This window comes from Sylvia atricapilla, chromosome 14, assembly GCF_009819655.1.
Source record: "Sylvia atricapilla isolate bSylAtr1 chromosome 14, bSylAtr1.pri, whole genome shotgun sequence".
Taxonomy (NCBI): domain Eukaryota; kingdom Metazoa; phylum Chordata; class Aves; order Passeriformes; family Sylviidae; genus Sylvia; species Sylvia atricapilla.
Window position 1 is genome coordinate 17,285,219 of NC_089153.1, and position 111,976 is coordinate 17,397,194.

At 56.1% G+C, this 111,976-nt stretch overlaps 5 protein-coding genes across 7 annotated transcripts; all 5 read left to right on the forward strand.

Annotated features, from left to right (window-relative positions):
• Positions 1-908: 908 nt before the first annotated feature.
• ARHGEF37 (Rho guanine nucleotide exchange factor 37) lies at positions 909-11,689 on the forward strand. Its single transcript, XM_066329407.1, has 13 exons — positions 909-953; positions 3,690-3,893; positions 4,248-4,371; positions 4,971-5,118; positions 5,752-5,951; positions 6,427-6,557; positions 7,365-7,469; positions 8,098-8,208; positions 8,836-9,165; positions 9,837-9,965; positions 10,321-10,516; positions 10,892-11,064; positions 11,433-11,689. Exons 2-13 carry the CDS (start codon positions 3,702-3,704, stop codon positions 11,640-11,642), a joined length of 2,049 nt encoding a protein of 682 aa, XP_066185504.1. The 5' UTR covers positions 909-953; positions 3,690-3,701; the 3' UTR covers positions 11,643-11,689.
• A 17,608-nt stretch (positions 11,690-29,297) lies between these two features.
• Positions 29,298-73,228, forward strand: PPARGC1B (PPARG coactivator 1 beta). Its single transcript, XM_066329408.1, has 12 exons — positions 29,298-29,424; positions 59,445-59,618; positions 61,715-61,927; positions 63,727-63,837; positions 64,472-65,522; positions 65,918-65,954; positions 66,325-66,389; positions 66,801-67,572; positions 68,035-68,110; positions 68,853-68,974; positions 69,248-69,402; positions 70,998-73,228. Exons 1-12 carry the CDS (start codon positions 29,341-29,343, stop codon positions 71,099-71,101), a joined length of 2,964 nt encoding a protein of 987 aa, XP_066185505.1. The 5' UTR covers positions 29,298-29,340; the 3' UTR covers positions 71,102-73,228.
• Positions 73,229-78,536: 5,308 nt separating this feature from the next.
• Positions 78,537-83,482, forward strand: LOC136367649 (E3 ubiquitin/ISG15 ligase TRIM25-like). Its single transcript, XM_066329444.1, has 6 exons — positions 78,537-79,299; positions 79,902-79,997; positions 80,367-80,600; positions 80,695-80,717; positions 81,603-81,781; positions 82,384-83,482. Exons 1-6 carry the CDS (start codon positions 78,688-78,690, stop codon positions 82,452-82,454), a joined length of 1,215 nt encoding a protein of 404 aa, XP_066185541.1. The 5' UTR covers positions 78,537-78,687; the 3' UTR covers positions 82,455-83,482.
• A 330-nt stretch (positions 83,483-83,812) lies between these two features.
• On the forward strand, positions 83,813-92,365 carry LOC136367648 (E3 ubiquitin/ISG15 ligase TRIM25-like). 3 transcript variants are annotated; one of them, XR_010744714.1, is made up of 8 exons: positions 83,813-84,488; positions 85,677-85,772; positions 86,306-86,542; positions 86,699-86,721; positions 87,839-87,975; positions 88,354-88,391; positions 88,483-88,632; positions 89,522-89,564. XR_010744714.1 is itself a non-coding variant. In XM_066329442.1 (7 exons), exons 1-7 carry the CDS (start codon positions 83,880-83,882, stop codon positions 88,576-88,578), a joined length of 1,236 nt encoding a protein of 411 aa, XP_066185539.1. In that variant the 5' UTR covers positions 83,813-83,879; the 3' UTR covers positions 88,579-89,515. The 3 variants fall into 3 exon arrangements, 2 of the variants coding, with proteins under 2 accessions (XP_066185539.1, XP_066185538.1); XM_066329442.1 differs by lacking the exon at positions 89,522-89,564 and having other exon boundaries at positions 88,483-89,515; XM_066329441.1 differs by lacking the exon at positions 88,483-88,632 and having other exon boundaries at positions 83,814-84,488; positions 89,522-92,365.
• A 1,217-nt stretch (positions 92,366-93,582) lies between these two features.
• SLC26A2 (solute carrier family 26 member 2) lies at positions 93,583-104,472 on the forward strand. The gene is made up of 3 exons (XM_066329409.1): positions 93,583-93,617; positions 98,497-99,141; positions 101,010-104,472. The coding sequence occupies exons 2-3, from the start codon at positions 98,509-98,511 to the stop codon at positions 102,498-102,500; spliced, it is 2,124 nt and encodes a 707-aa protein (XP_066185506.1). The 5' UTR covers positions 93,583-93,617; positions 98,497-98,508; the 3' UTR covers positions 102,501-104,472.
• The last annotated feature ends 7,504 nt before the right edge of the window (positions 104,473-111,976 follow it).

Genomic DNA, 111,976 nt, shown 5'->3' on the forward strand with positions numbered 1-111,976 from the left:
GGGGGACGGGGGGAACCTGGCCCTGAGATTGGTGCCAGGGGCCAGGCGGTGTGTCCTCCGTTCTTCCTGTGTCCCTGCCCTCCCGGTGTGTCCCCTGTCCTTTCGGTGTGTCCCTGCCCTCCCGCTGTGTCCCTGCCCTCCTGGTATGTCCCCTGTCCACTCAGTGTGTCCCCTGTCCTCCCGGAGTGTCCCCTGCCCTCCCGGACTGTCCCTGCTCTCCGGGAGTGTCCCCTGCCCTCTCGGTGTGTCCCCTGCCCTCTCGGTGTGTCCCTGCCCTCCCGGAGTGTCCCTGCCCTCTCAGTGTGTCCCTGCCCTCTCAGTGTGTCCCCTGCCCTCCCGGACTGTCCCCTGCCCTCCCGGAGTGTCCCTGCCCTCTCAGTGTGTCCCCTGCCCTCCCGGAGTGTCCCCTGCCCTCCCGGGCTGTCCCTGCTCTCCGGGAGTGTCCCCTGCCCTCTCAGTGTGTCCCTGCCCTCCCAGTGTGTCCCCTGCCCTCCCGGACTGTCCCCTGCCCTCTCGGTGTGTCCCCTGCCCTCCCGGAGTGTCCCCTGCCCTCCAGCCGGCACAGCGGCCCGGGGTTGGATGGGCACAGGTAGGGCGGCACCGGGGCCCGATCCAGCCCGGGGGACGGGCCGTTCTGGCGGGCGGGAGGCGGTGCCGGTGCCGGTGCCGGTGCCGGTGCCGGTGCCGGTGGCGGTGCCGGTGCCGGCGGGGGCGGTGCGCTCGGGGCCAGCCGGTGCCGGGCGGGCCGGCCTCAGCGCAGGGACCGCCCCGCTCAGCTGCCACCGGGCGGCTGCGGCTGCCGCGGGCCGCCACCGGGCCCCTCTGGGCGGGATCAGCCCTGCTGGGGACCCCCCGTGGCCGGGATCCCCCGTGGCCGCGCTGCCGCTGCTGCGGGCGGTGACACCGCGGCCGCTCCGGGCACGGCGACCTGCGCAAGCCCGCCCGCGGCGCAGGTGAGAGCCGGGGGTTTCGGGGGGCACAGGGGGAGCTGGGCTGGCTCAGGAGATTCGGGGGGCACAGGGGGAGCTGGGCTGGCTCAGGAGATTCGGGGGGCACAGGGGGAGCTGGGCTGGCTCAGGAGAGGGGGGACACCCCTGGGCCGCGGGGGGAGCTGCGGGGCCGGAGACGGCGACCCCCGTGCGCGGGTGTCGGGGAGGGCCGGGCCGGTCTCCGCCTTACGGACGGGGATGCGTGTCCCCCTTGGGGACAGGGACAACCGGAGCCCTCCGGTATGGAGAGGGATGCCCGGAGCCCCCTCCTCAAGGACAGAGATGCCCGGAGCCCGCCGTGGGGACAGGGATGCCCGGAGCCCCCTTAAGGACAGGGATGCTGGTAGTCGCCGAGGCAGCAGTGACAGCTCAAATACGGGAAGCTGCCTGGCAGGAGGAGGCTGGGAAAACAAAACGTGCTCCTGCGCTGTCTGCCCGCTCCAAGGCTGCCCAGAAATGCTGCGGTTCTGTTTTTGCGCTGTCCCCTTGTCCCAGTGAGGTCTCAGGCCGGGGGGGCGAGGTGGGGGCAGTGAGGTTTCCACAGCCTGGGGAAACCCCCCAGAGCAGCTCAGTGCTGGGGGATGCTGCTGCAGGGACAGGGACACCCCAATATTGGCCTGTCCTGAGGTGCAGGGCACCCCTCCAGGGCTCAGGGGGTGTCTCAGATCGGGCCACCTACCTCCGCTCAACTGGGGTTTTGTTCTCACCCCAGAGGACACTGGGTTTGCCCAAGAGTCCTTGATGGGAATCCTCCTGCCTGGACACCTCCGGAAGCACCCAGAGGGGTGCAGAAATCTCCTCCCCGTGTCCCATGGCAGCCAATGCCATCTCACAGGCAGGGGAGGCAGCCAAATCCCCGAGGGCGGGGATGACGGCTGGCAGGGTGACAGGTGACACACCTCTGCCGGGCGGGTGGAGGTCCGATGCCATCTCTGCTGCTGCGCCAAGCCCTGCTCTCTTCCAGCGGTGGGCGTGTGACAGGAGGGGACCTTGGCCCTGCCCACGGCTGGCAGCTGCATCAGCCACTTGTCATCTGGACCCGCTGGGGACAGGGAGAGGGGCTGCAGCCTCTGGGGTGGGCGCCTGGCGTGCTGCAGTCTGGCAGGTAGGGCAGGGCAAAGTCTGTGCTGCTGCTGCTTGTGCCACCTGGCTTTTTATCCTGCCAGGCCACCTCTGCCTTGCCTTTGCTCCTCTCCTCCTCCGCAGGAGGCCTGGCAGCATTCCTGCCCCGGCCGGGGTCTGGATCCAGCCCAGCTGTGCCCGTGCTGGTGTGGGCTGTGCCGCACCCGCCTCTCTCAAGGCCTTCCTGCACTGTTTGTGATGCTGCTCATCCTCCCTGCTATCGGTTAGAGCACAGCGAGTTTCCTGAGAAGAAAACAGCAGGAATCAGCTGGGATTTTCCACAGCGGCGAGGAGAAGGGAGGGTGCTGTGCCACGCAGGGCCCTGGCATTGCGTACCAGGGGCCGCCAGTGCGTCTGGCAGAGGCAGCAGCAGCTCTGCCCACTTCTCCTCTCGTCCCAGTGGCTTTTAAAGCAGCTCTTGCTGCCACAGAAACATCTCTTGTTCCAGCGCTGCAGAGCCACTCTTTGTACTTTGAACGGGACCCTTGAATGCCAGGCAAGGCGCCAAGGCAGGGAGGGAACAACTGGCCCTGGCAGCAAGGAGCTGCAGGGGAGGTGGCAAACCCGGCTCTGCCCGTGGGGACGGCTCCCTAAACTGTCCCAGTGCCGGGTGGCAGCTGCCAGGCCCCTGCTGGCACTTGGGTCCCCACTGTCTGCACCCCAGCCCCACACGTGGTCACCGGAGTGTGGGCACGTGTGTGTGGCAAGTCCCTGCCTGCCACACGTGGGTGTCTGCAGCCAGTCTGCTCTTGCCTGGCAGCACTGCGGGGCTCTGGAGTGTGCCTGTAAATGCAGAGGGGTTGGGTGTCCCTGGGGATGTGCCCATGGGATGTCCCTGAGGATGTGCTGTGCAATGTCCCTGGGGATGTGCCCAGGGGTGTCCCTGGGGATGTGCCATGGGGTGTCCCTGGGGATGTGCCATGGGGTGTCCCTGAGGACGTGCCGTGGGATATCTCTGGGGATGTGCCATGGGGTGTCCCTGGGGATGTGCCCAGGGGGTGTCCCTGGGGATGTGCCATGGGATATCCCTGGGGATGTGCCCAGGGGGTGTCCCTGGGGATGTGCCATGGGATATCCCTGGGGATGTGCCCAGGGGTGTCCCTGGGGATGTGCCCAGGGGTGTCCCTGGGGATGTGCCCATGGGGTGTCCCTGAGGATGTGCTGTGCGATGTCCCTGGGGATGTGCCATGGGATATCCCTGGGGATGTGCCGTGGGATGTCTCTGGGGATGTGCCCATGGGATGTCCCTGGGGATGTGCCGTGGGATATCTCTGGGGATGTGCCATGGGGTGTCCCTGGGGATGTGCTGTGCGATGTCCCTGGGGATGTGCCATGGGATGTTCCTGGGGATGTGCCCAGGGGTGTCCCTGGGGACGTCCCTGAGGATGTGCCATGGGGTGTCCCTGGGGATGTCCCTGAGGATGTGCCATGGGGTGTCCCTGGGGATGTCCCTGAGGATGTGCTGTGCAATGTCCCTGGGGATGTGCAGTGGCGTGCCCCAGGCACAGAGGAGGGAGCACGGGCACTGGGCTGGGCACCAGAGCAGCAGTCCCAGCGCTGCCTTTGCCACCCCTGCAGCGCCCTGCTGAGATGGCGAGCGCAGAGCCCGAGCCTGAGGATGCAGCTGAGGCTGAAGAGGCCGTGTACGAGGAGATGCCCTGTGACAGGATGGAGCTGAGCCAGCGCCTGGCCGTGGAGGAGCTCATCACCACCGAGGCCAGCTACGTGCACAACATCCAGCTGTGTGTGTCGGATATCCGGGCACACCTCCAGCAGAAGCAGGTGACACGGGGCACCTCCCCCTGCCCGGGGGCCTGGGGACCGCAGGGTGAATCCACCTGCAGGGTGAATCCACCCAGAGCTGTGACATGCCCAGATCACTGCGGGTGCTCCCCCTCACCAGCCAAGGTCTGGGGTTGGGTCTGACCAAGAACAGCCCCTTTAATTGACTTTAACCCTTTCCTACTTGGGAGCCCAGACAGGTCTCAGCATTCCCAAAGCCCCGTGAAGCAGAGCATGGCTCCAGCTCCTGGGGTGTCCCATGGGGCAGAGAGCAGGTCACCAGGAGTGCCTCTAGAACACCTGCTCCACCTCTGATCTGTCTGGTTTAGCCTGGGGCATCTTTGTTCCCTTCAGATGCCTGAGCTGGACCTGGAAGGACTCTTCTCTAACACCGACGACATCCTGCACGTCTCCAGAAGGTTTCTGAAGGCTCTGGAGGCCACGGCCGGCCTGGGGCAGGAGCAGCTGCTCTGCATCAGTAAGTGGTGCAGTGCCCACGGCTGCCCCCTGCCCACCCCTGCCCGGAGCCCTCCTGCTCCTGCCCAGCCTGCAGACAGTGCCGGGCACAGCACCAGGCCCAGCTGAGAGAGCCCAGCCCTGGCACACTTGGCATTGCTCCACTGGCTTCCAGCAGGCTTCCAGCAGGCTGGGGGGAAACTTCTGTGTTGTTATAGGATGTGAAAGAGAGGCTCCAGATATTTCAGAAGGCAAAGAGCATAGAAAAAAAGGCTTTATTTTCTAATTCTTACTACTTTTTATAAGGTATTCCCATACAGACTTAACATGGTTGAGGAAAAGGAATGACACCTCTCTAATCCTGTTGGTTAAACCAGAGAAACAGCAAAACACCACCTGGAGAAAGATTGTTTGGAGAAAGATTGTTTGGAGAAAGGAGAACTGTTGGCCAAGATTGTTTTCAGAAGACGCTTTCTTGAGAATTTTTTTCCTTGGGGAAAAAAATTAGCAGCTGCCAGCAGGCTAAAAACCTCTCAGACCCAGAAATGTCAGGCCCACACCCCTGCCTTCTCTGAGCCCATGGGAAAGGAGCCTGTCTCCAGCCCCACTGTCCTTCCCCAGGCACCCTGTTCCAGGAGTTCAAGGAAGAGATGGAAGCTGTCTACAAGACCTACTGTGCCAGCTATGACCACGCCCTGCAGCTGGTGGAGAGCTACCGCAGGGACCCCCGGCTGCAGGAGGAGATCCTGGACACCCTGAATGCCACCGTGTAGGTGCCTGCTGCTCAGCCACCACCTCCCTGTCCCTGCTTCACCTCCTGGCTTTGCCCTTCTCCTCTCTGGACAAGCTGCCTGCATGGATCTGTGTCACAGATGGGTGTCACATCGTGGCCACCACCTTTGTGGTGTTTCCTGGTGTGATCCCTGGCAGTCTGTGCTGGACCCTTGGTTTGTAATCTTTTATGCTGGATCCCAACAGAAGGGATGGGTGACATCCACAGCTGCTGCCTCCCCAGATCGACCAGAGAGGCACAGGCTGGCCCTGGGGGACATGAACTGTCAGGAGGGGCACAAACACTGTCAGAGGCAGGAGAAGCAGGAGTGGCAGTGGAGGAGCTCCTGGGATTTGCTGCTTAGGGCACAGGAGGTGCGATTCCCAAAAAGAGAGATGCCTTCCCTGTGGGTGGGAAGGGAGACACTCTGCCAGCACCCTGCCTCCAGCAGGCTCTGATCCCAGGGTTGGACAGGGAGGCAGGACACCCACCAGGGCTGGCACGGGGGTTCACAGCCAGAATTGCCCCACCACATCTGGGCTGCTCTCTCCCAAAAACCACTCCCGGAGAAGCCGTGGAGGGCAGCAGGGCAGGAAGGCAGCTCTGCTCAGCAATTCCCCTCTCCATCAGGCCTCACACGGGAGCGTCAGACCTCAGCTTCTTCCTGGTGATGCCCGTGCAGAGGGTCACCAAATACCCTCTGCTGCTGGGGAAGATCCTGGAGAACACCCCGAGCAGCACCAGTGCCCACTCAGCCCTGCAGGCAGCGGCCCGTGCCATGGCCCAGGTCAATGCCAACATCAACGAGTACAAACGGCGCCGGGAAGTGGGTGAGTGGCCAGGGGCTGGGCACAGCACCCAGCCCACCCCCAGTGGGCTCCTGGGCCCTAATTCCCACTTAAATCACTTCACAGCTCTCCTGCCCTCCTCTCAATCCCGCCTGGTGGAGCTGCAGACTGTGTGCAGTCTCCCGGAGCTGCTCTGCTCCTGTAAATGCCACTCTGGGCAAGACCCGAAGGCTGCGGGAGCAGGGTGGCATGGGGGGGCTGAGGACAAAACCAGTCTGTCCACATTCCTGGGGCTGGGGAACGGGGAATAACAGTCCTGCCCTTGGGATAGGAGAACTCAGGCTCCCCACAGATGGGAGCTCACCCTTCATTTTGCTTCTCCTCATCTTTTCCTTTGATGTGTCTTATCCCACCGATCAGCCCCTTGTGCTGCTCGCCTTCATGGCCTGCTCAGCCATCAGGAAACCTCTTCTGATCTTTTTCTCCCCCTGTTTCGTGTCCTGCCACCCCGAGGCAGCCACCAAATACAACAAGGCCGAGCACCTGACGCTGCGGGACCGCCTGGCGCGCCTCAACACTCACTCCATCGCCAAGAAAACCACGCGCCTCAGCCGCCTGCTCCTGCACGAGGCTGGCATCGTGGCCAAGGTGGGCAGCCCTCCTCTCCCCCTGCCCTCACCCCGGGCCCTGCTGCCCCACCTCGGCTCCTCTCTGGGGCGTTTTGCTGCTCCTGAAGCGCCTCAGTAGCAGAATGGGGAGCACAGGGATGGGCTGGAGGAGCTGATGCTCCTTTCCTGGTCCTCCATCATCCCAAGGACCAGAGGGATAACAGGGATGCAGGGACACGCTCCCCAACCCAGAGCATTGCAGGGCTGCACTTTTGTTGCTGTAGGACACCAAAGAAAGACTCCAAATATTTCAGAGGGCAAAGAAAAAAGAGCACAGGAAAAAAGGCTTTATTTGCTAATTCTTACTACCTTTTATAAGGTGCTCCTATACAGACTGACCATGGTTGGTGAATAGGAACAACACCTCATTAATCCCAGAGACAAACAACAAAACACCACCTGGAGAAAGATTGTTTTGAGAAAGGAGAGCTGTTTGCCAAGATTGTTTTGAGAAGAAGCTTCCTAGAGAATTTTTTCCTTGGGGAAAAGCAGCTGCTAGCAGGCTGAAAACCTCTCAGACCCAGAAATATCAGGCCCACACACTTTGGCCCCCAAAGGACCTGTGGGATCCTTGGGCCCCCCCAGCAAAAGAAAAGACACCCCAGTGTTCCCCAGCAGCATGAGCACATGGAGAACCTCGTTTTGCCTGCACCTTTCCAGATTCATGGAGCTCCCCAGGCTCTGCCCTGCCTGTCCCAGCCCTGTGAGCCCCAGAGCTGCTGTTTCAGCCCCCAGTGATGGGCATCAGCCCTGCCCATGCTGTGACAAACTGCCTCTTCCCTTACAGACTGAGGACAAGGAGTATGACGACCTGGAAGAGAAGTTCCAGTGCGTGGCATCCAGCGTGGCCACGCTGAAGGAGAACGTGGCATCCTACCTGGGCCATTTAGAGGTAAAACCTTGCCCCAGTGGCCAGGGCTTGGCCTCACCCCTCAATCCCCTCGGGATTGTGGGATGCTTTCAAGCCCTGTGGAAACCAGGAGCTGTTGGGGATGTTCAGGGATTTGCAGCTGAGCTGTTGTGTCAGGGAGTTGCACAACATCCAAGGATTGCTCAGGTCCAGGGGAGTTTAAAGCAAAGCTGAGGCTTTGACAACACTGTCTGAGCTGGTGTCATTTGAGAATAATCTGTCCTTAAACTTATCATTATTTCAAGGTCTTAAATGATTGAAAAGGCCGGGTGTTGCTCAGCCTGGGAATTCTCACTTTAATAATGTGTGTAAGGCAGAAATGTCCCCAGATCGGGCCTGACAACAAATTGCCCTTCTGAAATCACCTGGGTCAGCAGCTGCTACGCTTTTTCTCATGGAAATCCCTCGGGGCATCTGAGGAAAATGAAAGTCTGAGCGCTGGCAGAACATGCAATCCCCAGACACAGCATGATCAGGAAAACCTCGGGAAGCGGCCGAAGGTTCAGCAGCAATCCCTGGGCTGGAAAAACCTTTGCAGGAAAAGATTGACAAGGGCTGCAGGATTGTTGGGAAGGAGGAAAGGAGTGCGGTGCTTTCTTCCCCCTTGCAGGCGTTCCTGCTGCCCACCCCACACCGCTGTGACCTGCAGACGGACGAGGGACCTGCCCTGCAGCAGCGCCGCCTCTCACAGCTCCTCCAGGGCACCGTTTTCCCGGAGTTTGTGAGTGCTCCTTCCCTGCACATCCCCTGCAGCCTTCCCACCTTCTGCCAGGGCACAGCCAGAGCTGAGGGCACCCCACAGATGTGTCCCCCAGAGCCCAGCTTGGCAGGCAGAGCCAGGAGCCAGAAACAAGAGCCACTTGCAGTTCCAGACACACGGAGTGAGGGAGCAGCTCCAGGGAAGAGGAGAGGGCAGGGACAGAGACACGAGAGCAGCAGCACCCAGGGCTGGGATGAGCTGCAGTGTCTGCCTGATGTGCACCCAGGGAGATGGGGAGGAGAGCAGGACACCCCAGGGTGGGGGCAGAGGGCCCTTAAATGGGCTCTGGGCAGGGATGTGGGGAGAGAAATGGGGGGAGACTCAGCCGAGGCTGCTCTGAGCCATGGGAGAGTCCTGCCCTGCTGTTTCCATGGAGCACAAGTCTGGAATTGTGTCGGGAATGATCGCTCCCTCCCAAGGGTTTGAGGTGGTTGGCATCCCATGTGTCCTCAGGCAAAGATGTCTCAGGTGCTCCCCACTCCCCACCAGCCCCTCCAAGACCCCCAAAGCTTTTCCCCCTGTCCCTGTGCTGGCAGCTGCTCCTCTCTGGGGGCCTCACATGGCATTTGGGGCTCTCTCCCCTCCCAGAAGCAGCGTGTGGACAGGCTGGTGTGGCAGCCCCTCTGCAGCCTCTCAGACATGCTGGAGGGGCCCCAGCAGCTGGTCAAGAAACGCCTGGACAAGCTGCTGGACTACGAGGAGATCCAGGAGAGGAAGAGTGAGATGGGCAGCGTGAGCTACGATGAGGAGGCAGCCATGAACACCTACCTGGCCATCAATGACCTGCTGGTGGCCGAGCTCCCCCACTTCAACCAGGTGGCCCTGCAGCTCCTGGGGCAGATCCTGCGCTCCTTCAGCGCCCTGCAGTTGGATTTGGCTGCCCAGGCCCTGCACTATGCAGAAAAAGAGCTGGAGCAGGTGAGTGGGACCCCTCAGGCACATGAGCTGAGCTAGAACTGCCTTCTCCAGCTCTGGGAGATCTCTCAGATGTCAGGGCACTGAAGGTTTGCTGTGGCCCAGCTGCCCTTGCAGACACACGTTTGGAAGGATCTGTAAGGTTCTCACTTCCTCCCTGCCTGGGGAGAGCCAAGGTTTCTCTTCTGCACTGTCACAAACTGTCCTGCTTTCTGTTTGTGGACACTGCTGGTAATTTATTGATGTGCAGCTGTCTGAGAGATCAGTGTGAGCTCAGGGCTCCCGAGAGCCCCGTGCCAGGAAGGCAGGGAGGAGAAAGGCAGCTCCTTCCTTGGCCCAGGGAACAGCCTTCCTCAACCCCAGCCCCTGGGAGATGTCTCCCAGACCTCCTCACTGCTCGGGACTCTGAGCCTGATGTCTGTAAATACTGAGAGTGAGAGCTGTCAAATGCCCTGGGGTGGAGCACAGCCCTAGCCTGAGCCAGGACCAGGGGGAGAACAAACTGCAGCTCAAAGCCAGAGAGGAGCACCTTTAATCCCCTGTGCAAGGTCAATTTAGTGGTCAGGGCTGGCCTCTTGCTTTCTCACCCCTTTTCTTCCTCCTGCTTCCCTTCTGCCTCTACCCAGAGCCCTTCCTCTCTCAGAGCCCTCCCTGATGCCAGTGTGTCTCCACAGCTGCCCCATGGCCACCTGCCCCTGCCCAGCTTCTGGAAGGTGGTGGAGGACACCCTGCAGCAGTCGGGGGCTCAGCTCTGTGCCTTCTGCCAGGCCTTTGAGACCGTCACACCGAGCCCTGGCACACAGGTAGGGGCTGGCCAGGGCACGGCTTGGGCCAGCTGGATAAAAGAGAGGGATGGGGCTGTGCCTTCCCAGCGCACAAAACCCCCTTGCTGGGGAGGCTGCCCCAGAATGTCACCCGGGGGTTCTCCACAGTGTTTCCCCTGAGCCCCTGAGAGCAGCTGGCTGGGGAAAACCAGAGATGAAACAGCTCAGCCCTGCTGGGTCTGGCCACTCATCTCCAAACCTGGGGGTGGAGCAGGGAGTGTGAGGGAGTCTCTCCTCTGAAGCTGTCCCTGGGATGCTGCAGAAAGCAGAGCAGGGGTACCTGGAGGCCCTCAGTGCCCCGTGTGTCTGATGGAATGCTCCTGTGTCTCACCAGCCTCTGACCCCTGCTGAGGAGAGGAAGGTCCTGTCCCTTGTGAGCAAGCACGGCCCAGACAAGCTTTACCAGGTGACCAGCAACATCAGTGGCAGCAGGGACCTGGACCTGACCTTGCTGAGGGGACAGATCGTGGCCCTGCTGCAGAGCGCCGACACCAAGGGCAACACGAGCAGGTGGCTGGTGGATGCTGGAGGTACTGTGAGCACCGTGGGCAGCCTCTCCTCACCCTGAAACATTTCCTCATCCTGGGTGAAACAGCAGGCTCTGGTCTCCTGGGTGCTCCTTTCCAGGCTGTGCTCAGCCCAAGGCCACCTGAGCTTTGCCATCAGCTGTAAGGTTCAGGTCCTGACTGATTCCCCAAGGGAGCACTCCATGCGCCTCAGAAACGTGTGGAATTCCTATTTTTGGCTGGGATTTCTCCTGGATATCCCCTAGTGATGGACTAGCTGGAGCAGGGCTGCTGAGCCGTGCCAGGCAACAGCCAAAATGCCATTCCTGTCTCCTGCAGCCAGTCCTGCGTGTGCCAGGCAGCAGGGCCCCACGGGCTGTGTGTGTCCCTGTCCTGCAGGTCCCCGAGGGTTTGTTCCTGCTGCAAAACTCCGGCCCTACAGCCCACCACAAGTCCAGCAGCCCGGCCTGGACCTGCTGACCCCGGACATTGGTGCAGAGAGAAGGAGACACTCCTATCAATTCCCTGAAGCTCCCAGGCCACAGGTGGCCACCTTCACCCCAACGCTCCAGGTGAGAGTGGGGGACATCCCCGGGGCCATTTCCAGCAACCCCACCAGCTCCCTGCTAGTCCTGGCGTGGGTGGGAAGGTGGACCTGCTTTTCCAGGTGTCCTCCTTGCTGGCACCAGGGTGTCCTCGGTGTGTCCCCAGTCCCTCCATCGGTGGCACTGCTGAGCTGCCCTCTCAGAATTGCCTGTCCTGCGACATCCTTAACTCCCAGCTCCAGCGAGGGTTTCCTCCCTCCTTCCAGGCACATCCTTTCCTCCTTCACTCCCAGCTCCAGCGAGGCTTTCCTCCCTCCTTCCAGGCACATCCTTTCCTCCTTCACTCCCAGCTCCAGCGAGGGTTTCCTCCCTCCTTCCTCCCCTGCCTCCCACAGGTGGTCGCCGGCTTCTCCTTCGCAGCCAGGAGCCCGCAGGAGGTGACCCTGCAGGCAGGGCAGCCCGTGCTGGTGCTGGAGCCCCACGACAAGAAGGGCAGCACGGAGTGGAGCCTGGTGGAGGTGAACGGCCAGAGGGGCTACGTCCCCTCCAGCTACCTGGTGACAGTCCCCGTGCAGGAGCCCGCGGGCTGGAGCCTGCCCGTGTGAGCGCGGCCGGCCCGCACCGAGGGCACAGGATGGCAGCAGGCAGCTTGGCACCTTGAGGGCACCTCACGGGAGATGCTGGAGGGAGGCAGCCCCCGGCTGGGAAGGTGGTGGGAGGCACCTGGGGGACAGGTGACGTGGGCACGAGGATGGCACTTGGGTGGCGCCTTTTGACAGGAGGTGACAGGTCCCGTGTGGGTGTTGGCACAAAGCAAAGCAGCACCAGGGAGCGAGGGCAGGCGGCTGCAGGTATCCAGGGGTTGGCTGAAATCCCTGCAAGTGGCAAATGTGTCCTGGGGGTGAGGAGGCACCTGGTGAGAGCAGGATTGAGCAGCAAAGGCACAGCACTGCAGAGGGATCCTCGGCCAGGCATGAGGCACTTGGACACCTGGGCACGGGGCACCTGGGCACGGGGCACCTGGGCACTTGGGCACTTTGGGCACTGGTCAGATGGGCACTGAGCACCTGAGTACCTGAGAAACTGGGCACCTCAGAATTTGGCTACCTGGGCACCTCAGTACCTAGGAAAATGGGCACCTAGGCACCTGAGAAAATGGGCACCTAGGCATCTGAGAATTTGGCTACCTGGGCACCTGAGATTTGGCTACCTGGGCACCTGAGAAACTGGGCACCGAAGCACTTGAGATTTGGCTAACTGGGCAACTGAGATTTGTCTGCCTGGGCACCTGAGAATTTGGCTACCTGGGCACCTGGGCACCTGAGCCTTGGGCACAGCGCACCTGTGGCAGTGCCGGGCTGTGGCCGCCAGAGGACGCCCCACACCAGCGCCCAGTGCGCGCTCGGCCCGTGCTGGGAGCGCCGCTGCCGGTGCGATGTGCGGGGTGAGGGGTGCGGGGGCACAGCCCGGGGTACGCTCAGGGGGACGGAGATCGCCACTGCCGGGACCCCCGGGGACCCCCGTCCCCCTGCGACCCGCACAGATCCCCGGCGGGTTGGCACAGGTCCCGTGGAAGGGCTTTTTGGGAGAATCAATCCGTGTCGGTCCTGACCTAAGGCTCGGTTTGAGGATGGAGACAGCCTCCCTTCACCATTCCCGAGGTATCCCGGCTCCGTGCCTCAGTTTCCCCGTGGCTGCACTGTTAGGAGACGCTGATGGGGTTGAGGTGGGCAGCCGTGCCACGGTGCCAGAGGGGATTTGGGAAGCCCCCGAGACTGGCACGGCGCTCTGCCCATCCCTGACCCTCCGCGGGTGCTGGGGCACCCGGCTGGCGCCGCCCCGGCTGCCCCGGGCTCCTGGAGCTGCCCACATCAAAGTGCCCGTGGCGGCCGGCGAGCGCTGGCACGCCGGGCACTGCCCTGCCCTGCCCACGCCCGGCCACCCACGGGCTCCCCGCGGGCCCCAGTGCTGGGCAGAGGAGCAGGGCTGGCACGTCCTCACCCAACCCTGAGCAGGTGCCAGGCAGGCGGGGACAGCCCCCGGGCACTGCCCTGGGCGTCCCACGGGTGGGGCTGGGGGCTGGTTTGGGGCAGAGCGGGGCTCGCCGCACTCCTTCGTACCTGTGGGGTGGCCAGGGACAGCCACCTCTGCCCAGGTGCCATTGGAAGGCCCGAGGAAATGCTCAGCCACACAAAACCTGGGAGGGGACAGCAGTGGCCGAGCTGGGGACGTGTCCTGGGGATGCTCCCGGGCCTGGGGAAAGACTGATGGGTTCCTCAGAAAGGGAAAAGGAGGAGGTTGGGGGATGAGAGTCATTGAGCAGGGGCTGTGTGTCTGTGCTTGCCAGCCCCTGCAGACACAGGGCTCGCCCCTCCAGCTCCCTGCAGATGGCTCCTCTGGACTTTTCCGCCCCGAATCAAACCACATCAGGTCGGGTTTCCCTCCCGAGTCACCTTCCTGCAGCTCAGTGGGGTGCACAGGCGGTCAGCCCTGTGCCAGGCGATGGCAGCAGTCGGGCAGCTCCTGCTCCACAGCCCTGGTGCCTGAGACCCTTCAGAGGGCTAAAGGTGAGGGTGGCACAAAGAGTGCTGAGGCTGCTGCTGCCTGGACCCCGACCTTCCCCCTGGAAGGAGATCTGGGGTGGTCAGGTCTTGGCTGGACATCCAGCAGCGGGTGGTTCCTGCCAGGAAGAGGGAAATGAGTTCTGTGGCTTCTCCAGTCTTTGGATCCCACAGGCCGAGCTGGGCTCTCCTCCAGCCCTGCTGCCACCCTCGATGGCCAGGGGACCTTTCCCAGGGGGTCTGTCCCCAGGACAGGGCCTGGCACTTGACCGCAGGACGTGCATCCCTCCCTTCTCCCAGGAATCCACCCGAACTCGTGGCGCTGCTGCTGCCCCGAGCCTGGAAGTGCCCTGTCGGAGTCACGGGAGGGCACGGGGCTTTTCCAGCCTAGACATGAGGGGGATAAAGGGCACAAGTTGCCTTTAAATAGCCCCTCAAGGACAGGCTCTCCGAGCAGGAATGCTCTGGCTGGCCCGGTGGAACATGCCTGTGCTGGGGACACCGGGGGACAGCCGGGCAGGGCCGGCCGCTGCCGGGACGGCAGGTCAAGGTTAGGCACGCCCTGGCCCGATGCCACCGTGCCACGGCTTGGCACCGGGGGAAACAGCCGTGCCAGCAGGGGAATGAATGCCAGGCAGGGGTTTGCCGTGCCCGGGGCTGATGTGGAGGTGACAGCGGAGCCGTGCAGCCGCTGCAGCCGTGACCTGCCCGCCGGCCCGCGGGGAATTTGGCAGCGGCGCTGCCCGCCTGCCGGAGCAGCCTCCGGGCCAGCTCCGGTTGTCCAGAGCGGCTGCTGCGCTCCTGTCCGGGCTGATTCATATCCTGGACGTGCAGGCATTTGGATATTGTCCACCCGCGGGGTGTGACAGCGCACGGCTGTGTCCCAAGGCGCTGGTGCCAGCCCAGGACGGGGCGGCTCCGGCTCTGCTCTGCTGCTGCACCCTGGGGCCACAAAGCACATCCCGGGTGAGATGCCGGGATGGCAGGAGGACGGCCGAGTGCCCGGGTGTCCATGTGCCCGTCGGCTGCGCTGGGGCACCCCCGGGGCAGGGAGGTGTGACAAAAAGCGGCTGCCACACAAGCCCCAAGCCCAGGCTGGCAATGCCAGACCCATCCCCTCACCACGGCGTGGGAAAAGGGAGAGGGAAAAGGGTCTGAGCCAGGAGCCAGGAGGATCAGAGCGGCTGCCCTGAAGGGCACAGCCAGCCCGAGTGGCTTTGGGCACGGGGCTCGAGTTCCCCGCGCTGTGCCCAGGCTGAGGTGGCTCCGAGCAGAGGCAGCCCGTGCTGCGTTGTTCCATGTGCAGAGCAAAGCGGCTCTCGGGGAGCAGCCCGAGCCCCCGGACACCCACCCTGGTGTGCCCGCCGGGAGCAGCCCGAGCCCCCGGCACCCACCCTGGTGTGCCCGCCGGGAGCAGCCCGAATCCCCGGGCACCCACCCTGGTGTGCCCGCCGGGAGCAGCCCGAATCCCCGGCACCCACCCTGGTGTGCCCGCCGGGAGCAGCCCGAATCCCCGGGCACCCACCCTGGTGTGCCCGCCGGGAGCAGCCCGAATCCCCGGACACCCACCCTGGTGTGCCCGCCGGGAGCAGCCCGAGCCCCCGGCACCCACCCTGGTGTGCCCGCCGGGAGCAGCCCGAATCCCGGGCACCCACCCTGGTGTGCCCGCCGGGAGCAGCCCGAGCCCCCGGACACCCACCCTGGTGTGCCCGCCGGGAGCAGCCCGAGCCCCTGGACACCCACCCTGGTGTGCCCGCCGGGAGCAGCGCGGCCCCGGGATGGGCTGAGCCGAGCTGCGGCTGCGGAGCAGGAGGGGAGGTGTGAGCAGCAGCGCTCGCTCCAGGCTGGTGCAGCTGGCACCTGAATTGTCTAATAAAGTGTGAAATTGCTTTCATGCTCTGCTACCTTTGCTGAGCTGGACCGTCATTAGGGGCCCCCCCTCGCCGCCCGCAGCGGCTGCCGCCGTGTCCCGGCGCTGCCAGCTGAGCCCCGGGGCTGTGGCCGTGCCTGGCCCTGCCCCGCCGGACACCGCCACCCTGTTGCCTGCCCCTGGGGGTCCCCAGAGTCCCCTCCCTGCCCCTCAGCCCCTCCGCTGTGCCCACGCCGTGGGACAGCACGAACTGCTGCGGGAGCGTCACCAGCATGGGGGATGCCTGCCGTGGGGATGGATCCCTGCCGTGGGGATGGATCCCTGCCGTGGGCTGGATCCCTGCACTGGGGATGGATCTCTGCTCTGGGGCTGGATCCCTGCCGTGGGGATGGATCCCTGCCGTGGGGATAGATCCCTGCCGTGGGGATAGATCCCTGCTCTGGGGATGAATCCCTGCTGTAGGGTGGGATGGATCCCTGCCATGGGGCTGGATCCGTGCCGTGGGGATGGATCCCTGCCGTGGGGATAGATCCCTGCTCTGGGGCTGGATTCCTGCCGTGGGGATAGATCCCTGTTTTGGGGATGGATCCCTGCCGTGGGGCTGGATCCCTGCCGTGGTGATGGATCCCTGCCGTGAGGATGGATCCCTGCCATGGGGATGGATCCCTGCCGTGGGGATGGATCCCTGCCGTGGGGCTGGATCCCTGCTCTGGGGCTGGATCCCTGCCGTGGGGATGGATCTCTGCCGTGGGGCTGGATCCCTGCCGTGGGGATGGATCCCTGCTCTGGGGCTGTATCCCTGCTCTGGGGCTGTATCCCTGCCATGGGGCTGGATCCCTGCCGTGGGGCTGGATCCCTGCTCTGGGGATGGATCCCCTCATGGGGAGGGATCCCTGCCATGGGGCTGGATCCCTGCTCTGGGGCTGGATCCCTGCCGTGCCCTCCCGCCCCGTTATCCCGGGGCTGCGGGGATCAGCTCAGGTCGCAGCCCTGCCCTGCGGCTGTGGCGCTGCCAAAGCCCTGCCCTTGCCCAGCAGCTCGGGCTCCATGCGGCCGTGCCCGGAGCCGCCCCGGAGCCCCTGAGGCTGCAGAGAGCTCCCACCTCGGCAGGGACAGAGGGACAGCCCGGCCCCCCTCGCCGGTGGGTGACGAATTGCTCCTGAAGCACCTGGCTGTGCACAAGAAACTGTTCTCCACCTCTAATAACAATAATCAATCATCCTGCTCTGGGCAGGGGATGTGCAAGGTTTTCCAGGGCTGAGGAGCTGGTGGAGCTGGCAGGGGGATTTTGGGGGGGCTCCCCTGAGGGGACACAGAAGCTTCTGCTCCGGTGGTGGCTTCCCTCCCGCACTGCCCACCAGGAGGGCAATCCATGCCATGGGAATGTCAGCTCTGGGGGCTCTGCAAATCGTGATTTTGGAGGCAAAAGCATGCCGGGAGCGGTCTGGCATTGGGCACAGGGTGCTCCCTGCTCCCAAGGGTCCCCATGCCAAAGGAGCTGCTGAGTGAGGCCCAGCAAAAGGGATTTCTGCAGAGCTCAAGATACTTTGCCCCAGGGAAGGGGTGCCACGTTTTTCCAGCTGCTGATAAAGTTAACCCTTGATCTGGTTAAAGATTTAGCCCACAAGGCAGCCCGGGTAGGACAGCAACGCTGTTAGTGCCACTGGCTCGGTGACACTTCGTTTTTTCCTGATATCTAACCCAACCCTTCTCTCTGTCAGTTTGAAACCATTCCCCTTGTCCTGTCCCTGCCGGAGAAAGGGAGCAGCCAGGGGAGTGCACCCAAACCCAGCAGCATTCCCGAGCCCTCCTTCACTGGCATTCCTCCTCTCCCAGCCTGCACAGCCTGTTCCCAACGCCCCGAGTGTTAATTGAATTACATCCCACCAGAACTGCCAATGCTTTAGGGACTGGAGCATCTGCACACACCGCGGGCAGCCCGCTCCGTGCCTGCTCCTGCTCAGCCCTTCCCGTGGGATGCACCAGCTGCAGGGAAGGAAACGGAGCCAGCAATGACAAGGCCCAGGTTGGTGGGAGGTGCAAACACCCCCCATCGCACAGACTCGCAGAACGAAGGGGTTGGAGTCTAGCCAGGAGCCCCAAAGCTGTGGGAACCCCTTGGTAAAGTCTACAAGCATCCAGAGGGGCTGGAAAACATCCTGCTCCCCTCAAGGCTTCGCCGTGTCGGGCACTCGCACAGCCCTCAAGGCTGGTTCTTCATCCCTGCCCAAAGGAGGAGATCTGTGGGTCTGAAATCTGCCTCCTCAGGCTGCTCCGACAGGAGCTGCACGCTCAGACACGAACCCTTTTGTGAGCCCGACCGCATCCCGGCTGGTGATTTACCTAAAACAGCCCCCGGGGAGGATCGGCTGGGCGGGATGTGTGGGGAGACGGAGGGAGGCGGCTGCCTGGTGTTTGTTTTTACTAATGAAGCCCCATAATCAAATCATTTCAATTTTAATTGTAAAGCCAGCAGGCAGATTTTCTGTCTCCAGATGGGACGTGATAGGAATAATTTGAAGGCTGGGCACATTCTGCCACTCACCTTAATGCTCGGCACTAGGCAGATGGGAGCAGCACTGGGGATGAGCTCGGGAAGAACCTGGTCCTCCAGGGCTGAGGATTTGAGCTGGGATCAGACCCAAAGCCTCTCCTGCTTTGTTGGACCCAGGGAAACCCAACCCCTGGCAAGATGTGCAGCACCATTCCAGGTCTGAGCAGGGGAGGCAGGAGCTGTTTCCCTGCTTTCATCTGCCAGCTCTGCCAGGATACATGAAATTATTTGTGGGCTTCCACTTACCATCTCATTTTTTGGGTGTTTGGACTTTGGAAAAGAGGAAAATAAAGAAACTGGGGTCATTTTCTATTTATTTGGAAGAGCTGAGATGTTAACCCCCTGGCCAGTCTGCACAGAGCTCTGCTCGTTTCTCCGTGGGACTGGCAAACTTGGAACAACTGCTGGGGGAGAAGAGAAACCTCCTCCTCAGACACAAAATGTGTCTTTTTCCCAGCTTCTTGTTCAGGCTGGAGGGAACTGGGTGCAGTGGGATTGCTCTCCCAATCTAAAGCAGTTCCCTCGAGGCAAAACACATCGGTTGTTTCTTGCGCTGGAGAAATGGAGCTGGGCTGCTCTGGGAGTGATTAAATCCCTCCAAGGAAGGGCATTCTCTGCTGCCTACCGGGCCCCTAGCAGCCGCCCAGGGGTGTGGGGGTGGGCACAGAAGGACGTCAGGGAGGGGGAATAACTCCTCTCCTCCCCACCAGAGAGGTTCGTTTCTCTCAAAGAGGATGAGGCCAGAGGTACAGGGTGATCCAGGCAGGTCAGGCCAAGTATGGAATACCTTGTGCTCTTCTTCGTGCCTTCCCAACAGCCATAACGGGGCAGAGCTCAGCTCTTATTCAGAGCTGGTTGCTGCTGCTTTCATCTCCTGGAGCTGCTGCCCTCCCCATGGCCCACAGTCCAGCTCCCAGAGCTGACAGCATTCTGGATCCCCTGGAAGGGATCCAGGTGGGGCATGCCAGGCACCGAGCAGCCACCAGCACTCTCTGGCTGGGCCTCTTCACTCTTATCAGCTCTCCCTTTCCGTGCCTGAGTCATCCGGGGACAGCGAGCATCAAATCAGAAATAAACTCATTACCTCGCTAAGCAACTACAGATGAAAACCTCACTTTATTTTTTTGAAATCGGAGCCCTGGTTCCTGAAGGTGGAAGTGGCACCTTCCCTGTGCCAGCCTTCCCTGGCTGAGTCTGCTCCAGCCCCAGGGACACCCTGGCTGAGGAGCGGAGGGAAGAGCGGGGCACTGTCCTTGCAGTCTGTGATTTCCTGGCACGGGGGAGCTCCGTGCTTGGTGCTCCCTCCCGCTGCTGGCTCCAGCGACACGAACTGGGCACATCCAGCGCGAGTGACAACCCTTCTGCTGTCCCTGTGCCACCCATCCCCCGCTGCCAGCACAGCCCCTTTCCCCCAGGGCTCATCCCCACGTGTCTGGGCTCACCATCCCCATCCCAGCGCCGAGCCGGGGATTCTGCTCTTCTCCCTCTTTTTATATATTATTATTTTTTTCCCCACCGTGTCCAATGGGAATTAAATTGAGGCACTAAACTCATTTGTGCTCGCAGCCGTTGCGGGGCTGCAGGCGGCGTTTGAGCAGCGGCTGCAGGCTCGGGCTGGGAACTGCAGCGTGCCTGTGGCTGCTGCTGCCGTGCCCCTGCCTGCCCCACGGCAAGGCAGGGCTGGGCTGGAGCCCAGGCACACCCAAACCTGTGCCACAGCCACCCAGCCTCATGTAGAGCCGTGCTCAGGGCAGCGCTCAGCTCCTGCTCGGGTGCTCTGGCTATGTCAGACCCGCAGCCCCTGAGGGTTCTCCCGGTGTCTCGGGGTTTCTCCCGGTTGCAGCCCTGTGGGGAGGCGATGGAGGACAGCAGCTCACACAGCCTGGTTCGGCCTCAGGGGCTTCAGGAAGGAAAAGGGATGAGCTGGAGCCAAGGAGGTGCCTGTGGGACATGCAGGGGCTGGGGTGCCGGTGACCCTGGGGTGTCTGCCAGGGAGGAGCACCCGCTGGCCCTCAATGACCCACCGAACCAGGCAGTGCCACCCCACCAGGGCTGGTTTTATCGGGCAGGAGCAGGAGGAGGAGGGATGCTGGCCATGGGTGAGCTGCTCCCCCTAGCACCCAGGAAGACGTCCCCTGGAGGTGCGTGAGGACAGCAAAGGAGGACAGACCCTAGTGTGCTGGGAGGGAACCGCTGCTGGGAATTTAAATGACCGTCCCTGAATGCTGGTTTTGTTTTGTCCCAGCCATGGCTGTGCTTGCCGGGCAGGCAGCATTCAAACCCTGCTGCTCACGGGGCTCTGCGCATGGAGCTCCTTTGAAAAGCCAGGAGAAACCTGAGCTCGAGAGGAGCCCCGGTGCAGCATCCTGACCCTGCTCTGCAGAGAAACCCCTGCAGCAGAGCTGCAGCAGCACGGATGTGCAGGAGCTGGGGTGGGCTTTTCCCCGAGCTTCCAGCCAAGCTTTGCTCCAGTCTGCCAGAAGGAAAAGTGAGTGAAAGAGGAGAGAGTGGTCAGCGGAGTGAGCGAGGTGTGCTTCCTGCATCCTTCCTGCACAATTCCTGCACAATTCCTGCACAATTCCTGCATGCTTCGCTCTCCCCCTGCCCGATGGACCCCCGCCGTGGGCTGGACACTACAGACAGGATTTTTCCTAGGGACAGCCGAGGGATGAAGCTCCCAGCTCGCCCTGGAGCCCGGGACATGGAATCTGCCCCTGGGAGCCCGGGACATGGAATGCTGCCCCTGGAGCCCGGGACATGGAATGCTGCCCCGTGACTCTCCACGGCTCCCTGGGGAAATGGAGATGCTGCCAGGCGCTGTGGTTTACAGCCTCAGCCCTGGTGCACACTGCCAGATCCGTGCCCTGAAAATCTACTTTCGTAGGGATAAACAGGATTTCTTATTCCTGTTGCTAATGTGATGCCAGCACGTTGCAACACAGATGTTTTAATAACACATAGTTCTTTTAATGAAGGGACTTAAGCTAATTTACTTCCCCACATTTGTCTATGTCCTATTTGCTCATTTATTCATGCAGTAAATGAAATTAAAGTTACTAAACATTTAGAAAATTGCAAATACACCAGGGAAGCGCACCCGTGTATTAGAATAAGGAGCAGGAGCTGCTTTCCTGGCACAGAGGCTGCCCAAGGCATGTGCTGCTGGCTGCTCCCTCCTTTCCTGTGCAGCCGGCCACTGCCAGACCCCATTCCCAGGGATGCTGACAGTTGTGACAACCACTGCATTTTTATTTTTATCATCCCGCCAACGCCGCTCTTTAGATCAGCTTTTATTAAAAATAAATAATGCTTTTAAAGCTGCTGCTGGGGCACCAAACTGTGACAAAGGCCAGGAGGCGGCGCTGAGGATGATTAATGTGATTTTTTTTTTCCAGGGAAATACTGTAGCAGTTCTGCCGTGCTGATGGGTGTGGGAAGGATGAAGGTGCTGGGTGCTGTTCTCAGCCTGGCACCTGGAGCAGGGGCACAGGTCTGGCTGTGGCCTCACCCTGTCCCAGGCTGGGCTTTGGTGGGCACAGGTCAGGCGAAGGCCGAAGGGTGTTGAGGCACAGAGCCCTCGGATGTGTCCATCCCTGCTTTTCCCATTATCCCCCAGCAGGCCCAGCGGGGGGGTGAACACGGCTCAGTGTGAGAATGAGCAGTGAGAACGGACACGGAATGTCCCCTGACACACAGCCCACAGCCTGGGGATGTCACACATCCCTCGTGTCACCAATCCCGGGCAGGCCCGTGCCAGGCACATCTGTACCAGATGTGGAGGCTTCTCCTACATCGCAGTCTCCAGATGAAGGTGAGCAAACCTCCAGCACCCGGGGAAAACCCCCGAAGGCTGTGCAAGGCTGGGCTTGCTCCCCCTGGGCACACTCACCCCGCCCAGGCTTCCCAGGAAGGCACACCAGTCCTTCCCAGTCCGAGCACTGGTGTGACTGCCTCTGCTCACGGCCATGGGGACAGGGCTGCAGCTCCTGCCCTGTGGGACAGCCCCAGCTGTAAAACCCCTGTCACCATCGAGGCTTGTGGCTGCATCCTGCAGAGCTCAGAGCTTGTCCAGGCCGTGCCCAACACCTGAACTTTCCCTGCTTCCAGCTCACGGCAACCAGCGGGAAAAGCGGCCAGCAAAATCTTAGGCGAACATTTTGGGAGTCCCCAAATGTCACTGTCTGGGCACAGCCCGGCTCAGCAGCTCGGTGGGGAAGGGCACCCGGGGTCCAGATGGGGAGGCAGAGCCGCTGCCCGCGGAGCTCCCGGTTACCTGCTGGGCTCTCCTCTTACCCCTCCTCCTCTCCGCTGCCTTTCCAGACCACAGCGTCTCTCAAACCGGGCTTTAGCCCATCCCCGCTGCTCTTTTCCCTAATACCAGCCCTAAAGCCTGCCTTGTGCCTGGTGCCACCGCTCCGAGCCGCTGCCAGCCCCAGCCTGTGCCCTCACCCCACGGCCCGCGTGGGCAGAGGATGAGCGGTCCCCACTCTCTCCTCCCCGGTTGTGCAATCGGGGCTGTTGGGATGCCACCTAAACCTCCCCCCTCTCCGCCCCAGCCTCTGCGCTCCCGGGAAACTCGTGCCCATCCCTGCGGCAGGCGGAGGAGAGAGGCGGCTGTGCTCTTTCCTACCTCTCGCCGGAGCCCGGGAGTGCGGGGAAGAGCTGGAAATAGCCCTGGCTGACACAGATACCTGTGCGGAACAGCAGGGGCCTGCACTCGCCGTGGTAATTGCATACTGCACGGCGATGAGTCAGCCGGAGCCCCGCTCGGGCAGCACGAGGCCGCCCTGCCTCCCGCACCAGCCCGGCCCGGCCCGGCCAAACCATGCTCCCCCTCGTCCCCTGCAAGGGGGGCCCAAAGCTCAGGAGCAGGGAGAGGATGGCAATGAGAGCATCTTGCAGCTTTTTAAGCTCTCGAGATGCTTTCAAGTGCCAAGGAGGCTGTGCGAGCTGTGATTTGCTGCATTATTTCTGTTGCTATCCCCGCACGGGGAGCTCCTGTGTGTGCAGAAGAGCTGCTTGCAGCAAGTCAGCATCCAAACGCTGTCTGTTCTGAGGGGGCTGAGCCCCACAGCTGTCACCAGCCGCAAGGCCACCCCTGGGACCTGCCCTCAGCGCTTCTCGGGGTCTCCGGGACCCTTTATCTCAGCCGTGGGTACCCAAAGCAGCCCGACACCAAAGCCGTGTGGGCTCATCCCGAGCTCCTCGGCAAGAAAGCCCCAGCAGCAGAGCTCTCCATCCTCCTCCTCCTCCTCCTCCTGGGCTCAGGGGCTGCCTGGCTGCCGGCGATTGCACTGTCAGGACATGAATAAATAATCAGCCGGCAAACTTCCACCGGGGAGCTGCGTTTCCTCTCCTCCAGTGGTGCCGGCTGCTCGGAGAGAGAGAACCAGGGGAGAGCAGCTCTTCCCAGGAAGAGGGGCTGCAGGGGGTGGCATTTCCCCAGCCGGGCTGGCGGCTCCCCAAGCTCCTGCACAGCTGACTTCACCTTCCAGAGGGATTCGGGGGAGCAGGAGGAATAGGTAAAATCAATGAGAACCTATTTGGCGGGATAAAAGAATGTGGTTTTATTTATAGCGCCGGCTGGAGCTGAAGTGTCTCCTGCTCAGGGAGACAGTGCTGAGGAGCAGCAGAGCAGTGTCTGCACAGGGCTGGGAGTGCACCAGTGCCTGCTGCCCACCCCCAGCACCCAGCCCCACTGAGCCCCTGGCCCCCAGTGCCCCAAAGTGCTGAGGGTGGCTTTGCTCACCAGCCTGGGAAGGGGGGAACGCCTGCAGAGGGTGGGACACTAACAGCAGTGTCTGTGCTCAGAGGGTGCCAGGAGCCCAGCAGCAGCCCCTTCCCACCACTCGTGCCCAGCCAGGGCTGCAGGAGCTGGGGACAGTGGGGCCCCCCCAGTCACTGTGGGGATGCTCAGAGGACAGCTGGTGACAAGACAAGAGGGGGAGCTGTGAGATGGAGGCCCAGGGACAGACAGAGCAGCCTGGCAGGCTGGGAGTCACGAGCCAGGAGATGCCCATGGACATCCCTGCCAGCAACAGCTGCTTGGGGAACAGCAAGTCCTTGCTCAGCAGTGCTGCAGATCCAAAGCGTCTCCCTTCACTGCTCACTGCCTTGGCCAGCTCTGCTGGTGCAGGAGGATCAGGACCTGCTCTGGTGATCAGGGATGAGGCAGTTAAAACAAGAAAGAGGAGATTCACCCAGGCTCTGAGCAGCCTCCAGGGAGAGACAGGAGGGTTGCCCTGCTCGCAGCCATCATCAGAGGAGGATGAGGCCAGCCTGGGTCTCAGCCAGCCACCACAAAGCCCCTCACTCCTCCTGGGAGCAGCTGGCAGCGGGATGGTGGGGATACAGGAGATAGCCCAGCTCCTGGTGCTGTCCCGCCAGACAGGGATGGGCAGTGAAGGGAGCCCAGGCAGCACCACCAGCACCCGAGGCAGCTGAACAGGCAGGGATAAGGCAGAGGGGACAGCAAGAGGCCAGTGAGGTGACACGGATGGGCTGTGACAGACACTGCCAGCACAGCCTGAGAGCTGCCAGGGCTGTGGGAAAGGCGAGCTCAGGCAGAGTGAAAGGGACACGAGAGACACAAAGCGGATGGTGCCAGTCCCACGGCTGCCTGGTGCCCTGTGCCAGGCTGCTCTGGGGCAGCACGGGGGGACACCCACCCTGCAACAGCGAGGGGCAGGCTGGGGCTGCAGGCTGGGACGTCAGGCAGTGCAGAAAGAGCAGTGCAAGGTCTCTGACAGTGTGTTCCTTCCCCCAGATGAAGCGAGGCACAGGATGAGCCGAGTGCCCTGGGCTGCTGCCAGCCTCTCATCCCCAGGCAGAAGGGGCCGGCTGGCCCTGCTGTGCCAGAGCAGCCTGGGGAGGAGGACAGGCTGCTTCAGCTGCTGTGGGTGTGCTGCTTCCTTGGACAAATGAGTCACTGAAAGTGCCATAAGGAGTCAATGGGCATCCTGGTCCCCTGCTCAGCCCACACAGCTGGTGGGCAGCGTGAGGCGTCATGAGGGAGCCTTCCCTACCCTCCGCTGCCTGCGCTCTGCCTCTTGCTGCAGGAAACTCCCATCTGTTTCAACGATGCAGCCACAAACCCCCCTTCTTGCTCCTTTGCCACCACATTCGTCTCCTCCTGGGTTTTTGTCTGCAGTAACCCAGGCAAGTTTGGAGTGGATTTACCTCCAGGCTGCAGTTTGGGAGAGGCAGGCTGCAGGATAGGGCAGGTTGGAGCCCTGTACACCATCCCCCTGCATGGGTGCATCCCCCAACCCTCAGTGCTGGCCCCAGGCTCCTCTGAGGGAGCTGCAGCACTCTGCTCCAGGGAAAGAGCTGCACAGAGCCTGGCAGGTGGCACAGGGTGGCACAGGGTGGGGAGGAGAGGAGCCTGAGGGGTCTGCCACAGCACAGGCAGTGGCCGTGGTGTCCCGGTGTGCCTGCAGGAGGGCTTTGCTGGCACAGCGGGACATCCCAATGATGCCGAGGGAATCTAGAGCAGGAATGGCAACCTCGGAACTACCAGAGGCTCAGCCCTGCTCCCCGGACAGCTGGATCTCAGAGCCAGCCCCACTTGCCTTCAAAATCCGCTTTTGTTTCCAAAGTCCCCTCCAGGCCCAGGGCCACTCCCTCAGCCCTGTGGCAGAGAGGACATCAGACTTTCACTCCATGAAGCATAACGGAGCCCTCGTGTCACCAACTGAGGAGGAGGAGGAGGAGGAGGAGGCAGGAGCACCCAGACGCACACAGCTAATGAGGCACAGAAAACGCGGAGGGAAAGCAACACTCTGTCCCTGCGCTCGTGACTTCAGGTGAAGGATGAGGCTGAGCAGGGCTGCGGGGAAGGGACAGCAGAGCTGGTGGAGAGGAGCCAGGCAGAGAAACTCAGCGAAACCCAGGGCACGGCACAGCCGACCGCTGTGCCCGGCGGGGAGCGCGGCCCCGGCCGGCAGGCTGCATGAATGGAGCGGCAGGGAGGGCTCTGCGGGGGCAGCCTGGGGACACCTTCCCCTTCAGCTGCCCCCAGCTCACCCAGCCACCGCCTCACAGCCCAGAAAACCTTTCCCGGGTCCCCAGCGAGAGCGGCCACCACGCCGATCCCCCCCTGGGGCTGCGTTTCAGGCGGAGAGTGTCACCAGGCGGGGGACTGCGGGGACCCGCCGGCGGCCGGGGATGTTGTAACCCCAGAGTAGCCCCATTTGCCGCTGCCTCTCACTGCCCGCTCCTTACAACATTTTGCCATCCACAAACAGAGGCAGCTGCAACGTGAGAGCGAGGGCGGGCGGTCGCCGGGCCGGGGTGGCTCCTGCCCAGCCCGAGCTCATTGGCTCCTGTCGCTGTCCCACGCCTGGCCTTTGGCAGGCTCAGGCTACCTTCAAACCCTGTCCCCTGCTGACCGCTGGCCCAATGACATTACTCACTCGCTGTTGTTTTGAAAGGACATTTGCGAGCTTTTCCTGTTATATTTTACCTCGGTAATGTTATCCCCAGCCCCTCCGGGCTGAGCATCGGGTTGCTGCTGCTGCTGCTGCAGCGGCGCGGTGGCACGGAGCTGCTCAGGCCAGGGCGGGCACAGGGGGCTTTACTCTGCTCCGGAGTGTCTGACGCCTCTTTGAGCCCATAAATACAGAATTTGGAGCTCTGGCAGCTGCCCTGCTGTCAAAGCTCAGGGTCTGGCTGAGGAGGAGAGCTGTGAGCACACGGCAGAGCTGCCCAGCTCCTGTGCACAGGGCAGCCTGTGTGACACGGGCAGTGCGATGTCCCATTCACACCACGGCATTCCAGACACCATCTCTACCCACCGCAGGTGTTTCTGAGGCTGCCACATGACTGGCTTCTAAGAAGGTGGAGACAACACCACTTATAACATCTTGTCCTCCTTCGCCTCTCTCCTGGTGCTTCCGAAGGCCTTTTTATGAGTGTTATTCAACCAATTCCTCCAGAAACTGCAGGGCACAGGGAAAGTGGTGTGATCTCCATTTCATAGGTGAAAAGAACCAAAAGGCACAGAAAAATGCTCAGACTGTGCAAAAGTCCAGAGCAGTCAGGAGCTGAAGTTGGGCAGGTTAACATCAACCTGCAGCCACGTGAGCAACAGCTCTTCATCCTACAGGATCCCACTGAAACCCAGAAGCAGCAGAAAATCCACTTGGCCAATATACCTTCATCATGTTCTGCTGTTCTCCGTCCCCCTACTGCCACAAGGGCAGCCTGACTCCAAAAAAGTTCTGCCTTTAGGGCTGGAAGAAGCCCTAACCTGTCTGTTCAGAGGAGAAATGGGGCAGTGCAGGCTGGGCTTTGCTTTCCTCGTGCTCCACCACGCCTGGGGGTGGCTGCTGCCAGGGTGGGTGTCCGGCAGGCTGTGGCCACTGGAGGCTGGGAAGGGCTCATCTCCACGGGTTAGAAAGCAAGGGAGGAGGATGTGCTTGGACACGGGCCAGAAGGAAAAAGGTATTTCCGAAAAACCCAGCTATGCACAGCTTGATTTTCGAATGACAGTTCTCCAGTAATTCCCACGAATGTTACTTCCTACTTGAGTGCAGCTGGTGCAAAGGAAATCACGAGATACTCAAGTGCAAACCTCGCCTTTTGTGCAACAAATTCCTCCCAAAGGACTCCTCTTGTGGTGAGGCCTTCCAGCCCTGCTTTTTGCCCTGATGGGGCAAACATCCCTTCTGTTCTCAGCTCATCTTCATCACCCTGTAGCCTTCATCACCTGTATCTTCTGCAAGGGATGGAATGCATGTCAGATCACTGGTCACCTGGGAATTTGAGTCTCAGTCTTCAAGGAGCTGCACGTGCCCCAGAGCGAGGTGATTTCCTTCCTTGGCCCTGCTGACTGTGCTGTGCCCGCTGTGAGCTACAGCTGGGAATCCTGGCAGGGCGTTCCAGGGCCCAGGCCTCCCACCCATGAGAAGAGAAGTTTCACTGCTGGCAGGGCAGCCGGAAAAGCACCTTGGATAAGTGTTTTGGCACTTGATAACAGTAATTAAAACTAGAGTGCACAGCAATGAGGAAGAGTTGCTTTGTCCCATCCTAGCAGCCAGGCCACCCTGGCCTCCAGCTCTCATCAGTGTGACACAACTGGTGCTGTCCCTGACATCTCCCTTTGGAGCAGAGCTTGGCATCATCAGGGAAAATCCAGTGTTGCTACATTGCACGGTGTTCACCACACGTCCTGAACCAAAGGGTGGCCAGAGGGAATTAAAAGAGTGGCTGGAAACAGCTCTGCCTTTGAAACAACAGCGAAGAGAACACGAGTGGGCAGTGGGCCTTTCCTGCCAGAGGAAGAAGCACTTTCTGTTCACCCCTCAGAGCCTGGCACAGAGCTCCCCACCCCGATAGCTCCACATCACTTTGCTCCAAGAGCTCTTTCCAGTGACCCTGCAGGCCCGTCTAGGCGGTCTGAGGGGATTCAAGGATCTGGAGCCATTAGGCTGCAGGTGTTGCCACTTGGTTGGTTGTGTATCGGCTAATTCAGGCTGCAGTGCCAAGCCCTGCTCTTTCCCATGTAATTGCTACGGGTAAGTAAATAGAACATTCATGAGATTTTTGGTCCCATCATTAATTATTTCTGAAAGGGCTTTTAGGATACGCCTCAAAACCCCAGACAGAAAGATGACGTGCGTGACATCAAGATGCTCACAGCGGCAGCTGAAATGAAAACAAGGAAAATCAGATCTTTTGCTCCTTTTTACTCTTTACTGCAGTCCCCTGGTCCCACTTCAGTGCAGACCCACAGAGCCTAGAAGTGACCCCTGGCCCAACCATGGCTCTCAGGGTTTTTGTATCTCCACATGGGGTGATCTGGGGACTGTCGAGAGGTGCCTGGTGCTGTTGGGTGCTCCCACTTTTAAACGCTGGCGGTTTTAAGGTGCGTGCAGCGGCACTGCTCAAAGTGGGCTCTTTCTGCGTGCATGTCCCTGAGGAAAGTGCTCCTGCAGAAACTACTGCGCGCTTTAAAAGCCCCGGAGAGAGCCTGCATGTTCCCCCTTGCTGTGACACGCTGCACCCAGCGCTTACACATCTAAACCCAGAGCCACCCAAGGGGGCCGTGCAGCCCCCCACATGGACGGAGCGCAACTTGCAAGGGACACACAAAGCGGTGTCCCACGCGTGTCCGCGAAGCCGTCGGGGTTCTCCGTGGCAGCGATCCCCCCACAGCCGCGGCGGGGGCTGCGGGCGGGGGCTGCGGGCGGGGGCTGCGGGCGGGGGCTGCGGGCGGCTCCGCCCCGGCGCTCCGCGCTCCCCGCCCCGCCGGCCGCCCGGCTCCCGCCGCCGCGCCTGCTGCATGCTCGGTGCTCAGCCCCAGCCGGAGGTGGAAGATGGCGGAGCCGGGGCCGGATTGCAGCTCTCTGCTCGACGAGGATCTCTCCTCTTTCGTCTTCAGTTACCTAGCTGACAGCCAGGTAGGCAGCGCGGGGACGCTGTGCTGCGCCGCAGCTGGAAGGGGGGCACACCGGGCAGACCCCCCCTCGCTGCACGCCGGGGCACCCCGCGGGACGAGCGGGGCCCGGCCGGTTCTCCGGGTGGCCCGGGCCGTGCGGAGGGGCCGCTGTCCCCGGCGCTGCGGAGCCGTGGCCGCCCGCGGGGCTGTGCTCGCCCCTCCCGGGGCTCCCTCCCGGGCGGCCGCGGCCCCGCAGCCCCGCCGGCGCTTTCAGCACCACTCGCACGTGGACTCCCGCGTCCCCCCCTCCACCACCGTTCCCCCGTGGGCCGGGGGGACAGGGGACGAGTTGATGGCTCGATGGGTGTCGGGAGAGAAGCACCCCCTCCCGGGCGTTCCGGCTCCCCCAAAGGTGGGGAGGGGGCGGCGCGGTGCGGGCGGGGCGCTCCGCAGGGGGCTGCGCGGTGGGGGCTGACAGAGCCGGGCTGGGGGATGAGTCATGCCGAGCGTCAATTCCACGCATACGGGCTGGGATTTGGGGGATGGAGGTTTGGGGAGGAGGGGGTGGGGGGGTGGGGGGTGCGACAGTGACAGGGGTCTCGGTGCTGCGAGTCGCCGGTTCCAAAATGTGGATGGGCTGTGTTTTGAAGGGAGCTGGGTATTAAAATCAGATTAAGGCTCCTTGGCAGCTCCGGCGGGATCACGAGAGCGAGCCGTGCTGGCTATAGGGCTCGCATGCTTTTCCATTTTGGGGTCTGCAAGAGAGGCGCTATACAATAAACCGGGCAGGAGCCGGGGCTGAGCCCGAGCACGGCCGCGCATTTCGCAGTCGGCTCGATGAGGCTGCTGCAAGTGGGAAGAGTTTTCTGTAGTTATGTATCATCCCCCCCCCCCCGACCCTTCACTTTCATAACCACGCATTACAAAATAGCTCTGATTGTGAAGCGAGCACATTCATCCCAACCCTTGCTCTCTCTCCCCAGTCCAGCCCCGCGATTGCAAACAGCAAGGAGCGTGTGTGTTTGTGGGGAACACAGCACCGGGGCTAATCCTGCCGCCGTTTGGGTTCAAAACAAACAAGGGCTCGAGACGTGGTAAATCAGATTTGCCCGCGGTGCGTGTGCCAGACAGAACCAGGCAGGGCTTGCCACCAGGCAGATTGATGTAGTCCCGGCACCTCTGCTCAGCATGCAGCAGCGCCAGAGCGCTCCGGCTTGGCACGGGACCGGGGGCAGAGCAGGGGGGAGGCAGCCTGGCTCCTTAACCAAGAGCTGCTGACAGCTTGATTACAGCAGAAGGGTCAGGAAAGGTGAGAAGCGGGCCGAGATTTTGTAAGCGAGTTTGTGGGGGGTTTTTTTCCCCCCCATTTTATTCTTGCTGAGGGATTACCGTCGGCTGGTTGTGTGGGACGCTGTCCCTCGGAGCAAGCTGCCTGTGTGGGATGCCATTCCCTGGAAGTACGGCAGAAAGGCTGCAAGCTCTCACCTGCCCCATTGCTCCCTGAGCAGGTGAAAGTTCCTGGCTCCACTTCCCTGTGATAACCCTCCCGTTCTCCGTGTGTTAACCACGACATGAAAAACGCCCTTATGGCTGCAGCACGTGCCTGGAGCCTTGTTTCTCTTTTTCTTTGCTTTTTGGTCAGCGTTTGATGTGCCAATTTAAGAATCTTCTTCCAAAAAGGGACTGCTAAGGGAGGGGAAAAAAAAGAAAAATACTACGAACTGTCATCCTTCTCTGGTGCAAGCCCCACCATGTTGCGAACATTCCGTGGAAAATTTGGAACTGTGAAATGGCCTGTGCTGAAATGAGACCGCGTTGATGAAACGTAGTTGGCTGTGTCCCCTGTTTTCTCTCCCTGTCCCCGGTGTGCTCTCTGCTGGAGGGAGCAGCACAGGTAACGCTGGTCCGAAGTCTGCAGGTGTGGGAGGAGAGGAGCAGCAAGGGCACCATTGCAGCTCGCTGCAGTCCCGTGCAGCCCCTCTGTGCTCTCCCATCCGGTGCCTGCTTTCGATAATTCCGTTTCCTCTTCTGTCCCCCGCACGTGCTGAGGGGCTCAGGACTGGGATGGGGAGAAAAGAGAAGAAGGAAAAAAGGAAGAAAAAACAGCCCCCCTCAGCTATGATTTGCATGCGTTTGCTCAAGAACCGCCTGAAGTTGTAAGCATGTGTTGTGCCTGTACCTTAACCTCTGATGAAACTGGGGGAAGGCTCCAGCCCTGGCTCTGTCACATGCTGCCTTCTAACTGGGAGCGGGAGGCGGGCCGGGCTGGCGCTGACGTCTCTCCCCATTACTACTGTACGAGCCTCTGCTTACAACTGGGTGACTGACTCCTCCGTGGAGCCCCAAAAGCTGCTTCCCCAAAGAGCCCCAGTGCTCCAGCACGAGAGCACATCACCCTGAGAGGCTGCGCCGTCAGGAGGCCACGGGATGATGAATAGGAGCCGTTTCCTTCGTGGAAATTTTGAGGAACTGGGACTCTCCTGCTCTCTCGCCCGTGCTCCTCCCCAGTCCTCGCTTTTGCAGCAGGGTTTTGGGAAAGGCGCAGTTGGTGCAGGTGCCAGGGGTTCCCTTCCTCTCCAGGGGAGGGATCCTGAGCTCTCAGGAAGGTGCACAGGGAAGGTTTGGCAGGGGTATCTGCATCAGTCCCTTATTCATCAGGGTTTGTGCTGAGGGTGCCTGCTAACCTCTATTTACATATCGAGGACAGCGATGATTCACATAGTACCTGCATTGCTACAGAAAGAAAATCAGGGGTTTTCACTTGATATCTGCCTTTCTCCTGCCAACTCCTTTTTTCTTTTTTTTTTTTTTTTTATTTTTTTTTTTATTTTTTTTTTTTTTGCAACAAAAAGGAAAAAAAGTGATTTTGTTCTGCTGAGCCTCAAAATGTGTCATTTCTGGGCCTGCTTAATCCATTTTGTGCAACTGTGCTGCTCAGAGGTATGAAGCTGGTTGTAGCTGGTTCATCTGCTGGCACCAGGCACTGGGAAGTGCCAGCCAGGCAGATCTGCCGAGAGCACCACGGAGCAGCTCTCAGCATCCCTGCAAGAGGCTGGAGCACTGTGCCTCTCACAGCTTCAATTCCTTTAAAAACCCCAAACAAAGTGCAGCGAGGGGGGGAAATAATAATTTAAAAAAAACCCCAAAATCCCAGGCTGCTTCTCAGAGGGATGTTTAAAGATCGCGTGAACTGAAATACAATATTCCCTCTTTAACTTCCCAGCCTCCTGCTAACAGCTTAATCCATCGATGAGTGCAGGAGGCACAGCGAGCCCGCGCTGGGTCGGCATTTCTCGTGATGAAGTGGGGATGCATCCCTAATTTCTGACAGTCCTCACTGAGCTGACCGATATCCTGCTTTTTCTGTGGCTTCTCTCTCTTGAAGATTTGGAGTGGATTTGGATGACAGACAGCCCGAGAGCTCGTGCAAAAATGCATCCTCAGCTGCATTGCTGCAGCATGGGTCGAAGGGCTGCTGCAGTACCAGGGCTGGAGAAGGCTGAAGTTTCTGGGAAGCAGAGTGGCTGTGTCCTGGTGGCTGTCACGGGGCTGGAGCAGGGCTGGAGGGTGCTGGGGGTGCTGGTGGCTGTCCCCACCACAGCGGAGGCTGCGGAGGCTGGCGAGCACAGCAGAGTCTGAGCTGAGCCAGGAGACAGAGAGCAGCCAGCAGCAGCTGGAGGGAGAGGGAGGCTGGAACCTGCCTCTCAGAGCCTCCCCACAAACCTGCCTGCCTTCCCCCCGAATTCTGAGCGGTGTTCCCCACCCTGCAGTGCCCAGGGGTGCCCCACGCCGGGGGTTTTCCCCCACCTGCCTCCCTGCACATCCCTGCCCCGCTCCCGTGCCGTAATGGAAAGGCACCTCTCCAACAGGTGAATAATTAAGGGCTCAACGAGGGCCTCCAGCAAAGGGAGCTTTGTGAGGGAGAGGGATCTCGCTCACATTAACCTTTCCAATGTCAAAAGCCCTTTTTGTAGGGAGGAACTCCACTTACACGAGCTGTTTGGCACGGATGGTTGTCTAATTAAAAATGCTCTGGGAAATGCCCCTTCCAACCCCAAACTCCTGTTTTTGGGGAGTGGGTCCCATGTCCCTGGTGCAGGGCTTGGGGACAGGGACATCACAGGCTGGCTCCTGGCAGATGGTTTGTTGTGGTGCCAAGGTCCCCTTTGGTGGGGCTGAGGGCTGTGGCAGAATATGGGACAAGGAGAATAGATTCAAACTGAAGGGTAGGGTTAGAGTAGATATTAGGAAAAAATTATTCTCTGTGAAGGTGAGGAGGCCCTGGCACAGGATGCCCAGAGCAGCTGGGGCTGCCCCTGGATCCCTGGCAGTGCCCAAGGCCAGGCTGGATGAGGCTCGCTTTATATACAGTTTGAAAACGGGACAGTGAAAGTTGTCCCTGCCCACCACAAGGGGTGGAATACATGAGCTTCCAAATCTCTTCCACCCCAAACAATTCTGTGTTCCCATGAAGGAGGACATCCTTCCCCTGGGGCAGCATGTGCCAGCACCGTGGGGACACCACTGGGGCACAGGCTCTGTGCAGGGCCAGCTCGTGCTGTTGCTACCAAAACGCCACCAGCGAAGCCACCCGTTGTGCGTGCCCATGGCGAGACGGTGTCACCGTGGCGGGTGGCACTGTGCTCGTGGGCGCTGTGCCGGGCCAGCCCAGCGGAGATGCGGCACCGAGGCCGTGAGGCGCTGGGCCGCAGACACGTTTTGCCGGAGGAATCGGCTTCAGGCTCCCGCAGCTGAGCCCTGCTCCATGGCAACCCGGCGCGGGCTTATATTTCTCGTGACTGCTTGGCAGCCTGAAGTGATTTAGCAGAGGAGGGGGGGAATAAAAAAATACCCAACTCTGTAGCTCGGCGGAGGCGCGGGCAGCGCGGGGTGCCCTCAGCGCTCCGGGCCGCGCTCCCCGGCCTGCCCCTTCCCTCAGCGGCATCCCACCGCGGCCACCTTCTCCCCGGGGCATCGACAAGCGTGTTCTGAGCTGGCTTGTAGTGAGGAGCCAGGGACTAAAGGTTGAAGTTAATGGGGCGGGTGGTCAGGTGAGGTAGTGACCTACTTCCAGGGGCACCGGCACCGTGATGGTCCAGCCAATGTGTTTCCCTTCCCTTATCGCTCGGCCGTTCTGCTTTTCAGCACTTCTCCTGAACTCTGGCTCGCAAATTATTATTTATCTATTTATGGCGGTTGGGGGTTTGGGGTTTTTTTGTTTGTTTTTGTTTTCTTTTCCCCTTTTTTTTTTCCTTTCAATGACGGGAGCTTCCAAGAAACGCCGAAGGACTTTGCACAGATGTGGCTGCGCTCAGGGTCTCAGTCAGCCCTGTCCTTATCCAGCCCCGTCTCGCTGCACTTCTCCACGTGGAGGCAACAGCCAAGGCCGAGCTGCTGCATCAAACCGGTTCCCTTCTGAGTTAACGCAGGGAAAAGTAAAAGCAGGAAATCTCCTTTGGCCCCGGGAGATGTGGAATCCCCCACCCCCGGTTCTGCATGTGGCAAGCGTGGTATATTGTTGGTGGGGGATGTGGAGAGGAGGTGGCAGCCCTGGGGACACGGCCCCCATCCAGTAGCCAGAGTAACCTTTGATCTCTGCGGGCTCTGGGCGGCAATGTGGGGCTTAGGGAAAATAGTTCCCTTATCTCACATCGCGCTGTCCCGAGGCAAAGCCGGCAAAGCCGGAGCTGGGTGGGCACCCCAGCGCCAGCAGCTTCCTTGGGGGAGCATGGTGATGCTGAAGGGTCAAAACGAGCTTTTTACATCTGTGTCCCCTCTGCTCCCATGCCCACCCAGCAGCTGGCAGAGGACCCTGTCGGTGGGGACAAAGGCTGGAGAGACCATGGAGGGCTGATGTGACAATTCTCTCCTCCCCTGGGATGAGCAGCACATGCTTTATATGGATGTTTTTGTGCTGAGGTGGCGCCTCAAGCTCTTGCAGGGACTACAGTTGCAGGGCAGCGGCATATCTTTAGTGAGATGCATTTTCTGAATTCTTCCTGTGCGCCCTGTGGCCGCAGCCCCTGTGCTGAGCCAGGCACGGCCGGGCCCCCGGGTTCCTGTTTCAGTTTGCTGCGAGTTTGACTCAGAGAGCAGAAGCTCAGCGCTGCTGTCACTTCTGCTCCCCCCCTTTGCTTGGGGAGGCTGCAGGACTCTGTTTATCCCTGGCATAGCCGTGTGGGAAGTGTCATCCTTTGTCCCCCGCTGCCAAAAAGCTGCCTTCCCCACCTATTCCCCGAGGAACCCTCATTTCCTAATTTTCACGGACGTCAAGAGCAAGGAAATCCTGTGGCGAGGGCCGAGCGTTCCTGAGCCGGGGCTGGGGCAGCCGTGGGGATGGGAGGAAGCCCAGCTGCCTCTCCTCATCTTTGTTCTCCTCCCTCCTGCGCCCTGCAAGGGGGGATGTGGCTTTTACAAGTGACAGCTGGGGACCTGGCTGTCCTGCCACGAGGTGACCCAGGGCTGGAGCAGCCCCAGCTGTCCCTGGGGGTGCAGGGGAGCTGCCCGAGCAGTGTTTTGGCTGAGCCTTTCTTGCATTTTTTTTAGCCCGGTTCCTAGGTTAGGAGGGAGTCGCGTTGTTATTTTTTCATGAAGAAAGTGCATCTGTAGCTGCAGGGTGCTCAGGAGACTGCCATGACCCCTTGCATGCACACAGGACTGGCAGGGCTGGGCTGCAGCCAGGCTGGGTTGGAGCTGCCACCAGCCCTGGTCACACTGGGGACACGGCTGTGCACGTGCCGGGGTGACAGCGAGGAGCTGGAGGTGACAGGCATGGCACTCACAGCTCTCCTGGAAGGATGAAGCAGGGCCAGGCTCTGGCTCTCTTTCCCCTGCAGAGGCCAGACATGGTGCCAGCGTGGTGTGGTGACACTGGTGGACACAGAGCTGGTGGCCTTTGCTCCACGTGTGATGGCCAGGCAGAGCCCACACTCCTGGGCTGGGAGCAGGGCGAGATCCCAGTGGCCGTGTGTGGGATCAGGGATTGCAGGCAGCGCTGGCCAGGGGCTGCACCTTGGTTCACGCCAGGTGAACTGCCAGCACCCACTCCTGCCCTCACAGGGTGCTCACCAGGCACCAGCACAGCGAGGTTGAACTTTGTCCAGCTTTAGTCCTCTGTCCTGATTTCTTGGCACTTCCTCTGCCTCGGTGCAAATGTTTGCAACTTCCACGGGCCTTGGCTTCCAGCTAATTAAACTGCATTCCTGTTGGCTCCCTGCAAACCGAGCTGCTTCCCTTTGCCCCCGGGCTCAGGGACCTGTGCCTCTGCCCGTGCCAGGTGTGTGTGGCTCAAGGCCACCTTCCCACTTCTTAATGACAGGAGGATTTTCAAACCTCCCCTCCTGACAGCAGCAACCCCAGAGCTCTGCAGAGCTGGAGATTTAAACCACCAGCATCGTTTCTCCTTTCGAGCAGGCTTGCACACAGTCACGACCAAACCGTGCCGATAATGAAAAGAGAAAAAAAAAAGAAATAGCAATTTTTTTCTTAAAAAGGAAGTTTCTGTTTCTGTGTGGGCCCCACAGGGATGCTGGCGCATGCGGGTTTCCAGTGCTAGAACCCATTTCCCAGGTAACAGAACTCAAGCCTGTGAGAACTGTGTGCTTTTCTCAGGCTGAAAGGTTGGATGGTATTTGAGCTGCTTTTATTTTTTTTCCCTTGTTGCCTTGTCCTTTTAAGAAGGAATAAGTATGTCTATTTATATATATTTTGAAAATGAAAGCACGTGGCCCATGTCCCCAGAAACCCTCAGCGTACATGTTGTCACCCAGCTGTGGAGGGGACACTGCTTTCCCCCAGCAGCTGAACTGGGGAGCAGCCCCTGGAGCTTGGGGTGAGAGGTGTGCAGGACATTCTCTTGGGAATTCTCCATGGGACCTCCAGAGGCTTCAGGATGTGGAAATGGATGCAGCAGGAAGGAAGCTGGTGGCTGAGAGGAAAGCGATGTCATGGAGGGAATGTTGGGACAGCATGGATGGGAAGGGCTGGAGCTGCTGCCTTTATTTATTCCTGTTCCCTCCTCCTGCCCATGCTGGAGTGATGCTGGAGTGAGTGGTGCTGCCTGGGCTGCCTGCAGGGCTGGCTTCTCCATTCCTCTGCATCTGGGATGCAGAGTGGTTTCCCTGGGGAGAGCTGAGAACTGCTTGCCCTGGCTGCCTCCTCTCAGTGTCCACCTCAGTGTCCACCTCAGTGTCCACCTCAGTGTCCAGCAATGCCCGCTGCCCATCTGCCCAGAGGAGCTGGAAACCCGTCTGCACATCCAGCTGAGTCAAAAAATACATGAAAGGCAGATTATCAGGAGGAGACTGTCCTCATCTCTGCTCGCTTATGGCAGTGCAAGGACCTGGAAATACAGCTTTCAAGTTTCTCTCTGTATTTATGTAACCCAAACGAACTCTTTTTTGGAAAGAGCCACTCTGTCTCATTTAGATACCTAAATATAGCAGCTGCTCTGGAGGGAGGATTAGCCTGCGAGTGCTCTGGCGGGTATGGGACCTTTGTGCACGGGTGTTATGGGGAGTTTAAACCTCATTCACTGGGGCCTGGGGGGATTATTCCCCTTGCCACAATCAGCATGGGCTTGCAGTGTTCCGGGTCAGCGGGGAGCTCACGGCAGTGACCGGGTTGGGAAGCACAAACCTGTGCAGATGTGGGCTGCAGGTTTTTTTCCTTTTGAGGCCAGGGCCCATCTCTGCCCAAACACGCTGTTTGTGGTTGTGCCGTCACCTCCCCTTGGAGGGAGGATCTGTGCTCCACAGCGCTGAAGCAGAGCTGAGCTATGGGATGAAACCTCCACATCCAGCCGTGCCAAAGGGCCCCGTGGGGCTGCAGCACCTCGGGGTGATCAGTCAGGGCTGTTGGAGAGGAGTCACCCCCACACCGTGGTGCTGGGTGGAAGGGCAGGGAAGTGCAAGGGTCCTTCTGTCCTTAGGTGCACCTTTGGCAGCAAAGCCCTTGAGCACCTTTAGGGAAAGGTGTGGGACCGAGCCTTTGAAATGCCAGGCTGAGGGACACCCCACAGGTGCCATTTTCCCTTCCCAGGGATGTTCACGGGCATTCAGGGACACCCACCCTCCTGGGCACCAGGGCCTGTGCACTTCTCCAAGATACAGGTGTTGGCAGAATCCGGGCACTGTGCACATCCCACGGACCCACTTCTGCATCTCCACTCACACCAGAGCTCTTTGCCTTTGGAGTGGGCACAAGAGATGGGTCTGACCACGTGGCGTGGGGAGGCTCCCGTGCACCCCTGGGATCAGCCAGGCTTGCACCTTGCACCAGGGATTGACGGAAACTGAGCTCCTCAGACGTGCACAGGGCGACCTTTGCTTTTGTCTTGTAACATTTCCAGCTGCCCTGCAGTGAGGGTGCCATGTGCCCCTTCCAAGGAAGTGGGGAGCAGCTGCTTGTGTGTGTGTGCTGGTGTCCCAGGGACTTGGGGACACGTGCTGCAGGACTCTCTGCAGCTGGCTCATTTGAAGAGTGTGGAGAGAACACATTTGTGTTTCCCTCTGCTCCCACCTGCTTTGCAGCACTGACACAAGATCAGCTCCTCAGCCTGGTGCCGCTGCAGGGGCTCCTTGGGATTTGGAGACACACAGGAGCTGCCCAGTGTTTCCAGCAGGAAAGCAGAGGGTCCCTCAGCTGTTTGAGCACTGCCCCTGCGCTTTTGGTGTTGATCCCTTTGCCCACAGCGGCTCTGCCTCCCTGCACACCTCATCCCCCCGCTGCCCATCCCTGTGCCCAGCTCAGAGCTGTGCAGCCTGTGACGTACAGGCTCCTCTGTCCCCTGCCGTCCCCCCGGGGCAGGAGCCACCTGGCTAAACCGAGGGACCCCAGGGATGTGTCAGTGAACACCTGCCTTCACACAGTGCCCTTGGATAACCTTGTGAGCCCCGGTGCAGTGTCCCCTCAGCTCCCATCACACCGCAGGGACCAGGCAGGTCCTGGCAGGGTGATGCCCTGCTCAGGTCTGTGTCGTTCGGCCCTAGCAGGGTGCAGGTGAAATGCAGAAAGGCAGAGGCCGTGCAGCGGAAGGGGAGGAGGCTGCACAGTGGGGCTCCACGCTCGCAGTGTCCCCAGGATCCCCCAGCTCCCTGGCAGATGGCTGCAGCCCTCCCGCCCTGCTCCGAGGAATACAAATGTGCGGTGGATACGGTTACCGGGCCCCGGCAGCGGTGTTGGCTTTCATCTAGATCGATATCCCTGCCGGCCTGTGTCTGCAGGAGCGCTCAGCTGGCAGCACAAGCCTGCCCTGGAGCAGACACCCTCTGCCGAGGCTCTGCAGCCCCTGCCCGTCCGTGTGTCCGGCCGCCTCGGCGTGGAGGCAGCGCCGGTGCCGGCCGCTGCCGCGCTGTCCGGCTCCGTCATGCGTAAAATGTAATAAATAGGGCCATAAGCCTTTTACAAAGTCTATTTCCACTCTTGGATCCGGGATTTAATGCATGGCTGCTTAGAGAGGCTGAGGATTTCAGGGGTCAGCAAGGCTAATTGCACTGCTGGAATAAAAGGGTGCGAGGCGAGGATGCTGCGTGGGGGCGGGAGGGGGTGCCGAGGGTCCCAGCCCCCTGCCCGCTGCCCCGGCCCCGTGTGCTCTCTGCCAGCAGCCTGGGAATGCCACGGCCACGTGTGGCACCTTGGCAAGGGCTGGGGTCCCCAGGGAGGGCTCTTTAGGGGCTGGGGAGGCCGAGCCAGCTGGGGAGTCACATGCTGCAGGTGTTCGGTTCCCCAGTGCTCCGTGGTGTCCCTGTGTGTCTGACCAGACACGGCTGGCTGGAGCCCTTGATCTTAGATTACCTGCCAGCCAGGGAAAGCCTCTGCAAGGCCAAGGGCCAGTGAGGATCGGGGCTGTCCCAGTGCCAGCTCATCCCCAGCCTGCAGCATCTCCTTCAGCTGCAGAGAGGAGCTGGGTACCTCTCTGCCAGGCTGTGCCAGCGGGCCCTGATGCCACAAACCGGGATATGAAGGGATGTGTGTCCTGCTGACAGGGAGACAGCCGCACTGGGAATAGAAGGAGCCGGGTACCTCTCTGCCAGGCTGTGCCAGCGGGCCCTGATGCCACAAACCGGGATGTGAAGGGATGTGTGTCCTGCTGACAGGGAGACAGCCCCACTGGGAATGGAAATGCAGTGCTGGGGCGCAGACCTGAATGGGTGCTCCAGTGCTGGGTGTGTGCTGGGTGGCAGGCTGGGGTCAGGACCTGGGCAGAGCTTTCCTGGAGGTGCCAGGGAAGGCTCGGCGGGATGTGCAGGCTCTGCCTCACCAGGCCAACTGGCAGCCACACGCGGCCTGTCAGGCAGGGGGACCCAGATGCCCCGAGGCTGCCGGGTGCGCGCCCCGTGCCAGCCGCTCGCTCCGGCGGGGCCGTGCCGCCGGCCGCGGCAGACGGAGGCCGCCAGCTCCGCTCAGTGCCTTCGCTGGCTGATCCCGTCATCTCCATCTCGCGCCAAGTGCTGAAGTCGCCATGGAAACCGGCACGGCAGCAGCCTCGCCAGCATCCTCGCTCCCAGCGCCCGGCCGGTGCCGCGCCGGTGGTGGCGGGTGACCGGTGACACCGCTGCCGGTCCCCGTCCCTCGAGGGCGTCAGTCCCACGGCTGGGCTCGGGGATGGATGCTCACGGCCTGGCCCGATCCGTCAGCGCTCCTCCATCCCGCAGAGCCCCGCAGGAAACACGGAGCAGGAGCCCCAGAGTATCACTATTAATAGTACCTGCTCACAAAGTTATCTTTAGCTGCTGCACTGTTCCCACCTTCATTCATAACAGCCAGGGCCTGACTCTTCACCCTGCTGCTGGAGTGGCTTCGAGGGAACCCCGGCATCCCCAGGTGCCTCCCCTGTCTGGGCTTCCACCACTCGCCAGCCTTTCCTCTGCCTGTGGAAAGGGATGGGCTGCAAACCTCTCTCCGTAGTGGGAAATGGAACTGGATTTTTATTTTTATTTTTTTTGCCAGGGTTCATTTTTCTGCCATGACCGTAACTCTGAACTCTGCTTGCCTTTGCCTCTCCTCCCACGTCGCTCCTGTGCAGCAGGGCTGTGCCTTGCCAAAGGCTTTTTCCCTGGAGCATCCCTGCTGGAAGTCCACACTGGTGCCGGGATTTTGCTTGATCAGTGGAGGAGGCAGTGCGTGAAGTTGACTATTGGGGATGGAGTATTTTCCGCTTGTATTTCAGTGGGTGTTTTCATAGGTTTCCAGCTGTGGTCCACCCTTCCCAGCATCTTTCATCTCCAGAGCTCACACAGCTCCTGGGAGGGTGCAGGGCTTTGAAAGGGCTTTGAGGATTCAAGGGCTCATCCCACTGCTTTGAGGCAGCATCTCCCACCGTTGCCAGGCAAAGGCCTCTTTCTCCTATTCTTGAACTCGGCAGTCACCGAGTTCCTCAGGTTCCGGGGTTAATCTGTTCCTGCCTTTAATGAGCTGCCTCATTAAAGTGTTTTTCCCTAATAACCAACCCTCTGGGCTGGGTGATGTTCAGCTGCAGACAGCTGGAGACCTGCGGGCTGCAAAGGGCTGTTCAGGCTGCGTGTGGGGTGCAGGATGAGCACCATCCCTCTTCTCCCACAAAGTGTCAAAAAGGCTGTGAAGGGAGCAGCCCAAAGCACCCCAAACCTGCCTCCCCTGGGCTCCAGCACCAGATTTACTGCACCCACGAATTGCACTGGGATTGGCGTCTGCCCTTGGGGTGCAGCAAGCTGGGGATGCTGGGACTAACCCATCCTGCTGCAGAGTCTTCCTACAAAATGTTCTTACCCAGGGATGTGCAGCACTGGGGCTGTTGCACCTCACCCTAAGGAACTGAACCTGTGGGTGCTGACCTGCACCCCTTGGGCTGGGAGGCAACTGCCCAGCCCTAATGAGGGAGTTTGAGCTGCTCGCCTTGGTGCCTGGGAGCTGGTCGTGGTTTGGATAAATGGAAGTGAAAATCTCCCTCCTGGGAGCTTGCTCTGTGTGGAGGAGTGCACACACAGCTTGAAGCCGTGTCCTCCCGGGAGCATCCATCCTGCAGGCATCTGTCCCACCTGGTCCCCTTGTCCTGCAGGCATCTGTCCCAGCCGGTCCCCCCACCTCCGTGGTGGCTGTCCTGGGTGAGCAGGCGAGGAGTGGGAGCCCTTGGAGCGATGGCTGCAAAGGAGCAGCTTCAGCAGAGCCTCTGGTGAGGCAGCAGCTCCTCGAGGCTGCCATAGCCCCTGTCCCCAGGCCGTGGTTTTTAGGGTGTCAGTGATGCAAGGCAGGAAGGTGCCTGGTTCTGGGGCTGCTCCGTTTATATTTAGCTGACCCAGTTGCTGAGCGGGAGCTGCTGGTCCCTCCTGGTGCTGCACTTGGGGTGCTGTGAGGGAATGCAGCAGCATCCTGCTGGGAGTGCAGGGCTGGGCTGCATCCCTGCATCCCTGCATCCCTGCATCCCTGTGTCCCTGCAGCTTGCTCTGGAAGGGCTGGACAGTGCTGGCACCCACTCTGCAGCCTGCCAGCCCCTCAGCACCTCTCCCAGCCGCCCCCATCCATCCACCAGCACCCCAGATCCCCCAGGGAAGGAGGAGCTGCTGGTGCCCCAGCAGAGGTGCAGAGGCAGCAATTGCTGCTGGAGGGAGCAGCCCGAGGCTGTGCACAGGCTGAGGCAGGATCAGGCAGTGCTCAAGCCCCGCTCCTGGAGGCATCCCATGGGGTTCTCCTGCCTCTCCAGCCTCAGCTCACCCCGCCAGCATCCTGCTGCTGTCTGCGGTGGGTGCTGCCGGTGTGTGAGGGGCTTGAGGGAACTCCTGGAAAGCTTTGGGCTGCCAAAACACATCCTCTCAGTGCCAAGCACCTGCGAGGCAGCTGCTTCCCCGGGGCGGGAAGGAGATGAAAAGAAAATCTCTTTCAAAGGCAGGGTGGCCTCCTCCCCAGGATCAGGGCGTGTGGCCAGGACGCTTTCCCGAAAAGAGCCGCTATCCCTGCCTGCGAGGGGCTGGAGGGGACATGGTGTTCCCATCCTGATGTCCCCGTGGCTGGGTGTTTCCAGGGCTGTTGTGGTTGGCACACCTGGAGAAAGGCGAGTCCCCAAGGCGGGTCAGAGCAAAGCACTTGCTGCGGAAAGGGAAATTAATTATGGGCACTTTGGTGCACTCCAAGCGACTGCAAAGGCTGATGTTTCTCCTGTTGGCCGATAAACTAATTGTAATGGCAAAACCTCAACAAAAGCCAGGCTCTTAAATGCTTTCTTAATTAATAATTCTCAATAATCACTTGACGTCAATGACCAATTAAAACTTTGGAGAAGGGAAGTTGTTGTTAAGTGCCCGATACCTTTGCTCCTCCAGTCGCTGCAGCTCTGATGAATCCTGCAGAAAAGCACCGGGAGGGCCAAGCCCGATGTTTTTAAAGGAAAAACATTAAGCAGGAAAAACGTGAATATTCACGTGAGTGTCCATGGGGACAAGAGGAGGGAAGCTGAGCAGTCACTTGGCTCTGCTGCTCCCTGCTGAGCAGCCAGCAAGGGATGGCAATGCAGGCACCCAGAGGGGGTTCACCCATGGGTGCACCTTTCCTGCCCCTCTGGCATGCAGAGCCCCCAGGGGCAGCGCAGATGGAAGAGCATCTTTTCAGGGATTCCATATTTAAGGGGTCTTTAAGGTCCTGCTGAACGTCCTGCCCCATGGTGGGTCACCTCCTTTATTTGTCATGTGCCTCCTTCTCTTTCTCCCCCTCCTTCCCACAGCCTGTCTGAGGTCAGCGTCTCCCTGCCAGGCCTGAAAGCATCACCAGCTGGATTTTACTGGGTGGGAGTTGAGTGGTCCCCAATCCATCTACTGTTAAGTGCAGCCTCTGGAAAGCTGCCATTCATCTCCCTGCAGTGCTCCTGGCTGCAGCGCAGTGCTGGGAGGGTTAATGTCCTCCTCCTCCTCCTCCTTCTTCTTCTCCTCCTTCTCTCAGCTTCACAGCCATCTTAAAACTGCTGGAGCCAGAGCTGTGCACTCCCTGCTCCCGCTCCTTTTACAGTATGGGCTGGCTGGCCAGGGCTCCTCCATCCATCCAACTCTTTTCCTTCTTTGGATGTCCCCTGCTCTGGCTGCCCAGGCACTGCCTCCCTGCCACGAGACCCGTGCCCCTGGCCAGGGGGATGCCCGGGGCCAGGGGCTGCCCAGGGCTGGGCTCAGCAGTGCCAGGGTGAGGTTTTAGCCCAGCTTTCTCCAGGAAAGATGCCAAGGTGGATGCCAGCAGCTCCCGGGCAGCGATGGCACGGAGTGAGCACTTTATACCTGCAACCCCCTTGGTGGGCATTAGGAAAATCAAGGTGGGAGAGGGTCGGGGTTGGAAGCCAAAGGAGGGTGAGGAGCGTGGCAGAGGAAGGAAGGAGCTCTGTGGCAGAGTATCCCATTGAAACGGGCACGGAGCTCCTCCCAGCAGGACAGCAGCAGTCCTGGAGTGGGGAAAAAGCAGCGGGAAGGCTTCCAGGGAGGGCAGAGCCTCAGGCAGGCAGGCTGTGCTCCCCACTGAGCTCTTCCCCTGCCTGTCACCTCTCACAGCTGGGCTCGGGGCTCCCGGGGGTGTTGCTGGCGGCCGTGGGAGAGTTGCTGGAGCCTGTGCTGATGGCCAGGCACAGCCCCAGCCCTCTGTGTGTCAGCACAGCAGCAGCACGTGCTCCTGGCTCTGCACCCCAGTGTGGCCTCTTACCCAAATACCAGCCACTGCCCAAGGGTTTATGCCCCTCCTGAACCGGGGGAAAGCAGGGGAAAGGCCTCTGGGGCCGAGGGGGGAGGCAGAAACAGGGCGTCCCTGTGTCCCCTCTGTGCTGCTTCAGCAGATGTCAGCACAGGGAGCAGGAGGAGGTCACCCAGGGATCACCTCCAGGGAGTTTTTGGGTTGCTGGAAGTCCGTGCATAGGATGGTGCCTGGAAGGGGAATGAGGGGAGAAGGGGGAGCAGCCCCAAAAGGCACAGCAGGGAGGTCTTTGGTGCTGCAGGACCCCGTGGGTCACCGGCAGGAATGGCCTCTGCAGTGCCCATGGCAGTGGGGACACTTTGGGGGGGTCAAGGACCCGTCATTCCAAGTGGCTTTTTCATGAGCCCCGTGGCTGGTCCTGCCTGTCCCTGTGTGGGGACAGCAGCTTGGGCCATCAGATCGTTTGTGTCCCTGGACATTGGCTGCTCCTGCAGCCACCCGGCTCAGCCTCCAGCCGGGGGCTGGGATGCTCAGAGCAGGGACTGTCACCTCTGTCCCTGCTGGGGGCATGCTCAGGGGGCTGTGTCCCACCCTCCCAGAGCCCAGCTGTGTGAGGCTGGGTGTGCAGCAGGAGAGCCAGGCAGGTTCCCTGTCCCCTCCCGAGCAGGTGGCACAGGCACAGTGGGCACCAGGCTGTCCCTGCTGCTGCCACCCCTCCGTCCCATTGTCCCCAAGGAGTGTTTGCTGGGGTGAGGCAGCCCCAGCAGACCCCACGGCCTGTGAGGTCCCCACAGTAGCAGCGTGTGTGCAGGAGTGGTGCTGCTGTGGGTCCAGCTGCTCTCCAGCAGGGATGATGAATGGCTTAACCCTCTCCTGGCACGTCCCAGCCTCCTGCTCGGCTGGTGTGGTGGCCGTGGGGGACAGGCTGGGGAGCTGGGGGCTGGTTCCTTTGGCCAGGGCAGGGCTGGCAGGGTCCTGGCCACCCAGGGAGCCGGGTGTCCCAGTGTGACCCGGCTGGGAGCCCCGGGAGGCAGGATGGATGCCTGGAGTTCCGTCCTGCTTGGCGCCGTCTCAACGGGACCCGGTGCCAGGAGCGGGGGGATGGCTGCTGCCAGTCCCAGCAGGGCCACAGCCCGGCCTGGCCACGCAGGGCATCCCTCCTTTTCGCCCCTTTTCTGCCAGATGTGCTGATGGAGGCAGCCAGGCCTCCTGCCAAAGGATGGGTGCCTCTCCTGGGGCTTCCAGAAGGCTGGGATGCCTCCTCACCCCAGGCAGCCACGGGTGCCAGTGCTCAACCTGGCTGCACTTGCTGTCTCCTTGGCACTACAGGCAGGGGATCCTTTGCCAAGCACCGGGGTCACACCAGGATTTATCTCTCTTGCACATCCCAGAGGGAAGGAGATGGAGGCCTGGCACTCGATGGCACCCGTGGCTCCCTGCCCCTCCTGCCTCTCTGCTCCATCTCTGGCTGGGTTGCTTGAGGAAGATCCCTGGATTTTGGCAGCGGGGAAGGCACAGGAAAGCCACCCAATCCTTTGCCAGAAGCCTGGGTACCACTCCTGCCCTCACCAGGAGCAGGGGGATCCCTTCCCACCCAGGCACCGCTCATGGCAGCACACCTAAACCCTTATGGGATGCCGAGTGGGGGATTTAGACTCAGTCCTTTCTCTCAGGAAACACCCAGGGAAAAGGTTCTTGGGTTATTTTATGCTTTGCACCGTGTTTGGGCCAGTGTGAGCCTGTGGATGTGTCCAGGCTGTCCCAGCCATGGGTGAGGGGAGCACCAGTGCAGCCCCTGGCTCCTCTCACACCAAACCCAGCAGCTGCAGGATAATAAATGAGGAGTCTATATTTAGACACCGAGTCTGGAGCAGCGTCACGGCGTTGCCAGAGGGTTTTACCATTCACCACAGGCAGGTTTCCCTGCTCCTCCTGCTCCATGCCACCTCTGCAGAAAAGCTCATCAAAGACATCCAGCTGGAAAAGCATCCTGAACAGAAAAAAACCTGATACCTGCACAAAATCTCAGTGCCTGCCGAGGGATGACAGAGCAGAGCGTTCCAGGGAGCCTTGGAAGGAGCTGGCTTGGGGCCCGTTTCCTTTGGCAAAGGCTTTATTTTTGTTGCACAGAATTTGGTAGTAAAGAAAACAGGGATGGAGCCACCCCTTGTGCCACCCCAGCCCCATGTCAGCTCCTATCCCAGCTGCTGCTGGTGCAGCCAGGACTGCTCTCAGCCCACGGTGTCCCCAAACCCCCACAGCAGCCTGGCTGTGCCACTGCAGCTGCCAGGAGCAGCTGATGCTGGGGAGGGGACAGTTCCCTGATGGAGCTGCGGCTGCTGGGCCTCCACTGACTCGATCAGTGCCTGGTAATCCGTGTTGAAATTCCAGGAGAGGCTGGAGTGTTGTGCAAAGGCTGCAGAGCCCCGTGCAGAGCCAGCCTGTGGCTTTCCTGAGTGCAGGGTTGGTACTGGCTTGGGAACGAGGAGATTTGCATGAAGATTCCTGGTGCTGGGATCTGGGATTTTTCCCGTATTTTGCAATGTCAGAGGATGTTGGGAACAGAGGCTGTCCACTGCTGGCTCCTCCTGGCCTGGGGAGAGTTTCTCCAGGCAGAGCCAAACACTGAGCCATTGCCATGAGGTGTGAGTGTGGCAGAGGCAGCTGGTGGCAGCAACAGTGACCAGCTCTGCCCAAAGCCTTCCTTTGTGCCTCACAGCCCCAGGACTTCTTTCCTGCATCCTTCCTTCCACAGGAAGTCTTTTGCTTGGGTTCCTGCACCTCCCAGGGATGGGAAATGCCAACAAGAGCACAGTGGTGGGTAAAATTCCCCTGCCATGGGGCAAACAGCCCCTTCCCACTGCTGCACCCCTGGGCCTTGCACAGCCCCACATCTGTCCTCCCAGCTGGGCACCATGGAAACTCATCCCTGGAAGTGTCCAAGGCCAGCTTGGATGGGGTTTGGAGCAACCTGAGGGCTGGAAAAAGACCTTTAAGGTGCCCTCCCCATCCAAACCATTCCGTGATTCTGTGCATGGGCAGCGTTTCTTTTCTGTGCTCACCCACGGTGCCAACCGTGCCTTGGCAGTACAGGGACACTTAAGGACACCCCAAGGACACCCCACTGGCAGGGCTGGCTCACAGCTGAGCTGGGGGAGAGCAGCACATGGTGCTGGGGGTCACTGAGCCCCAAATCCCGGGGCACCCCAGGGAGGGACAGCCCCTCGCCCACAGCGGAACACGTGGGGACAGAGGCACCCACGGAGCTTGGGCAGCTGCCCAGGGCACTGGCAGCCCTTTGGGAGGAGGAGGAGGAGGAGGAGGAAGGCACCTGACTGCCAGGCAGGAGTCCAGCTGGTTGAAACAGCTCCCGTTGTGGTTTTGCATAACCAAGGCTGGCTCGGCCGGCTCTGGGTGCACACGGTGTCACCTGCTCCCCAGGGCTGGGGACACGGGCTCAGGGGCTGCCTGCTGTGCCCACCCTGCCCTCTGTGCCCTCCTGCCAGGCTGGCAGGTGCCGGGCTGCCTCTTCTCCTCCAGCTGTGCCCAGCAGTGTCCCCCTGCAGTGCCACCCTGAGCACTGCCCCGCTCCCTGCAGGAGCCCTCCAAGGTGACACTGGAGGCTGTGACAAGGACACCTGGCCACCCTCCCACATGGCAGCCCCTGACACGGGGGCAGCAGAGGCAGAGGGGTGGATAAGAGCGAGGCACAGGGCTGCAAACTGGAGCTGCTCACATGACTGGGGAGCTGCTGCCAGGCTCTGGGCCATGCTGAGGGCATGGAGGTGGCACAGCAAGGCAGGGCAGAGGAGCCTGAACCCCCCCAGCCCTGCCTGGCCTCTCAGCCCACTGGCATGTGGCACTGCCAGGGTAGAAGTGGCTTCCCCTGCACCAGAGGGAACCCCTGGCTCTGGTGCTGCCAACCCAGAGGTGGCTCTGGGTCACACCAGTTGCTGTCAGCTCGAGCTCAGAGCTGTATTTCAGCCTGCCCTGGGGTCTCTGGCTTTCTGTGGATTAGCTGGGGTCAAAACCAGGGGGCACAATGCCCAGGGGCAGACAGGCTCGGGGCTGGGCAGTGAGGGAGCCAGCACAGCACATGGAGCAGCTAAAGGATCTGATTTACTGGAAGAACTCGTGCTCGTGGCCTTCACCCCAACTGGTTTGGGAGGAGGAGAGGGGCCCCAGCCCTGAGCTGCTGGCACAGGGAGTGCCCAGACCCCTCCTCTGATGCCCTGTCGGAGCCTGCCTGGGGTTTTGGGGAGGGGAAAGGTGTGGTCCCTCACAGGGGAGAATTTGAAAGAGAACAAAGCTTTGTGATTGTGGGTTTTGCTTGTGCTCCTGAAGGAGCTTCATGCCCTCGTAGAGGTTGTTCTATCTGGAGATCTTGGAGCAGTTTCTTTCCAGGGTGAGTCAGTTGTTTGCAGAGTAGGAAGCCTGAGGAAAGCAGGCTGGCAGCACCAGCTCCGGCCTGTGGCTCCCAGAAATGCTCCCTGCAGAGCCAAAAAAGCAGGGCCAGAGCCCAGCCCTGGGGGCAGGTGGCCTGCCTGGGACAGCTGACAGTGCCTGGTGCACACCCGGACACAGCAAAGCCTTGTGCAGCCTCAGGAAATCCCCAGAGCAAACAGCTTGTGCTGCTGGAAGCTCCTGCCCAGAGGTGCTCCTCAATGTTCTCACCTGCACCATCCACCCGTGAGCGTGTCCCTGCACCCACAGACCTGCTGGGACCTGCCCTCCTCTCCCAGCCTGCTTTTCCCACAGAATGTGGAGAGGTATCAATACTGATAATCACTTTCTCCTCGGGACTCCCTGATGCCCACGTGGAAAATCCCCAGCTGTCAGCATTCCCCTTCCCCTGCAGCTTTCTGGGCACTGTGGTGTGGGGACAGAGGCACGAGGTGACCACACTGGGTGGTGACAGTCCCCTCTGGCCAGGCCACCTCAGAAAATGGGCAATAATTTATTTGGGTGGAGCAGGATGGGGGAGGAGAGGGAGCCCCTGATCCAGGAGGAGAAGTGGGGGGGACCCAGCTCTTGCTGTCCCCAGGTGAAGGGGACAGGGAGGTGCAGGGTGCCAGGGACCAGGAGCTGGCATGGGCACAGCTGGGGCTTCCACCCACCCTGAAATATGGGCATGGACACACCTGGACAGGCTGGGCAGGGGGGTAAGGACAGAGCTGAGTGGCTTTTGCCCTTTGCACAGAGGTTTGCATCCCCTGGAACCTCGTGCTTCCAGGGAGGGCTCCCACAGCCCGTGTCCAGCAGGTGACAGGCTCCTGGGGGGTGACAGGGAGGGTTTGGTGGTGGTGGCCTGACCCCCAGCAGGGCAGGGCCATCCCTGGAGCCTGCTGGAGCTGGAGCAGCCACAAGGTCAGGCTAATGCAGGAAGATCCTCCTTGTGCCTTCTTAACCCCAGCTTGAACCTTCCCCGTCTCCTGCCTTAGTGCCTGATTAGCACTAAGAGGCTGCTGGTGGCACGAGCAGCTCTGGGCAGTGCCAGCCCACGGTGTCTTCATGGCAGGGCACTCCTGAAGGCCCCCAGAGGCAGAGGGGCAGCAGGAGTGCTGCAGGAGGGGCTGGCAGTGCTCCCAGCACAGGGACAGGCTGTCCAGGCAGAGCACCAGCCAGGGGTGAAAAGGCACCTCTGTGAGAAGGGCATGCTGCAGGTGATGGGGACAGTTCTGGCACGGGGGTGACACCACTCTGGTTTGTCTGGCAAGGCAGCAGGTTCCCTCCAGCTCCTCGTCAGGTGTGAAAGGGCAGGATTCAGGCAGGGCTTGGGCCGGGTGTAACCTCAGCTCCGTGTCACCCACAGGGTGACACCGAGTGCCAGAATGTGCTGGGAATTCCAGCCCTTGCCGAGCTGGAGCAGCTCAGGGATTCCCAGGACTCCAGGCTGGGGCTCCTGCAGAGCCAAGGGGAGATTTTGGGAGCTTGGAAGATGCCAAAGCTGTGGCTGTGGGAAGGGAGCACGGCTGTTGCTGGGCTGGGTGGCACGAGGGAGTGATGTCCCCCTGGGCAGTGCTGTGACTTCATGCTGGAGGGACAGTTGCTGCTTCCAGGCAGGGATTAGCTCTTGGAGCTGGCTGGGAGGGTGCAGAGCTGCCAGTGCCAGGGTGAGCAGTGCCCGTGGAGCTGAGCTGGGCTTAGGTGGGACAGGCTGTGCCATGGGAGGATGTTTGCAACGTCCTGTGGACAGAAAGGGCCTCGTGGAGCCCTGCCAGCCTCTGAGCTGGCCACCAAACCTCCAAAGGGGCTGGTGGCCAGAGCAGGGCAGGGACAGGGCTGCCTCTCCTCACTGGTGTCCCTGTGCCCACATCAGTCATGTGGCTGCTGGCTGCACGGACCTCTGAGGAGGAAGGTCTGAAAATAATCACCTCCTCATGTTTTCCTTACAAAAGGAGAGAGTTGCCGTGGTGGGGGATTCTTGTGACCAGCAGAGCTGGCTAACAGTCATCTCCTCCCTGAGTCAGGACGTGTCCCCTGTCATGGCCCAGCCTGGTCCCTTGCCCTGTCACCTCTCCTGCCACCTCCAGCCCTGTGTGAGTGGAAGCAATCCCAAGGATTTCGGTGTTCCCAGTCCTACTGGGAGTCCTCTCAGGGTTGCAGGGCTTGTGCCACCTCTTGCCCTGTCCTTGTCCCACCCAGGCTGTGCTGCTGCACAGACGAGGCAAGGAGGGAGCTGAGTGGTGCTGAGGGAGCCCTGCCTGCTCCTGTTCCTGCTCCTGCTCCTTCTCCTGTTCCTGCTCCTGCTCCTGCTCCTTCTCCTGTTCCTGCTCCTGCTCCTGCCCCTGCTCCTGCCCCTGCTCCTGTTCCTGCCCCTGCTTTTATTCCTGCTCCTGCTCCTGTTCCTCCTGCTCCTGTTCCTGCTCCTGTTCCTGCTCCGGCTCCTGCTCCTGCTTCTGCTCCTGTTCCTGCTCCTGTCCCTGCTCCTGTCCCTGCTCCTGTTCCTCCTGCTCCTGTTCCTGCTCCTGTTCCTGCTCCTGCTCCTATTCCTGCCCCTGCTCCTGTTCCTCCTCCTCCTGCTCCTGTTCCTGCTTCTCCTACTCCTACTCCTGCTCCTGTTCCTGTTCCTGCTCCTGCTCCTCCTTCTCCTTCTCCTGTTCCTGCTTCTCCTGCTCCTTCTCCTGCTCCTGCCCCTGCTCCTGCTCCTTCCCTGCCTGTCCCCATGGCCAGGGGCTCACCTGGCAGGGCTGGGGAGCTGTTGGGACATCTCAGTGCCCCCTGTGCTTTGTGCCCAGCTCAGCACGTGCCAGCTGCTGTCCGTTGGTCCTGCTGTTGGTTTGGGGGGAGATAAGAAGGAATTTCTCGGAAAACCTCACCATTGCTCAGCCCAGGCTCTGTGTCCTGCCTGGCTGATGCCATGGAGTGGTGACAGGGAGCTGGTGACAGGGACAGGGCTGGCAGCAGGCAGTGGCAGGGGTGTGTTTGGGGGTGCTGGAGCAGCCAGGCTGGCTGCTGGCGGGGTGGGTGACCACGGGGTGCTGCTGTCCATCCCCAGGGGTGCAGGACGAGGCTGTCACCCTTGGGCAGGCACAGCTCTGAGCATGCCGTGGGTGCCCAGGTGTGCTGGCACTGCCACCACAGCACGGCCCGGCAGGGCTGTTTCCATGAGGTGGTGTTGAGAGAGGAGGAGGCTCCTTGGGAACAGCCTGTTCCTGCCGTGTCTGCTCCTTGCACGGGGCACAGCCACCGCCTGCCCTTGCCTTGTGCCTGGCAGCACTGGGGGGCAGCTTTGGGGGCAGCTTTGGGGGCAGCTTTGGGGGCTGCTTTGGGGGCTGCAGGAGCTCCCTGGTGGGCTGCTCCTGGAGCTCAGGCAGGACCAAAGTGGACTCTAATTTGGAGCCTGAATAAACGAGCAGAGTGGAGCTCTGTAACCTGTGATAGACTTTGTTGCTGCCCTTCTTCCTAAACCCGACACACCTTTGTTTGAAGTGTTCCAGCAGAATGTTGTTTAGCCAGGGCATTATTACCAGTATCTCAGGCTCCTTTTCTCTGTCCTGTGACTCAAGGACAGTTTAGGGCAATTTCTTCCATCTTTCCTCCATATCAAAGTCATCCTGGCAAGTTCATGTTTATTGTTTGCGGTTAATGTTTAATATTTCCCATTACTGGCATCTCATGGTTGATCTTAATTACACCCTTCTAATGTAAGACAAAAGTCAGGGAGCGAGACCATGCTCAGCCTGGGGCTGGGGCTCAGAGCCTGGCACTGGGCACCCCTTTTTCCCCACTCTGCACCCCTTTTTCCCCACTCTGCACCCCTTTTTCCCCACTCTGCACCCCTTTTTCCCACTCTGCACCCCCTTTTCTCATCTCAGGCTGTGTTGGGAGGGCGGCTGCCCCACGTGTGCCACAGAATCACAGAATCCTTTCGGTTGGAAAAGATTTCTGAGGTCATCAGGTGCAACCTTTGAGTCCGAGCTGAGTCCAGGCTGTGCTGGCACAGCATATGCCCAGCCTGGGGCCCAGCAGCTCCCACGTGCTGCACCCACAGGGACCAGCAGAAAACTTTGGGAGTAGCTCAGGAGGAAAAAAAAAATAGCCGCTCTTTGCTTAGTCCAGGCTTTAAATGAGGTTTTGCCTCTTGCTGGCCGGGCTGAATCGTTGAAAAATGGATTAGTAGAAAGTTTTTAAAAAAAAAAAGTAATTAAAAATTAACAGGGGGCAGAGGGCAAAACGCCTGGCAGGACAGCGAGGTGTCTCCTGCTCCCTGCAGCCTGGGAGGCTCCTGTGTGCCTGTGCCCCAGACCCGGGGAGGGGACGAGGCTCCTGTCCCTGTGCTCACCGTGTGTGCAGGCAGGGTCCCCTCACCTCGGGGAGCCCTCGCCCTTCCCTGTGGGGCTCTCAGGCTATAAATATCGGGGGTGTCAAGGGGTGACAGGCACAAGGCACAACCCGACACCACCTCTCCCTCATTCACGGTGACATTTTGTCAAATGCCACTGGGGAAGGGGGGTTGCTTATCTGCTGGCACACGCTCTGGTGACCTTCACAGCTCTGGCCAGGTGCCTCCTTGCTGTATTTACACTTATTTATAGCTCTCTCCTCCATGCCCACCTCTGCCCTCCTCCCTGCTGCTGGAGGCTGCCCACCCCACACAGCCCTCATCCCTCTGGGCTGGGATGGGACATCCTTGGGGATGGCGAGGGGCTGGCAGCACCTGACCCCGTGGGGACAGTGTCCCCAGGCTGGGAGCCGTGGGGACAGCGGGGTTCACCCCTGGGTTTGGTCCCAGTGTGGCTCACGTCCCCAAAGCCTCTTCACTCTGCTTCTGGGGCAGCTCAGGGGGGTGTCGGGGGTCTGCAGGCACCAGCCCTGCCGGCCTCAGAGGGGGAAGTGGCTGTGCCCAGTGTCACACCGGCCAGTGTCACAGCAGCCAGTGTCACACCAGCCAGTGTCACAGCAGCCAGTGTCACATCTGCCCAGTGTCACACCAGCCCAGTGTCATACCAGGCAGTGTCAAAACAGCCAGTGTCACACCAGCCAGTGTCACACCAGCCAGTGTAACATCTGCCCAGTGTCACACCAGCCCAGTGTCATACCAGGCAGTGTCACAACAGCCAGTGTCACACCAGCCCAGTGTCACTGCAGCCAGTGTCACACCAGCCAGTGTAACATCTGCCCAGTGTCACACCAGCCCAGTGTCACTGCAGCCAGTGTCACACCAGCCCAGTGTCACACCAGCCCAGTGTCACTGAAGCCAGTGTCATACCAGGCAGTGTAACATCTGCCCAGTGTCACACCAGCCCAGTGTCACACCAGCCCAGTGTCATACCAGCCCAGTGCCACACCAGCCCAGTGTCATACCAGCCCAGTGCCACACCAGCCAGTGTCACAGCAGCCCGGTGTCACAGCAGCCAGCCCAGTGTCACACCAGCCCAGTGCCACACCAGCCAGTGTCACAGCAGCTAGTGCCACACCAGCCAGCCCAGTGTCACACCAGCCAGTGTCACACCGGCCCAGTGCCACACCAGCCAGTGTCACACCAGCCCAGTGTCACAGCAGCCCGGTGTCACAGCAGCCAGCCCAGTGTCACAGCAGCCAGCCCAGTGTCACCTGCCCGGTGAGAGCCGCTCCTGGAGCAGTCTCCCTGCAGGGCTGTAATCCCCCTTTGAAGCAGTCTGTGATTACGGATTTCCCTGATAAGCCCAGACACCTCTCTGCAAAACCCCTGCCCAAGGATTTTCTTTCCTTTTTCGAGTCAGGCCCGGCTGAGGATGAGGAGGGAGAAGCTGCTCTGGGGCTGGTGGGAGCAGCGCTTGGTGCTCTCAGCATTTGTCACCTCCTGCTGCTTTGGGTCCCAGCCTGAGCCCCGCTGGCGGCCCTGGGGCAGTGCCTGCAGCACGTGGGGTGTGTATTTATCCCTTAGTGCCGGCTCCTGGCCGTGCAGGCAGGAGCTGAGTCACCATCACCTCCCCAGCCAGCAGTGGGGCTGCCTCTTCCCGTCGTTTTCTCCATGCAGCAGGGTGGCACCTGAGTGACAGGGCCGTGGCAGGGCAGGAGGACGCTCCTGGAAGGAGCTGCCACCAGAGCTGGCACAAGAGAGGCTGCCCCTGTGCAGCTGAGTGAGCACAGGCTCTGCTGCCTGTCACCAGGACAGAATTCTTGGCCATGACTTCAAGGGGTTGGAGCCTTCTGCAGATAAAGGTGATTTCTACCTGTGCTTTTGTTGGAGGGCGACAGGGGAGAGCACCTGCAGGTCTCTGTGTCACGGTCACTGCGCTGTGCCCAGCTCCTGGAGCCGGTTCAGCAGAGCAGACAATGAGCTGAGCCCCTGCCCTGCTTCAGGCTGCTCTTCCCTGCTTGTTCCTGCCCTCCCTGGCCTCATGGATACAGCTGTCCCCAGCAGCCAGCAGCCTGACCCCAGCCAGCCTCTCCCGTCCTGCTGACGGCGGGGGTTTAGTTTGGGGAGCCCGAGTTGACACTGGAAAAGAGGAAAAACATTTCCTGTCTCGTTAATCCAGTGTTTGACTTAGAGTTGGGCTTGGGGAGGAGCCTCATGTCTCTGCAGAGATAAAACCTCACGTGCCAGAATCCACACTGCTCCAAACCAGAGGAACTGAAAGGGACAGCAGTGTCCCACCTGCTGTCCCCAGGCTGTCAGGAGCCAGCACTGAGCTGGGACAGCCTTAGATGTGGCTGCTGGTCCAGCCCAGGACATGTCCCCAGAGCTTCTGGGGACACCAGAGACAGTGGCCTGCACTGAACACCCTCACAACTGGGCAGGGAGATGGATCTAACCCCTGTGCCAGCTCCTCGTGCTGCCTCTCCTTGCCACTGCCCTGGGAAGGACAGACTGGGGACATTGCAAAGGGACAGAGAGCACTGCTTGGAACCCCAGAGCAGCCAGGAGCTGCCTGGAGACAAAGGGATGCTGACCAAGGAGACAGCAGGAGCTCTGCTCCCTCAGCAGGGACTCCTCAGACCCTGCCAGCAGCTCCCTGCTCGCAGCCTCGCTGCAGCACACCCGGCCCAGGTGTCTGGGCTGGAGGATGCCTCCCAATTTCTGAGCATGTCTCCATGGGTGTTTGCTGGCTGCACACCAAGAACCCATGGCTGATCTTCCTACAAAGTCCCGAGTAAAATTAGAACAAAAGTTCACTCCTCTCCCAAGGCAGCAGGAAGTGCAAAGGGTGGGAAAAGGGAGAGTCAGAGCAGAGGAGGTCCCGTGCCCACAGGGAACGTCCCCGTGGGTGCTGCCAGCCCCGAGCTGGGCAGGGGGCTGGGCCCTTCCCCACCCCAGGGCAGCCCAGAGGGGCTCTCAGGGCTCTGGGTTCTGAGCTGGGAGTGATGGCATCCCTCCGGAGCCTTGGTGGCTGGGCTGGGTGAATGCCACTGCCTGCCAGAGGTGCCCACCCAGGTGACAACATGGGTGACCTCACTAAGCAAAAGCTGTCCCCGTGTTTTTCCAGGAGGAGAAGGATGAGGCTCAGCACAGACAGAGCTGAGTTTTGGGCATTCCTGGTGGTGGGCAGGAACCTGGGAGCATCCCCAGCGTGGCAGTGGTGGGGCAGTCCTGCCCTGGAGTGCCCAGAGAGGGCAGCTCAGCAGCATTAGATTGCAGGAGTTTATTTTTACCCAGCCCTGTTGCCAATGGGGACATGTCACATCTGTGGAGTTGATCAAAAGACATCCCGAGCACCGGTGTCAGCTGCTCCTTGTGATCTCAGCACCAGGATCTTTTCCCTTGTGGCATATCAAAAGGAGCAGGAGAATTTGGCTGCTCTGCTATTTTTAATTGCACGCACACACGCACACACAGACACACGTATAGCTGTGTATGTATGGCTTGGCTAAAAATAAAAGCCTTTGCCTGTGTTCCCATGGGAAGATTTGGGGAGAAGGGGGAGAAAAAAGTTGTCACAAGACTTTTTTTCTGGAGCAGGAGCTAGAGCAGGGACAGGAAGGCAGGGACGAGCCACAGCAGGTAAAGGGACACATCTGAAAGGCCAAAGGACATCAATCCCAGAGCAGCCCCTCAGCAGAGGGGACAGAACAAGGGGAAGGGCAGTCTCTGTGTCCCCCAGAGCTGGCAGTGGGGACTCCTGACCTGCTGCACGTGCTCTGACACCTGAGAACAAAGGTTTTTTCCAGGGCAGGTGAGGAAATCCCCATCCCTGGGGGCCCAGTGAGGAGTGTGAGCTCCCAGAGCCACTCAGGGGTGCCCGAGACACTTCGTGGCATCACACTTGTGGTGTTTACCTGATCCACATCCCTCCAGCAAAAAGGTGAAAGGAGGCTGCTGGGAGAGCATCCCCCAGAGAGGGGACAGCTCCCTGAGCTTTATCTGGGGCAGCATCAGCAGCTCCCTGTGTCTCCCAGCCCCACTGCAATCCCTGGGCATGGCTGGGACATGGCACTGGCTCACCATCAGGCCATAAAACCACTCTCCCCTGCCCTTGCTGTGCCTTTCCGAGGTGCTGACCCTGTTTTCCACCCCTCCTGGGGCTGGGCAGGGTGGGAAGCAGGTGAGAGATGCGAAATGGGAGTGAGCAGTGTGCAGGGGAGTGTCCTTTGGAGTGTCCTGGATGTGGTGGGGAGCGTGGCGGACAGGCTCATCAGCCTGGGGCAACACGGTGGGTAATCCCAGATTATCCCAATTGGAGAAACAAAAAAATGAGAAGAGAAGGAGAGAAAAGCTGTCTTTTCCATTCCTGCAGCTGGGTTTGAAATCCCTTTTTCCTTCCCATGGAGTGAGGACCCTTCCAGGGCTCTTCAGGAGGAGGGGCCCCCGCGCTCCCCTGCAGCCTCTCTCACATGCTCAGATGTTTGCCTGCTCCAAAATCCATTTGCTCTGTAAATAAACTTGCTTCCCTCCCTGCCAGAAACCTCCCCTTGGGCAGCCAATGCTGGGAGGAGCCGCAGCAGACCTTTCCCCTCCGTGTTTTAGCCTGGACACCGAGGCACAACCAGGCACGGTCCAAATGCCAGGGCAGGCAGTGGGTGCTGGTGCCAGCTCTGGCTCCCTTGGGTGCTGGATGCAGCCGTGGATGGAAGCCAGGCCCAAGTGGGGCAGGTGCCAGCTCCTTTCTGTGGTTAAATGGAGATTTTTAGCTCAGTTCCTAGAGCTCACATCACCCCCTGTGACGTGACATCCATTCATTTCCATGCTGCAGGGTCTGGGTTGCCTTGGCAGAGTTTTGGGATGTGCAGCTTCTGCAGAGGGGTGTCCTGAGAGGTTCAGAGCCATGTGCTGGGGACAGGCTGAGCACCAGGTGTGAGGCTGGCCCTGTGTGCTGCTGTCCCAGGTCTCCTGTGCTGATGGCCAGGCCACCTGTACAACCTGGATGTCACTTTTAGGGCACCAAGGGCAGGAATTGCCCCTAAGAGCCCCGGGGGTGTGCTGTGCTGTGCCATGACCATCTCTCTGGGAGACACCAGGCTCTTCCCACGCAGCTCCTGCTGCTGCAACCTCTGCCACAGCTGGGACACCAGAGGGGTTGGTGACAGCTCTGGGGCTGCTCACAGTGACCAGTGCCGGGCTGTGCAGGTCCATGGGGTGACAAGGTCCCCGCCAGCACAGTGTCACTGCTCCTGGAGCAGTGGGGACAGGGGCTGGGATCACCTGGGGCTGGGAGTACCGGGGCTGTGCAGATTGGGTGACAAGGTGCCCACCACACCCCACCAGCATCGTGTCACTGCTCCTGGAGAAGTGGGGACAGGGGCTGGGATCACCTGGGGCTGGGAGTACCGGGGCTGTGCAGATCCATGGGGTGACCAGGTGCCCACCACATCCTGCCAGCACCGTGTCACTGCTCCTGGAGCAGTGGGGACAGGGGCTGGGATCACCTGGAGCTGGGTGCACCCAGGGGCTGGGATCACTGGCTGCCCCCTGCGGAGGGATGCTGCTGTCTTTGCTGCCTGCAGCGGCGTGCTCAGCCCGTTTCTCTCCTTTCCCGTGTGCAGTATGAGGTGTCTGGAGAGGAGCACCTCTACTCCGACTTCCCCGAGATCGATCTGTCGCAGCTGGACGCCGGAGACCTGGACTCTGCCGGCTGCTTCAGCGAGCTGCAGTGGGGCGGGGAGCACTCGGAGACAGACTCCAGCCAGTACAGCACCGACGACTCCGAGCTCCTCCAGGTACCCTCATCCCCCCAGCACGGAGGCAGGGGGAGAAGGAGAAGGAAGGTGGGAGGAGGGAACACACACACAACTATTAATATCTCCTCCCCAGCTGATTAGTGCTCCATTAATTTGTGCACCGGCTCTAAATGGGGCAAGCGGAGTAGGGCTAATGAGGAGGAGGAGGAGGAGGCTGCTGAGGCAGCCCTCCTGTGCTGGATTATTCCCAGGGAATTGCAGCCGGGGTGCAGCGTGTCCTGTTCCATTCTGGAATGCCAGGGTGGCAGTGCGGGGGTCTCAGCTCTGGGAGAATTCCCTTCCCAGGAGCACAGAGCAGCCCCTGCCTCTGCTTTGGGCAAACCAAAGAGGCTCTGGCAGCCCCCTCTGTGTGGGGCTGGTTCCTCTCCTCAGCTCTGGGCTGGATCCATGGCTGTGGCAGCTCAGCACAAAGCTGGCCCAGGGCTGCTCCACGTCCCTCTGCTCCTGGCTCTGTTTCATCTCCTGCAGGGCTGTGGGCACAGGCTGGAAGCAGGGAGATGCAGAGGGCACTGGGCACAGAGCAGCCCCCTCACCCTGCCCAAAGCTCATGCCATGCCCTGGGTGTGCCTGTCCTCGGGGCTTTCTGTGCCCTCCCGAGCAGCACCCAGCCCTTCACCCCTTTGCACAAAGAAGTTGTGAGCCACTGGTACCAGCTAATCACCAAGCCTGGGTTACGTTTTTTGGGAGGAGGAGGATTTCTATTTAAACAAGGAGATTGAAAACAAAAAAAAAAACCCCTCAATATTTTCTAACCTGCCCATAATAACAACCCTGTGGCTTTTATGCTGGGCTGATGCTGTGCTTGAAAATGGTCCAGTCCAGCTGAGGGACCTTCATCACGAGCTGCATATTTTCCGTGAACTTCCTGGGGAAAAGATAAACAGAAAAGAAATGCAAAAGCCAGGCCGATGAGGAGCAGTGGACTATGATGAAATGTATCCCACTGAACTTGTATGCACAGCAATCTCGTGCCAATAACGGGAGGAAAAAGAAACGGAGCCAAAAATGGAGCATCCTGCTGCCTTTCCCTGGAGCCTGCTCGAGTAACTGCGAGCAAGGTTAGGGCATGGAACAAAAGATGTTTAATTTTCAAACAAGAGGAGAGAAACACAGGAGGCTGTGTGCAGGCAGCGGGCCTGCCTGTGAGCCTGACTTTACCCCCGTGCTAATTTTATCGCTGATGGTAGCCTGCTTCTCCTTGGACATGGTTTACATTCTGATGATGATGGAGGAGGACCAAAAAGACGGAGCTCCTGGCTCACTCCAGCCATTCCTCGGCTTCTGCATCCTCTTCTGGGCTTCAGCACTGTGTTACCAGACTGGAAGGGAGCTGGTGGGGCTGCGAGGGCACTGGGAAGGCTGGAGGTGCATCAGCAAAGCCAAAGGCCAGATGAAAAGAGGGAGCCAAATCAAGCTGGAGCAGGGGGCAGTGTGGAGGCAGGAGCAGCCCCTGGCTAGAGTGAGATGGATCTCGCACTCCAGCTCCCCTGACCCGGTTTTGGGATGAGCAGCACGATCTGGGGATGCTGATGGGAGATTTGGGAGTGACTGGGGCTGTGGGACAGGGTCTTTCCTAGAGCACTGGGTGCACCAGCTTTAAGTGTGAGGGCTGAGAACCCCTGAGGAGCTGGAGGTGCCTGTGTTTGGGGGCTTTTAGTGAGCACAAAACTCAGAGTGGCTGTTGGCACAAGCTGTGCCCTCCTGGGAGGCTGTGCCCTCTCGCCCACTGGGCAGCCCTGGCTGAGCTCACAGCTCTTGCACTTGCAGCCTGGAGTCCAGCAGGGTTTGGGCCAGGAGCTTTCTCCTCACTAATCCTTTATCTTGCCTCATGGTGGGGTGGAGGGACTGTAGGGAGAGAAGGTGCTCTGATTCATTCTCCTGCTGGGGTGCAGCAGAGTGATGTTCCTTTTTTGGGTCTCTCCTCATGCCATCCTCGTGCCGTGCTGGGGAAAAGCCCTCACAGGGGAAGTGTGGGAGCTGCTGTGGCTCTGCTGCTCCCTGTCCCCTCTCCAGCATCCCGGGGACCCTCTGCCCAACTTAACACCCCCTTTCTCCTCTTGCCTGCTCCTTTTCAGATAATAGACAGCGAGAACGAAGCGCTGCTGGCAGCCCTCACCGAGACTTTGGATGATATTCAGGGAGATGACATGGGCCTGGCTGCCTTCAGAACTATGGAAGAGGGGGACACGCTCAACTCTGCCACCACCTCACCTGCCCCTTCCCCCAAACCCACCGCCCCGGTCACGGGGGGGCCGCCCCCGGCCCCCGAGTGTGATGAGCTGTCTCTAGTAAGAACCCACTTCCTACTGTTTAAGGTGGATTTGGATGAGCCCCAGATAAGCCGGCTGCATGGGTATGATAGGAAGCCAAGGTCTGAATTTTTTCATTCTAGGCTTAAAACTCTCTTTAACCGTCAATACCAAAGCATATACTTGTATTGTATACGTATACATGTTCTGCATCATTGCTGTCACCTCCATCACCATCCTCACGGGAACGAGCTGTGTGTATACAAATCTATCTCTGGACGGGCTGGGGGCGGCTTGGCAGAGGGCTGGGGGCTGCTTTGGCACACCCACACCTACTTTTAATGCCACCTGCAGGTGTGGGGCTGCCCGGGGCTCTCCCTGGCTCATCCCAGCCCCGTGCCCGTGCGCAGTGGTGGCTGTTTCCCCTGGCTCTGCCCCGGGCTGAGCTCCCTGCTGTCACAAGAAGGGCTTGTCTGAGTGTCAGCCCCTGCCCCCGGCTTTCAGCGGGAGGGTTTGACCCTCCCTGTGCCTTCCACCAAAGCCCCCTCAGGGGCTGTGTCCCTGCAGATTGGGTGGCTGGAGCATCCCCCTTGGTTCCCTGCCATAGTGGGGCTCCAGCCCCACTCCCCATCCCGGCCAGGATGAACTGGGAGCTTTTCCTGCCATCCCTGGGCGGTTCCTTGGCACAGGACCCCCAGCCTGCTCTCTCAGTCCTCCGCAGAGCCCCCCGCCCGGCCCCGGGGTGTCCCCAACCACCCAGCAGAAGGGGAGGAGTGACATCCAGTGGTGACAGCGCGCATTTCCACCGCCCACGCCCCGCAGGGGTATATATCACACATGACCTGGATGTGTATATATAGGATGTATACGTTGCAGGGGCGGGGGGGAAAAGGGTGCTGGGCACTTCCACCGACAGGAGGCTCACTCCTAAAGCTGCTGGTGGCCCGGCTGGCATCGCCTGGCAGAGCCTGCCCCGGGCACCCCTTTTCTATCACTCCTGCCCCCCAGGGCTCGGTGCCCCCCGGGAGCCCCAGATGTGTCTCTCCTGCAGTCCCCGGTGCCTACGCAGTCGTCTTGCTGTTGAGCTGTTGTCGCCTCCGGGCACAATCTCAAATGTTGTTGCTGGGTGTGGGGTCTGGGGTTGTTTTTTTTGTTTGCTTTTTTTCTCCCTCTCTCCCCTGATCAAAAATCGGGGTTGAGTAGAAGGAGAACGCTGTGCTGACCCTGCTGCTGTCAGAAGAGGTGGCACTGGGGGTGGCCTGGGGAAAACCCTGCTCCCAGTGCCCCTGGGCTTGGCACGGTGCTGGGGACATCCTTGACACCCCAAAGGGATTTGCATCTGCAAAACTGCCTTGAAAGCTCGTTAATGAGTCGAGGCCCTCTCCGGACATTTTGGCTAAATGAGCCTTGCAAGGGGACAGCGAGCTGTCCATACCCATCACTCACACCACTGTAAAGCCTCTGTCACCTCAGGGCAGAATTGGTGGAGTGAGAAGTTGGGATGCCAGGGCACCTCCTGTGTGTCTGACACCAGTGGGGTTGTCCCTGGGAAGGGAATTCCCTCCTGTCCTCACAGCCCCAGCCTGCCTGGGGGTCCCTGAGCTGAGTGCCGTGGGGACAGCCCCGAGCCCCACAGCCACGAGGAGGTGGGAAACCCTAACTCTAACCCTAACCCTAACCCTAACCCTCAGTGCCTGATTTTTTTTTTGCCCCGTTTTTGGGTCGGATGCTCGATGATGGATGTGCTCACACATGAACCAAGGGGCTGTGGCCCCCTGGGTGTTTTCTCCTGCCCTCGCTGTGATGCCCACTCCTTTTCTTGCCCCTTCTCTTTGCAGCTGAAGAAGCTGCTCCTGTCTCCGTCGCCTCCGAGCGGCGACGCCCAGCGGGACGGGAGCGCCCGGCGCCCGGGGACCCCAAAATCCCGGCCAGCCCGGCCCTGCACAAAGGTACTGCCTCAGCCCCTGCAGCACCCACCTCCTGGGAGCTGTCCCAAAGGATGGGGAGCCTCTGGGCTGGGCGAGGGCTTGGGGACAGGGACCGTCACCCGCAGTGCTCCCATCCCTGTCTGGGCTCTGCAAAACTTTAGACTTTGTGCTGTGCGTTTGAATCTCACTGGAACCCAGGGGGGTTCGGTCTCTCCCAGCTTCCCTGAGCACCCATTTGTGAAATGAAGGCCCCTGGTGCTTCCTGGGCACCCTCTTGTCCCCGTCCCTGCTGACTGAGCCCAAGGCAAGGCCTTTGGCCAGGGGTCACTGCCTGTCATCCTGCAGAGCCCACCCCAACACTTCAGCTGAGCTGAAACCCGGCAGAAGCTGCCATCAGAGATTTTCCTGCTTTGCTAATGGTAATTGTGCGGTGCATTAGGCCTGGCAAATTAGATTGCCTGGGAAGAGCAGCACATCCCTCCTGGGGACAAGGAGCATCACTGTGTGCAGGAGGGGCAGCACTCGGGGCTGACCCCAGTGAGGTCGGGGTGAGCCAGAACTGGGGGATTTGAGGGTGTGGGATGCCTCTGTAAGCCTGCCCCAGGGCGGTGGCTGTGGGGCTGACTTTCTCCTCTCTCCTCTCTCCTCTCCAAAGGCGGAGGGTCCCCGGGACAGGAGGGCGAGCGTCCCGCAGTCACAGAGCCGCAGCTGCACGGAGCTGCACCGGCACCTCACCTCCAGCACCTCCTGCTCCCAGACCAAAGCCCCCCAGGCACCCGAGGAGTGCCCCGGCAGCGCCCACCACCCATCCCAGGCCGACTGCGCCCACCACGAGGACGACAGCGACTGCAGCGAGGACTCGCTGAGCTCCGGCGACTCGGTGGCCGCCCTGTCCTCGGCAGAGGACGCCTCGGGCAGCCAGTTGCCGTGCGAGGGGGAGCTGCACTCGGTGGTGGAGCTGATCCGCTACATGCACACCTACTGCCTGCCCCCTCGCAAGCTGCCCGCCCGAGACCCCGCCGACGCCCAGCCCCAGCCCTGCAGCCCCTTCAAGAGAGCCAAAGCGGACTGTGCCCCCCGCCCTGCCCCGGGCTGCGCCTGGCAGGCGGCAGGAGGCTGTAAGAAACCCGGAGCATCCTTCTCCATCCTGAAGGAGCTGCTGGCACGGGACCTGCTGTGCGATGTCAGTAAGCCATACCGCCTGGGGCAGCCCGTGTACGCCGCCCTGGCGCGGCCGCCCGGCTCCTGCTCCCCCGAGGGCGAGGACAACGGGGGGACTTGCACATCCAGAGCCAGATCGGCGGCAGAGAAGGGCGAGCCCCGGCAGAGCCCCGAGGCCGAGGAGCCTCGGGAGCCGGGCGGCCTTGAGGACGATGCTGGGAAGCAGGAGGGAGGCGCAGGGAAGGCGGCCCGCAGGCAGGACAGCGCGGTGTACGCCGTGCGCCGCTCCAAGAGACTCAACCCCGAGCTCGGGCATTGGCTCTCCTTCCTCGACGAGCCTCACCCCGAGCCCTCCGTGGCCCTGGGCTGCAGGGAGGCCGCATCGTGCCCCGTGCTGGAGGGTTTCTCTGCCGAAGAACCGGCGGCCGAGGTGGAGGTGGGGGGCCCGGCCCCATCGGCAGAGCCCCAGCCCCTGTGCCTGGGCTCCCTGGGGGATGGCGAGGTGGGCACCGAGAGCCGGCGCTGTGCCCTCCTGGAGCAAACAGGTGAGGGGCCGGGGGACTGTCACCCTGCTCACCCTCCCCAGCCTGCCCCTGCTGCCATGCGTGGGGAGCTGGGGCTCTCTTCTCTTTTGGGGTGCTTTTTCAATCCACGGGCATCTTCTGCCTCAGTTTCCCCATCCTTATAATGAGGTGAAGGAGTTGGTGTGACCTCGGCAGGGACCTGGTTGCCCCATCCCTCCAGGTTCTTCCCCATGGGTTCACCCTGGGTCTGGGCTCTGGGTTCAGCTGCAGCGGTGCCCCAAAACCCCAGCAAGCTGCAAGTGCAGGAATGGCTCAGCCCTGGCAGCATGAACTGTCCCTGTGAGCTGGGCAAAGCCCTCAGTGGGCACTGCAGGGATACAGCTCCACAGGTAACCTGCTTCTCTCCTGCCTTTCAGAAACACCCAGGTGTCTCACGCTGTCCTTGGCACAAACGTAAGTGCAGATGGGGCTGAGTGAACCAGTCTGGGGCTGGAAACTGCCTGGGGTTGTGTGGCTGGGCAGGGCCTCTGCAGCCAGCACAGGGAGCTGTGTTTGCAGAGCACAGGGAACTGCACCGCTGGGCACGGCCCTGTGGGGAGCCACAGGGTGCCAAAGGAGCTGGGAGAGTCCCATGCCCAGGGCAGGGCATTTTGTGTGTGCCCTGGAGCTGCTCACCCCACTGCCTTTGTGGGGTTACTCAGTCAGGCACCAGCCAAAGTGGGAGGGTTCACTTGTGGGCAGCGTTTTCTCAGCTTTCTTTTGGGTTTTGGGGCTGTGGTTCACCTAAACACTTTCTCTCTCCTGATTTTCTGCTCTTCTCCAGGGACCCAACCTTTGGGAAGAGAAACTTTGAGCCAATGCTGACTGTGGAGCTGTGTGGGACAGCAGGTAGGACAGGCTTCGAATTCTTTAGTTTTGCAAAGATCTCCTCTAGGAGGGGGCTCATTTACCCTGGATTCAGCCTGGAGGCATCAATTCCAGCCTACCCAGCCAAGGGAGCACCTTCATCCCCTTCCCACTGCAGACACAGGAGCCTCCCTGTGCACTGCCACATCCGAGCCCCATGAGCAGCTCAGGGGAGTGTGTTTGGGGTGGGACGAGCTGTTCAGGGGGGCCCTGCATGAGCCAGGAGGGTAGGGAGAGTCCTCTGGTCCCTGCTGGGATCAGGGCACCCTTCTTGTTCCCCCAAGTGCCACTGGATGAGGCTGTGGGGGCCGCTGGTGCAGCCCAGGGCTGGGATGGGGCAGGGCAGGACGGAGGGGACAGAGCTGACTCCTGCCCTTTGTTTGGGGCGCTCAGGTCTCACACCGCCCACCACTCCGCCATATAAACCCGCCGAGGAGGACCTGTACAAGCCAGACATCCCCCAGGAGCCAGGGAAGGAGGAGGGGATGACCCCCAGCCCCGGGGGCGCCGGGGACGTGGCAGCCTCCAGGAAAGCCCCCAGGAAGCACCCGGAGAGGACGGAGCTGTTCGCCCACCTGAGCCGGGCGGGCGGGCGCCCGCTCCCCGAGCAGCAGGGCTTGCTCAAGAGGCCCTTCTCCCGCTCCTTTGGGGACCACGACTACTGCCAGGTGCTGAAACCCGAGGCCGCCCTGCAGAGGAAGGTGCTCAAGTCGTGGGAGCCGCCGAGCCAGGCGGAGACGGAGCACAAGAGGAGGGTCCCGGCCGCCCACTACCAGGGACTGGAGCTCGGCAAGGACCCGGGCACTGAGATGCTGTGGAAGGACGGCGTCAAGCAGCTGAGAGACCAGGAGATCAGAGCCAGCTTAACAAAGCACTTTGGCTTTCTGGACAGTGCCCTCGACGACGAGGACATGCTGTTCTGCAAGACCCCCGAGTACGACACCGTCTTTGAGGACAGCTGCAGCGAGAGCGGCTCCCCCGTGGAGGAGGATGAGGAGGAAGAGGAGGAGGAGGAAGAGGAGGAGGAGGAGCATGGCGACACCAAGCTGTGCCTGAGGAGAAACCCCCTTTCCAGGACCAGTTTGCATTACTGCTCCAGGAGCAGGTCCAGCTCGGGCTCCTCGTGCTGCCGGTCGCGGTCACCTGCCAGCAGACGCACCTTCAGGTACGGGGGGCATCGGGACTGGGTTTGCCCCCTGAATTTTTGGGCAGCCCCAGTGCTCTCTGCTCTGCTGGCCCAAGCACTAAAGATGCTAATTAAGGAAAGAAAAACTATGGGAATAGTCGGTACTGCAGCAGTCACTGCTGCAAGTATCAGCCGTGGCCTGAGGAAGCAGCGGCAGAGCGAAGCAGCCAAGGGTGACAGGGCATGGGCAGGCACCAAGGCAGGCCTGGGAAGGGGCAAGTGCCTGGCTGGGGACAGCCTGGCATCTATGAGAAAAACCTTCCCAGTGTCCTTTCCAGTGTTGACAGCCCCCAGTCTCTCCTTGGCTCTCGGTGGCAGCCACTCCTGTGGGTGTTTCAGCTTCTCACTCCCTCCTGTGGGTGTCTCAGCTTCTCAGCGATGTTTGAAGCTTTCCCAGCAGCTCCCCCAGCCCCGGGCTGACCTCGTGTCCCTCCCTTGCAGGTGTGAGAACGGCGAGCAGTGTCAGGGCGGGAGCGGGCACCGGGGCCAGCTGAAGAAGAGACGGGAAAAGGCCATCGTAAGTGAACAAGGACAAAGCAACCCCAGCCCTCAGCTCATCTCCTGCTCCTAAAAGCAGCAGTGGAGCTCTGGCTTCAGCATCCCTTGGGGCGAGGCCAGTGTTAAACAAGGACATGGGGGTGGAGGGGGGAGAGGAAAACCCAACGTGCCAGCCATTGGCAACACACGGAGTCCTTGGCACAGGGATGCCCAGAGCATCCCACGCTGGTGCCTCAGTGCTCTTGGCAGTTTGTGGGGTGAACTGGGGAATCCCTGAAGCTGCTCCGCTGTCACAGATGTGGCCCTCATGCACCAAGAACCTGTGGGCACATGCTGGGAGCTGGGAGAGGAGTGGGCACGTGGCAGAGTCAATTGGTGTTCCCTACTATTGTGCACACACACACACACTCTCACACTTGCTGCTTTGGCACTTTTTCCTGCAATGCAATTGGATTTTGCCCCTGGCAATTCTTTTGGAATATATCCCACATTTGCCAGGAGAAGCTGAAAGAGCTGCAAGAATGCAGGAGAATTTTAAAGGAGAAGAAGGGGGCGGTGGCTGCTCCAGCCTGGTTTATGGCTGTCCTGGGGGTGACACAATTACCTGGCTGGACTCCTGGAGTGGAGACAGCCACATCCTGGAGAAATCAGTGTGTCCACGGCAGTGCTTCCCAGTGCTGGCTTGCAGGGGCTCCTCCACAGCCCACCAGCAGCACGGAGGTGCAGGGTCCAAGCCTGAGAGCTTTTGGTTGCTTTGGCAGGGGGAAGGCCGGGTGGTGTACATCAGAAACCTCTCCAGCAGCATGAGCTCCAGCGAGCTGAAGAAACGCTTCGAGGTGTTTGGTGAAATCGTGGAGTGTCAGGTCCTGTCCAGGACTAACAGGTGGGTGGGCAGTGAGCTGTGGTCCAGGGCTCCAGCAGCTACAGGCAGCTCCTCTCCCTAAGCCCCACAGCACTGCCAGGCAGTGCCACATCAATGCCCTGGCTCGGCCGAGCCCTCGCTCTTGGTGCTTTTGTCAAGGAGATCCAGTGTGTCCAGAGATCCAAGGGCACCTGTGGGATGGAGCAGTGGAAGAACGATGGGCCAGGGGTGTAGTGCTGCATCACAAGGGCTGTGGGGCTCATCACAACTTGAATTCTCTCTCCGGTTGCTCAGGGGGGAGAAGTACGGCTTCATCACGTACCGGTATTCCGAGCACGCCGCCTTATCGCTGAAGAACGGCCCCTCGCTCAGGAAGAGGAACGAGCCCTCCTTCCAGCTCAGCTCTGGTGGCCTGGGGCGCTTCTTCTGGACCAGATTCGCTGACCTGGGTGAGGAAGCAGCAGCTGCTTTGTCTCTCTTATCAGCACAGAGCTGTTACAGCACACTGCGCCGCTGAGCCCTGGTCACACAGGGATCCCAAACGCCTTCAGAGCCCGCAGGAAAAGCCCTCTGGCTTTTCCTATGGCTCATGGAGCTGCTTATGGCTCAGACAGGTGGATTGGCAAACTGGGGAGAAGAAAAAAAAAAAGCTGGTGTGAGGCTTCAGGGTGTGTTGGTTGTAAAATGTAGCATCACAGCCCAGAGCTGCCGGGTCTCAGCTGAGCGCAGCGCATCCTGTGTCTGCTGAGTTTCTGCACAGTGCTGGAGGCTTTCCAGCAGAAAACTCCCTTCCCAGGCATTAGAGAAGGCAGTCAGCAACATTTCATTAGCCCAAGAGGTGATGTGGGTGGTTTGCTGCTCTGCAGGACAGATCCACCACGCTGCACATGCACTCTGGAGCCAAAGTGACAGCACTGAAATGTGCTGTGGTCACATTAATCCTTTCAGTGCTTCAGCAAGGTCTCAGTGACTGTGTCACCAGGGCTGCAGCCTGAGCTGAGGGCCAGGAGCCAAACCCTGTGCTAATCCTGCAAGAGAAATGTGTCCCAGGCTCTGCCCAGCCCTCCTTGCTTCAGGTGTTTCACCAACACTGCATGTTCATTTCTGTACCCTCTGCAGGGGCTGAAGGGTTCTGGATCCCACTTGATGAGTGAAAGACTGAGGTCCAGAAAATAAAGCCCCAAGTCCTGACTTACCTCCAGATGCCCCATCTGATACAAGTACTCCCTGATTTTTTTTATCACCTTGCAGTTATCTGCTCTGCTTAGAGCAGCCATTCCTTGACTTTGATTGTGGGCAGAAATGTCCATTGTTCATCTGAATAAATCCCAGAGCCTCCCATTTAGGGCACAGAGAAATTAGGAACCAGGGAGCACCTCATGAGGAAGATGGTGACTGTGCAGTGCTGTGGGGAGGGGGGCCAGAGATGTCCCCTCTGCATAAGAGAAGCCCCCTCAGTGCTCCTCACCTGATTTCTGCAGAGCCACCAGTCCCTTCCCGCACAGCCTGGCTCATTCCTAAAACCCTGCTCATCCTGGTGCAGGATGAGAAGGGGAGCCCCCAGACAGAGGTGAAACACAATAACACCATTCAAAAATATGCACCCAAAATGTTGAGCTACTGTGAAATTAGACAGCCTTAGTTCTGCTACGTGCTGAATTCCCCGGGCTTTTTAGGGGCACTCCATGTTCAGCTCCTGGCACAGGGCTGGCAGCGGAGCAGCCAGTGGCTCTGCCACCAGCACAGCTCCCGTGGGGATAGCTCTGTGACAGCCCCTCCAAATTCAGCGGCACCCAGCAGATTTGTTTCACCCCTGGCAGTGAATGTCAGTGATGTGTGCCCTGCCCAGCTGGGCCTGGCTGCAGCCCCTCTGCCCCGGCTCTTTTCAGTGTCCCCAGTTCTGTCCCCATCACCACGGTGTCCAGCTTGGCTGTGCAGTAGCAGGGCAGCGAGCAGTGACTTACAGTGCCTCAGTTTCCCTCCCCGTGAGGCAGAGAGGACGCTGATCCCTGACCTGGCTGCCTTCTGTCCCTGCCATCCCCAGATTGCGGCACGGACGAGTCGTCCCCGGCTCCGGTGAAAAGCAAGTACGAGACCATGGATTTCGACAGCTTGCTGCAGGAGGCCCAGCTCAGCCTGCATCGGTAACAGCCTTAACCTTGGAGGAATACCTCAATACCTCAGTCAAGGCACTTCCAATATGTTTACGTTTTCAAAGAAATTATTCAGTCTATGGCAAGCGAGAGAGAGCGAGAGAGAGCGAGAGCACGCCCGCGAGAGAGAGACTGCTGTCCCCTGATCGATGTTTACATTGAACAAAGCTGCTTCTGTCTGTGAGTCCCCATGGTGTTGATGTCTCACTGCCACACGTTAGTTCCCCCTCTGCTTCTGACTGGTTGTTTTAGGGTGAGCCTAGGAGCCCCCTTGCCCCTCTTTCCCCTCCTGGCCCTCCCCATGCTCCCGCCGTGGAGTTGCAGCTGTGTTCACCATAACATTTTTTTGTCCGTAGTGTGTGATGATGAAATTGTTCATTGTGAATAGAATCAGGATTATAAACTAATTTTTAATAGAAGAAGAAGAAAAAAAAAAAAAAAAGTATATACTTAAAAAAAAAATGTATTTATGGCTCAGATGTACTGTAATTCAGATTTATTGTACCGCTTCCTTGATTTTTAACTATGCACTGTAATGAGGCACTTGCCACTCAGCAAATGGGGGGTCAGAGCAGTCACAGAGCTGACATTCCCCTGCCTCCCCTGCTGGCAAACCGGGGTGTTTGGTGCTTGCCCCGGGGTCACCCACTTTGCTGTCAAAGCCATTCTTCGTGCTGGGGTGGCCCGAGCCCCCCAGCATCACCCCCGTGCTGAGCTGGCTGCTGGTGGGTGATGGAGCCAGGGCCAGGCAGCTTTGCAGGCTGCACAGGGTGGGAGGGGGATGCTCTGCCTGCAGCCAGCTCTGCTCCAGCCTCTGCTGGAGCCAGGAGAGAGGGGCTGGGCCAGGCCTGATCCCGTGGGTGCTGCTGGCACAGCCTGGGAGGATGGATGTCTCTGGGTCTGTGTGGAGGAGCTGGCTCCTCTCCAGCTCCTTGGATGGCTGGAGACTGGCCAGGCCCCGTGGCTCGATCCACGCTCGCTTCCACACCCTGCAAAGCAAGCGGGGCGAGGAGACCCGTCCGTGCTTCCCACTGGGCAGCCAGCCCCACATCCAGCCCAAAGTCCAGCCCCACATCCAGCCCGAAGTCCAGCCCCAAATGCAGAGAGGCAGGGGGGGCACAGCACCCACACTGAACACCCACCCATCACCCTGCTCCGTAGCTGATAAGCCATACACGCCCCGGCACCACCCGCACCCCGCGTCCGTCCCGCGCCCGCCAGCGCCCCAGGGCACAGCTCTGCCTCTGGCCAAGGGCCCTCGGGGCTGGAGGAAATGTCAAATTCACTTGTGGACGTGCCCTCCGTGTGTGGGTGCGCTGGGATGGGGACACAGCCCTCCACCAGCCGGAGCAAAGCCCACCAGCAGCCGGCCAGAGGCACTGTGTTCCCAAGGCAGCGGGAATCTTGCTGCTCCTCAAGCCATTGCCACCTTCTCCTTTTATTTTTTTGGGCCCCAGAGACCACTAGGGATTCAGCCATCCTCTGTAGATAGAATATTATAGCCTTAACTCTGCCAATAGATAGATTAGAGTCTCCTGGGGTCTCCCCTCCCCACGACTTGGGGGTTTTATCCCTGCTTCCCTGGGTACGTTCCGTCCCGCACGGGGAGTGACCAAAGCCTCGGAAATGGCACGAGATGTGACACCAGGAGCCGGAGCCCTGCCAGGGTGGCACCTCGGGGGCCGGGGTGCAGCTGGGCTCTGGCAGGAGCAGGAATGCTGACACCAGCACAGTTCCCTGGCTGTTCCCCTCGGGAGAACAGCGCCAGGGCCTGGAGGCCACCGCGGGGTCCCCAAGCCGCCACCGGTGACCGTCACTGCCAGGGAACAGCCCTTGTGCCATTTCAGCCTCAGCAGCGAAAGCTGGCGTCTCTCCCCAACCCCAAAATCCCCTTGTTCTCATCCCACCTCAGCGACCACGAGCAGCTCTGGCCGAGACTCGAGCATCTGCTATTGGCAATTGCCTCATTGTAGCTTTGCCTTTTTCTGTCCTAGTATTTCCTCACGATGATGATGTTTACATGTGATTGCTATAGAGCTTATGTAGAATGTATATAGCGACACATTTAGGGTGGGTAGTACTGTCCTGTGCTGTGCTGATGTTTTTCAGAAAACGATCAATCTCCCCAAAAAAAAAAAAAGAAAAAAAAACCCAACAAAAAAAAGAAAAAAGAAAACAACAAAAAAATGAAAAGAAAGAAAAAATGGAAAAAAAAAAAAAAAAAGAAAAGCAAATAAGTGGAATTCTTCCATCTCCCACTCAGCTGGAGGCACCCATGGCCGGGCCCCGCTGGGGATGCATCAAGGGTGGTGGAGGGGAAGGGTTAGTGCAGAGCTGGGGGGCTCCAGCCCATTCCAGCGGATCACTCAGTCATTTCCCAAGCACTGGTTTTGGCATACCCAGCTCCAGAATTGCCCAGTGTTTCCCTGTGGCTGGGTCAGCCCCGAGCCAGTGCTGGGGAAGGGGAGGGCTGGTCCTGCACAGAGCTCAGCACTACTGCAGCCCTAGGGTAGGAACAGATGCAATAAGTGGTCTTCGTGGTGCCTGAAGCCTATAAGTGGGGTTGGGTTTTCTTCTTTTCGGTTTGGATTTTTACCTTTTTTTTTTTTTTTTTTTTTTTTTTTTTATTTTTCCCATTCGCTTGGGATGGTTTCTTCTCCCTCCTCCCCAAAAAAATCTTTCTTTTCCAGGACTTATGCACTATGCTTAGAGCCCCTTGGGCTGTGTGCTGCCTGCCTGCCCTGTGGCTTCCCCTCACCTTTTAGGAGTGGGTGAAAAATAAATTTCCACTTGATTTTTTTTTTCTTTTTAAATTTTTTGGGGGTTTTTTTTTGGGGGTTTTTTTTTTTGGTTTTTGGTTTTTGGTTTTTTTTTTTTACTCTAAAGGTGTCTTTAGCTCACAGTGCTCGAGTCTGCAGGAAGGTGGGTCAGGCACAGGGGCAGGTGAGAGCTCCCTGCTGAGCTGACAGGGAAATGGGCCAGGAAAAACTGGGAGCAAAAGGGTTTATTCTGGTAGGCAATAAGTCAGGAGGAGATTTATTTTTTTAAAACTGTGTAAAGTATAGAACGTCCCCTCAGACCGTTTCCTGCAGGTGCTGCGGGGAAACGCTGAATGTGTGAAGAGTTGCTGATGAAATGCCCCTTTGCTTGTTTTGCACAGGTTTGCCCCAGAAAAAAACTCGTTGTTCAGGGTGGGCAGCGGGTTTCTGGCTGGAATCCAGCGTGTCCCTGAGGCTCCGCAGGGAGGAGCAAACGTTTTCTGAGTGTGTGGGCTGAATGCAGAGGACAATCCCAGGTTTTAGGTGGGATGCTGCCCCCGAGCTGCACATCTTTCAGGACACAGCAGCTCAGTCACCACGTTACAGCCCTGAGTCTGAGCTCAGCTCTGGGCCATGCAAATGAGTTTTGCAATGACAGATCAACACGCTTTTCCCTTCTTTTGGGTTTGTTTTTTTGTTGTTTTTTTTTTCTTTCTGGAGGTCTGTTGAGTCCTGAGATACAGCGGTGTTGGAGCTGAACCCGACACACGTTCTGTTCTTAGTGCATCCCTGACAATCTCAAGCAATACAGAGCCAAATGCAGCCTTGGGGTTTCATTTTGGGGTTTCATTCCTCTTCCCTCGCCCTCCCCGGGGCCAGGGGCAGCAGCAGGAGTTGGGGAGGGAGTGTGTGAGTGCATGTGAGAAAGAGAGAGAACGGTTCAATTGATGCATTTCTTGAGAAAGGTGTAAGAATTTCACCTAAAAAGGGGCACATCTGCTTTCTTATTTATAAAAAAAAAAGCTAAATTCTGTCTTTTTTTTTTTTCTTTTTCTTTTTTTTTTTTTTTTTAAGTAAAAGGACACTGCTCATAATTATCAGGGGCCAATTCTGCCTCCTTTACTCACGCTGAGAAAGTACTACTTAACTCTGCAATTTTCTACTTGCAGAGTAAGCAAAAGCAGCAGAATTGATCCCTCCATGATTAAGAATCAAGTTTTTAGTACTTTTTTTTAAATTGGTAGCGGTTGTTTTTATATTTCACTTAATTTTTTTCCCCCAGTTCCATTCTGTTGTGTCCTTATTTATGTAATATACTTTAACCTTAAGAGATGGCATGGATTCTTATGCCTTTCCTTTATTATTATTGTTATTATTTTTAAAAAAAAAACAAACAAAAGAGATTTATTTCTAGTGTGATTTAACTGTCTACCTTCTAAAATGAGAGAACGTTTTCTTGTATTTTTACATTGTCAGATTCTATAGTTTCATAGATAATTTAACCAAAATCGCTCAATGTATTCTCTATATCTATCCAGTGGGTATAAAAGTTCTATTTTAAATTGTGTAAATACTTCAGAACTGGCTTCTTTTTCCAGACTCCCCTGCCGTGGAGTTTCTTGTTTACATCAAAAAGACTGTAGAATCTCTACGCTCATGTACTGTAAATAGTGATCTGCCTATAAATAAACGATAACATATATACTATAAAGTGAAAAGAACAAAAAAAGGAAGACGTTTGTGCTGCTATGCTTTAGTTTTTCGTGCCAGTCTGCTCGGGGTGAGGTGTTTTGCTCTGCCTGGCTGGCAGTGGGGCTGTGCCAGGGCCAAGGACGTGGCAGAGCCTCTCAGCTGCCAGGGATGCAGCTCCTGCCTGGGAATATCCCTGTGTGTTGCTATTTGAAATGTGGATTCTCCCAGTTTAACTCATGCAGGAAAAACCTGGCCTCTGAGCTCTGGATTTCGAGTGGTGCCACTGCCACAGGACCCCTGGCTGAAGAAACTCCCCACGTGGAGTGGGTGAAGCATGAAGAATCCTCAGATTTGCTGGAGTGATGAAAAAGAAAGCAGAGAAAAAAAAGTTGAAAATACTCCAGGTGGTGATGCAGCAGCCGTGTAGCTCAGGATGGCACCTGGAGAGCCCCTGGAAGCAGAGGAGCAGGCTCTGGGAGCTGAACTGGGACATGGCTGTGGTGTCCTGGCTCAGGATGGCACCTGGAGAGCCCCTGGAAGCAGGAGAGCAGGCTCTGGGAGCCGAACTGGGACATGGCTGTGGTGTCCTGGCTCAGGATGGCACCTGGAGAGCCCCTGGAAGCAGGAGAGCAGGCTCTGGGAGCCAAACTGGGGCATGGCTGTGGTGTCCTGGCTCAGGGTGGCACCTGGAGAGCCCCTGGAAGCAGAGGAGCAGGCTCTGGGAGCCAAACTGGGGCATGGCTGTGGTGTCCTGGCTCAGGGTGGCACCTGGAGAATCCCTGGAAGCAGAGGAGCAGGCTCTGGGAGCTGAACTGCTCTCCCAGGGGCATGTCCATGTCCTGGTGTCCTGATGTCCTGGTGTCCTGTGTCCTGTGTCCTGGTCCCTGTGGCAGTCCAGGCTGTGGAAGGGGTGTTTGGAAGGCCTGGGCAGGCCCAGCAGGGGCACAGCTGCCCCAGGCACACGGGAGCCCCATGCCAGCCGTGCCCCTGGGAGGGCTCCCCAGGCCAGAGAGGCTGCACTGATTTTATCCAGTCCATGGATCGAGGATGCTGCCAGGCTGGAGGATCCCAGCAGCCCGAAAGGAGCAGCTCTGCAAGGTGCTGAGCTGTGCCAGCTGCTGGTTCGGGCTGATTTGCACCAATTTAGGCAGCAGCTCTACCCCTGCCTGTCTCCACACATCTGTGGGAGCCCAGTGGGAGTCCTCCAGCCAGAACCAGCCTCCCACCCCAAACCCAGCCCTTCATCCCTGCTACTGCTGCACCCAGAGTGGAGAGCTGGTGGGAAGCCCACTCCCTGCTGCTTTCCAAAACCAGCTGGCTTCAAGGCCACCAAAGAGAAATGTTTTTCTGAGAGACATCAGGCACTGTGATGCCAGTAGTGCCCAGATGGATGAAAACATGAATTTGGAGGGGGGAAATGTGGGAATGCAGCTGGGACAGGCAGTGGTGGGGTGCCCAGGGAGGAGAGAGGCACACAAAGGAAGGGTCTGCAGGGGAGGACAGACCCAGAGCCAATTTTCGTCCTCCCAGCCCAACTTGTGTCTCCAACACTGCATTCCCAGGCAGCCTCCTGGAAAATAAAGCACTGATACTGTTTATTGAATATGACTGTTTATTGAGGATAATTCCTGCAAGCAGATCTAGTCTGAAGGGAGCTGTTGGTGAACGTTGACATCAGTCCAACAGGTCTCAGCAATTACTTCCAACCCTTTGGGAAAATCCCAGCAGGATGGTTTTTATTTTGGTATAATTTTGTGATAAAACAACTCCTTTTCACACAGACAGGCACTGTTTTGGAGTAGCTCATGTGGCTGCTGGAGGGGAGGGAGGCAGTGTTATTTATCTCCTGGCACAGTGTGCCTCATGGAAAGGGAAAATCAGTCACTCAGGAGCTTCTGTGAACAGGGGCAGCTTTGGGTGCTGCCCTGGGCTGGCTGGCACCTGGCAGTGTGGGCAGCACACCCCAGGCTGCTGCTCCTGAGCGCTGTGGAATGCCCACTGTGTGGACTTCATTTCACTGCCTGCTGAGCTGTCCCGGGCTGCTTTTTGGAGTTTCAGCTCCCACCTGTGCCCTGAGCAGTGACACCTCACACCAAATCCTGCCCTGGGCTCTGCTGGCACAGGAGCTGCCTGACAGAGGCCTCAGCTTTGTGCCACACAAGGTCTGCCCAGGGGCTCTGGAGGCTGCACTTCAAGCAACCCATGCATTTGTCCACTCAGCATTTATCAGTCCCAGGTTGGTGTCCAGGTGTCTTTGCAAAGGGGAAAAGGCTTGGCTCCTTTTCCTGGGAGCTGTCCCAGCCTCCCTGCCCACAAGGATTCTGCCCAGCTTTCCTTCCTGCCTCATTTCCTGACCCATCAAAGCAGGGCTGGACCTTCTGCCACGTTCCCCTTCAAGTGTCCAAGCTCTCAGCCTCGAGCTGCTGCACAGAGTTTGTCCTGTTGTCACTGAAAATAGAGAATTAAACTCTCTAACACTGTAATTTCAATATTAGAAAATGGCATCACTTTGTTTCGGGCATGTGGGGCATAACTCCCTATTACACACACCTTGCTAACAGACCAGTTTAAATCGATGTAACTTTTATATATTCAGTACTTTTCCCCAAACTCATACCGATATGCTAAACACTCCCTGAATTTTCTGCATATTTAAATCACTTCTCGGAGTTTATTTTCATTGGAGTAGGGTTCTTTTGAGGGTCTTTTGGGGAACACCCCATTCTTCCAAAATTATTCTTTTTTTGGCCACAGTCCTCCAAAAAACGTTTCTTCTCTTTGAATGCATCTCTCCCATTGCTGTGGTCTGACCAGGATATTCCTTTTTATCAGCGTCGCTCAGACTCAGAGCCTGTAAGCTCAGATAACCATTTGCACACAGGACAAAGCCCTGCCGGGTAAACAGAAAGCATTTCACAAGACTTTCATTAAACACGGCTTGTAACAATTTTTTTTTTTTCCTCAACACAAAGACGCCCACGTGGCAGGGAGAGGCAGGAAGCCGAAGAGAGGGGAGGGACAACTTTTCCCTTCCAAAGGGGAGGAGGCAGCAGCTTTTAGCTCACGAGGGTGAAGTTACTTTCTCTTCCGAAGCGGATTTTGTTCCGTTTCCCAGCGGAGCTGCGGCGCCATGGCTGGGGCGGAGGTTGTGGCCGGGCTGAAAGAAGAGCTCACCTGTCCCATCTGCCTGGACATTTATAAAGACCCCTTGTCGCTGGGCTGCAGCCACAGTTTCTGCAGGGTTTGCATCGAGGAGACGCTCCGCTGCCGGCAGGAGCCCGGCCGCTGCCCGCTCTGCCTCTCGCCCGTGGGCGAGCCCAAGCCCAACTTCCCTCTCCGCAGCATTGTGCAGAAGTTCCTGGATGCTCCCGTGCGCCGGGAGGAGCAAATGGACGGAGGGCAGTGCGAGGAGAAAGGGGAAAGCTCGGACCAGCCGGAGAAAGTTGTCCTGTGTGATTCCTGCCTCCAGGATGCTCAGCCCGCGGTGAAGACGTGCCTGAATTGCGAAGCCTCCCTGTGCCAAGCCCACCTGAGCAAACACGACAGCAGGAACGCCCAGAGCCACATGCTGGTGGAGCCCTGCGATGCCCAGGTCCTGGCTGAGAGGAAATGCCCCAAGCACGGCAAACTGCTGGAGTGCTTCTGTGAGAACGACTGGGAATGCGTCTGCATCATGTGCTCCGTCGTCTCCCACAAGAACCACAACATCATCAGTTTGGAGGAGGCTTTCACCGAAGCTCAGGTAAGAGGCTGCTGGGACAGGAAACCCCCGAAGAGGTGCCCATGGCACAGGGGCAGCTCCTGAGTTCCAGAACGGCGCACCCAGGATGGGGCTAAATTGCCATCCTGGGCTTTTATTCTTGGTTTTGTCCCAGATTCTCTCTGGGTTTGGCCCTTGAGATATAAAACAAGATGTTAGGAATGCTTTTTTTTTTTCCCCTCCTGAGGAAAGAGTTTTTGCCAAAATGGTGGGACTGAGTGCTCCTGCAAGGTTTTAGCCCTTGGTGCACCTCCAAGCTGAAGATGAGCCTGAGCTGCACTTAAGCAAAGATAATTAATGACAGAGTAACAGAAAGAAAGGTGCCCACAGAGGAAATAGCTGTATATGTGACTAGTGCACACGAACAGTTTTCACCTTCAAATTGTCTATGTAGTGCTTGTAATTGTGGCATTTGTTCAGGGGTAAAACATTCCAGTAAACCTTTATCTACTGACTTGTCCTGAGAGCATTCAATGAGCAAATCTTTTGCAAGTCTAGCTTAAAAACACTAAACTTAAAAAAACTGCTGATCTCGTGCATTATGCCAGTCCTATCCTGATATCTCCTTCTGGTTATATTTGTAGATATCTTATCCTGGAACTCTGGAAACACTGAAAAGCCATGAAGCTGCACTGGATCAAGCCATAGCAAACCTGCTGAAACAGTTGGAGGGACTAAAGGTTTGTTTCAAGGTCCAATATCACCTTAGGGTGGTTGCTTGCTGGTAAATGATAAAGTTTTCTTTTGCCCTTCTCCAGATCATGGATTTTGAAGCTTTTTTAGTTCCTTGGTGGTTTTTCATGTATTTTTGAGGTTTCTTCTTTGAGGAAGGATGATCCATAACCTTTTCATCAGTCTGGGAGGTACAATCTTAATTAAGCTTGAAAGTCTGTGCCTCTTGATGAGTGGTTGGTGTGTGGCTTTTTTATTTTTCCAACCTTCAACGTTTAGTTACTTCTCTCATCCCAGAAAAAAAGAGCGAGAGCTCTTTCTGAGTGAGAGTCATGTGGAAAATATCCCTTACAATTTTGAAATTGTTTTCTTAATAGAGTGAGGACAGCCAGCGGAGGGCACAGCTGGAGAACCTCTTTGAGAAGATGCATAAGAAGCTAGAGAATAAAAAAAGAGAGGTCCTGCAAGTTTTCAATGACTACGAGGAGGAACAAATTAATCGGATTCAGGCAGAGATGAATAATCAGAAGAGAGAGAAGGATTCAGCCAGCCGTGATGTTCAGGTGCTGGAGGCTCTGAAAAATCAGAAGGACACCCTTCTTTTCACCAAGGTACCTATCAGCATCTCCCTTCCCAGAGATACAGAGCTCCAGGCCTGGCCTGTGCCTGCACTGTGCTAACTCTGCTTTCAAAATGTCTTTACAGGCTTTTGCAGCAATTAAAGCCAGGTAAGCTCTTCCTGAGGTTTAATATCTTTCCTGATGATCTGGCCGAGGGGATGGAGTGCACTCTCAGTGAGTTCACAGACAGCACTAAGCTGGGCAGGGGTGTGGATGTGCTGGAGGGCAGGAAGCTCTGCAGAGGGATCAGGATCTATGGGACAAGGCCAGCAGTGTGAGATTCAATGAGGCAAAGTGCCAGGTCCTGCACTTGGGTCCCAACAATCTCATGCAGTTCCAGGCTGGGGCAGCAGTGACTGGAAAGCTGCCTGGCAGGGAAGAAACTGGGAATTTTGTTCAGTGTTGGCTGAACATGAGCCCAGGTGGACAAGAAGGCTAATAGTGTGGCAGCAGGGGCAGGGCAGTGACTGTCCCCTGTGCTGGCACTGCTGGGGTCACACCCTGAGTGCTGTGAACAGTTCTGGGACTCCCCAAGGAAGAGAAACACAGAGGGGTGGAGTGTGCCCAGGGAAGGGAATGGAGCCGGAGCCCCAGGAGAGGCTGAGGGAGCTGGAAAGGGGCTCAGCTGGAGAAAAGGAGCTCAGGGAGGACCCTGTGTCTCTGCACAAGTCCCTGCCAGGAGGGGACAGCCGGGGATCGGGCTGTGCTCCAGGGAACAGGGACAGGAGGAGAGGGAACGGCCTCAGGCTGGGCCAGGGGAGGCTCAGGGTGGACAGCAGCAGGAATTTCTCCATGGAAAGAGTGCTCCCCAGGCCTTGGAACTGCCCGGGGAGGTTTGGAGTGCCCATCCCTGGAGGTGTCCAAGGACATGGCACTCAGTGCTCTGGGCTGGGGACAAGGTGGGGATGGGGCACAGCTTGGACTCGATGGCCTTGGAGGTCTTTTCCCACCTCAGTGATTCTGTGGTTCTGTGATTCCTTCTGCATGTTTTAGACAACACAAGCCACTTCCTAGGATGGATGGTGTGACGGTGCCCAAACCACCCATTGCTTTGGATAAATCAACAACAGATGCTATTCAGTCTTCTTTCCACCAATTTGTCTCAAACATGGAGCGCTCCTTTAGGCCACCGCCGCCGCCAAAAGTATCATTTATAAAACCACCACCTACTAGTAAGTGCTCATTTCACTATGTCAAAAGCAAGATGGAGAAGTCCATAAAACATTTTGAAGACAGAACTTTAATGAGACGCCAAGTACACTGAGTACTTCTAGGAGTGCTGACTCCTTACACTGTGTGTTTACTTGCACGTGTGTGTGCTGCAAAGGGAGCTGGTCCTGGAATTCAGGGCTTTGGGGCATGCCTTGAATACACCTTACTAAACCAGGCTATGGATAAAAAGGCTTGAAAGTTCCAGGAGTTTTCTGAGAGGATTAAGAAGAATAATATCTCTCTGGCATCCCTTTGATTCAAGGGGAAAGTTAAGAACTCATCACAGCAGCAGCACGGTGGAGTTTGCTTAGGACATAGATAACCTGCTCTTTCTGTGTAAATACTTCTACTCCTTTGCAATGCTTTGTAAGTTCAGCCTACAGTCCCAGAGCTGTGCACAGTGGGACATTTGTCTGGCTGAATTGATGAAATTAGGGTTTCCTGGGTACTGCTCTCTGGATGGAGTTTCAGCCCTCCCTGGCAGCAAGCCTCGGGTCAGGACAGAGGCAGACTCCAAATCTCCACAATTATCTGTTAATCATAATGCTTTTTTTCTGTTTAGGTTACAGCTCATTTGGTGGATTCAACTATGGTCCCGCACCTGGACCTGACTATAGTTTTATTTTCAAGTAGCCGAACGAACTACAAATTCAGTGGCAGTCATAATGATAACAATCATAGAAAGGAGGGAAGAGAGATAGAAAACGCAGTCGAAACTAACAATGCACAGCACAATTGCTCCCCCATCACCTGCTGTCTGATGTCCAGCCACTGTTCCTGGGCAGCAATTGGCTCCTTCTGGCCATCTCCCCCCAGTTCATATACTGGGCATGGTGTTCTACGGTGTGGAATATCCCTTTGGCCAGTTTGGGTCACCAGCCCCAGCTGTGCTCCTTCCCAGCTTTTTGTGCACCTCCTCGCTGGCAGAGCATGAGGCATGGAAAGGTCCTTGGCTCAGGTTAAAGGCTGCTCAGCAACAGCCAAACCATCAGTGTGTTATCAATGTTATTCTCTACTGAACCCAAAACTGTACCAGCTGCTGAGAAGAGGATGAATTCTATCTGTCCCAGCCCAAACCAGGACAGGACTCCAATACACACAGTGCCATCTCACACGTGCAGGGCGACCAGAGCTGCTGGAGGAGGACACCAGCATTGAGAGCTGCTGGAAGCTTGGAACTGTTTGTGCCTGGTTTGAATGCTGCCTGCAAATGCCTCGCAGTTACCTCTGTGAGTTCCATAGGTTAAAGATATCAATGGCAGAAGAAACACTCTGTCTTTTCATGATGTGTCTATCGAGGCTGGACATCCTGCTAAGAACTTCAGGCTTATAGAGACAGGAACCGTCCCTTTGAAGTGTCCCATCCCTGCTGCCACCAGCAGGTTGAAGCTCCTGTAATGATGTGGGGACAATTTTTCATTTCCAGGCCTAGAAATTTTGAGCGTTGCACGGAGGCTGTGCCAAGCTGGCATATCAGAAATTGGATTGTGAGCTGCTGTGACGGGGTATATCACAGCACCCTGCCTCTTCCTGCAAGAGCTCCTCTTTCATTTGTTCTGTTAGTCATAATGAAAATACCATTACGTTACTGATTTTTGCTCAGCTGTATCAAATACTGTGTTGGCTTCATGTCATTAAAGTCATGTTATTAGCTTGCAAAACGCGACGGCAGTTTATTTTCTCTAAAAGCTGACGGCACAACATTAACTGCTGCAGGACGAGAAAGCAGCAATGCTGATCTTTGATCTAAGGCGACAGCTTTTGCCTCTGCCGCCTCTTTCCATCCTGCACACGCCGTGCAGGAGCAAAGCTGCCCTGGGAAGTGAGGAGAGACTGGACAGCATTTTCTGCTGGAGACTGAGGGGAAACTTTGGGAGTGGCTGCCGCGGCGTGGGGAAGGGTGCAGCAGGCAGAGGGAACATTTCTCTGCCCGGTGTGGGGCGGAGGAAGGGCTCGGAAGGGAAGGGCTCGGAAGGGAAGGGCTCGGAAGGGAAGGGCTCGGAGCCTCGGGGTTGGGTTCCCGCCTCTATTTTTAGTTTCGTTTCTGCCGCCGCAGCCATGGCTAAAGCCGGGGAGGGCCTGGAGGCCGAGCTGACCTGCCCCGTCTGCCTGGGACTGTACCAGCAGCCGGTGTCGCTGAGCTGCGGCCACAACTTCTGCCGGCGCTGCATTGAGGAGGTGCTGGGAGCTCAGCAGAGGAATCCCCGGGGCCCCTCCACCTGCCCCATTTGCAGGGCCTACCTGGGGCCCACCGCCGAGCTGCAGAACAACTTCAAGCTTAGCGGCATCCTGGAGGCTTTTCAGGCCATCGCTTCCAAAGGACAGCGGGCTGGAAGGGAAAGCCTCGAACGGGAGGAGACGGGCGTGGTTCCCTGTGAGCACTGCCTGGATGGCTCCCAGCCGGCCGTGAAAACCTGCCTGGTTTGCGAGGCCTCCATGTGCCAGGCCCACCTGAGCAAACACAACGCCAAGGGTTTCCATCAGGAGCACGTCCTGGTGGAGGTGGGAGCGGGCCGGGCGGAGGAGAGGAGGTGCGCCCATCACGGCAAGCTGCTGGAATGCTACTGCCCGCGGGAGGACATGTGCGTCTGCATACTCTGCTCCATCGACGGCGCCCACAAAGGCCACGAGGTCATCACCATGAAGGAGGGACACGACAGACAGCTGGTGAGGAGCTCTGCCCTCTCCCATGGGCCCTGGCCTCGGAAAAGGAGGGGAAAGCCGCAGGAAAAGGCGATGGGGCTTTCACAGGGAATGGGGATGATGGGCGTGAGGGCAGCTCCAGCCGTTTCCTCTCCGCCCCATGGAGGGACTGAGGCGTTGTGCTGGAATTTGCTTTCCATCGCCTCCTGCGTGTTGCCAGAGCGGCGAGGAGCGCTAAGGGGAGGGAGAAGAGCGGAGAAAGGTGTTTGGGGCTGGCCGTGGGTCGGTCGGTCCCTCGGGGTGTGGGGACACGGCGGCCCTCACTGCGGCGGGCACGGCTGCCATTGTGCCACATTCCTGCGGGGAGCAGTCACAAAATCCCTCCACAGAGCCCCATTGCTGCTGAAGTTTGAGTGGGGAAGGGAGTTTTCCCTCTCGAGGCCCTTCCCTTGGGCTCGGTCCGTGCTGTGGCGCCGTGGGGATCAGGCTCTGCTCCCCCGTGAGCAGAGACACGGTGAGGGGACACGGTCTCCGACTGGAAATCAGGAGGAATTTGTTCAATCAGGAAGGTTGTTAAACACTGAAAGGAGCTGCCCAGGGCAGGTTTGCAATCCCATCCTTGGAGGTGTCCCAGGAATGACTGGATGTGGCACTCAGGGCTCCGAGCTGGGTGATGAGGTGGGGATTGGTCTCAGGTTGAACTCCGTGGGCCGGGAGGTCTTTTCCAATTTCAGTGATCCTGGGATTCCTCCCTCTGCCACAAATTTTGCAGAGCCAGTGTCCCAGCAGAGAGACATGAGGCCTCTTGAGTCCAGCCTTGTTCCTGCCTCTGAGTCCAGCAGCTTGAAATGCTCCAGAACAGCTGAGACTGAGGGGATAAAACGCATTTCCCCTGCTCACTCACTGCCTTGCATTTGAGATATCTGGGCTCAGTTTAGAGTCCAAGCAAAAACCCTGCAGGAACCCAGTGCATGGGCAGGAAATTGCTCTCTCTGCACCTCAGCACAGGTCACAGCCTCCTCAGGAATTAGCAGAAGCATCCTTTGCAGTTATATGGATTGCAGACTCGCTTCCTCCCCTAAGTTACACAGCAAAATTTTGAGCAGAAGTGGGATGTGTGAGACAATGGCCATTTCAGCAGCTCCACAAACTGCCAGTCTAGCGTGAAACTGTTCCTGCTGGGAAGTTCAATGCTGTCTTTCCTTCTGCCAGGTTAAACTCGCCGACACCATGAGAGAGCTGCAGAAATTTAAAAGTGATTTAGCTGCTGTCCTAGAAGAGCTTCAGGAACGCGAGAATCAGGTCAAGGTTGGTATCCAGATTATTGCTAATTGAGAGCGTCTTTCCTTCACAGTTTCCCAGCAATAAGTGATGGTAACTCCACCGTTAGAAGCTGATGAATAGAAAGGGGAAAGAGTGGTTTGAGAAACTGCCAGAGGCCAATTTTCATCACACCTTCCAGCTCTTCCACAGGAGGAACAGTTGGGGAATTCCACTCTGTATTGTGGTTGCACAGACCAGGTTGCAGGACTGGCAGCCCACAGGCTGTACATAAGATCATATATTTTTAAAGTTTTCTACCTGTTTAATAAAAGAACAAGTGGGGTTTTCAGTGTGTACCAATAAGCTCCCACATGGTTCGCTGAAATTCGTCTGACTTTGTTACTAACCAGGATTCATTTTGAAAAGCCTCTGTTGAATCAGGCATTCTAAGCAAAAGTTTATTGTCTGCTTCCTTCCAAAGCCAGTGGAAAGGAGAGATACAATCCCAGTTGATAAGACATTAAACTGAAGGGTGGAGTTTCTGAGCCACTGCCCCTTTTTCTTCTCTCTCCCTTTAGATCAGTACCAAAACACTGATTTCTAAGCTCTTTAATGAGCTGTTTAATGATATAGAGACAGAGCTTCAGGAGAAAAAGACTATGATCCTGAGTGACATTCTGTCTAAAGAGGAAGAAAATCTGGCAGTCATTGCCAACTCGAGGAACAAAATGGAACAGAAGAGAGACCAGGCTGAGGAGAATCTTCAGGCTTTGCAGAGGATAAAAGAGCAGTCAGATGTTTTCCTCTTCTTCAAAGTAAGCAGTGGTATTCTGCTTTTCTTCATGGATCTGCCTGTTTCTCAGCCGAGTGACCTTTCTGAAAATCACATTAATGATATTTTACCTTTGTTTCCTCTCTTTTCCTTTTTTCTTTTTCTTTTCTTTTTTTTGTCTTTGCAATCCTCTTGGTAGGATCTGAAACTGGTCACAGACAGGTATGTTCCACTTCATAACCCTTGTCTTCTTCTTTGAAAAAATATGGTGTTGATAACTGGGATCAAACCCCACTGCATGTGCCCCTCTGTCCCACCACGCTGTGCTGCAAAGCTGCTCCCTATTCCAGCTGAGCCAGAGGGCACCACATCCCCAAAATTTACAGGCATGGAGAGATCCCTGCCTGCTGTTACACTTATCCCTTTAAATTTCGCTTTCCTGGCTGGATTCTGATGAAAACCCCTGGCTTTGATCAGCAGAAAACTGTTTTTATCAGAGATGAAGCCCCTCGGGATCAGTTTCCAGTAACACTGTCTTGGCTGCACATTGGTGACCCTCCCTCAGCTGAGTTCCCAGGGAACAGCCTTTGGCAGCAGAGGTAACCAGCTCATTCCCACCGAGTTTTGGAGTTGTGGACAAGCTTGGTACCTAGAAAGATTTATTATCACTTCTCTTGCAAGTGGTATCTTTTATTCATATCTGACCACTTCCTGTGCAATGCCTGGGTGTCAGCAGTCGTTCAGTGGTGCAGCACTGCACCAACAGTTCCAGATTCACCAGAGGCTTTTGCAGCAGCACTGCAGGCCCCAGCTGCACGAAGGGCTGGCTCAAACATCCACCTGGCATTTGAGATGTCACCTCTGTGACTTGCACAGATTAAAGCTGAGTTCAAACTGGGGCTGTGAGGAGAACTTGGGGATCACTGTGTACTCACAGCTGTGCTACAAGTCACATCCTAGCCTGTGACATCCAGATAACTTTCCAGAGACCTGGACACCATTTAATATGTTTGGTGTTCTTGTTCTGTCACTGCTACAACAGTAAAGAGCCTGCCTGCAGCAAGTCAAGGCCTTGTTCACACATGGGGATAATCAGAACCCCTCCTCCTCTCTCATTATCAGCATTTCAAAGTTCCAGTGCAGGTCGGTAAGCCAGAGGCATTACCGAATAAATGACAAAATGTAACAATTGGAATTCAGCCTTGACAAATTGCTGTTAACCCAGTTAATTCATGTTGCCAAAGCACTCTCCTCTTTGCAGACTCTGTCCTAGTGAAGAATTGTGTTACCTTTGGATGCTGGATGGTTTTCCTTGGTGCAATGACTCTCTGTGCTCTAGGATTGGGAGTCTGGATCTGGACACTGAGAGTGTGGATGTGAAGGAAGTGAAGCTGGACTGGAGAATGATTTCCCAGTACAAAAGGCTGGAAAAGCAGCTGCTGTCACAGCTGAACTCTCTGCTGCAGGACGTGCGTGGTGAGCAGCCCCAATCCTGGCTGGTGGCAGCTCCTTCCTCCTGGGTGTCAGGGGCTGCTGGGGGGTCCTCAGGGTGCTGGGGAGGGGACAGGTTTCTGTGGATAACAAGGATGAGGTCTGCTCCTCAGCAGTGCAAAGCCAGTTTCTCTCTCTGATGTGGTTTACTGCTCCCATCAACTTCCCAAGCTCTGGATGCTCGGTCCTGCTGTCAGGGAACAGCCTCTGTGTTTGCCCAGCCCCATCCCCTCCTGCTTTATCTCTGACCATGACATCCAGGGGGCCAGTACCCAGCCCTAAACTTGAATTCATTGCCAGCTTTGTTAACCATTAATCATTCTTCTCTCTCTCTCTTTTTTTTTTTTTTTTTTTTTTTTTTAGAGAAGCTCACCAACTTAAATGAAGCAGAGCAGGAGAAGGTAAATCCTTTTCTTTACTTAAAAAATGTTCACTGCAAATTTCTCCAGTTGTTCTTTTAAGGACTGTGTGTCCTGCACTTTCCTGGTTCAGTTTCAGGGAGACCTAAGCAGAGTCTCAGGCCTAAGGCTGTCCTTCACCTTAAAAGAAGGGAGTCAGATCTATTCACATCTCCTGTTCTGCCATTAACAAGATGTGATTTGTGGTTTACAAGGCTCTAACATTGAACACCATTTCTTTACAGTGAGGCTTCACCTACTGATACCTCTCCAGAATATAAGTGTTCAAATCTACCATTTCTTCCTCAGGACTCTGGCTTGGGGCAGTGAGCCTTGCAGGGAAAATCTCCCACCTAACAATGTGATCAGCATTTTGTTGCAGGTATCTCCTGTCCTTGCCAGAGCGTGCAGCCTCAGGGCACAGCTCTCAAAATGTGCACTGGGCAGAAATCTCTGGGAGCTCACCAGGGAAATCATTTATCCTCAGCCTGAGGGAGACGCTGCCTTTGCTTCAGCACTCAGGAAAACTCCGAGCCTGTTCCAAGGAAAGACCACAGAGGGGTTCCCACCAACTGGGCAGGAGCTGGAGCAAACCCAGTACCTGAAAATGTTCCCTAGACAAATCCAAATGCTGCGGGAGATAGGAAATGTGTGAACAGTATTTCTCTGCAATTAGCACTAGTCTAGTGCTCAAACACGTATCTGCTGGGCACAGCAGGGCATCTTTTCCACAAACTTTTTTAAATATATGTTGTTTAGAAGTTATACAAAAGATTTTATTAAATCATTCTTTTAATGGCTGCAACTAAAGTTCAGTTTGAAAATTATTTTATTCCTAATTCTTAAATTCAAAAGAAAATCTTACTCTATTCACCGCTTTTTAATTTTTGGAGCAAATCTTGAGGTACATTTTTTAATCAGTTTATATGTCCATTTATTTGTCTCATGAGCTCAGTCAGTGGCTGTGCTCTCTACAGAACCAGACAGTTACTCAAAACAGGTCAGGGAAAATAAATATTTTCTCCTGAGACAAGGCAGTTCTCTACTTGGAAGCACCTTGTCAAATATGTTATAAAATTTTACTTTATTTTACAGTAAGTGAAACTTTTTCATCTTGTTTATTCCTACTGCAGAAAAGAGTCGTTGTGGAGGAACAAGACCCACACTACTTTGATTTTGATTATTTCTTGGACAAATATGTCCAAGACTGGAAAAAGAGACATCAGAAATGAGATGGAAAGAAAAACTTAAATATTATCCAAAATGACCTCTAATTATGAGAACCCGCCACGTGCTTTGATCTCCCCTCCTACCTTGCATTCACATCAATTCTGTAACAAATGAAAATTTAATTGTAACGGTAAGAATTAACATGGACATAATAAAGTCTCCCAACTGCTGCTGCATTGCAAACTGCATCATCTCATGGGTCTAATGACACTTTTGTACGGTGATTTGTGGTGACTCTTGTCACTGAGTGGCTGAATAAGCAAATAAATGACTCTAGATACACATAAGCAAGGCTGGAGGATTTCAGGCCATCACCAGGAATTAGCTGTTGAAAGCATTTTTTTGTGGGTAGACTGCCAGGAAATCAAGGCTGAAGTTCTGTGTGCTTTTACAGCACTTGTGGCTACAGCTCTGTTCTGTCACTCGGGATAATCAACACATGATTTCAGGGATTAAAAACAAACACAGCAATCCATCTGAGATTTAGAGTAAGGTCTCTGCTGCTGGTTTAAATGGCCCCTCCAGGCTGTGCTCTGTGCCCAGCCCTGGCTCCGCTGCACCCATCAATTGTCAGCACAGCAGAAAGCCTGTGGCCGAATTTTGGGAGCTCAGCGGTTGCTCAAGGTGACTTTGCAGATATTCCTTCCTGCTGGAAGCCAGCAAGGCCCCAAGGGCAGCTGCTCTCAGACACTCAGATGAGGCAAAAGAGATGATGAGCCTGTCCTTCAGCGCTTTCCTCACCTGGGCTTCTCTCTCTGGCTGCCAGCTGAAGGAGCTGGGAGCAGCCGGTGCAGGTCAGGGCTGCTGCAGAGTTCCTGCAGTGCTGCAAATCCCTGCAGACAGCAACCCTCACTCAAACGTGGGATTTGTGACCCTGCTGCAGGCTCACAAAGCTTTTGGCTGAAGATGAGCATCTGGGAAGGTGGAATTTCTGAGGTAGATGTTGATGGTGCAGCTTTATTCCCCCATGCGTTTGCTTGTTTGCAAAGAGGCGCCTCGGAATTTGTGACTTGTTTTAATGTTCCGTGCCCTAGCCTTGAGGAAGCAAAGGGCTGAAAGACTGGATGAAAGCAGGCTGAGGAAACACATTAAGTCCAGCAATTATTTAACTAAGCCTTCTAACACACATCAACACTGAAAATTTTATCACCTAATTACTTCTTGGCTCTAGGTGACAACAGTGGACTGTGACACACTGAGAGTGCAGCAATTCTGCACAGATGTTTGTGCAGAGCACTCTTTCTCGATTGCAGTATAATTCTCCTGAGATATGGACAGAGATTATTTCTTTTTGATATCTTTTATGGCTTAATTATTTTGATTACCTAAGAACTCTGATTCATTGCATCTCTCCTTTTGTATTACGCCCTCTCCCCTCCAACCACTCAATTTTTACTTGGCATTTGTCTCATCCTTGATGGAAGCCTTTAAAAGCAGCTCATTTAAGCTCTTCTTTTTTGGTTTTGCCAAGCACTGAACGATGTGACTGAATTAAATTAAATGCATTTTAAGCATTAGGATGGGCCTCTTTCTGTTACTTAGTCTGATGGCTTTTCTAAGTCAGTCAGACCTGCCACAAGGAGACCTCTGTGTGTGTGTGACATTAATTTGGGCCTTCCAAGCCCAGCAGGTCAGGGTGGGGAAGAAGGTTTGTCCCAGCTCTGACAGAACTCACAGATGGGAACCAGGCAGTTCCATCTTCTCCATCTCCAAACTTAATGCAACAATGTGCAAATTCAGGGCTGAGTCTCAGTGCCCTGCGAGCTGTCAAGGGAGGGAAGGGCAAGGAGAGAAAATAACTCCTTTTTAACCACTTCCAGCACAACCCAGCCATCCTCCCAGTGAGCTGTAGCAGCAGGACCAGGGCACTGGGCAGGGAGGTGCCAGCAGGATGGGACTGGAGGCTCCTTACACAAGGCTGGGAGCCAGGTGACACGAAGCAGCTGAGAGCTGGGGGAAATCACAGGGCTGCCTTTATCTGCTGAGTGATAACACTGAGCTGGGAGCCAGGAAAGGTTGGGAAGAGTCTCTGCTCGTGGGGTTTATGGCCAGAGGGCTGATAACAGCATCACAGGCAGCCCGCAGAGCAATGTGCCAGGTGGTACCAGGGCACTGGACAGGAGCTGCTGGGCAAAAGGCAAGGGGGAGGGCTCCCAGGGCTGCCCAGGAGTACCTGCCCAGTGGAATAAAGCGATTCCCAGGACTATTTTGCAGTCTGACCAACTGGTCTGCAGAGATTTGCTATTCCACAGATGATGTGGTGACCTGCAGAAGCAGCAGGTTTGCCAGGCAGGCTGAGTGGGATGGGCAGATGGTTCACACTGGCATTTGTGTGTCAGCAAACCCCAGGTCCTTGGCAGGAGATTCTGGAGCGTGAGGAGCCCAGAGGCACATTTCTCAAAGGCCAAAGGTTCCCTCAGCACAGAAATATATTAACCATAAAGCTTAATATACCTCGAGAAGAGGAAAGCAGTTGGAAGTGAAATGATTTAATTATCTTAAATAATTGCTTGGACTTTTTCCACCCATTTTTTAGAAAATCAATCTAAGAGTAAGAAAAAAAAAACTTTTTTTTTTTTTTTAGGTCTGGAAAAATAATAATTCTTAGGATTTTTTTCTTTTAATATCATGTTCCCAGAAGATATTGTTTCCCTTTTTCTTCCATGAAGACATGATGTATTGGATGATCCAAGTTTTTTCCACAGCCTGTGCTTCTAGAACAAGAATAAAAATGCTGGATCACTCGTTGCTTGGGTTTGTGATTTCTTATTAGGATTCTGCAGAGGCCCTAAACAAAAGGCTTTGAATACTTTTGTCATAGATGTCACTCCTCCCAAGGATTTGTTCTGGTTGTCTTGGAGTCACCATATACTTCAAACTCAATTAAAACTCCTGTGGAAGTCCCTAAAGGGATTGGGAAGTCAGGCACGGATGTTTTTGACAATGGACATTCAGGTGAGAGGGAGGGAGCTCTTCTATTTCCATTGCAATTGCCTGCTCTGGTTACCATGACATCTAATAAACCCTCACGAAGAAAGGGAAGCGTTTTCAGTGGAAATATCCAGTATTTCTGCACTAAGATCTACAGCATTTTCTTAACACTGAAAGACAAGAGCATGAATCCTGCAGGCTTGAAGTTGTCTTCATTTGCCCAACCCTGTATTGATGGGGTTTTTTGACAGCTCAAGGCTCCACCTGGAATGCAAATATTGGGCAATGTTTGACTTCAGATGAAGCGTCTGCTTTTCTGTGCAGTGGGGAAGGGAAGGCAGACAGGGCTGGGCATCACCCCTCCAACCTTGAACCTCCAGCCCGGAGATAAGAGCAGAGCACTCAACAGAAACCTGGGATTTAAATACCCCCATTGCCAAGGATCCTTCATCCTTCCCAGCTTTTTAATGAATCCCAGTGCTACCCCGGAGCAAAAAGAGACCAGGGAGTGTCACACTTCCCCACCTGCACCAAGTTTAATCTCACTTCACCTCCCATTATTAACCCTACACTTTCTTTCTCCAGGCAGCAGCTGACAGAATGAGAGGACACAGTCTTTAAGCTGTGCCAAGGGAAATACAGGTCGGATATCGGGAAGAAGTTTTTCACGGAGAGGGTGATAAAGCGCTGGAATGCTTTGCCCGGGGAGGCGATGGAGTCACCATCCCTGGATGTGTTTAAAGGAAGCCTGGACGTGGCACTCAGTGAGATCTTGGGGCTGCGTTAGACTCGACGATCTTGGAGGTCTCTCCCAGCCTTGTAATTCTGTCATTTCAAAGGCATGAGTGCCAATAAAAGTCCAGGAGCAGCCTTTGGGGGCCTGTCTCAGCCGGAGCCCGGTGGGAAGCGAGCCGGGCCGGGGCTGGAAGGGGCGCGGCTCTGCCCGGAGCGGGGCGGTGCTGCCGGCCGCTCCTTCCGTCTGTCCCTGCCTCTGTAACTCTGTAACTCTGTCACTCTGTAACTCTGTGTGTCCCTCTGTCACTCTGTGTGCCCGGGGAGCCGCGGGCGGTGAGTGCCGAGGGCCGGGGCCGGGCAGGGTGGGCACAGCGGGCTGCGCAGCCCCGCAGCCAGCGGGAGGAGAGCGAAACGCACAAGGAAGCCATAAGGCAGCTGGGGAGGAAGGCGGCGGAGACCCCGAGGGTGAAAGCGAATGTTGCGTTAAAAGCTCCATTGTTGCTCTCGCTTCCCTTTCGCTTTGGCGGGACCCTAAATGTTGGTGCGGCTTCCGAAGCGAAGCGCTGGGCAAAGCCGCGCGGTTACAGGGGGTGCGCGGTTCTCCTTGCAGCTTTTTCTGAATTGTATTAATTTTTTTTTTATTATTAATTCAAACACGACCTCATGCAGCGCGATCCCGGTGGGTTTCCATTGGGGTGGGACGGTGTCTGGCAGCCCTGTGGATCCGTGGTGGGATGCTCTGCGCTGAGCTGGCAGCTGCTGCCCGAGGAGATTCCTTTGGGCAGCTTTTCCTCAGCCCATCCTCGCTGCCCAGCGCAGCTCCTCGGCCTTCCACCTTTCCTGCTAACACAAAGGATGGGACAAGGGTTCTAACGTGGGAATAACTTGCTGAAATGGCCTCTTGGCAAACTCTCCCTAAGAAATCCGGGTGGGATGGGACCTGCTGGAGGGATCTGCTCAGAGTTGTGTGAGCCGACACACTCAGCTGCCCTTGGGAGCTGACACAACTTCCTTGGGAGAACGCTGCCAGCAGGGAGCCACATTCCATGGGATCTTCCTCAAAACTGCTGGAGGCTGCTGCTGCCGCTCGGGAGAAGTGAGGAGATATCCCACATTTCACAAAAACGAGGTTTTATTGTCCGGCTTTGCAGGTTTTCCCACATGGGTGGATGGCTGCTGGTTGTTGCTGTGCCAAAGGGGAGGCAGCTCTGCTTCCACATGTGTTCCTTAAACGTGGTTTTCATTATTCGTGTTATTTTCAGTCCCTTGTGGAAGTAAATGTTTATGGCTTGGATGTTTTGCAGGAGGATATTTCATTTTTTATATTTAGTCAAACTCCCAGGTGCAGGCAGTGTTGTTACAGTGCTTATCTGAGTGTTATCATGGTAATATTGAATTTCCTTGTTGCTCCACAACAGTCAAGATATTATTTGAAAAAGGCTGTTGTCTAACAAGAGGAAGGTCAAAGATTTCGTTGTCAAAATGCTGTGATCTGCTTTCCTGTTATATTCTTAGGGGAGGCATTTTCTAAGGGCCCATCTCTGGTTCAGTTTATGTGGAACTTGGATTTTTGATTCACCTCCTTCTCCTTTACAACTCTCCAGAAATTGTTCCACGTCTTTTTAGATTATGGATTTATGCATTCATTCTTAGTGCACGTAAATTCTCCTGTCTGGCAAGGGGCACGTGAGGGTGAGGAGTGATCACACACAGTGATAATTTAAATAGAGAAAAATAAGGAAAACTGAGATGGCTGTTGTAGAAAGAATACTTTTGGTTTAGTTTCCACTCTGAAATGCTCACACCTGAAGTTTCACCTTGTAGCAGTTATTTCAGCAGCTGAGTGAGCTTCACAACCCGTTTCTCTCTTACTCTCAAGGTGACTCTGATCTGCCACAGATGAAAGAAGTCAAAGCCAGCCCTGAGCAGGTAGTGCTCCCCCAAAACCAGAAGCCAGGCAGATGCTGCCACATCATGGGATCAGAAAGAAGGGCCCAGATGGGCTCCAGAAATAGTCTGGAGGTCTGATGACTTTTAGAGACTGCAGGACCTCCCTGTATCTTTATTTTATGGCAGTTGCTTGATAACAGATACTGGAAATTTTCTTAGTTCTGCCTTGTAGGTTTTTTTTTTTTTTTTTTTTTTTTTTTTTATCTTAGGCAAAGTTTGTGGCAACGAGACACTCCTTGAAAGACCAGAGGAGTGATAAAAGTGAATTCTAGGTTGTGTGTAAATAGCGGCTTTCAGAATAAAAACCACAGCAGCTCCTTTTTCAAGTTAAATGTACAGAAGGTCCTTCAGTATCCAAACCATGAACCAAAGGGGTTTTCTCAGGGGTTGGGCTATTTTTTTATGTTTAAGAACAAAATCCAGTTTTATTAAACAAGCCTGGCCTAACGGTTACAAAATTAATACAGGGCAGCACTTTTGAGGCAGAAATGGATGAAATGAGCGTTGGAATTGTGTCATTTCCTACTCTCCTGACATGGCAAGGGCCAGGGGCTGTGTGGTGAAAGGTCCTTTTCATGGCACGGAGAGAAAGCTGTCATGCAAGTCAGCACAAAGAGCCAGTATGTGCTCAGAGTTCTGGAGCCAAAGAGGTTTTGACTTAGAACATTTCCCTTCTGTCTGGTCAGGGCTGAACCCCAGACATCCCCTCCCATGCAGATGTTTTACAGCAGCACCAAACTGAGCTGTCTGGGGTTTGGCTTGGCATGTTTAAGGAAATTCCCAGGTCTGAGTGAGTTGCCTGCAAGTCCTGGAGGAGGGACAGAAGGAATCAGAAGGATTTTCACAACTGGAGTCTTTACTAAAATCTCAGAAAGCAAACTGATTGCTACATATAAAAGGTGGTCTGGGTTGATTTTTTTTTTTCCTCAGCTTTTACAGTGTTGATTGGCTGAGCTTTGGGTGGGTTTGAGGCCTTTTGATTTGTAACTCTGTGCTGGTAAAACAAACAAAACTTCTTGAGCAAATACAGCTCCAAAATGTGCTTTTGAAGAGTAGAGCTGACACAGGCTTTTGTAATACTCCTTTGATTCTCAGTGTGTGTTTAAGGGGGTTGGGAGGGCTGTAAATCATCCCTGAGCACACTTTGCAGACCTGTACAGGTGAGTGAGGTTGGAAACCTGTGAGGTGGGGGGTCTCCTCCAGGTGTGAGCTCTCTGTCATCTTGAACGTGTCCCTTCTTGCAGTGCAGTTTCTTCCTTTAAAGGTCCTGATTCTTCCCGTGGCTCTGGAGGTGGCACTCAGTGCTCTGGGCTGGGAAGGCTTTTTACAGAAAATCCATCCCTGCTGGTGCCATCGGGCTGCCCGTGGTTTGGGGGCTGTGTTTGGAACCCTCCTTCCAGGGACAGCCAGCAAAGAGGGGCTGGGTTTGGGTTTTGGGAGGTTGCAGGAGCTCACCCACCAAAGAGATGCTCCCTGTCTCGTCTGTGAATGGAAACACCTTTGGAAGTCCCAGCATGGAGCAGGAGATAAAACAGAAATTCCTCCCTGGTATCTTCTGTCAGCATCTGTGTGTTGGCTTTAGATATGTCTGCAGCTCCAGGGGCTGGGACACCACGGTGTGAGGTGGGATTAGTTGGGTGGAATTCCTTTCTAATTGGTTCTCTGGAGAAGCCATTCTAAATATTAAGTTCTGTGCTTGGTTCTACTCTGGTGGGTTCCTTCTGCTCAGGCTGTCCTAAGGCAGCAGGCAGCATACAGAGTCACTTCTCTCACTTCTCCCTCCCATATCTTTGGGGAACTCGCACTGCAGAGATGGTGGCAGTGAGTGCTTTCATTTAATTAAATAAGGAATTCTTTCTGTACCAATAGGGCTGCCCAGGGAAGTGCTGGAGTGCCCATCCCTGGGGGCTTTAAAAGCCCTATAGATGTGGCACTTGGGGCCGTGGGCTAGTGGAGGCCTTGGCACTGCTGGGAGAGGCTGGACTGGGTGATCTCAGAGGGATTTTCCAACCTCAATGACTCCACAGTTCTGTGAGGGGAGCTGTAGCTGTAGGTCCTTGTGAAATGGTGATTGAGTGGACACATTCTGAGGCAGACCCAAGCGACATCCTTAGCACTGCCAGTTCCAGCAGCAATTTATTAATTGGTGCAATTAATTCAGGACGATTGCAGGATTAATTGGGCAATCAATTCAGCGGTGAACTTTCCATGGGCAGTAGTCTGGCTGATGTTTGCACTGCACGGAGAGGACGTGAGCAGCACACAAAAATCCATGTTGTCATTGGCACTCTGGGGCTGCACCCTGGCAGTGACACTTCTCAGGGTTCTCTTGCTGGGCTTTTCACCCCAGACCAGTGAATTTCTGCCTGAAATGGCCTCACTGTGCTGGTGGTATCAGATAATGGGGCTTAAGGAGTTTCCGGGAGAATTCTGGTTGTTTTCTGAAGGTGGGAGAGCTGTGTACGTGCTGCCAGTCATTTAGTATGCTCAAGTTTCATCGGGGTTTGTCTCATCAAGACTTTGCTCTTTCCCAGCCAGGCAATAAATGTAAACCAAGTGTTAAATTATTGGCATAATCACTCTGTTTTACTGTCTGTGGGCAGCTTGGACTAGAGCAGAACTGTCCCACCTACCTATCATTGTGCCCTTTAATATGTTTTCCACATTATTTTGCTCAGGTGACATTTCCTTGTAAAACCAGCTTTTCCAAAGTGTGAAGCGCTTTTCTTTGCTGCGCGTCATTGGCTGTAAAAAAAAAGCCACTTCTTAGCTAACAGACCTTTACAGTATTTGGCAGGCAAAATCACTGCATTAAAAATAAAACAAAACAAAAAACCAGAAACTAACCCACAAGAGTTGTAAACTGAGCTGTGCCTTGCTGGAAATGTCCCACTTGCAGTTAATTTTCAGCAGCTGAACAGGAGTGGCCGTGGCACTACAATAAACCCTCTGGCTGCCTTTGCAAGGTGGAGCAGGCTGCAGGCAGAGATTTTTTCTCAAGGAAGCCTCCCAGAAAGGCAGTGCTGCTGCATTCCTGTCCCTTTCCCAACCCTGCCAGCAGCAGGTGTATATTCCACAGCTTCCCTCCTGGGAAAGGTCATTCCTTGTTTCCCAGGGATGCACTCAGGGGGCTCGTTCCCAGTTTGCTTGGAAATTGCTTTATCCCTGCCGAACTGAGAGTTTCAGCCTTTGCTTTCCATAAATGCCGTGTTCGAGCTGTACATTAATTTTTTGCTGTAATGGTCTTTCTGTGTGTTTTTAGTGAGTCCTGGTGATGGCAGCAATGACAGAGACCAACAATATCCATGCAGTGATGGAAGGGCCAGAAGGAGATGATGCCAAGTGCAATTTCCATCCCAGAATGTTCCTGGAGCCCCGAGAGAAGAAGAGCAGCGTGAAGGCTCTGCTGGTGAAGCAAGCAAAGAAAACTTGCAGCTGCACCCCAGCCAAAATGAAAGATTGCATTTTGGGCTTTTTCCCTATTTTACAGTGGCTTCCAAAATACAACCTGAGGGAGGATCTGCTGGGGGATGTCATGTCTGGTGTGATCGTGGGGGTGCTGCTGGTCCCACAGTCCATTGCCTACTCTCTCCTGGCCGGGCTGGAGCCCATCTACGGCCTCTACACCTCCTTTTTCTCCTGCATCATTTACTGCATCTTCGGCACCTCCCGCCACATCTCCGTCAGCATCTTCGGGGTGGTTTGCCTCATGGTGGGCCAGGTGGTGGATCGAGAGGTGGAGAGAGCTGGTTTTGACCCAGAGCCCACAGTGCTCGGTGCCCTGCCAGCCCCGGGAGGGGACGGGAATGTCACCGGCAACGGGACGGTGCCAGCGCCGCTCTGTGACAAAAGCTGCTACGCCATGGCCGTGGCTGCCACCATGACCTTCATCTCGGGAGTTTACCAGGTGAGGGCAGCTGGACAGGCAGCTGTGGTGTGCAAATGGTTGTCATTCTTCTGCAGGGGATTGTCCCCGTGCTGCTGGGCTGGCACGTCTCCTCAGTCTGTGCCCCAGGGCTGGAGGTCACTGCGCTGCAGGAAACTCCTCGGGGTGCTCTCACCACTTTTTAACAGCTTTTCCTGCCTGCATTGCTTCTCTTCTGGGGAGAGCTCTCTTTTTTTTTAACAGCTTTTCCTCCCTGAATTGCTTCTCTTTGCTTGTCTTTTGGAGAGTGCTCCCCATTTTTTAACAGCTTTTCCTGCCTCCATTTTTTCCCTGTTGGGGACTGTCAGGACCTGCACCTCCAGCTCTCAAGGTCTGCTCATCACCCTCCTCACTGTTGCCTGAAGCTCTGTTTACTGTTTTTTTTTTGGTTTTTTTTTTTTTTTTGCATTAGACCCCATTTCATTGGACCAAAAAGTGGTACATCAGCTCCTAATTCCAGTCTTTTATCATCTGCCTCTAACAAAGAAAAATGTGGACAGTAAAAGTATCTCCAGTTTCCTTTTATTTGTAAATGTGCTTTGAACAATTTGCTGTTTGCCCATTTGAAGCCAAAACAATGTTTTGCATGGAAAGGATTCTACTGAGAGGATACAGTATATTTTATATTTATATATCTCTACTTATTTTGTAGAACTCACTGCTTGCCTAAATTAAAGCAGGTATCCTTGTTTTTAGAGTCTTATACATTAACCAGAATAAGATTATTTTTGGCAGTACTGCAGAACTGTGGTATTTGAGTTTGTGAGTTCACATTCATTTGTTCTCATCTGTCCAGGGTGACAACCAATCAAAATATCTAGGAGGGGAACAAAACATGTTTGTGATACTTTGAAAATACAGGGTTTGGACACAACCTGGAACTTTTTGTATTGCAAGTTCAGGTTGAGTTATTTCAGAAATATTCTGGGCCTCCCAGAATTTTTGGGTTTCATCTTTCATCCCTGTGGGATGGGTGCAGTTTTGGAGTTGTGAATTGCATTTAATTAAGTTTCTTCATCTGAAGAAATCAGATTATCTTATCTTCAGTCCCTCTGAGTATTAGGCATATTCTCTGCAGGCCAACGCCCTCAAATTTATTTTTTTCAACCCGAACCACATATTCTGTGTATCAGAAACTTTACAATCAGATCATAAAAAGCAAATCTTCTCACACCAGTTAATACAGCCTAACTAGGTAAACTAATTATTGTTAATGTTTTACACTTAGAACAACCTTGAATTAATTATCGAGGAGCCTTTTTGAGAGCTGTGAGCTGATTTCAGCCAGTCCAGATCCCAAAGCTGCCTTCTCTTCAGTAATTCTTTGAGATTAATCGTGGAGCTCCCAGTTATCTCTGTTTATATGATCTGCAGCAGAGGAGTTTGCAGGTCACAGACTTTCTGTATCAGAGGCATCAAACTTTCTGCAGGGCAAAGGACAGTTGTTACCCCACAAACTGTGGTTTTATTGCAGGCTCTGAACTCCAGTGTAAGGCAGACCAACGCCACCATAAAAGTTTCAGATCTTTGCGAAGTTCACAGAGTTCAGAGAAACTGAAAGAGAAATGACAAAAGCAGACAGTATTTCAAATGTGGGGTTTGGGTTTTATTCCTACATTTTCTTTTTTTTCTTTTTTCCCCACCAGGGTAATTAGCAGAGCAAACAATTAACATTTTTTCAGGAGATGAAGACCCCCAAGGAGCCTGGTTTGAATACTGGAGACTTTTCTCTCTGCTCAGACCATGCTTGGTCCTCCAGGGCCGTGCACAATGCTGAGTTTTTTAATCTCAGCTGACAAAATCTGCGGGATTTGTGTCCTGACCCGTTGCGTGTGGTTGATTCCTTCCAGGTGGCCATGGGTTTCTTCCAAGTGGGCTTTGTGTCCGTGTACCTCTCGGATTCTCTGCTGAGTGGCTTTGTCACAGGGGCCTCCATCACTGTCCTCACCTCACAAGTCAAGTACCTGCTGGGCCTGGACATTCCTCGGAGCGGGGGCGTGGGCTCCCTCATCACCACCTGGATAAACATCTTCAGGAACATCCACAGGACCAACATCTGCGACCTCCTCACCAGCTTCCTGTGCTTCCTGGTGCTCGTCCCAGCCAAAGAGCTCAACGAACGCTTCAAATCCAAGCTGAAGGCTCCAATTCCAGTGGAGCTCTTCGTGGTTGTGGCGGCCACTCTGGCCTCCCACTTCGGGAAGCTGAGAGAGACCTACGGCTCCAGCATTTCTGGCCACATCCCCACTGGCTTTCTGCCACCACGCCCTCCAGACTGGAGCCTGCTTCCCAACGTGGCGCTGGATGCCATCCCCATCGCCATCATCGGCTTTGCCATCACCGTGTCCCTGTCGGAGATGTTTGCCAAGAAGCACGGCTACTCGGTGAGGGCCAACCAGGAGATGTACGCCATCGGCTTCTGCAACATCATCCCCGCCTTCTTCCACTGCTTCACCACCAGCGCAGCCCTTGCCAAGACCCTGGTCAAGGAGTCCACGGGCTGCAGGACCCAAGTGTCCGGCCTGGTGACCAGTCTGGTGATCCTCCTGGTCCTCCTGGTGATCGCACCTTTGTTTTACTCCCTGCAGAAATGCGTCCTGGCCGTCATCACCATCGTCAACCTCCGCGGAGCCCTGCGCAAATTCCGCGACCTGCCCAAGATGTGGCACCTGAGCAAGGTGGACACGGTGATCTGGGGGGTGACCATGGCAGCCACGGCGCTCATCAGCACCGAGATCGGGCTGCTGGTGGGGGTCTGCTTCTCCATGCTCTGCGTCATCTTCCGCACGCAGCGGCCCGAGGCGCCGCTGCTGGGCTGGGTGGCCGAGTCGGAGACCTACGAGTCCCTGGCTGCCTACAAGAACCTGCAAACCAAGCCTGGCGTCGTGGTGTTCCGATTCGAGGCCCCTCTCTACTACATCAACAAGGAGTGCTTCAAATCCTCCCTCTACAAGCAAACCGGCGTCAACCCCGCGTGGGTGAAGGCGGCCAAGAAGAAAGCGGAGAAGAGAATGCTCCGGGAGAAAGAGGCGGGGTCTGGGGACGACCAGAGCAGCACCCCCGTGGATTTGGGGTTGGAACCTGTGGGGTTTCACACCATAGTGATCGACTGCTGCGCCGTGCAGTTCCTGGACACGGCCGGGATCCGCACGCTCAAGGAGGTCTGCAAGGACTACGGGGACATCGACGTGCACGTGCTGCTGGCCCAGTGCAACCCTTCTGTCAGGAGCTCCCTGCTCCGGGGGGAGTTCTTCAGAGAAGGGGAGGACCACCTGCTCTTCCACAGCGTGCACCAGGCCGTGGACTTCGCCCTGGGCACGCAGGGTGCTTCCAAGAACTAGCTGGGACAGACAGGAGCTTGGAACAAAGCCCGGGCAAACGTGTCTGTGTGTCTATGCAATGGGGGTGTGTGTGTGTGCTCAGAGAGCAGGGCAGCACGCTGGTGCTGTGCCATCTCTCTGGGTTTGCCTGCCAGGGGGAGTGATCCCACAGGAGGTACTGGATGAAGGCAGTTCTCATCTCGATTGTGGCCAATCTGTGAATCTTAGATTGACATCGTCTCATGTCTCCTCTCTGGAGCTTTCTGTGTCTCGGTTCCACTCTGAACTTGTGACTAAGTCTCTTTTGCAACCCTGCCCATGTGGATGGGGTGGGATTTTGGGGTAGTCTGGACTTCCTGTCCAGCTGAAGAGTGAGGCAACTCCTTTCTCATCCCTCATCCTGGCGTGGCTTTCCATCACCACACCCTTGTTTGCCAGGGAGTGGCTGCCAGGGACTGTTTGCTCTGGCTTTGCTGGGTAGTGTTTTGATTTTTCCCTGAATCTCAGATAGAGAAATCGAATCTAAACATGCAGGAAAATATCTTAATGAATATCTCCTAACCAAGCACCTCTCACCTCCAGAGGTTTTGGCACTGCCTCCTAATTCAGCCAGGCCACAAGGGCATGGTTATCTCATTCCTCCACAGGCCCTGACCTGCCTGTGCCCATGGAAATGCTGCCTCTCCAGCTTGATTTTAATGCATTTTTCTTTTCATAGATGACACTTTAGAAGTCTGATTCATTCTTATGGTCAGGCAACTGTTTTCCTAATATTTAGGAACTCTTTAGAATTGTGAACATTAGATATGGAAAATATCTAGTTCTTTAATTTGAACCAAAAAAAAGGCCCCTTCTTGGCAGATCTTTATACCAGGCAAAGAGAATCACAGGCACCAGAGTGAAAAGGAACAAATAAATGATCCAACATCTGCCCAAATGTCTCCATGTCACACAGACTTTGTGCATGAATTTATTGTCTATAAACCCTTTGCCCTATCCTGGACTTTATGGAATGGGAGTGCACAGACCATTGGAAAAGGAGCCAGGAAAATCCTTTCCTGAACTTTTATTTTTACCAGGTCAATGTAAATAGAGCTTTTTACTTTGCCTTTAAATTATGTGGAAGTGAAGAGTGCAAAGGACACTCTCCATGCCTGCTCTTCGTGCTAAAATAGAAGGGGAGGAAGAGATTCTCTTTTCTCACAGCAGTAGAATACAATTGTGAGGGCAGAATTGGGGGATTAACAGCTTTTCCTGAATACCAGCTAGACACAGCACACAGCCCTGGAAGAGCTGCCTTCCTCCCAGAGGAGTTTACAATCTGAATTTTAGGTGCTTCGCAGCTTTTAAAAAGGAAAGGTGCTGTGTACAGACAACACACTCATCCTTAACAATTCAAAAATAACGAGTCAGAAGCCAAAAGAGGCCTAAAATCCAATATGAAGTGTGAAATGTTTACTAAATAGAAAGATGTCTTGAGTTTAAGCTGTTTTGTTGGGGTTTTTGATTTGTTTTTTTCTGAGCAAGGAGCAGTAACTATTCTCTTCTCTCTGTGCAAGCTGAACGTCATGGACCACTTCACTCTGGGAGCCTCAAAGAAGGATGAGGCAGCAGGAAGATGAGTCCTTTTTGTGTTCACTGAAGTTATTGTGGTTTTTTTAGGACACCAGAGCAGCACAGAAGTACTGGGGGAGGTGAGGGGTGGCTGTAGCCCAGCTTGGAAAAGAAGAACCTCACTGATCCCCACCCATCCCATGGCCTAAAACTGGCACTGGTGAGGAAAGAACCCTCTGTGTCACTGAGAAAAGCCTGCAGTGTTCAAACCCCACAAATACTGCTCTGCCTCAGCCTCGAGGTTTGTTCCTGAATCCCAATTTTTTTGTTCCTGAATCCCAAATTCTGCGGAGTTTCTTTCTCCTTTGCCGCCACAACCTCCTGGATGGACATTTTTATTCTGGCCTGAGGATCCTTTGGGCAGTCTGAGGAGTTGTAATCCCCCAAACTGGCATTGCCCAGATTGGGCTGTATAAAATCAGCGAGCAGGGGTTTATATTTAGGTTGTATTTCAGTTTTGAAGCAAAATTTTGGGTTGTGTGGAGCCCTTGGGTGGGCAGGTTTGTCCCCAGTGGGATGGGGGACTCCCTTTGTTCACACCATCAGAAAGAATCTCTGGAACTTTGATCAAAGCTTTTTTTGATCAAAAAAGCCTCGATGCAGTTTTGAAATGCTGATTATTTTTTTTTTTTAAACTCCTGGTTTATCAGAGAGCAGAAGCACTGAAAGTGCTGGTGACAGACGGCGGCACTTGGTTGTTGCAGATGGTTTTGGTTTGGTTTTTGTTCCTGCAAATGCAGGTTTTTTGGTTATTGCAGATGTTGCTGCCTTTCTGCTGCTGCTTGTTCTCATCCCTTTGCCCTGGGGCATGGGCAGGAGGCAGGAGAATTCAGGGCAGGTCAGCCACGGGTGGACAAAATCAAAGAAAAACTGCTCTGGGGTGATTCTTTCCTCTCTCTCATGTTCTTTCCCTGCTGCTCAGGTGGAGATTTTTTTTTTTTTTTTCACCTGTGACCATGCACAGGTTCGTGTAAGAGAATTCCAAACCTTTCTTTTTTTAAAAGACGGTTTTGCAAATCCATTCTCACCTGTGCCAGGAAGGGAAGAGCAGCAATGTTAACTCCAAAAAGGATCCACTTCCCACAAACCAGTGGCAAGTGTATTTGTGGCTCCTGGGTATTTATTTACATAAAAGCACAATTAAAAACAGCCATAAAATTATTTTTTCATGTGATTAAAATAATTTATATCTAATAGATATGCTGGAGATTACCTGGAGCACGTTGCATTTGGCCTCAGTGCTGTTTGTGCAGCCTCCAAATTCCATTTCCAGCAAAACACAAGAAACTATTAAAAGGCAAAAGCAGCCAGGCAATCAAAAGAAATACTTTTAATGTTCTTGTTTAAAATAACATCCAGGGGTCATTGCATTAATAAGTATCTATTAATTCATGCTGCCCTGGCCAAAGGGGAACTGAAATAAATGCCATTTGCCAGAGAGTTCAGTGCAATAGGGAATTCTTGGGAATTAACTGGAGATTAAAGATAATTATGGCTGGAATTTCTTAGAGCAGTGGGGTTCAGCCCTCTTCCTTTTAGGCCTGGAATGGTTTTTTAGCAGTGACAGGAATCTGATTGAGCCCACGGGCAGGCTGCACGTTTTACTTGCATTTATTTATGGAGCCTTTAAGGCAGTTCAATTTTATCTTTAGGAGCTGGGGCATCACTGATTGGGAACTTTTCCTCTAAAGCATTTATTTTATAAAAGAATTCCGTGTATTTACATGTTCTGCTGCTGTGTGACGGATGCAGCAGCTGAATTTATGCTTTTTATCCATTTGCTGATATTCCTGTCCTGTCCTGGACAGGGCTCTCCTGCCTTCTCCTGTGTTAAATGAACAGTGGGAGGGGTGTGCCAGGGTTTGTAAGGGGAAATCTGCCCCACTCACTGCTCCCTGTGCCTTCCCCCATCCCCTGAATTTGTGAAGGATGGGAAGAAGGACCCTCAGGACCATCAGATTTGGGTCATTCATCAGCCTGGAGCGGAGATGTTCCTCCCAGGTGCAACCCTCAGAAGCCCAGGGCAGCCTGGAAGCTGCTATAAATCAGTTCAACTCCATCCCTAAACTTCCTAAGCAGCAATTATCAGTCGAAATGAGGAATTAAGAGATCATTAGCACGTTCATTAATGCCAACAACAGAGCATTATGGAAATGAGCACTGTCAGTCTCAGCTGTTCTGGAAATGTTCTTTACCACTCTCCTGCTCAATGCCAGGCTCTGGTTTTCTCTGGTGGGTTGGTTTATTTTTTCCCCTCCTGTGCTGCTGCTGTGGTGAGTGGTGTCAGCTCCTCTGAGGCAGCTGCACTAAGAAATATTTCACTTGTCTGAGTGTTTTGGACACAAAAACCCATTTCCAGTCCACAGCAGAGGGGCACCAAGGGGAGTATTTTGGGTTTCCACTCACATTGCCAAGCTGAGATTTGATGATGCTGATTTCCTTTGAGCTCCATTGCTCCCAAACACTGCAGGACCAACTTCCCCAGGCTCCTGTCTGGGGTTTGCTGCCAGACTCTCACTATTGGCTGTAAACACAAGGACTCGTGTGTGGTGCTGTTCCACATGACCTGCAGCTCAGTTGTCGTGATCTTTAGATAAAGGCAAAGCTCCTGAAGAGTAAAGTGAGTGTAAAACCACCCCAAAAACTCTCCAATCCCCTGGGAGGAGCAGGGCTGGTGGGGAGTCCCACACTGGAGCCTGGCAGAGGCTTTGTGGAGATGTTGGCGCTGCCCAGGAGCCACAGATGAACCTGGAGGTGTTTTATTATGGCATTATTGTGATTTGATGTCCTGCCTTTGCCCATAGAGAGTGTGGCACGAGCTGCCTGTGTAGAAATCAGCGATTTCTGGGGTGGTGGCTTTTTAATTTTTGCCTAATTTTCATCTGGGTCCACACCAGAGCTGCAGCCATGGAAGGTTCTCTCTCCTGGGAGAAACCTCAGCCACCCTTTTGTCTCTGCTTATTTCTGCTGGATTTTTCTTTTGCCAAGAGGTTCAAACCCACTGTTTGGTGGGGCTGAAGGGCAGAGGGGAGAACTGCAGGCAGGAAAACCTCCTGGGTTTGAGCTGACCTTGGGGAACTCTGTCCTAGCTCCAGCTGAGGGTGACACTCTTCAGGCAAAAATCTGTTTCAGGGCATCATCTCCTGTTGTGGGTTGGTTTTATTTTTTCCTCACCTGCTTTGGAAAAGTGATTAAATGCTTGAGAGAATTGACATTTTTAATTTTTTTTTTTTTTTTTTTTTTTTTTTTTTTAAATTTTCACGGATTGTTGTGCCCAGTGTGGGATGACGCTGTGGGATCCAGTATTGATGTCACTCCAATATTGGTGCCTTTCTCCACACCAAAAAGGTTTGCAATTCCCACCTTGGCACAGACAAGAGGAATCCTGTCCTCAGTGCAGGTTTTTGCACTGGGAACGACCTCGTTAAATCCCAAGAATTAATTACACCAAGTCATCATCTTTATAAGCCTTTGGAGGATCAGCTGCTCGTGTGAAAATCAACCTGGTCTTTATAATTTCAGTCAAATTCTATCTGAAGTGGAAATTATTCTGAGCCTTGCTCTTTTTGGTTTTTTTGAGATCATTGCAGTGCTAAAAGCAAGGCCTCTGGTTAGGTAAAAAGGCAAATATTTAATATATAGATTTAGTTCATAGCATAATTAGTACCTGTGTGTTTTATTTTCTAGAGATGCTATAAGCTAAGGCACAGTGGTATTCTTTGGTGTGGAAATTCATCAAATCTTTCAGCATTGGGTGGAGAATCAAATTGCCATTGAGGTAAAATTACTGCTTAAATTAAAAGCTCTGACAGCACTTAATCCAGGTCCCAAATGATCTAAATATTCTACATGTAGATAGGAAACATTTTGTGAAACTTGGGTCCAATTTTTTATATCTGATTTTTTTACTTAAAGGAGTAAATTTTATATATATTTAAAATGCAATTGAAACGTGGTTAAGGAGAGGTAAAACCTCATTTTTTTTCATGACAAGCACATGATGCTTTGAGTCTTTAGTTTTGTCTTCCTGACCATCTCTGATATGTTCTGAGGTAGGATTTTTTTTTTTTAATGATTGAAAATTCAGAATAATTTTAGATAGTCATGAAGAATCTTCTGCAGAGCCAACGAAATGGCAAACTGTGCCTGGAGTCTGTTGGAGAATCAGTTTGACCCAAGAGGACCTCAGGACTGCACCAGCCCCCCATTGCTCAGCAGATCTGACCCTTTTATAAATCATTCAGGTGTTATTGCAGTAAAATGTGGGGAAATTGGCGAATGTGTAGAAAAGATCAGTTTATTTTTTTTGCCGTGACTTGTCTGTGCAGTAAAAATCGAGGTGTAAAACCCTCTCAGCTGGGTGGTGGGGCTGGGGGAGCTGTGTCACTCCCTGCTGGCAGGGACTGTCCCCGTGCCCAGGGTGGGGACAGAGGTGCTGCCACCAGCCCCTCCCTCACTGCTGGGCTCACCTTTGTAGGGAAATTTGGGTTTTGTGTGAGGTTTTCTCCCGTCCTGCCATCACTTCTGTGTCCACCCTCCCCTTGCCCTGTCCTGTCTGAGCTGTATCCATTGTCATTTTTAACTGTTCATGTGCCTCTTTTTGTCACTGGAGATTTGCTAGCATGAGAATTTTCTGTCAAATCTGGTAAAAATCATTGGGGTTTCTTCAGCACGATTAAAAGATGAGATTTATGGCTTTTTTTTTTTTTTTTTTGGTTGTCATATAAATTAATGCTTGATCATAGGATGGAAGGGACCTCAGAGAGTCACTTGTGTCACCTCCCTGCTCCAGCAGAGCCACCCCAGGTCACAGGAATGTATCCAGACAGCTCTGGAATATCCCCAGGGAGGAGATTCCATCCCCTCTCTGGTCTCTGGGTGTCCCCAGAACACTCAGGGACAGCTCCTTGTCCCCCAGAACCCCCAGATCCATGTCCTCAGAGCTGTCCCAGCTGCTCCCCCCAGCCTGGGGCTTGTTCCTCCCCGGGTGCAGGACCTTGAACTGGCCCCAGGTCATTTCAGACAGCTCTTTGCCCATCTCTCCCTCTTTCAGCAGAACCCTCAGGGGTGGTGGCTGCTCCTCAGCCCTTGATGGGTGACACAACACTGGGCCAGCTCTGAGCCCTGGGGACAGCAGTGACACAACCCTTGGGCTCAGCCAGGTCTCAGTCTCAGCCTGCCTTCGCTCAGGAGGAGGAGAGGCAGCCAAGGTGGACAAAGCTCGCTGCCCTGCCTTAGAGGATGTGAATTTTGGACATAAAAAAAAAAAAAAAAACAAAACAAAACAAAACAAAAAAAAAAAAAAAAAAAAAAACAAAAAAAAAAAAAACTAAAAAACACAAAAAAGCCCAAGAGCTCTGAATGCCAATCCCTGTTTGCTCCAGCTGCCCTGTGCAGGGTTTGTCGTGGCATTAATGAGCACAGTCAGCAGTGGGGACAGTGATGAGCCGGGGAGCAGCACCCTCCTGTGGGCCAGCCCTGAATTCCTGAAGTGCAGGAATCATCAGGTTTGCTGCTCCTTGGACTTTACAGTAGGTGTAGTTACAGCACCTGGTGTTTTATGCTCAGCCTCGCAAAATCTCTGCCGCATGTTTCAGTGTTCCTGGAGAGAACTCAAGCTGTGCCAGGGCGGGTTTAGGTTGGATTTTGGGGAAGGTTTTTCCCCCACAGGGTGCTGGGCACTGCACAGGGAAGCTCCAGGAGAGCTTGGACAGCACCCCAGGGATGCCCAGGGTGGGATTTTGGGACTGTGCAGGGCCAGGAGCTGCACTTTGATGGTCCTTGTCCCTTCCCTTTGATTCTGTGATTCCATCCCAGGCTCAGGTCACGGCCAGTAAGAGCCAGAAAAACCCGTGAGCAGCTGTGAGGGCAGTTCTGGGCAGTTCCTGGGACATTCTGTCTGCAAATGTGTCCTTGAGCCATGGAAAAGACTTTCCTGGCTCAGCCTTTACCTGAGGATGCCTTTTACCTCAGGGGACCTCCGTGCTCAGGCTGCAGGTTTTGTGTTGGTGCCAACAGAGCAAAAGCAGCACTGGCTTCTGGGGAGTGCCCCCAGGACATTGCTCCTGAAAAGCAGAGAACAGAAAAATGCCCCCAGAAAAATGAGTCTGGTCACAGCTGAGAGACTCAAGTTGAGCAGCAGCACGTTACCTGGGCTGCTTTAGGCTCTGCTCCCCTGGATTAACTAATCCCTGCCATCCACACTCCTGGATTTGGGGGGACCCCTCTCTCAGGGAGGGTTTCCTCACCCAAACTTTAGGTGCTTTAAAGTCCTTGGCCCTCTAAAAGCCCTGAGTCGTGTTGGTATTAAAAAGCAGAGTCTTCAAGGTTCTGTTTTCAGGTTTCCTGTGGTGGTTATTATTTGATATCTCAGAATTTTCTCCTCTCCCAGCCGAGGTCCTGACAGCAGCTGGGACACGAGGTGACTGCCCACGATGGGATGTCCCCTTACATTTACACAGATAACAAATAACCTGTTGATTATTTACTATTTTCTACCTGGAATTCCTTTTGGTGGGTGAGGTGAGGCAAGGGCAGAAAATACAAAAAGTTTCACGTTGGCTGTGGGAAACACATCACAAAAAATGAATCCCACCAGGGAACTGCAGGTGACCTTGAGGTCCCCAAAGCTGCGCTGCCTTCCCCACACAAGCTTTGTTTCCAAAAGCATCTTCAAGGCTCGTTCTTTATTGCCACTGTAAACTCACTCCATGAGTTTATAGTGGCAATAAATAGTCACTCACTCACTCACATCCTGGCCAAGGCTGGGCTGCACAGATGGTTTGGGACAATGCAAGTGGAGACAGGACCCTGCCTGCCCTGACGTGGCCCCCTCTGGTTTCCAGAGCTTGAAATCCAAAGTTTTTATTCCCATGATTTTATTAACATCCATCCATCTCTCCATCCCACTGGCAGGCAGGTAAAAAACAGAGCAGGGAAAAAAAAAAAAAAAAAAACACCTCCAAAAAAAGCTCAGGACAAAAGGAAGAGCAGGGCTCTGTCAGGGGTTCCCGAGCTCCATCAGGGCATAAAGGAAATCTGAACAAATAAAAAGAGCTCCAGAATATATAAATGAAGGTGGAATTTGGAAGGAAAAGCAGCAGCAGGCTGTGGCAGCAGAACACATAGAAAAAAAAACCACATAGAAAAAAAAAACACATAGAAAAAAAAAGTGCTTTGCCCCATTTTGGTGCTGGACAGGGCACAAAAGGAGATCCAGAGCTGGATCTTCCTAAATCAGATCAAACCCAAAGATGGATTGTGTTCCCTGTGTTTCATCCCAGGGAACAATCAGACTTCAAAGTCCAGCCTGGGCACAGCTCGTCAGGGGCTGACTCATCACTCCTTCAGTGAATTTCAAGATGAAGGATTCAGAGAGAAAATGGAAATTCGGGTCATTTGCTAGGGAAGGAGATGGAAAAGGAAAATGAGTGAGTAGAGACCACGTCATGCAGGCCAAGGCACAAAATGAGCTGTAACTGGGAACAGTTACAAAGTGTGTGAAAGGATCGTGTTTTCAGGACAGGAGGAACGACGAGGCCAAGGAAAGATCCAGTCTGTTACTGAGAGCAGGGGAAGGGGAAACTCTCAACAATGCACCTGGCAATACATGAGCTGGGGAGGAATGGCAGAGAAAAAAAAGAATTTATATAAATAGATAAAAAAACCCACTGAGCAGCTGCCTCCCTCCCATGTGCTCTCATTTTCTCCTGCTGCCAGAGAACACGGATGTTTCTTATTTATTTACTCCTAATTACCGAGCTCCAGACTTGCCCTGATGAGATAAACGTAGCTCAGGATGCTGGTTTTCCCCTTCTCTTCCTTCAGGGTGTCTCCCCAGCATTTACATCCATTTCTGGTGGAAATTCAGAGCTCTGGGGGCT

Excerpts from the sequence above, each read along its gene's own strand:
- ARHGEF37 (XM_066329407.1), top strand. The coding sequence starts at position 3,702 with ATGGCGAGCGCAGAGCCCGAGCCTGAGGATGCAGCTGAGGCTGAAGAG. Across the intron at positions 5,952-6,426 it reads CAAACGGCGCCGGGAAGTGG|CCACCAAATACAACAAGGCC; the intron begins GTGAGTGGCCAG and ends ACCCCGAGGCAG. Across the intron at positions 9,166-9,836 it reads CAGAAAAAGAGCTGGAGCAG|CTGCCCCATGGCCACCTGCC; the intron begins GTGAGTGGGACC and ends GTGTCTCCACAG.
- PPARGC1B (XM_066329408.1), top strand. The coding sequence starts at position 29,341 with ATGGCGGAGCCGGGGCCGGATTGCAGCTCTCTGCTCGACGAGGATCTC. Across the intron at positions 29,425-59,444 it reads GTTACCTAGCTGACAGCCAG|TATGAGGTGTCTGGAGAGGA; the intron begins GTAGGCAGCGCG and ends TCCCGTGTGCAG. Across the intron at positions 63,838-64,471 it reads CAGCCCGGCCCTGCACAAAG|GCGGAGGGTCCCCGGGACAG; the intron begins GTACTGCCTCAG and ends TCCTCTCCAAAG.
- LOC136367649 (XM_066329444.1), top strand. The coding sequence starts at position 78,688 with ATGGCTGGGGCGGAGGTTGTGGCCGGGCTGAAAGAAGAGCTCACCTGT. Across the intron at positions 79,300-79,901 it reads AGGCTTTCACCGAAGCTCAG|ATATCTTATCCTGGAACTCT; the intron begins GTAAGAGGCTGC and ends TTATATTTGTAG. Across the intron at positions 81,782-82,383 it reads TATAAAACCACCACCTACTA|GTTACAGCTCATTTGGTGGA; the intron begins GTAAGTGCTCAT and ends TTTTCTGTTTAG.
- LOC136367648 (XM_066329441.1), top strand. The coding sequence starts at position 83,880 with ATGGCTAAAGCCGGGGAGGGCCTGGAGGCCGAGCTGACCTGCCCCGTC. Across the intron at positions 86,722-87,838 it reads CTGAAACTGGTCACAGACAG|GATTGGGAGTCTGGATCTGG; the intron begins GTATGTTCCACT and ends TCTGTGCTCTAG. Across the intron at positions 87,976-88,353 it reads TCTGCTGCAGGACGTGCGTG|AGAAGCTCACCAACTTAAAT; the intron begins GTGAGCAGCCCC and ends TTTTTTTTTTAG.
- SLC26A2 (XM_066329409.1), top strand. The coding sequence starts at position 98,509 with ATGGCAGCAATGACAGAGACCAACAATATCCATGCAGTGATGGAAGGG. Across the intron at positions 99,142-101,009 it reads TCATCTCGGGAGTTTACCAG|GTGGCCATGGGTTTCTTCCA; the intron begins GTGAGGGCAGCT and ends GATTCCTTCCAG.